Source organism: Phyllobates terribilis, unplaced genomic scaffold, assembly GCF_046119375.1.
Source record: "Phyllobates terribilis strain yellow unplaced genomic scaffold, ASM4611937v1 Scaffold_7__3_contigs__length_470593459, whole genome shotgun sequence".
In the NCBI taxonomy this organism is placed as follows: Eukaryota; Metazoa; Chordata; class Amphibia; order Anura; family Dendrobatidae; genus Phyllobates; species Phyllobates terribilis.
This window is the reverse complement of record NW_027362767.1, coordinates 239,801,768-239,945,946: the sequence shown is the minus strand read 5'-3', so window position 1 is coordinate 239,945,946 and position 144,179 is coordinate 239,801,768. Positions and strand designations below refer to the sequence as shown.

Sequence of the window (144,179 nt, the reverse complement as noted above, 5' to 3'; positions counted from 1 at the left end):
CACCCCTCACAGTGAGTACATCATACTGTGTGCAGGGTACATGGGGGAATCATACTGTGTGGGAGTGGGGTAGTGGATACATCATAGTGTGTGTGGGGTAGTGGGAGCCAAAATCCAAAGCAAACAAAGAAAGATAACCCCTTAAAATTTAACTTTTATTAATAAAAGTTACTTTTTAAAAGGGTTATCTTTCTTTGTTTGCTTTGGTTTTTGGTTTATGAGTATACCCCATCCTCTTTATCCTGCCTTTTGGTATATGGGGGTAGTGGGGACATCATATTGTGGGTGAGGTACACGGGGGAATTATACTGTGTGTGGGGGTGGGGTAGTGGATACATCATACTGTGTGTGGGGTAGTGGGGACATCATATTGTGTGTGGGGTAGTGGGGACATCATACTGTGCGTGGGGGTGGGGTAGTGGGGACATCATACTGTGTGTGGGGTACATGGGGGAATCATACTGTGTGTGGGGGTGGGGTAGTGGATACATCATACTGTGTGTGGGGTAGTGGGGGCATCATATTGTGGGTGGGGTAGTGGGGACATTATACTGTGCATAGGGTAGTGGGGACATCATACAGTATGTGTATGTGGGGGTGGGGTAGTGGATACATCATACTGTAAAAAAAACTCCAGCTTTGTTGGCCATTGCAGCCAATCAGAACTCAGCCAACTTAGAGGACACGGGACATGGAATTGTAATGAATGGGGGAGTGGGAAAGGATATGACGCGCCCCCTGGGCCGTGGGGTACTCGGTGCTGGGCCGGTCGTTGCTAGGGGAGATGTCACGGTGGCGGTGACCTGGTCCGTGACCCAGGGCGTTCAATAAAAGGAGATATTTACAGGGGATTTATAGTTTTTTTATAACAGTTTGTGACACCACCTGTGGTATGTGGCTAAAGGGAGCCGCCGCTGCGGAGCAGATCCTCTGGAGCCGTTGTTAGTGCAGCAGAGTTGGTTCAGCTCTCCACAGGCAGAGCTTAACTCCAGGGCAGTGTAGACGTTGCTGTTGCAGTTGTGGTGCAGAGTAGTGCAGGGGATGGTGCAGTTAATAATCAGACCACAACTTAATGGCGGTTTCCTCTTATCTTTACTTGCCGTGGTTAGGTTGACCAGGGCACGGGTACTAGCTGGTAGTAGAGGACCGGGTGGCCTGGAAGCAAGTTGGCCAGGTGGAGTTGTAGGCTTTCCCTTTGCACTACCTCTTTGGCCCTGCTTCGGCCTTCGTCCCTGAATAAAACGTGTTTGTGCTCACCCGTATGGCAGCAGCTCGGGCCTTCCTGCAGTGTCGCTCCCACGTGGTGGTGCTGGGCCCAATCGTGCTGCTGAGCCTCATGGCATCTGATGGGGCCAGGAGACCTGCAGTCTCCTGCCCTCCGGTTTCTACTGCTGGGCCTTTGGTGCCCCGCAACCTCGGACTCCGGTGTCCGGTTCTTCTGCGCTTCCCTCTGGGGTGAACTGCCGTGCAGCTCCACTCCCCAGGTCTTTCCTCGTCGATGTCCTGACTTCAACTCCTGTCTGTTCTCCTCACACTAACTAACCTTCATCTCCAGATGCCAGTTTAAAGGGGAGGAGCTCCCCTTGCTGGTCTGGAGCCAGGAAAGTGTTGCATGCTAGCATTACCTGATTAGGGGACCTCTGCTTGCTTCCAGGCATGGCATCACCCCCTTGTGAGGGAGGCAATGCCACTGTGGCAACTGGACTCCTGGGGTGGCACATTTCGCCCTAGTTAACTTCAGTACTCCCAGACTGAGGATACCTTTTAAAATTAACAATGAACAATAACAATTCACATTACAAACAGTTTACAAAATCAAAAATTACAAAAACTACAAAAAACCCAAGCAAAAACGTACAGCAGTCACTGCGGCGCTTAGTCTTTACGCCACAATCCGGGTAACTGAAATTTGGCTGGTGGGAACCGCATCAACCCACTTTGTGTATCGTCCCTGGGCGTGGCTTCAGGGCACTCTTTCGGTGGGCCTGGTCTTCAGCCACGCCTGCGGTTTATTTTCTAGGCCAATTAGTAACTATATCCAACATTGTCCTGACCACACCTAATCCTGTGGTCCAATTGTCCATAAATTTAACAAATATATATATCCACGATTATTTAACGATTACAACTATCACTTTAGTTCCTCCAGCGGGCAGGGAGCTGACCTTTAGTACTCCGGGTCGATCTACGTAGTACATTTGTCGTCACTGACCTACCCTGGTCCCTAGTGTCTACCCCTGGTGTGGTGGGTTCAGTGTGAACTACACTACGGGTAGTCTGAGGTAACACCGATAGGCTGGGTAATCTCCTACGAATTCTTTGACTCACCCTGGGTACTACAGGTTCACTGCTAGCAGAGGGTAGATTCTCCTGATCTGCTGATGATGAAGCGTCTGTCTCTGGGGCCGACTGGTCTTCCAGATGTTCTGGAGCCTCTGCAGCTTCCGGTGAGGCTGCTTGGAGAAAGGTTAGGACAGGTACCACAATTGCTCTGTTCACCTGCGTCCAAGACCGGGGAAATGCTCCAAGGACTGTCTGGACCGTTTCTTCCACCTCTTCTGTGGGCTGAGGGCTGTCTTGGTCTTCTTTTTTGCTGTCTCTTGAGACTGCCGCTGAAGTTTCCCCTCCATCTTTGCTGATGAGGCTCACCTTGGTGTTATCGTAATTTGAGGGTAGGACGGTGTATGGCTCAACCTCCCACTGGTCATCTAATTTGTGGACTTGTCTCTTCCTTTTGAATGCTTGTTCTCCAGGTGACAAGGGAACTGCAGGTGCATGCTGATTGTAAGTTTTCTCCTGCTTCTGTCTCGCCTGGGACAAACTTCTCTCCACACATTCTTGCATCTTACGGTATTGTTGCTGTCGCTCTGTATCCCAATCTGCATCTGGTGATGTCGTCTCTGGTGTTACAACTCCCATGTCTAAGTCAATGGGTAGCTTACCAGGTCTTGCTCTCATCAGGTAAGCGGGTGTACAGTTGGTGGAGTTCACCGGGATGTGGTTATATAGGTCCACCAAATCTGGTAACTTCTCTGGCTACAGGCTACGTTCTTCAAGGGGCAACGTCTTCAACAGGTCTATTACCACCTGGTTCATTTTCTCGCACAACCCGTTGGTCTGGGGATGATACGGCGTCATCCTTATTTTCTTGCAGCCGTACAAGTTACAGAATTCTTGAAACACTTCTGCTTCAAAGGCTGGACCTAGGTCGGTAAACACTCGTTCAGGGTAACCGTGCGGGCGACAAAAGTGTTGTTGAAATGCTTTGGCTGCCGTCTGATCTTTCACTGGCACTACTACAAGGAATCGGGAGTAGTGGTCTACTATGGTGAGAGCGTAGACATAGCCTGACTGGCTTGGGGCTAGCTTCACATGGTCCAAGGCTACCAGTTCAAGTGGTTGTTTGGTGATTATGGGCTGCAGGGGAGCCCTCTGGCTGTCACGGTCTTTCCGTCTCAGGTTGCATGTGCCACATTCTCGACACCATCTCTCGAATGCTTTCCTCATGCCAGCCCAGTAGAATCGCTCACGTAGCAGGGCTTCCAACTTCTTCCACCCGAAGTGTCCTGCTCCATCGTGGTACGCTTCTAAGACCATTGGCGCATCCCGCCTCGGGACTACCACCTGCCAGACCAGTTTGTGTGTCCGGGAGTTGATACTTCTCCCACACAGCTTTCCCTCGTAGATGAACAGTTTGCCCTTCTCCTTCCACAACTGTTGGGTCTCGTGTGGAGCATCTGGATCAGGGTGCGAGTCAGCTTGTGTCAGCAACTCCTTTACCAGACGGACAGCCGGGTCGCTATCCTGCATCTCTGCCCATCCATGATGGGGCAATGGGTTGAACGTGGCCTCTCTGCTGGAGGAGCGCTTGTCCCTCACACAGTGGGAGCACTGGGTCACCCCGTGACGATGGAAAGTGGGTAGCTCTATCTCCTCCAGATCTTCCGGGTCTTCTCCCCCATCTGGCAAGTTGAGCATCCTGGACAGCGCATCAGCATTAGTGTTTTTATGCCCCGCACGATACTTGATGGTAAACTCGTAGTTAGACAGTCGGGCCATCCATCGTTGCTCTAGGGCACCAAGCTTCGCAGTCTCCAGGTGCGTCAGCGGGTTGTTGTCTGTGAAGACTGTAAATCTGGAGGAGGCGAGGTAGTGTTTGAAGCGCTCTGTTACAGCCCAGACTATGGCTAAAAACTCCAACTTGAAGAAACTATAGTTGTCGGGGTTCCTTTCCGTAGGACGGAGCTTCCTGCTGGCGTAGGCAATCACTCTCTCTCTGCCCTGCTGTACCTGGGACAGCACCGCTCCCAATCCCACGTTGCTGGCATCCATATGGAGAACAAATGGTTGGACATAGTCGCGGTAGGCCAGGACTTCATCTCCAGTAAGAGCCATTTTCAGTCGAGTGAAAGATTCATCTTCTGGTTTACCCCATTTGAAAGGAGGTTTCGGGTTCTTTGCCTTCTTAGACTGGCCCACTAAGAGGTTCTGCATGGGTGCCGCTATCTTGGTGAAACCCTTGATGAATCTCCTGTAGTAGCCTACCAGCCCGAGGAACTGCTGCACTTCCTTGATAGTGGAGGGTCTTGGCCAGTCCTTGATCACGGTGACTTTTTCAGGGTCTGGTGCTACACCTTCGGCGCTCACCACATGACCTAGGTACTGCACCTTGGGCTTCAACAGGTGGCACTTGGACGGCTTTACTTTCAGGCCATAACCAGATAGGGCTTTGAACACCTCGGCCAGGTGCTCCAGGTGGTCTTCATATGTCTTTGAGTAGACGATTACCTCGTCTAGGTACAGCAGAACGGTTTCGAAGTTTTTGTGTCCTAGGCAACACTCCATTAACTGCTGGAAGGTTCCTGGGGCATTGTAGAGCCCGAATGGCATGCAGTTGAACTCGCTGAGGCCCATTGGTGTTGTAAACACGGTCTTTTCTCTGTCCGCCTCTGCCACAGGAACCTGCCAGTACCCACTGGTGAGATCCAAAGTGGAAAAATAATTAGCGGATCTTAGTGCAGCTAATGATTCCTCAATTCTGGGTAATGGGTAGGCGTCCTTATGTGTAATGCGGTTAATCTGCCTGTAATCAACACACATCCTCATTGTACAATCCTTCTTTCTAACGAGAACTAATGGAGCTGCCCAGGGGCTACAACTATCTCTGATCACCCCAGCCTCCTTCATCTCCCGTAACATTCCTTTGGCACATTGATAGTGAGCTAGGGGTACAGGCCGGTACCTCTCTTTAATGTGCGGATGATCTCCCGTGGGGATATGATGTTGGACCCCTTTTACCTGCCCAAAGTCTAGTGGGTGTTTGCTGAAGACTCGCTCATATTCTTGGACCACCCGGTATACTCCATGCTTTTGGTGCAAAGGGGTGGAGTCAGTGCCCACTTGTATCTTCTGACACCAATCCTTCATCTGCCCCATGGAGCCGTTATCCTCCGCCAGTTTGGATGGAGGCAAGGGTTCCACTGCCTTTATTGCATTGTTACTGACAGTGAACAGCTTAGCAAGGGTAGCATACCGGGGTAAATGGACCTCTTTCTCCCACAATTCAGGATGCGTATCGGTACTCTCCCCTTGCGGACATCGACTACCCCCCTGGCTGTCAAGATGGTGGGCCTACTATCAGAGTACACGGGTTCTACCAGGGCCTGATAATCTTGACCTCTGAGACCTATTGCTGCCCAGCACCATATTAACAATTCACTCCTAGGGGGCATTGCAATGGGGAATGGATCACTCATCCTGACACTGCCAACTTCTCCTCCAGACAGCTCTACCTGTTGTCTTTTCATCAGGGCTCTGATCTCCTTCTGCAGAACTCACTGCTGACTGGAACTGGCAGTCTCTGTGACCTGCTGCAACAAAAGAATAATTTTCCCAAGACAATTCTCTATCACATTGGTGCCTATAGTTATCATAGGATGACTTTCTCGGCGATCAATATCAACAATAATCATTCCTTGTGATGGCAGTTCTACTCGGCCAACTTTTATGGTCACCTCTTTATACCCCACCTGAGGCAAGGGCTGACCATTGCTGGCATAGATGTTAAGATATTCATCTGGACGGCGGGTAATGTCTGAATCAGTCCAGTATTGTTTATAAAGGATATATGGCATCGTTGTCACCTGGGACCCAATGTCCAGCAGTGCGTTCATCGGGATGCCATCAAGCATGACAGGCAGGACCGGTCGTCCTCCCACGTACTTGTCTCGCCAGCTTTGTGGGCCTGGTCGTCTTACTCCTGGGGGTTGGTCCTCTGCCCCAGGGGTTGCCCGTTTTAAATTACAGAATCTTGCGAGGTGCCCCACCTTTTGACAGCAGCGACAGATGGGTTGTCCGTTCTGGTCGTAGCGATTGCTGTTCCTCCCCCTGGTCGGTGGAATTCTTCTCTGCCGTCGCCATGGGACGTCATCTGGACTGGAATCCACTTGGATTCTTTCCTTTGGAGACACTTGCATGGCCTGCACGGTTTTGGTTAACGTAGCCACACTTTTGGTCAGCTCCTGGACCTGAAGGTGTAGGTCTGCAGAGGGATCTTTATCTAGTGCCTGTGCATCAGCCTCCACAGGTGCTGGGGAAAAGGACACCACCTCCTGGTGGTAGGTGATAGCTGGGCGCCGGAGGGATGCAGTGCCACCTGGGGTTGGTTCTCGTAGCACCCGGATAGCTTGGTCTTTAAATTGCACAAAGTCCACATCAGGGTTTTGCAGAGCCATAATGCGCAGCTGTGTCCGGTGAGCATTATACAGGAGCCCCTCAATAAACTGCTCAGTTAGCAATCTGTCCTCGTCTCGCACACTGTCAGGTCTACCTGTTTAATGGCCCGCAGCGCCTCCTGCAGGTTTAGAGCATAGTCCCGTATACTGTCCTGCACCCTTTGTTTGCACCCGTAGAACTTCATTTTAATCTCTGCTGCTGTGCGGGTGTCAAAGGTATCCTTCAACCGGGCCAGTATTTCCTTAACAGTGCCTTTGTCCCTGCCCGGCCAGGACTTCACCTCTCTCTGGGCTGCACCGATTAGCTGGCCTATGAGGATGCTGACTTTTTGCTCCTCAGACAGGGGGTACACTTTAAACAAACTGCGCAGTCTCTCCTCAAAGTCGGTCAGGGTGTGCGACTCCCCTGAGTACAGGGGCAACCACGCCGCCCCTGGTATATAAGGCATTGATAACGGCATTACAGTGGCGGCGGCCGCGGCTGAATCCTCTGAATCCTCTCCTCGGTTGGGCATCCTCCTCCCCCCTAGTGAACCTCAGCCAGGTCCTGGGTTTCTGCTGATGTACCGGTATGCTGCTCTGCAGGCGGAAGGATCTCTTACCAGGCGGTTCCGGATCGGGGCCTCCTGCTTCCCCTCGACTGACGGCAAATGACGTGATAACACAGTTCAGTACAGTCTATGGCACACAGGACCCGGTTATACCGGACTTCGTGAATCCTGTTCGTGATGCCAAGTATGACGCGACCCTTGGGCCGAGGGGTACTCGGTGCCAGGCCGGTCGTTGCTAGGGGAGATATCACAGTGGCGGTGACCCGGTCCGTGACCCAGGGCGGTCAATCAAAGGGGAAATATTTACAGGGGATTTATAGTTTTTATATACAGTTCGTGACGCCACCTGTGGTATGCGACTATATGGAGCCGCCGCTGCGGAGCAGATCCTCTGGAGCTGATGGTGACGCAGCAGAGTTGGTTCAGCTCTCCACAGGCAGAGCTTAGCTCCAGGGCAGGAAGTAGTGATTTTATAGATGTTGCTGTGCGGTGTAGTGTAGAGGATGGTGCAGTTAATAATCAGTCCACAACTTCCTCTTATCTTTACTTGCGGTGGTTAGGCAGACCAGGGCATGGGTACTAGCTGGTAGTAGAGGTCCGGGAGGCCTGGAAGCAAGTTGGGAATCCACCTCGCCAGGTGAAGTTGGAGGCCTTCCATTTGTGCTACCTCTTTGGCCCTGCTGCGTATAGCTATGCTGCGGCCCTCGTCCCTGGGTAAAACGTCTTTGTGCTCACCCATATGGCAGGCAGCTCGGGCCTTCTTTATGTGTCGCTCCCACGTGGCGGTGCTGGGCCCTATGTGCTGCTGAGCCTCCGGGCGTCTGATGGGGCCAGGAGACCTGCAGTCTCCTGCCCTCCGGTTTCTGCTGCTGGGCTTTCGGTGCCCCACAACCTCGGACTCCGGTGTCTGGTTCTTCTGCGCTTCCCTCTGGGGTGAACTGCCGTGCAGCTCCACTCCCCAGGTCTTTCCTCGTCGACGTCCTGCCTTCAACTCCTGTCTGCTCTGCTCACACTAACTAACCCCGCCTCCAGATCACAGTTGCTAAGGGGAGGAGCTCCCCTTGCTGGTCTGGAACCAGGAAAGTGTTGCATGCTAGTATACCTGACTAGGGGACCCCTGCTTTCTTCCAGGCATGGCATCACCCCCTTGTGAGGGAGGCAATGCCACTGTGGCAACCGGACTCCTGGGGTGCCACAGATAGGACAGGGAATTGCTGCTGGGGTATAAGGAGCACAGTGGAGTGGGTGAAGACACAGGACAGTGAAGGCTAATGAATTTTGGAGAAGAACAGAGACTAATTGATTTATATTTCTATTGTGCAGAGGAAAGGTGGCTAAGTATAATTAATATGTCTATACTATGCTGGCTTATAATTTTATATATTTTCAATGGTGGATTGCACAATGATTAAAGAGAATCTGTCATCACTTTGGAGTTATCAGATCTCTACTATGGGCATGCAGGTTATGGAAAAGTAAATCTATACATACCTGTATGGCCCATAGTAGAGGTTTGATTGCAGAGAAATGTGTTTTTATATCGGTTTTCACATGCTTGGAGTCCGGGGGACGCCAAGAAATCCCCACCTGCCTGATTAGGAAGCCCAGAAATCCCTGCCTATCTGTTTATTTAGCATATTCCCCCCTCCCCTGCACGTCACAGGGCCCTGTGATCTGCACTGTCCTCCCTCACTTCCCGCGCATGCGCAAATTGCCACTTTTTTTCCCTCCCGGGCCCGTTTGTCTCTGCAGTGTCCTAGTGCGCAAGAGGCGCCGGGGAGTCACAGTGATGATTTTCAGGAACACTGTGATCATTGCAGCATATTTTGCAGGACGAGTTGTCCCTTATTACATTGTGTCCTCACTTATTATGTTTAGCACTGTCTCTTATTATGTAATTTCTTCTTCTGTTATGTACAGCGCGGTTTCATTATTAAATAGTGTTCTCTTTTATTAAGAAGTATGTCATCTTTTGTTATGTACACACATGGTCAAAATTGTTGGTACCCCTCGTTTAATGAAAGAAAAACCCGCAATGGTCACAGAAATAACTTGAATCTGACAAAAGTAATAATAAATTAAAAATCTATGAAAATGAACAAATGAAAGTCAGACATTTTCTGCTTCCACAGACATTTTTAAAAAATTAAACTCATGAAATCGGCCTGGACAGAAATGATGGTTCTTCTTAACTTAAGATTTTGTTGAAGAACCTTTTGAGGCAATCACTGCAATCAAACGATTCCTGTAACTGTCAATGAGACTTCTGCACCTCTCGACAGGTATTTTGGCCCACTCCTCATGAGCAAACTGCTCCAGTTGTCTCGTGTTTGAAGGTTGCCTTTTCCAGATGGCATGTTTCAGCTCTTTCCAAAGATGCTTAATAGGTTTTAGGTCAGGGCTCATAATAGAAGGCCACTTCAGAATAGTCCAATGTTTTCCTCTTAGCCATTCTTGGGTGTTTTTAGCTGTATGTTTTGGGTAATTATCCTGTTTCAAGACCCATGACCTGCAACTGAGACCAAGCTTTCTGACACTGGGCATCACATTTCTCTCCAGAATCCCTTGATAGTCTTGAGATTTCATTGTACCCTGCACAGATTCAAGACACCCTGTGCCAGATGCAGCAAAGCAGCCCCAGAACATAAGAGCCTCCTCCATGTTTCACAGTAGGGACTGTGTTCTTTTATTGATATGCTTCATTTTTCCATCTGTGAACATAGAGCTGATGTGCCTTGCCAAAAACTTCCATTTTTGTCTCATCGGACATAGGACATTCGCCCAGAAGCTTTGTGGCTTGTCAACATGTAGTTTGGCAAATTCCAGTCTGGCTTTTTTATTAATTTTTTTTCAACAATGGTGTTCTCCTTGGTCGTCTCCCATGAAGTCCACTTTGGATCAAACAACGACGGATGGTGCGATCTTACACTGATGTTCCTTGAGCTTGAAGTTCACCTTTAATCTCTTTAGAAGTTAACCTGGGCTGTTTTGTTACCATTCGTATTATCCGTGTCTTTGATTTGTCCACAATTTTCCTCCTGCGGCCATGTCCAGGGAGGTTGGCTACAGTCCCATGGATCTTAAATTTCTGAATTTTATGTGCAACTGTAGTCACAGGAACATCAAGCTGCTTGGAGATGGTCTTATAACCTTTACCTTTAACATGCTTGTCTATAATTTTCTAATCTCCTGAGACAACTCCTTTGCTTCCTCTGGTCCATGTTGAGTGTGGTACACACCATGTCACCAAACAGCACAGTGAGTGTCTGTAGCCCTATATACAGGCCCACTGACTGATTTCAAGATTGTAGACACCTGTGATGCTAATTAGTGGACACAACTTGATTTAACATGTCCCTTTTGTCACATTATTTTCAGGGGTACCATCATTTCTGTCCAGGCCTATTTCATAAGTTTCATTTTTTTAAAAATTCTGTGGAAGCAGGGTTGAAAAGCAATGTCTGACTTTCATTTGTTCATTTTCATAGATTTATAATTTATTATTACTTTTGTCAGATTCAAGTTATTTCTGTGACCATTGTGGGTTTTTCTTTCATTAAACGAGGGGTATCAACAGTTTTGACCACGTGTGTATTACTCTATCCCGTATTACATAGTATCCTCACTTATTAAGTATAGAACTGTCTCTCAGTACATAGTGTCTCTCTTGTTATATATACTGTAGCAGTGTTCCCCAACTCCAGTCCTCCCGGCCCACTAACAGGTCATGTTTTCAGGATTTCCTTAGTATTTCCCAGGTGATAATTACATCACCTGCACGGGCAATAATTCCATCACCTGTACATTACTAAGGAAATCCTGAAAACAGGACCTGTTAGTGGGCCTTGAGGACTGGAGTTGGGGAACCCTGATATATAGCGTTGTCCCTTATTACATAGTGTCATTTCTTATTATATATAGCTCTGTCCCTTATTACATAGCGTTCTTTCTTTTTATTTATAGCGTTGTCCCATTATTATATATTGTCCTTTCTTGTTATGCAGAATACTGTCTATTATTGCATAACATAATCTCTTGATATTTATAACACCATCCCATTATTACATAGTGCTTTCTCTTATTAAGTATAGTGGCATCTCTTATTACATAGTGTCCTCTTTTATTAGGTATAGCAGCATCTCTTATTACATAGTGTCTTCTCTTGTTATGTAGAGTGCCATATTTTGTTACATAGTGTCCTCTCTTTTTATGTATAGCTCTATCCCTTATTACATAGTGTACTCTCTTGTTATGTTGAGTGCCGCCTCTTATTACATAGCATCTTCTCTTGTTATGCATAGTGCAATCCCTTTATTACATAGCATCCTCTCTTATTATGTATAGTGCCGTCTCATATTACATAGCATCCTCTCTTGTTACATATAGCTCAGACTCGTTACTACATAATGTCTTGTCTTATTATGTATAACTCAGTCTCTTATTACATAATGCCCTCTCTTTTTATGTATAGTGCTGTCCCTTATTGTATAGCGTCCTCTCTTATTAAGTATAGCAGTCTTTTATTACATAGTGTGCTCTCTTGTTATGTAGAGAGCTGTGGCGCCACAGAGGTATTGCATCTCACCCAGAGGTGTGGTATCTCACTCTCAGGTAAGGACAGAGTTCTGCCTGGGACCCTAACACTTGCATCCAACACTACACTACTCCAGACCAGCAGGAGGGGCAAGATGCGCTGCTCCTCTGCTGAGCCCTGTCCTTGGCTGGAGTGGGGGGAACCAAAGTAGGAGGAACCATGTAGTGGGTGTGGGTGGAGGAAGTAGTTCAGAGGAGCTCAGTAAGAAGGGATATACTGTAAAAGAGAGGATGGAACATTCTAGAGGGAGTCTGAGGAGATTGAGTCAGAGGAAGAGTTGGGAGCAGGAGCTCTGCGGGAGCTCTGCTCAGGGAAGCGCGGGCCTGAGTGACAGAGGCCCAGGAGAAGGAGAGAAGGAAGGAACGGGAGCAGAGCGAAGGCTCCAGGAGTGAAGAAGGGATCCCAGGGGTACGGGCTGTGCTGGAGGCCACCCGTACGCCCGAATCTACCAGGCAGTGGAGGGATTGAGCCGCAGAAGGGGACCGGCCCCTAACTAGTGAGAATTACAACTTTCAACTAGAAACCGGAGGCTTCTAATCTTTCATAGAGTAGTTTCCGCATCCGCACTCAAGTCGCCAAAAAGGTAACCACGTAAGATCCAGGGAACTCCAGGTTGCCCAGAAAGATCCGAGGATACTGGCTTGGGACTCTGTTTGCGAGGCGCAGGGCAGGAAGGGTGAGAGCCAGCGCAGGAAGACGGCTGAGAAAGATATCTAGAACGGGGTCCTGTCAGGCACTCTGGAATTACCTTAGGGATTGCTGAGCCCCTGCCTGGTGAACGCAGCACAACGTGGGAGGTTATAAGCTGGCAGTTGTAACCAGGAGCAAAGAGAGAACTGTGAGTAAACCCTGAAGACTGCACCCCACTGTCTCTGTGAATCATTGCTGCGCCATCATCCCCTGCACCACACTGCACAACCACAGTTACTTCATCATCTACCATCACTGCACCGCCCTGGAGCTTAGCTCTACCTGTGGAGAGCTGAACCAACTCTGCTGCATCACCATCAGCTCCAGAGGATTTGCTCCGTAGCGGCGGCTCCATATAGCCGCATACCACAGGTGGCGTCACGAACATTAAACATAAAAACTATAATTCTTTTCTTTAAAACTCCTTTTATTGACCGCCCTCGGTCATGGACCGGGTCACCGCCACTGTGACATCTCCCCTAGCAACGACCGGACCGGCACCGAGTACCCCACGGGCCAGGGGGCGCGTCATACTTGGCGTCACAAACAGGATATGAACCCACTCATTATCACCGGGTATTGTGCGCCTAGAGACTGTGTTTGATACTGAAGAGAAGAACGGGCGCCATTATGTGCGTGATCGAAGACAACAAGAAACCACCTCCCATTGTGGGCCGGGTTTCAGAATGGCGCCAAAAGCAGGGCCCGCCCCGAGCAGCAGTGGCCATGTATGTAGATGTGTCCATCAAGGTGAGGGGGGCGCCCCTAGGTGTGGCCGACAGCAAGCTGCCATGGAACCGCCCCCGAAAGGGGAGAGGAGAAGAGAAACAGTGGAGACAGGGTGTGGTCTCCAGCATACCAGACAGACCGCACCCGGCAGGCAGCATGGAGAGGAGTCAGGAGCAAGCTCCCGCCCGTGGCCTGCAGCAACCCGAGATGCCCCTCACCCTGGAGGAGGCGATCTCCAAATTATCCCTGGAGGATACGGAGTTCCTCCACGCCGAGGTACAGGAGCTAGGCCGGAGAATGGAGAAGGCCCAGCAGGCTGCCATCACTAGCTGGAAGGAGGAGCTGCTGGGGAAGATCGTGACCCTCTAGCAGCCAGCGCTGCGTTCCACCAGCAGCGCCCCAGCCCCGGCGAAGCTGCACACGGACCAGGAGGTGTCAGTCTCGGGAGCAGGTAGGAGTGAAGTCCCTGTCCGGGACGCGGCTGACGCTGCCCCATCCCTGGTCCACCTGCCAGAACCTCCGTCCCTGGGCGCTCACGCCCCAGATCTGCTCCTGGGTCCGGAACCATCAACCCTGGGCGCTGGTGAGGCGGACCTGCTCCTAGGCCCCCTTCAAGAGCCGCCTGCTCCCACACCCGAATGGGTGTATGGGCGCACGGCCTGGGACTGGTCCGCGGAGGTGGGAGACCAGAGCCTCCCGTTACGGCCCGCTCCTGAGTCCCCAGTTGCCCACCAGGAAGAGGAAGACCAATTCCTGAGGGATAACCCGGGGGGGACCTCATGGGTTTTCCCCGGGAGACCCGGAAGGAGGCTGCACGTCGGGAGGAGCATTACCGGCGGGAGCTCCTGCAGCTGGAAAAAGAGCGGCGCATCCGGCGGGTGTGCTGGGAGAAAATGGAGGCCCGTAACCTAGAGGAGAAGACTCGGGCCCGCAAGACAAGAGCTGCCACACCCGGTCCCCGTGCAGAAGGGACTGTTGTAAAATTTAACCTGGAAGCCGGCTGGGGCTTCATCAGCGAGCCACAGGTCGAGAAGGATCTCTTCGTCAACAGGAGGGACGTGGAGTCCCACCTCAAGGAAGGACATCCAGACAGAGACCTGTACGCTGGTGACCGCGTCGCCTACACCAGGCACCGAGGTGAGCGGGGATGGTATGCCCAGAATGTACACATGGTAGTGGAGGAGGATATGCCCCTGCAGTCTGAGGCTGATGACCCGGCTGGGTCAGCCTGCAGCAACCAGGTGTTTCCCAGGAGGGAGCACCACTATTGAACTCCCTGTTCGAAAATTGAACTGTATATAGTTACCCGAAAGGGTACATCATTGTTGAGTGAACTGAAAAAGTTTGTGTGTGTTTACTTAACTACCCGGTAAGGGTACCAAAAACTGACAGGCTGAGGACTGTAAGCAGCCAAAAACTTTACCTGTACATAGTTTGCACTTATTAAAGTGCCTCTTATTGGTTTTATATTAAAAGACCACTGAACAAAAACCCGTTTGGCGTGGCCGAAGACGTGGTCCAACACCTGGATCACCGATGCCCTGCAGCCACGCCCAGGGCCTACGTTGAGGGTTTTCGGACGGGTCCCTCATGTTGCTCAAATTGCACCTTCTCCAGTGAGATGGACACCCGGTTATGTATCTCACTGTATTGAGCTGAAAAATGTTTTATATGAGGAATGTTTAAAAATGTGAAGAAAATTGTATTGAAAAAGTTTTATAATGTTTTAAAAAGTCTTGATAAGACACATGTAACATTCAAGTAATGTGCCTCCCATAAAGGGAAGAAAAAGTTGTGTATTATTCTTCTATGTGAATGCATTCTAAAAATTGTATGTCTAAAACCTTGTTTTACTCTGTTTCAGCCCGCGGACGTGCTGTGTTTTACCAAGGGGGTATGTGGCGCCCCTGCGGGTTCAGTCGCCACAGAGGTACTGCATCTCACCCAGAGGTGTGGTATCTCACTCTCAGGTAAGGATAGAGTGCTGCCCGGGACCCTAACACCTGCATCCAACATTACACTACTCCAGACCGGAGGAGGGGCAAGATGCGCTGCTCTTCTGCTGAGCCCTGTCCCTAGCTGGAGTGGGGGGAACCAAAGTAGGGGGGAACCATGTAGTGGGTGTGGATGGAGGAAGTAGTTCAGGGGAGCTCAGTAAGAAGCTATATAAAAGAGAGGGTGGAACATTCTAGAGGGAGTCTGAGGAGATAGAGTCAGAGGAAGAGTTGGGAGCAGGAGCTCGGCGGGAGCTCTGCTCAGGGAAGCGCGGGCCTGAGTGAGAGAGGCCCAGGAGAAGGAGAGAAGGAAGGAACGGGAGCAGAGGGAAGGCTCCAGGAGTGAAGAAGGGATCCCAGGGGTACGGGCAGTGCTGGAGGCCACCCGTACGCCCGAATCTACCAGGCGGTGGAGGGATTGAGCCGCAGAAGGGGACCGGCCCCTAACTAGTGAGAATTGCAACGTTCAACTAGAAACCGGAGGCTTCTAATCTTTCAGGGAGTAGTTGCCGCATCCGCATTCAAGTCGCCAAAAAGGTAACCACATAGGATCCAGGGAACTCAAGGTTGCCCAGAAAGATCCGAGGATACCGGCTTGGGACTCTGTTTGCGAGGAAAGGAAGGGTGAGAGCCAGCGCAGGAAGTCGGCTGAGAAAGACATCTAGAACGAGGTCCTATCAGGCACTCTGGAATTACCTGAGGGATTGCTGAACCCCTGCCCGGTGAACGCAGCACGACGTGGGAGGTTATAAGCTGGCAGTTGTAACCAGGAGCAAAGAGAGAACTGTGAGTAAACCCTGAAGACTGCACCCCACTGTCTCTGTGAATCATTGCTGCGCCATCATCCCCTACACCTCACTGCACAACCACAGTTACTTCATCATCTACCATCACCGCACCGTCCTGGAGCTTAGCTCTACCTGTGGAGAGCTGAACCAACTCTGCTGCATTAACATCAGCTCCAGAGGATCTGCTCCGCAGCGGCGGCTCCATATAGCCGCATACCACAGGTGACGTCACGAACATTAAACATAAAAACTATAATCCTTTTCTTCATAATGCCCCGATCCGTTAGATTTTCTTTTCTTTGCAAGTAACCTGGTGTGCTGTATGTGTTCTATTTCTTGGGCCTATATAAGGCCTCCCAACACACACCTGTGTCTTGGTATTGCTCTAAGACTTGCTAGTAACTCTTTAAGTTGTCTGTGCTCAGTTCAAGTCCACAGTCATCAGGATGTCTCCTTGCTGTCTGTGGTTTCCCGTCCATGAGTTACTTGTTTGCGGTTTCCGGTAACCTTGCTACCTGTCAGTGGAGGACCTCACCTGCTTGTCTGTGGTTTCAGGCAACCTTGCTACCTGTCAGTGGAGGACCTCATCTACTAATCTACTTGTGGCTTCCAGTAACCTTGCTCATCTGCAGTTTCTAGTAATCTTGCACCCTGCATGGACCTCACCTACTTGTCTCCGGTTTCCAATAACCTTACTACATGTTAGTGATCTTCAGGATTTTACCTACTTGCTTGCAGTTTCCTGAATCGCAATCTTCCTGCAGTTTCCAGGACGTCTTCCTGGCTATCTGCAGCTTCCATGGTATTAGACTTTCTTGTTACTTCTGAGTTTTGTCTGCTACCTGTCTGCATCTCCATGATGCCTCCTATCTGCCCAAGGCCTTCAGTAACTCTGCTCTCTGCCTGAGGTCTTCAGTGAGGCCACGGTCCCACTATCAGTATTTACCCTTCACCATGACAGCACCATACAGAGAGAGAATATCCGCCCCCAGGAACAGGAAACCTATCAAAATAAAAGGGGCGGCACCTCTCTTCCTCCCCAGTGTGGCTTCCTGTTCCTGGAAGAGGATACCTACGGAACATACCTGGGGAGATTTCTCCTGGTGAGGTGCGGTCACTGTAACCCTGGCGGCCAGAGGGCTGGGCTGAGAGGTGGAAGCACACTTCTGGAAATGATTGCTCCAGCTGGAGCTGGGGACGTCGGCGGGCACCTCCGGGTTTGGAGGATGACACCGGGAGGAGTGCAGCGCGGCAGAGAGAACGCCGCTGTGGTGTCGGGGCTGCGCACAGGCTCAGGAGAGCTGAGCATGCTCCTAACGGGGGGTACCGGTCGGCGATCTGCGCAGGCGCGGGCCGGGAACTACTTCCGGGGAGCCGCGCCAGAGACTGCTGGGAGATAACGTCAGCGGTAAAGAGGGGCGGGGATATCGGACAGTCTACTTCCAGATTTGGAGGTGAAGACCGCCGCTACATAGTGTGTGTATATATATATGGAACCCTCGCCCCCTCCCCGTGCAGTCACAACTCCTCCCACACCGGATATAAGGCAAACACATGGTGTGGTACACTGAAGGCGAGGTGTGCTTGGATTCAAGATGGAAAATCCAAACGTTCCTAATGAGGATGAACCGAAACCTGCTCCCGGCACGGTAGTTCCGGGGCCTTAGGATGGGTGAGTGTTTCTCCTGCGCACACATACTGACTAGTGTCATTGCCTATTTTAGGAAATGACCCAGGAAAACAGTGACCAAGACAAAAAATAAGGAATGTGCCTTATGCAAGGAAGCGTTACCAAAGTCTTATACTAAAAAATTTTGTGGGCCCTGCATAGAGAAAACGGTTATGGAGGAATCCCCGTCTCTGTTTCAGGAGATTAAAATATTGATCAAAGACGAGGTTAAAAATACTGTGAAAAAGGAAATACTATATGTCCGGGGGCCGTCCACCGCTTCAGACATACTACATACACCCACCCTCAGACATCAGCTCAGAGGAAGAAAAGGAAGAATCAGGGGAATTAGTTGATTTTGATGGCTCCGAAACGTCATCCTCTGATGGAGAATATGGCCAGCTGTGCTTCCAGGTAGAAGAAACGGGAAATCTATTAAAGATAGTTAGATCTACCATGGGGGTAGAAACCCCGAGGGAGCATAAATCTGTGCAAGATTCCATGTTCAGTAACCTGGAGGAGCGCAAACATTGGGTATTCCCAGTACATAAGAACTTACTTTCCCTAATAAAAAAAAGAGTGGAAGAAACCAGTTAAAAAAGTGTCAGTTCCAAACACACTTAAACAGAAATATCCGTTTGAAGAAGAATTAACTATTGTTTGGGAAAAATCCCCGAAAATCGATGTGGCTATTGCCAGGATGTCTAAGGAGGTAGCCCTCCCCTTCGAGGATCTGGGTTCCCTAAAAGATCCTTTGGGTAAAAAGGTTGACACGTTCCTCAGGGGCACATGGGAGGCGGCAGCAGGTTCCTTTAAGCCCAGCATCGCAGCCACATGTACTGCCAGATCTCTGGTAAGATGGCTACAGGAGCTAGAGTCTCAAATAAGGAATAAGTGTCCTAGAGAACAACTCCTGGAAGCACTTCCCACTATCCAGAAGACAGACGATTTCCTGGTGGACGCTTTGGTAGACAGCGTTAGATTTGCAGCCTGGGCCTGTGGTCTCTCAAACTCGGCACGCAGATCCCTTTGGCTTAAGAATTGGTCAGCCAATTTTCAGTCCAAAATTAAATTATGTGCCATTCCCTGCCAAGGTGACTTTTTATTTGGGACAGTCCTGGACGACATATTAGAGAAGGCAGCTTATAAAAAGCAAAATTTTCCCCCTCCCTCTCAAATATATAAAAAATCCTTTCGGGGGTCTGGGGCAAGGGGGAGAGGGAGAAACCAGAGAGAAGATAGTGGGAGAGGGGGTCAGCCCTGGAGAAGATATATAAATCAGTCCAGGGGCTTCCTATTTAATAAGGGCGCCACCTTTAAGGGGGGTCCAAGCATCAATGATGCCAGTCTACCTGTGGGGGAAGATTAAAGCAGTTTTACCATCAGTGGGCCTCACTGCTCGCTATCCAATGGGTAGTGGATACTCTTTCTAAAGGCTTAAAAATAAGTTTTTCTTCCGTTCCCCCACTTCGGATAATAGAGACCCGGGCAGCCAAGATAAAGCAGATTGCTTTGGAAGCCGAAATCCAAAAATTACTAGACAAACGTGTGTTAGTCAGTGTGCCAGAAGGGAAAAAAAGGAAAGAGTTTTACAGCAATCTATTCCTAATAAAAAAAAAAAACCGATGGTTCGTACAGAACAATAATAATTTTAAAAGCCTTGAACGTATATATAAAAACAGAAAGATTCAAGATGGAGACTTTGAGATCGACGGTAAAGCTTTTGTACCCCTTCTGTTTCATGGCTGTAATAGACTTAAAGGATGCGTATTATCACATCCCAATCCACCCAGACCACCAACAATATCTCAGGGTGGCAGTAGAGTTCCCAGGTGACCTTCTACATCTACAATATCAGTGCCTACCGTTTGGGGTGTCACTGGCACCCAGGATTTTTACCAAAATAGTGGCTGAAATGACGTCATATATAAGAAAAAGGGACATATTAATAGTGCCATACCTAGATGACTTTTTGATAGTCGGGACACAGGAAAAGCCTGTACCGTAGTGGTCAAACGAGTTCTATCTGTCCTAACAAAATTGGGTTGGATAATAAACGAAGAAAAATCAAGGCCCAAACCCACTCAACTTCAGACTTTTCTGGGCATCAGTCTGGATGCTATTCATCAGCGTTGCTTTCTCCCACAGGAGAAAGTTAAAAAAATCAAACAAAAAATTATAAATATTCAAGGAAGACGCGTCTCAGTAAGAGAGGCCATGTCCTTACAAGGTTCTCTAACAGCCGCAATTCCAATAGTACAGTCATTTCCACACAAGGAAACTGCAGTGGGAAATCCTAGAAATTCCGTCCTCATTGGAAGATCAGCTGGACTACAAATTTCAGCTGTCAGCCGGGACACTAAATTCTCTACATTGGTGGGCAGATTCAGGAAATCTTCTGAAGGGGGTCCCATGGACAGTAAAATATCCAGTCATAGTCACGACGGACACAAGCCTAACAAGTTGGGGTGCCCACCTAGAAGGGGGTTGGTTTCAAGGTTTGTGGGATTCAAAATTAAAAAACGGTTCCTCAAACCTAAAAGAACTGACCGCAGTCAGGAAAGCATTACAGGCAACCTTAAAATTCTGTATAGGAAAAGATGTAGTAATCCTGTCGGCCAACAGCACAGCGGTGGCTTATTTGAATCGCCAAGGGAGAACCAGATCAGACCCATTGATGTTAGAGGTAGAGAAAATATTCTCCATAGCGGAAAAAAATCTTCTGTCACTTTCAAGCCGCTACTTAAGGGGTTCAGAAAATATCATTGCAGATTATTTAAGTCGCCATTCACTCAGTCAATGAGAATGGGTTCTAAACAGAAGAGTTTTCGGTCTGACCTGTTCAGCCTGGGGTGGATGTGACGCGCCCCCTGGGCCATATTCTTTAGGGGAATACCCGGAGCCGGATCAGATGGGGGTTGTAGTCTCCGAGTGGCTGTGACCCGGTCCGTGCCCAGGGTGTCAAGCTCAGAGTATGTGGCAGTCCTACAGATGTTACAAAGTTCGTTATGTCGACTACGCCACCCGTTGGATTGCGGTCACTACGGCCGCCGCTGCAGCAGGGTCCGCTGAGGCTGATGGTGTTGGTGCAGCTTTAGATAGTATAACCCCCAACGGGAGGGGTATGGCCTCAGGGGGTCAGGTGCAGAGGATGGGGGTTGTGGTGGTGCAGCGTAGATGATAATTAAAGACAGAGTCGGGTTGTGCAGTTCAGGGTGTTTACTTACTGCAGATATTCCGGTCACTCCGGCCTTAAGTGACCACCCGAGCCGTGCTGCGTCCACCAGGTCCTGGATTCAGCCAACCCCCAAGCAAGTCCGGAGCGTGTCCCTGAGCCCTCCTTCTTGTCCTTTCTTCTGGCCGTCCCCACCAGGGATCCACCTAGGTCCAGCTCCCTCGGGCCTTCTGTTGGGAGACCCTTGGCCTTGGGTTCCCTGACCCTACACGTGGTTTGCCTTCAGGGTGGATGTGGTGGGTGGCCGTGGCAGATCCTGCCCACGGCCTCCGGTCTCTGGCTGAGGTATGCTTTAGCCCCCACCAGTTTGGGATCCGGTACCCTGTTGCCAACTCTTCACCCTTTGATTTAGTTTGGGTTCTCAGAGTTCCTTCTGTGTCCCCCTCTGGGTCTTTCTTTCTTCTCCTCTCTCACTCTGGGCCTGGGGCTGCTCTGCTCCTCTGCTCTCCTCCTCTGACTTCTCTGCAAAGTCTGGTGTCTCTCTGGCTCCTCACAGACTGACCCTGATCTTAGATGGTGCCCACCTTAAATACTCCCTCTATGTGTGAGCTCAGGTGACCAGCACCCAATGAGCTCCTATCTTTACCCAGGCTGCTCCCCCTATCTGCCCCTACACTACTGGGATGTACCACCCCCCTCCCACTCCAGCCAGGAACAGACTCGGTCGTACCTGCACATTTCTAAGTGGGAGTACCGTTGGTCTGTTCCTCGGAAATGGGATGTGTGTAGTGCATGCAGCTTTCTGAGCTCAGTTCCACACTCCATCCTTACCCGGGAGTGGAATATCACACCTCTGGGCTGAGGTGCAATACCCCTGTAGCAGCCGAATCCTCAGGGTGCTACATTCCCCCCTGGTAAATCACAGCACGTCCTCGGGCTGTAAGATATAAAACATCCATAACATACATTTTTTTTTTCATAAACAACATAATAAAACATATAAAACATATATATTAGCAGCATCATAAAACTTTTCATATTAACATTCTTGTTTCTGGTTCCTCCTCCGGACACTGTGCAACGTGTGCCCGGGAAAAGTGCAACAGTTTCTCTTAGAAAAATGGTTTTCCTATAAAACCGGTAGAGGGCGCTTTAGAAAGCGCAACTATATACAAAGGGGTAGTAGGGCCGCTCTCAGTCCTCGGCCAGCTAATGGGAATAGGGATGACCGCTCTCAGTCCTCGGTCAGTGGGATTAAGGGAAATACGGGTAACAGTTCAATTCGCTGGTCCCAACGGGGACTATATTAGCAACAGTTCACTGTGCCCCGACGGGCAACTATATACAGCTTGTACTCTGCTGTACTTAACGACGGCGTCCTCCTGCTCTTTCTTTGTGGTTACCTTTAGCTTCAGACCCGTCCGGGTCCTCTTGCTCCTCCTCACACCGCAGCTCCTCCTCCGTCAGGCGATGCACATGGAGGGCGTAGGGTCCTTTGGCACACTTGTGCCGGGTGAAGGTGACCTCGTCCCCTATATACAGGTCACGTCCTCTGTGTCCCTCCGGTAGGTGGGACTCAACGTCTCTCCTGGTCACGAAGACGTCGCCTGGGGTGCTGTGATCTCGGATGAAGCCCCACCCGTGCTGCATATTGAACTTGATCACAGTCCCGGTGGAAGGGGGACCATGAGCTGCACGGGGACTCCTCCTGGCCCGGCTCTTCTGCTCCGCGCTCCTTATCTGCGCTTGTTGTTCTCGGACCCGCCTCTCTCTCCGCTCCCTCTCAAAGACCTCGAGCTGCTGGCGGCAGCACTCTGCACACTCCGCTGCGGCTGCCCGAGTCTCCTGAGTGAACCCCATGAGGTCTTCTCCGGTGGGGTCCCACTCAAACTGTGCCTCCTCTAGCGGGGGCGAGGTCCTTTTTACGGGCTTTGGAACCGGAATCAGGGGCTCGTCTAGGGGTCTCTCTTTCCAGAGTCGGGGATGGTGAAACTCCGGTGGCCATATAAAGGGCTGCCCATCCGGGCACGTATGCTGGGCGAACAGATCTTCTCCCAGATGCGGCACTCTTGGTTTTATGGGCGCGGTGGTGGTGGCTCCCGGGTTGCCCAGGCCTTGCGGCCAGGCCTGGGGCACCTGGAAAGTGAAGGGCACCGTAAGGACGGCGGCGCCCTGGGCTACTTGGCCCTGCGACCAGGCCGGTGGCTCCGCGGAGGTAGGGGGCGCTGTTGGTATTGCGGCGCCCGGGGGTACTAGGCCCTGCGACCAGGCTGGTAGTACTTCCTGCTTGGTCACACTCGGGGTCGAGGCGTGTGACGTCACAGGGGTCGCGGCTGCGGCTTCCGGTTGAGGCCTAGTCTGTGGCGGTGACGTTGCGGTTACGGGCACGGCAGGGGGTACTTTGGGCTCTGCGACGGGGAGCTGGGGCAGGTACGCGGTTTCCCGGTTTGGGGTAGAGACGTCCCCTTTACCTGCCTCCATTCGTTCGGCTCCCTTCTCGGCGCCGTCTCCGGCCTTCAGTCCTCCTGCGCCATCCTCAGAGGCGGTCTGTCTCCTCGTCTCGGGTGGCGTGCTCCGCTGACGGGTTCTTGTCTGCTGGGCCATCTCACGGCTCCACTCCGCCAACGTCTCCCGCTGTACCCGGGCCATCCTCCGTGCGAGGCCCTCCAGCGCAGTCTGTGCACACTCCCGATCTCGGGGAAGCTGTGCCAAGACCTCCACTAAGCCTAGTGGGGTCGTTGCTTCTAGCAGGCTCCTGACCAACGGGTCGGTGCTGCTCTGCTCTCCTTCCGTTGTCTCCAGCAGGCTCCTGGCCAGCGGGCCGGTGCTGCTCTGCTCTTCTTCCATCTCCGGGTAAGCTTCTTCTGGACTCAGCTCTAGGCTTCTTGTCTCCGGGTGCGCTCTCTCCAGACTGCTCCAGGCGACACCCATCTTTGCTCTCTTCTTCTCAGTCCTCCCACTTCGAGGGCGGTCCCGGGGCCACTTGGTGATTGTCAGCTCCAGGGGCAGTTCTTTCACGCTGACAGACACCTCTAGCATCACAGTCTCTGTTGGTGGGGGCGGTTTCCACTTTTGGCGCCATTTTCGGTCCTGGCCCACGATGGGAGGCGGCCTCTTGCCATCCTCTGGCACGCCCATAATGGCGTCCGCTCTGACAAGGCGGGAAACCTTTGGAAATGGCGGGAATCGTCTCCCAGTGGCGGGAAACTCTGCAGATGGCGGGAAAAAGCTGTTAATGGCGGACAACCGGCGGGAATCGACCTGTGATGGAGTCCGATGGCGTGGACCCTCCGGAACCGGCAGGAGACTTCTTTTTGAGGTAAACTTGTTCTTTTCTTCAGGCACGCAGTACCCGGGTGTTGCGGGCACGTAATCCTGCCGACTACGCCAAAGTTGACGCGCCCCCTGGGCCATATTCTTTAGGGGAATACCCGGAGCCGGATCAGATGGGGGTTGTAGTCTCCGAGTGGCTGTGACCCGGTCCGTGCCCAGGGTGTCAAGCTCAGAGTATGTGGCAGTCCTACAGATGTTACAAAGTTCGTTATGTCGACTACGCCACCTGTTGGATTGCGGTCACTACGGCCGCCGCTGCAGCAGGGTCCGCTGAGGCTGATGGTGTTGGTGCAGCTTTAGATAGTATAACCCCCAACGGGAGGGGTATGGCCTCAGGGGGTCAGGTGCAGAGGATGGGGGTTGTGGTGGTGCAGCGTAGATGATAATTAAAGACAGAGTCGGGTTGTGCAGTTCAGGGTGTTTACTTACTGCAGATATTCCGGTCACTCCGGCCTTAAGTGACCACCCGAGCCGTGCTGCGTCCACCAGGTCCTGGATTCAGCCAACCCCCAAGCAAGTCCGGAGCGTGTCCCTGAGCCCTCCTTCTTGTCCTTTCTTCTGGCCGTCCCCACCAGGGATCCACCTAGGTCCAGCTCCCTCGGGCCTTCTGTTGGGAGACCCTTGGCCTTGGGTTCCCTGACCCTACACGTGGTTTGCCTTCAGGGTGGATGTGGTGGGTGGCCGTGGCAGATCCTGCCCACGGCCTCCGGTCTCTGGCTGAGGTATGCTTTAGCCCCCACCAGTTTGGGATCCGGTACCCTGTTGCCAACTCTTCACCCTTTGATTTAGTTTGGGTTCTCAGAGTTCCTTCTGTGTCCCCCTCTGGGTCTTTCTTTCTTCTCCTCTCTCACTCTGGGCCTGGGGCTGCTCTGCTCCTCTGCTCTCCTCCTCTGACTTCTCTGCAAAGTCTGGTGTCTCTCTGGCTCCTCACAGACTGACCCTGATCTTAGATGGTGCCCACCTTAAATACTCCCTCTATGTGTGAGCTCAGGTGACCAGCACCCAATGAGCTCCTATCTTTACCCAGGCTGCTCCCCCTATCTGCCCCTACACTACTGGGATGTACCACCCCCCTCCCACTCCAGCCAGGAACAGACTCGGTCGTACCTGCACATTTCTAAGTGGGAGTACCGTTGGTCTGTTCCTCGGAAATGGGATGTGTGTAGTGCATGCAGCTTTCTGAGCTCAGTTCCACACTCCATCCTTACCCGGGAGTGGAATATCACACCTCTGGGCTGAGGTGCAATACCCCTGTAGCAGCCGAATCCTCAGGGTGCTACAGATGCTCTTCTGCAGGAAAGGGGGTTTCGCCTGGCATATGCTTTCCCGCCCTTTCCCGTAATTCCCATAGTGTTAAAAAAAATACGTGAGGAAAAAGGCAGAGTAATACTGATTGCCCCCTTCTGCCCGAAAAGGGCCTGGTTTACTTGGCTAAGGGTCATGTCAGTATGGGACCCCTGGATCCTACCCGACAATCCAGAGCTATTATCTCAGGGTTCGGTAACCCATCTTCAGGTTCCCAGATTACACCTAACGGCCTGGAACTTGAGAGGGGATTGTTATCAGCAAAGGGGTTCTCAGAAAACTTAATCTCAACTCTCCTATTAAGCAGGAAAAAAAGTCACCTCCCTTAAGTACGGGAAAATTTGGAATAGTTTCCTTAAATTTTCGGGTCGAGTCATGACTCCCCAAAGTCAGCTTTTTCCCATTTCAGAAATACTGGAATTCCCCCAAACGTGTCTAGAGAGGGGTCTCTCCACTAGCTCCTTAAAAGTGCAGGTTTCAGCCCTATGTGTGCTATTTGATCATAAAATAGCTGATCACCCATGGATACATAGGTTTATACATCCTTTTCATCCAGACCTATAGCCAGTCCTAGGGTAGCCCCCTGGGACCCTAATTTAGTCCTCAATGCCCTTACAAAGGCTCCTTTTGAGCCCATCTCATCCGCTGCGGTTAAAGTACTTACACTAAAAACAGTACTGCTGGTGGCACTAACCTCTGCTAGGCGGGTGAGCGAGTTACAGGCCCTCTCGATCAATCCCCCCTTTACAAACATCTTACAGGACAGAGTGATATTGAGGCCAGACCCAGCGTTCCTCCCAAAAGTGAGCTCTAGATTTCACAGGAATCAGGAGATAGTGCTCCCTTCATTTTGTGATGAACCAAAAAACCAAGGGCAAGTAACATTTCACTCCCTAGATGTGAGAAGGTGTATCCTTAGATACCTTGAGGTAACGAGTCAGTGGAGGAAGTCCTCGGCCATGTTTGTTTCTTTAAAGGGGGCAAACAAGGGTAAAGCTGCTACTAAATCCACAATTGCCAGATGGGTTAGAATGGCCATAATTTTAGGCTACTCTGCGTCTGAACGTGATCCCCCTAGGGTACAACAGCACATTGTACCAGGGCCATAGCTGCCTCTTGGGCAGAAAGAGCCAATGCCTCAGTAGACCAGATTTGCAAAGCGGCAATCTGGGCGTCTCCGAGCACCTTCTTCAGACACTACAGGTTGGATCTTGGGCTCTCTGATCTTTCCTTTGGGAGAAAGGTTCTTTCAGCGGTGGTCCCGCCATAGGGATTTCATCTATATTAATCTCTCTGTACGATGCTGTCATGGTGAAGGGTAAATATGATAATTGCTTACCGGTAATTTGGTTTTCCAGAACCATGACAGCACCGTGCTACTTCCCTCCCTTTCCTCTTTTTTACTTTAGTGATGGAAAAAGTCCTGTTTTCAAAAAAAAACAATGGTTTGTGTAAACACCCTTTTATTTTGGTAGGTTTCCTGTTTCTGGGGGCGGATATCCTCTCTCTCTGTACGGTGCTGTCATGGTTCTGGAAAATCAAATTACCAGTAAGCAATTATCATATTTGGTCAGTATACGGTCAGTATTTTTTCTCAGGTGTGGGGGGCCACAAGAAGGAGTGGGTGATAAATGCAGAATTGGTGACTTGTTTCTATTATACCTTTTCTCTGATTGTTCCTCACCTGGTTTTGTCTCCCACTCCTGAGAAACAATGCTGACCAAATATTGATAGTTTAGTTGCTGCACTGACGCCTGTGGCCTGTGTGCCCATCCAGACCTCGAGCTTATGGGATCCACCTTACCGTGTGAACCCGCTATATGTAACAGCTATCCTATTATTATATGTTGTTCTCTTCTATTTACTTATTAAGTATAGTGCCAATTCTTATAACAGTGTCCTTTCTTGTTATATATAGTGCCGTCACTTAATTCATAGCATCCTCTCTTGTTAAGCATAGCATCATTGCATTATTACATAGTGTCTTCTCTTACTCTCTTAAGTATAGCGCCATTTTTTATTACATAGCGTCCTCTCTTATTAAGTATAGCGGTGTCTCTTATTACATAGTGTCCTTTCTTATTAAGTATAGCGGTGTCTCTTATTACATAGTGTCCTCTCTTACTAAGTATAGTGTTGTCTCTTATTACATAGTGCCCTCTCTTATTAAGTATAGCGGTGTCTCTTATTAGATAGTGTCCTCTCTTATTAAGTATAGCGGTGTCTCTTATTCCATAGTGTCCTCTCTTATTAAGCATAGCGGTGTCTCTTATTCCATAGTGTCTTCTCTTATTAAGTATAGCGGTGTCTCTTATTCCATAGTGTCCTCTCTTATTAAGTATAGTGGTGTCTCTTATTACATAGTGTCCTCTCTTATTAAGTATAGCGGTGTCTCTTATTACATAGTGTCCTCTCTTATTAAGTATAGCTACATAGTCTTTACTACATAGTCTTTCTCTCCTGTTTTGTATAGCGTAGTCTATAGTGGAAAAAACTTGGTGCGGTGCACTATCCAGTATTATCTGCCAAATGTGGACCAGAGCACCTTTTTAGTTTATCATGTGATCTATCGCATGCCCCCACCATCGTCTTGTGAGATGTCAAATAACACATCAGGTGTCTTGGGGGCGCCATATAGTCTAAACTGCCCAGTGCCATGTCTGCACTTAATTCACCCCTGTCTACAACATCTCGAATTTTATCTGTGCAACACTGAACAACACCATAATGTTGCTGGCTAAGTAAACCCCTAGGACTTCCATTTACACTAGGATTGCGGCTGACAACAGAGAGTAGTGCTGATATCACTTCTTGATATGACACATTACTGTTCTATGGTAGCCCACATGGAGGACATTACTGTGTGAAGACAGAATTGGGGAATATTACAGATAGGGACACCATTATGTAAGATCCAAAGGGTATTACTATACAGGGGCACAAAAGGGACACTATCAGCTTGTGGAGGCACAGACTGGACATTATTACCATGTGGAGCCATAGAGGGGACACTATCATTGTGTGAAGGCACAATAGATGCCCGGCAAAGTTTTACCTTGCCATCTCATACCTTGGCATGGCCGCCTGTGTTCAGTACAGTGTCTATTTTAGGACATGATCAGATATCAAAATCAAACATCAGAATGTTGTCAGTTTGAGGCTAAATACCCTGTCTGAGAACTGCTTTTGATAAGTGATTCTGACAAGTGATTTTGACGAGTGACTTTTACAACTGTAATAATAATAAAAAAGTCACTGTTCGCTGATGGGACTTGAACCCAAAATTCTGTATCCAGAAGCCAGTGCACTAACCACTGAGCTATAAACTCAGTTGTGAAAGCCTAGGTGTTCTATTTGGTTATATGATTTTCAGTGCAAACTTGTCTAAAACTAATTGGGACTTATGCACAGACTCCAAGCAAGCCAAATTCAAATGATGTTTGATTCTGATGTGTGACTTTCTTCAAACATCAGAATCAGAATCACAATGACTTTTAGTCACCCTGAGTATTTTCATGGTTGATCTAATAAGACAAGAAAAGCTTTCCATTAGTATCATTTGACTGGATAGCCCAATGATAAGGCATCAGCCTCTGAAACGACAGTGTTAAGAGTTCAAATCCTGATAGGAATAATTTTTTTTTTTTAATTATGACTGTTTAGCACACAAACTACAGACGTGTTTTACTTTTAATATCTGACACTCTGATCGTCAGAATCACTCGTCAGAATCCCTTCTCAGAATCACTTCTCAGAATCACTTGTCAAAATCACTCATCAAAATCACTTATCAAAATCACTCGTCAGAATCACTTGTCAGAATCGCTCATCAAAATCACTCGTCAAAATCATTTGTCAAAATCACTTGTCAGAATCACTTGTCAGAATCGCTCATCAAAATCACTCGTCAAAATCATTTGTCAAAATCACTCGTCAGAATCACTTGTCAGAATCACTCGTTAAAATCACTTGTCAGAATCACTTGTCAGAATCAGTTCTCAGACAGGGTATTTAGCCTCAAACTGACATCATTCTGATGTTTGATTTTGATATCTGATGATGTCCTAAAATGGACACTGTAGTCCAGCTATACTTACCTGGGGATACAGCTGGTCCGAACTATTTACATTAGAACCTATAAGGAACCTATTTTAGCATCAATGGAGCAAAACATTTTAATAGTTGAAAAACTCAATACTTGACTGCTGCTGTAGAATTGAACCTGCGGGGGGCGATGTTTGCTTACATATGCACAACTCTGTGGATGGTGGCTGTATATAGATCTCTACGGACAATAATGCACCAACAAATAACCAAAATTTCCCCTGTGCAGTCACTAAGATCGGTGCTGAAAATTGAGTTAGCAGAGTAGATATTACATAGTCAGAGCACAGAGTTCCCATTACCTAATGCTCATTAGTTGTCAGTCACCCAATCATTTGGGTCTGGATTTTGTTTTGGAAGGGGGTGACATGGGTAAGGAGAAATTACTGAGCAACGAGGTATAAGTGTATCAGGAAGACAAATGCCAGTCTGGGGTATAAGCAGCCCCCCGAATTGGCTCTTGTGTATTAAATCTCATTTTCCGTCTAATGCGCGGAGATGATAATCTGGAGCGTTCACCGGCGTCGTGCGCATTCTTCTCCCAGGGGTGATGTTAGCTGGTGAGATCACCAGAACACATGCAGGATGGACTCATCTGAAACATGCATTTACAGTCATTCCCCGCACGCCCACTCACCCCCTCCTCAATAATCCACCCGCGGGCACAGTCACTGCTGCTCCTGCTGTTATGGGCCGGCTACTTGCTGGGAGCACTTAACAATGTACTTGCACCCACAAGGAAGCCACAGTATAATCCGGCCCTGCCACATCTATAACCCTGTGAGCCCTGGAAAGGAAAGCCAAGATTTATGGGGGATTGTGTGCGTCTATACACAGTGCCTTGAAAAAGTATTCATACCCTGTGAGATTTTCCACATTTTTTTTTAATGTTACCCCCACACACTTAAATGTACTTTATTGGGATTTTATGTGATATACCAACACAAAGTAGCAAGTGTCTGTGAAGTGTAAGGAAATGATTCTTGGTTTTCTAATTACTTTAAAAATATAAATCTGAAAATTGTCCCATGCATTTGTATTCAGCCCCCTGTAGTCTGATATCCCTAAATAAAATCCTGAGTGACCAATCGCCTCCAGAAGTCACAGGATTAGTAAATTGAGTCCACCTGTGTCTAATTTATTTTCAGTATAACTACAGCTGTTCTGTGAAGGCCTCAGAGGTTTGTGTGAGAACATTAAGGATCAAACTGCATCATGAAAACCAATGAGCACATCAGACAGGTCAGGGATAAAGTTGTGGAGAAGAGTAAAGCAGGGTTAGGTTATAAAAAAAAAATAGCCCAAGCTCTGAACATGTCACAGAGCATTGTTCAATCCATCCTCTAAAAATAGGAGTATGACACAATTGCAAACCTACCAAGACATGGCAGTCCACCTAAACTGAGATCCCAAGCCAGGAGAGCACTAATTAGAGAAGCAGCCAAGAGACCCATGGTTACTCTGGAGGAGCTGCAGAGATCCACAGCTCAGGAGGGAGAATCTGTCCACGGGACAACTATTAGTTGTACACTCCACAAATCTGGCCTTTATGGAAGAGTGACAAGAAGAAAGCCATAGGAAGTCCTGGTTGCAGCTTGCAAATAGCAGTAAAGGGGACACAGCAAGCAGGTGGAACAAGGTAGAACTTTTTGGGCTAAATGCAAAACACTATGTGTGACGGAAAACTAACACTGCACATCACCCTGAAAACATCATCCCCACCGTCACACATGGTGGTGGCAGCATCATGCTGTGAGGAGGATTTTCTTCAGCAGGGGACACTGAAGCTGGTCAGAGTTGATGACAAAATGGATGGAGCTAAATACAGGGCAATCCTGGAGGTAAACCTGTTTGAGGCTGCAAAAGACTTGAGACTGGGGTGTAGGTTCACTTTCCAGCAGGACAACTCCCCTAAACATCCTACCAGATCTACAATGGAGGCTTTAGATCAAAGCATATTCATGTGTGTTAATGGCCCAGTCACAGTCCAGACCTAAATCCCATTGAGAATCTGTGACAAGACTTGAAAATTACTGATCACAGACGTCTCCATCCAATCTCACTGAGTGAGTATGCAAAGAACTGGTAAAAATGTCACCTCTAGATGTACAAAGCTGGTAGAGACAGACCCCAAAAGACTAGCAGCTGGAATTGCACCAAAAGGTGGTCCTACAAAGTATTGACTCAGGGGGCTGAGCACGAATGCACATCACAATAATCAGATTTATATTTTAAAAATATCTAGAAAACCAAGAATCATTTCCTTTATGCTTCACAAATATTCGCTACTTTGTGTTGGTATCACATAAAATCCCAATAAAATACATTTAAGTTTGTGGGTGCAAAGTGAAAAAATTGGAAAAGTTCACAGGGTGTGAATAATTTAGTGGAATGTGGAATCACAGGATGGATAGACACGTTACTAACCTGCAAATGGTGAAAAAATGGAAACAGCATTTTGAGAACATCTGGATTTGTTCAGTATGGCGTCTGAGCCACGGGCAGGATCCCGGCACTTACAGCCTCGGCTGCTATCACTGAGGTTACTAATGGTCGTCTAAGGAAGGTTCTGCTGCTGAATGCACTTGGGCAAATCATCAAGATCCGCTGCTGGCAGCTCCTGTGCAATGACGTCTCAGATGTGCTTGGTGGGAGACGCTGCAGGTCATGGTAGCACGTTTAGGCTGCTCACAATAGCATGAGCAACATGCGGCCAGGCGTTGTATTGAAAAACAGCTCCTGGAACATATTGGAGAAATGGTCGTATCACTTGTTCCACGATTGATTTATTCTGTACTGCAAGTGAAATTAGACATCACATACCGAGGTGTCAGAGTCTGCACAATCCATCATAAGGCGTTTGCACGACATTCGGCTACTAGCCAGACGTCTGGCTACAGGTTCCATTGACCTCGCACCACCGCTATCAAAGGCCACCATGTTGCAGAGCAAGACGGTAATGGATGCTGGAATTGCTGTCTATCCTCTATCAGCGGTGTATAGAGGTGATGGTGGATCCTGTGTTATATACTGTATATAGAGGTGTTATCAGTTATTGTACAGGAGGAGGAGGTGAGCTGTGACATCACCTATTGTGAATGGTGGACCGCGTGTTATCTACTGTATATAGAGGTGTTATCAGTCATTGTACAAGAGGAGGAGGAGGTGAGCTGTGACATCACCTATTGTGAATGGTGGATCCTGTGTTATCTAATATATATAGAGGTGTTATCAGTCATTGTACAGGAGGAGGAGGAGGTGAGCTGTGACATCACCTATTGTGAATGGTGGATTCTGTGTTATCTACTGTATATAGAGGTGTTATCAAATATTGTGCAGGAGGAGGACGTGAGGTGTGACATCACATATTGTGAATGGTGGATCCTGTGTTATCTACTGTATATAGAGGTGCTATCAGTCATTGTAGAGGAGGAGGTGAGCTGTGACATCACCTATTGTAAATGGTGGAACCTGTGTTATCTACTTTATATAGAGGTGTTATCAGTCATTGTACAGGAGGAGGAGGTGAGCTGTGACATCATCTATTGTGAATGGTGGATCCTGTGTTATCTACTGTATATAGAGGTGTTTTCAGTCTTTGTATAGGAGGAGAAGGAGGTGAGCTGTGACATCACCTATTGTGAATGGTGGAATCAGTGGTATCTACTGTATATAGAGGTGTTATCAGTCATTGTACAGGAGGAGGAGGTGAGCTGTGACATTACCTATTGTGAATGGTGGATCCTTTGTTATATACTGTAGTCATTACACAGTGTTAGTCATTATACAGGAGGAGGAGGTGAGCTGTGACATCACCTATTGTAAATGTGGACCCTGTATTATATACTCTATATAGTGGTGTTACTTGTTTTCTAATTCTGTCTGTGATGGTAATGAGACTGCTGAAAAGTCTTCTGTACAGAACAGGGAGTATACCTCGTGGTCAGTGTTTAATTATATATTTTTTTTAATTATTTTCCATGTGTAACTTAAAAGCCTTATTTAAGTCATTTTCTGATGACCCGTTCCCTGATGATTGTAGATACAATGCTATATTTACCATTACCATGTACTATATATGTGGCGCCCCGAGGGTTCGGTTGCCACAGGGGTATTGCACCTCAACCAGAGGTGTGATATTCCACTCTCAGGTAAGGATGGAGTGTGGACCAGGGCTCAGTTAGCTGCATACACACACTCACCCCATTTCCGGGGGACAGCTCGACGGTGCTCCCATTTATGCAGGCACGACTGACTAGGCTCGACGGTGCTCCCATTTATGCAGGCACAACTGACCATGTCCCTGGCTGGAGTGGGGAGGGGGGAGAGAACCCAGTGATGTAGGAGCAGAGGGGACGGTTTCTGGAGCATAGGAAGGAGCTCATTGGGTGCAGGTCACCTGAGCTCAGACACAGAGAAGCAGATAAAAGGTGGGGGCCATCTTTAGTGAGGGTTCTGAGTTCTGAGAGAAGCAGAGTAGCAGCTCAGTCAGAGCTGACAGGGAGCTGTGGCTCAGCCTGAGCTCAGCTCCACGAGGCAGGCCTGGAGAGAAGGCCGGGGCCAGAGAGGAGAAGAGGAGAAGGAGAAGGAAGGAACGAGGAGAGACAGAGGAGTAGAAAGGCTCCAGAAACAAGAAGGCAGAAGGGACCCTAAAAGAGCAGAACGGACAGCAACCGTTGCAAGCCCGCATTATATCGGGTGAAGGGTCAGGCCGCGGAAGGGTACCGGATTCCCAAGTTGGTGGAGGTAAATCATCCCTCCTCCAAGAACCGGAGGTCGTGATCATTTATTGGTGCAACCCCTTGCTACACCTGCTAGGAAGGCACCACATAGGGTCAGGGAAACTGGCGCCAAGTTTTACCAGAGAAGGCCCGAGGCAGCCGGACAGAAGCGTGGTCACTGGTGGGGCACGAGAGGCCAGAGAAAGGATAGAAGGGGGTCCTGTGCCACACTCCTGAACTGCCTGGGGGTTGACCGAGCCCCTCACCTGGTGGACGCAGCACGGCTTGGGCAGTCATTGCTGACAGAAGTGACATGGATAACAACTGTGAGTAAAAGGCCTGAACTGCACCATTGGACTCTGTGCGATTTATGCTGCGCCAGCACCATCTCCCCCAGCTTCCACCTACATTGCCCTGAGGCTATACTCTTCCCGTGGGGAGTTATCCTATCCCTGTGCTGCACACCAACACCAGCCTCAGCGGTCTGCCTTGCAGCAGCGGTCACCCCTGACCGCAATCCACGGGTGGCATAGTCGGACATTCAAAACACTGATAAATAGACTGCCACAATTTGGTCTGACCACCTTGAGCCACGGGATCAGGTTGCCACTACTACCCCCATCAGCACCGTACAGCAGAAGGCCCGGTTCCGGGTACCCCACGGCCCAGGGGGCGAGTCATATATGCATTTACATAGGACTGCATGTGCTTACTAGATTATTTACCCTAGAAAATTATCTTGATGCCGAAACAATATGTGTCTAAGGTGAAATGATGACCCCATCTCTGCTGCAGCGGTCTGTATTCCGATCACCGGCAGACGGGCCATGTAATACATTGCGGTTTTATCTCCCTCATTCGTATTCTGCTGACAGGGGCGCGTGCCAAGTTTGGAAAGATTAATGCTTTGATAAGTGCATGTTTGCCAGTTAGCAGATTGACTGATGCCCAAAAGGAGATGACACAAATAAATGATCACATTTGGCTATGAATTTTGAGTCACAGAAATGGGAAAGCTGAAGCCTTTTTAAAGGGGTTTCCTCGCTGAGTAAATGAGGGCAGAGGGTTTGGAATGATTGTATGGCGGCATATGGGAGTTATGTAAGATGGATGCTCTCCGCCCGCATACTGAAGGCACTTGTGCTGTGTTCCCACTAATGTGTTGCTGGATCTGAGGACATGTATAATTGTATAGCTGACCATGTTTCTCTCTATTGGCTTTATCTGTATGCGATCCTTTGCGTAAGGCCCCTTCACATGTCTGTTCATTTTGTCCGTTTTTTAAGTTCTGCAAATATGGACACACGCGCATATATTACCCCGATTACCACCACACCACGGCAATTGGGATGAGCCGGGTAAAGCGCCAGAATTGCCACAACTAATGTTATGTGCCAATTCTGGGGCAGCTGCAGGCTTCTATTTTTTGGCTGGGAAGGGTAAAATAACCATGGACCTTCCCAGCCTTATAGTAGAAGCCCTCAGCTGCTTTATCTGGGCTGGTAGCCCTCAGCTGTCTGCTTTATCTGGGCTGGTAGCCCTCAGCTGTCTGCTTTATCTGGGCTGGTTTTAAAAAATAGGGGGGACCACATGTCGTTTGTTTTATTTAATTTTATTTAATTAAAAAAAAAACAGTGTCTATCTAGCTCTCTATCTAACATCTATGTTCTTCATCACTATCTATCTCTATCTTTGAACATCTTTAATACAGAACACTCTTTAATTTCTATGCGGCATTTTATTCCATACGTGTCACATGGACAGCACATGGACGCACGGATACGGACAGCACACGGATGTCACATGGATAGTACACACGGATGGCACACAGACACAGACCACGGATCTCATCAATACTAGTTTTTCCAGTACCGGAAGCACCAGGACATGCGAAGGGGGCCTTAAAGAAGTCGTCCACTACTTTTTCATTGATGCCCTATCCATAGGCAGGGGCACATTCAATAGGCACAAAAGCACCATTTGTGGTAGACATGGAAGAAACAATGTAGGGAAGATTAAATTAAACACCTGGTATAAGGCATTGAAAGGAGCATCGGAGAAAGATACTGAAGGGGCAGCCTCGGGAAGACAGTGAAGTTTGGGTACTGAAGGGGCCATCTGAGCCAGAGACACATATTAGGGCAGCTGGTGGTGACACTAAAGAGAGGGAAGATTATAGGAAACACCTGGCATACGCATTGAAAGGACCATCCGGGAAAGATCCTGAAGTGAGGACTTTGGGAAGACTCTGAAGTTTAGGCTCCAAAGGGGCACCTGAACCACTAGTTAGAACACCTGATGGTGACACTGAAGAGAGCTCCTGGAGAAGACATTAAAGCAAAATACATGAGGAAGACATAGAAGGAAGTACAAGAAACAGAGACGTTACATTGGACACCTGGGGAGGATTCTGAAGGGAGGACCTTGGAAAGTCAGTATAGGCACGATAGGGGGCAACTGAGCCATAGACACTTAATAGTGCACTCAATAGAAATAATGAAGAAAGATTCTGAAGAAAGCACATGGGCAAGACATAGAAAGAACGACAAGACTCACAGATACTGTATTAAATGGGCCACCCGGGGAAGACTCTGACAGGAGAACCTAAAAGGACAATGAAGTGTAGGTATCAAATAGGACACCTGTGCCAAAGACATTGAATGGGGTAACTGGAGGAACGCTGAAGGAAGTACTTTGAGAAGATATTAAAGTAAAATACATAGGGAATACACCAAAGGAAGTACCAGATACTTAATGGTCCACCTCGGGAGGACTCTGATGGAATATACAGTGTGTGGATCACCCAGGAAAGATAATATAGTGAGCACCAGGTACAGGCTTTTTTGGGACAAACTATAAAAGATTATAAATGCCTGGTATAGGTGGGGCTATAAAGGAAGACTGAACTATGAAGAATAAAAGGGGCACAAATATCACCTGCCATACTTTTTATGCTATTAAAGTATCCAACAGATCTGATTATCTACAGTCGAGCATAAGGTTTTTTTTTTACAGGGGGATAATTCATTTTGTATGACTTACATTATCATTATACACTGCTCAAAAAATAAAGGGAACACTTAAACAACAGAATATAACTCCAAGTAAATCAAACTTCTGTGAAATCAAACTGTCCACTTAGGAAGCAACACTGATTGACAATCAATTTCACATGCTGTTGTGCAAATGGAATAGACAATAGATGGAAATTATTGGCAATTATCAAGACGCCCTCAATAAAGGAGTGGTTCTGCAGGTGGGGACCACAGACCACATCTCAGTACCAATGCTTTCTGGCTGATGTTTTGGTCACTTTTGAATGTTGGTTGTGCTTTCACACTCGTGGTAGCATGAGACGGACTCTACAACCCACAGAAGTTGCTCAGGTAGTGCAGCTCATCCAGGATGGCACATCAATGCGAGCTGTGGCAAGAACATTTGCTGTGTCTGTCAGCATAGTGTCCAGAGCCTCGAGGCGCTACCACCAGACAGGCCAGTACACCAGGATACGTGGACGGGGCCATAGGAGGGCAACAACCCAGCAGCAGGACCGCTACCTCCGCCTTTGTGCAAGGAGGAACAGGAGGAGCACTGCCAGAGCCCTGCAAAATGACCTCCAGCAGGCCACAAATGTGCATGTGTCTGCACAAATGGTTAGAAACCGACTCCATGAGGGTGGTATGAGGGCCCGACGTCCACAGATGGGGGTTGTGCTCACAGCCCAACACCGTGCAGGACGCTTGGCATTTGCCACAGAACACCAGGATTGGCAAAGTCGCCACTGGCGCCCTGTGCTCTTCACAGATGAAAGCAGGTTCACACTGAGCACATGTGACAGACGTGACAGAGTCTGGAGACGGCGTGGAGAGCGATCTGCTGCCTGCAACATCCTTCAGCATGACTGGTTTGGCAGTGGGTCAGTAATGGTGTGGGGTGGCATTTCTTTGGAGGGCCGCACAGCCCTCCATGTGCTCGCCAGAGGTAGCCTGACTGCCATTAGGTACCGAGATGAGATCCTCAGACCCCTTGTGAGACCATATGCTGGTGCGGTTGGCCCTGGGTTTCTCCTAATGCAGGACAATGCCAGACCTCATGTGGCTGGAGTGTGTCAGCAGTTCCTGCAAGATGAAGGCATTGAAGCTATGGACTGGCCCGCCCGTCCCCCAGACCTGAATCCGATTGAGCACATCTGGGACATCATGTCTCGCTCCATCCACCAACGTCACGTTGCACCACAGACTGTCCAGGAGTTGGCGGATGCTTTAGTCCAGGTCTGGGAGGAGATCCCACAGGAGACCATCCGCAACCTCATCAGGAGCATGCCCAGGCGTTGTAGGGAGGTCATACCGGCACATGGAGGCCACACACAATACTGAGCCTCATTTTGACTTGTTTTAAGGACATCAAAGTTGGATCAGCCTGTAGTGTGTTTTTCCACTTTAATTTTGGGGGTGACTCCAAATCCAGGCCTCCATTGGTTAATAAATTTGATTTCCATTGATGATTTTTGTGTGATTTTGTTGTCAGCACATTCAACTTTGTACAGAACAAAGTATTCAATGAGAATATTTCATTCATTCAGATCTAGGATGTGTTATTTGAGTGTTCCCTTTATCTTTTTTGAGCAGTGTATTTATAGTCAATGTCAACTTTTCAGAACTGGAGACACCATGGTCCACCAGTCACTGTGCTCATAACACTAAGAAAAGACATCAGATCTCTTTTTTTTCCTTTCCAACAACGCCATTTCTTTTTGCAAACATTTTCCGTTCTGTTTAATATTTTCCTCAGTTCCATCTGTTTCTAATGTGATTCTGATCTGTGATGAAAAAGCACATTAGCATTTTCTTGATTTGTACCTCCGGATGATTAGCAATCCTTGCTTTCTCCAAAATAGCATCAGTAGACAATAAAGACCTGTCTGCAAAAAGTGTAAGTCAGCGCACTGAAGATATCAGCCAGGTAGACCAGAAATTGGACTGATTTGTTGGCATACGCCAGCCTACAACTACATCTTGATGCTTCTCCTTTATTGGACCTTTTCAATTTTCTTGACCCTCAAGATTATCAGGTTAATCCATTGTAGACATTTTTATTTGCAATGCCCTGTTCAATGGTGTATGCCCATGAAAGCAGAAGAAAGGGTCTCTAGAAAAAGATGGCTGTTTTAGGATGTCCTCATCCCCATTTTAGTGGGTGTTGAAAATTTATATATCCATGTAGTCTCCACAAGTACTCAAGTCATGAAAATAGGATGGGGGCTCTAGGAGCCCTTGATGGTTAGGAGTCAAAGTGTCAAAAATGTCAAAGTTGTACCTGACTTTAGACTTATTTTTATCTTTACTAATAGGCCCCCATATTCTATCTATGCCTTGGACCTTGTCCAAGTTTTGAAGGTGTGGGTGAGATTTTGAGCCACCTGTGCTAGACTAACCTTAGGAGCTTTCTCTAGGCTAAGTCTAAACCTGAATTTGGACCCCAAAACTGTTTTGGTTTATCTTTACAGTTAAGAGGCCCTTGGGTTACTAACCTATAAACTTGTACTTAGTGATCCCCACATCTGACCCTGATACTGTGCTGGATGTGTAATCTGTACTCCATATTCTGTCATTTTACCTGGAGTTGCATTACGACCTGCTGAGACCCCACGTTAGAAGGTGGATTGCTTGGTCATCGTCCTGGTGTCTGTTCTTGAGCCGCCACTCCTGAACCCCAAAACCAAAGTATGCATCCTGAATCCTAAAGTTTTATCCGGTTTCTGTATCTAAACGTCTCTAATGCCCTTGGTTGCCCGCCGGGATGTAATACATTGTAAAGATAGTCCAACTGTTTAGTGACTCTCTCCATGAAGACTATAAGCATTAACTGAACCCAAAAATCAAATAAGTACAACATAACACCATAAAACAAATGTGTCACTTAATTCTGATAGAGGCACCAATGAAATGTAGTAATCTCGGAGGTTCGTTTTACTTTGGCATAAGGTTGTCCAACTTTAATGGACAACACATTGGAGAAGCACAGCAGAAGAAGCAATAGAGCTTCTATGTCAAGGCATGGATCTGTCGGCAGATTGACCTTAATGCAAGACAACAGTGCTACTGACATAGCCATGGATTTGGGACAACTTTACAACACCAGTCACAAAATGTAAATGGTACCATCTTGATTGATTTTGGTTGCCCAGCCTTGATAACAGTCAGCTGCAATGCCCTGTAGCCATTTTTTTTAAGGGAATGGGTCACCGTAGGCTATAATGCTTTTGTAGATGTCACCCACTACTTAGTTCCAATGCAGCCATGCAATACAATAGGTAGAACTTGGCCAATTTATGAGTTTTCCCATCCATATTTTTTGAAAACTTCATCAAAACGAAATGAAAACCTCAGCCAAGACAGGACGTATTGAAAGAGACTTCACCCAGTGTCTCCTGCATTACTATACAGCCATAATATAGAGTGATGAGATCTCTGGAACTGGGTGGGATGACCTCATGTCTCTATATCTGTAAAGACGAGAAACAAAATCTCAGCTTTCACATTCGGAGCAGAGCTGTAGGCTCTTTGGGCTTCCGTTCCCATGGTCTTCTTTCCCTCAGCCCTTACCAGCATCCTGCAAGCTGCTTCCGGGGCAGGCGCTTTCCTGCACATAAAGGGGAAGTGTAGCTTCCTGATATGATACTGATAAGCCCTCTTAGTATATTGAGTAACATAGAAACCTGAAAAATTAACTCTTTCCAGGCAAAACATTAGATAAATTCTATACTTGATTCAAAGTCACCTCCAAATGTATGTTGCCTTCTGCTGAACCCTGTTGTATTATGACTTGTTCTTGTATCGGAGTCTCACTGGGTCAGACTGGCCGACCAGAGTTCAAGAGGACTATCCAAATGGCCAGTCCAATCTTCTACCATTTACTAAAGAGAATCCATGTTTGCTTTCCGTAATGTCATATGTCCTTGTTAAACTTCTCAATATCTCCAAAATTACATATTATAATGCTAGTTTCTCTCAGCTGCTCTAGGAGCCTCCAATGTAAAGACTTGCAATTAGATTTTATAACATGGTGACAGAGATTTACACCCATTCAGAGATAACAGCATTAATGGAATTGGCTACTGAGGGGTGACAAAGTCTGGGTTTTGTGTTGGGGCTTATGAACATGGCAATGAAGCTCATACCAGTAGCTCTTATGCCTGTCTTTGTGCATGGTGACCCCGGGCCTATGTATGACTTATTGACCATGAAAATCCAATCCATGAGACTCCAAAGTCCAATTTTTGTACTGATGATGCTTCAAGACATAATCTGTGCTGCAACCCAACCGCCATCGCCGTTGACCTTCCTATGTTTCTGGCAAGTTTACTTAATCAGGATGACTCCAGCATTCAATAACTTGACTTGTTAGAATGGTGCCTTCCAATGAAGGAAACCTCTCAAGTCTGAAGACCCAATGTATTCCTAATATGTAGAGACAGTGGATTGCTCGATTTTACACCTGTAAGCAATGGGTAAACCAAGTCATATCATTTTGTCCATGTGCTGGTTTTATTTGCAAATGACTTAAATCTCAAGTCCGCCATACACTTTGGTTTGGCCAATCGTTTTACCGGCTCTCTCATACATATACAGTACAGACCAAAAGTTTGGACACACCTTCGCATTTTAAAGATTTTCCTGTATTTTCATGACTATAAAAATTGTACATTCATACTGAAGGCATCAAAACTATGAATTAACACATGTGGAATTATATACTTAACAAAAAAGTGTGAAACAACTGAAAATATGTCTTATATTCTAGGTTCTTCAAAGTAGCCACCTTTTGCTTTGATGACTGCTTTGCACACTCTTGGCATTCTCTTGATGAGTTTCAAGAGGTAGTCACCGGAAATGGTTTCCACTTCACAGGTGTGCCCTGTCAGGTTTAATAAGTGGGATTTCTTGCCTTATAAATGGGGTTGGGACCATCAGTTGGGTTATGCAGAAGTCAGGTGGATACACAGCTGATAGTCCTACTGAATAGACTGTTAGAATTTGTATTATGGCAAGAAAAAAGCAGCTAAGTAAAGAAAAACGAGTGGTTATCATTACTTTAAGAGATGAAGGTCAGTCAGTCCGAAAAATTGGGAAAACTTTGAAAGTGTCCCCAAGTGCAGTTGCAAAAACTATCAAGCGCTACAAAGAAACTGGCTCACATGAGGACCGCCCCAGGAAAGGAAGACCAAGAGTCACCTCTGCTTCTGAGGATAAGTTTATCCAAGTCACCAGCCTCAGAAATCGCAGGTTAACAGCAGCTCAGATTAGAGACCAGGTCAATGCCACACAGAGTTCTAGCAGCAGACACATCTCTACAACAACTGTTAAGAGGAGACTTTGTGCAGCAGGCCTTCATGGTAAAATAGCTGCTAGGAAACCACTGCTAAGGACAGGCAACAAGCAGAAGAGACTTGTTTGGGCTAAAGAACACAAGGAATGGAGATTAGACCAGTGGAAATCTGTGCTTTGGTCTGATGAGTCCAAATTTGAGATCTTTGGTTCCAACCACCGTGTCTTTGTGCGACGCAGAAAAGGTGAACGGATGGACTCTACATGCCTGGTTCCCACCGTGAAGCATGGAGGAGGAGGTGTGATGGTGTGGGGGTGCTTTGCTGGTGACACTGTTGGGGATTTATTCAAAATTGAAGGCATACTGAACCAGCATGGCTACCACAGCATCTTGCAGCGGCATGCTATTCCATCCGGTTTGCGTTTAGTTGGACCATCATTTATTTTTCAACAGGACAATGACCCCAAACACACCTCCAGGCTGTGTAAGGGCTATTTGACCAAGAAGGAGAGTGATGGGGTGCTACGCCAGATGACCTGGCCTCCACAGTCACCAGACCTGAACCCAATCGAGATGGTTTGGGGTGAGCTGGACCGCAGAGTGAAGGCAAAAGGGCCAACAAGTGATAAGCATCTCTGGGAACTCCTTCAAGATTGTTGGAAGACCATTTCCGGTGACTACCTCTTGAAGCTCATCAAGAGAATGCCAAGAGTGTTCAAAGCAGTCATCAAAGCAATAGGTGGCTACTTTGAAGAACCTAGAATATAAGACATATTTTCAGTTGTTTCACACTTTTTTTGCTAAGTATATAATTCCACATGTGTTAATTCATAGTTTTGATGCCTTCAGTGTGAATGTACAATTTTCATAGTCATGAAAATACAGAAAAATCTTTAAATGAGAAGGTGTGTCCAAACTTTTGGTCTGTACTGTACATGTCCTCTATGAGAGAGCCTCTGCCCGAGAGTTTGTGTCCAGGAGAACAAAAGGATAGGCAATCCGAAATCCGACATGCCAGATCCTAAACTCATCGACAATCAATTGTTTGGGGCTCACATGCACATTTATCTGTTGGCTGAGCTCATCAATGTTGGGGGGGCTTTAGAAATCCTCTATGATCGTGTAATATTTTGGTCTTGTAAAGTATGATTTAGTTGTCCTTAAAACACTGAAATGGGTTAACGGGAAAGGATATGCTCATTTGCTTCCCTCAATATATTTTCGCAGTCAAAGCAACACAGTTATTACGGTCCCTCATCACTTGACGCCATGTGTCCAGATGACTGGGGTTAACAATCATTGTTTCCTAGTCTAGTATAACTGGCTGACCCTGCCGTACACCGAGCTCTGGCGTATCCTCCTGTATGATTTATTTTGCCTATAGTTGCACGCGGTATCAATGGCAACCGAACTTGGAGCTTTCCGGCATGAGATTGACAAGTCCGACTTCCATCCTTTCCTCCCTTCGATGCCAAAGAGAATTCTGACTTATTGGCTAGGGAAGCGGCCATCACTGGTGCACCATGACCTCCACCCAAATAGAAACCTGGGAACTAGTTATTACCATCATAAATTTTGCATTGGGCGTTTTAGGGAAATCCGAGACCGCACATAAAAAAGACCTCTGTATAAATGAAACTAGGAAACTAGAAGTTATAAATAGATGAGTCTATTAGAAAAGTCTTATTAGTGTACTGGAGACGGTAGATATGGGGAACCCTGATCTGATTTCCTTTCTTGGCCATTACTGTCGGTATTATAAGGAATGAAAAAATGAATTGACCCTCTAACATATTAGGGGGCTTTTTGCGACTTATCTTGCATGATGAGGTCTTCTCAGCAGCCTCTTTAGGTATGAAAAATGTGCAAACCGCAGTGTGATGGGGTCCTGCATATCCAGCTGGAGAGTAATAGCAGGGAGTTGAGTAAGTGTCTAATACTAGAGAACTGGTTTGTATGACACTAAATAACATTGTTTTCCTGGAAACTATAAGGCAATACATATATCAAGATGATTTGACATTATTTAAATGGCCACCCATGTATGATGTCATTATGTTGTTTATCGGGGTACTATATTGTAGCATTTATCCGGACACTGTTTAATACTTATCTGGGTACTGAATGGCATTAGTAACTGAGAAAATTAACTCTAAAGTATTGTAACAGAGGACTGTCAGTGGAAGGCTGACAGCTCTTAATAGGCTGAGTCAGAGCTGAGAAGCAGGAGTGAACCAGAGTAAGTGAAACCTATAACTGGTAACTGGAAACAGACTGCTAAGGATTTTTAATAGAGCATCGATCTGCTAAAGTCTCACAGCAAGGAGCTAATAGGATAACAATGCTCAGGTAATATCCCACAAGCTCCTTGTCTGGACAGAACTGTGCTAGTGTCGTCCGCAATGAAGATGCGGCAGATACAGGAGTAGGAGTAGCAAGTTCATACATGAAAACAGACAGATCAATAGGTAGATAGAACGACAGATCAATTGATTGATAGATTTGTCTAATAAACAGGTTGATGAATTATTTGGATGGTAGATGTAAAGCACGTCTTATAGTTACAGTCACTTTAATGCTTGGTGGTTATTATTACTCTTGATGGAATCTTGCGCTTGAGCCATTATACAACATCATCTTCAATGTGAATGCAGCGATCTTGTACCAGAACCTAAAGGACTATGAAAATTGTAATGTATCCCCCAGTGGGTCAGGTTCTACCTGTAATAGCAACCAGCTCTTGTCCAAATCATCTGTGCCACTGTGTTTCTTTAAAGTGAACCTGTCATCAGGTTTTTGCTAAGCAGACTACAGGCAGTGTCAGGTGGGCGCCGTTACACTGATTAAAATGATACCTGGGTTGATGAAATCCATCTTGTGGTTATTGTTTAATCTTTGCAGCAACCATTTTGCTGGAGCCAATTTTTTTTTTTTTGCTCCAACAAAATGGTGCTGATGCATGCGCAGTAGCATCTATCTGCAAGCAATGATCTTATTCTGTGCAAGCACTGCCCACTGGTTACCTTACCTTGGCTCGGACTGCTCTACTGGACTACTGATATGTACGGACTTCCCACTGTCTTCATGTTGCCTACTAGAGAAAGATCAGCCATCAGACTTGGGACCTCCCAAAAATAGAAACTTGTGTCTACCAACCGATGGCAGTCTGTCATAAAACAACCTATACCTGTTTTTGTGTCCTCACTCCTTACAGAACTTCCTACTATTTTAAGAAAGTCCCAGAGCTAATACGAGTATTTTTGGAATCATCATATAATAAGCCACAGTGCAACATTTGTAAAAAGGTGCAATTTATTTTACTGAAAAATCGTACAACAAATGATGAATATACAAGTCATTAATTAAAAAGACATAATACATTGCTTTATCTTCCCTCCTTGACGGTTATTGTGACAGGTCAACGAAGGGACGTCTTCAGTTGACCTGTCTTCTTCAGTTGACCTTCTTCTCATGGTCAGCTTGACATTTTTTGGGACAAACAAGCAGATGGTGGACTGAAAATTGCAGAGTACAGCAACCTCTTCCTTGCAGACCACCTGATGGAAGGTCTAATACTGAGAACTCAACGTAAAAAATACTGCTCGAAAAGTAAACACTGAAATACCATAATACTCTGGGAAGTCAGGCTCGTATAGACAGATGCCACAGGTCTGGTTATCTGCCAACATCCACCAACCTCCATTAGTATTTGATCATTTGCTACAAGAAGTTGTTGGTCATATTGGGTGTACTCTACAATTTCTGGCCACTACAAAAGACTGAAAACTGGCCACAGGTAGGAGTTACTGCCGAAAGCTGTCTTATCATCACCATTAGTTTGCACATTCCTAGAGTCCATACATATACAATCCTCTAGGTGAAGAAGGTTGAGGTTGATGTCCACTCTTGAATGGTTGACCACATTTTCCCAACTTAAGGATTTCCATAATTTATGGTTCACTGCAAGGTATACTGAGATCAGCTGAAGTTAGCTGCTCATAATCTAGCACCGATTTTCCATTGTGATCGAACTATAGGTTGTAAAGATCAAACTAAGTCTATTTGACCGCCAACCAAGAGTAGACACCCAAGAATGACTGCCAGCCAAAACCAAACCTCCTAACCCCTCATTAGAATTTTTTTTTAATATCTGTTGAGAAGAGTCTAATTTCTTGTAGGAGCATCTTAACTGGTTATGCAGTCCATGGCATTTTCAAAATGACCGAACAGATCACCATCTCGCTCTACGGCCAAAAAGCCAAATGATATAGCAACTATTGTCCAATGTAACCAAGCACTTCACTGGTGAAATTAGATAAGTCGATCCATTCGTAGATCATGGTGAATAATCAACTGTAGCGGCGCTTCTTGAGTTTATGACACCATAAATATTGGCCAAACCTGCCAGTGGGACCTCCTGATCATCTAATGTGTGTTGGGGCACCTGACTCTACCCTGACAGTAGATGTTGGTGGCATAAAAGGAACAGTAAATTGGATTTCAATTTGCCCGATCTTCTTCGTTATTCTCAGGGGGCTTACTCCACTTTCTTAACTCAGTCAGGCCTTCTGATCGCTGATCTTTCAAACATGTCCATCTTATTATTTTAGGACATTGATCAATATTTTTTTTGTGCTGTCATTTTGGGTTCTCAAATTCCTTAGCAGACATTATGAAGCTGAAGAACTTCCTGGCTACCTTCATGAATCATGAATAGGTCTAGGTTGTCCTTTCTCGACATGGTCTAAAGAGAAGATAGGCGAGCAAATGGATCAAGTAATTATCTAAAGGCCCCTCTATGCACATTAGAAGAAAGTTGTCCAAACTCGCCAATTTATGCAAGACCGGCCGACAACCTGATGTGCATGGGGGCCTCCCGATAATCATCTGTTAGGGGAGAGAGACGGATCGGGCAGTTGACAGGTCAACGCCCCAGCCTTTTGTTTTCTGACAGTTGCTTTGTCCCCTCTCTCCGTTGAAAAACACACAAGCACTTGGCCGTGACGCGCGTTCACGTGTATGGTGGAGCAGGGAGAGAAGGCTATTTGCTGAATGAATGTTGTGTAAGGCCAACTTTAGTGTTTTAACAGGTCCTTTATCCCATAAAAGGGACTAGCTAAAAAAGATTCTACAATCCTTTCTTTGCCTAAAAGAACATATTTGTGAAAATCTGGTCTCCTTTCTAGTTAAACGTTATATCTTTGGTTATTGCCTACAATGCACAGAGGTTTTAATAAGGGAATGTCTCATAGTTGTGACTCATTGAGGACATCTGCAGCGCTGTCAGGTGACTCCGCAGCATCGTCTCATCGCTGACTGTAGCTCTCTCACTTTTTTTTCGGCATGGGATTAGAACATGAAGTCTTTGTAATACGCTATTTTCTCAAGTACATGGAATTCAATGAACCAATAATTATCTGTGATGTCCATGTGCTAGCGAGCGGTTTTATAATTAAAGCTTTATTCATTTAAAAGAGGATTCTTAAAGGAATAGCCACATGATTAAGGAGGACTTGTGACTTGTCATAAAAATGTAATTTATTTTTTAATGAATCTGGTCTAATTGCCGCTGTTCTCCTGAATCCGGCGATGTTTCTCTCTCCTTTCTGCGCCTCTCCATTCCAGAGATATGGCCTCCTCTTCCCTCTATATAAATCTAGTCTTTTATAACAAGTGGGCGTGGTCCTCGTGGGTGTTTTTGACGAGCATGCCCAGTTGGCTAAAAAGACTAGATTTACAAACAACGAAAAGAGGTCCATATCTTAGGAATGGAGAGACACAGGAAAAAACGAAGAACAGCGGCAGATTCAGGAGAACAGTGGCGTTTTATACCAGGTAAAACAATACATATTTATGGTAAGTGACGGGTACTTTTTAAAGGAACGGTCCAAGAAAACAGATACATGTACTGTGTTGTTGGAGGTCTGAATTCTGTGTTCATCTTTGTGCCATGCTGTGCCCACTCAAGCCTTACATTAGCTTTCCATCTGGTACTGTGGCATTGCCATTCAGCTCCAATGAAGAGAATGTGGCTGAACTGCAATACCACACACGTCCTGTGAATAGGGGTGGCGCTTTTTTTTTTTAAAAAGGCAGCCATGTTTTGCTAATTCTGGACAACTCCATCCTTATAGCAAGAAATGTATTACTTCGCATCTGATGACATCATTAAGGCATGATTACTGCTGTGCCTCGGTAAACACTTTTCTCAGCTCTCTAATCCTGTGCTGTACCAAGGCACCATGGAACAGCACTCAGAGTAGCTGTGGCACCATAATACGGCCGTACTGGCTCCGTGTGAATGAAGCCTAGTGCTGTAGACTGGTAACTCCAAACATTCCCTATACAGCTAAGCTGGGAAATCCTACTAAATTCATTCATGCTGGTATGACTATTTTAATAAAAAAATAAGTTTGCACTTTGTGAATAAAGTTCTTAATACTGCTGAATTTTGTGTAGCTTACATGTGTATTCCCGTCGCTCCCCTGGGCATTCCATTTTTGTTTTTTTTTAAATCCGCCATACGGTTCCAGAGATATAAGCCTTTTTATTTAGTGCACATTTTTATGGTCTTTACCAAGGGGCGGTGCTCGCAGGGTAATTATGCAGAGCAGTCTAAAGACACGCCCCCAAGGATCCCATGAGACACGCCCCCCGAGGATCACATGAGCTTAATAAAAAAGGCCCATATCTCTGCAATCATATGGCGGATTTAAGAAAAACAAAAAGTGGAATATTCAGGGGAACAGAGGGAATAAAATAAGAGCAAAAACTGCCCACTTTTGACCTAAAGATAGATCTTCTTTACATGACCGTTGACCTAGCTGTCCTTTGTTTACATGCGTAGCTGTCAGTGAGGGTCCCCTAAGCAGAACCCCCCCCCATTAGCTACATTGGAGAGTCGCTAGCAGTGTTTGTCACTGTAGCAGAGCTGAATTAATTGTGCTATATGTGCTTTCCATAAGACTGCAGTTAAATTTACTGAGTTGGCTTCATTGACAAATACAACTCTGCTACATCATTTACTCAGGAGTCGGCACCCCTGATACCAGCTGATTGCAAGAACTTCAAGCAGGAGGATCAGCTAGTTTCAGGTAGGATTTTTCCAAATCAGACAACTGTTTAAGGGTATGGTCTCGCTGTGTGCTACTGCATGCAGTCCTAAAGCCATGCCCATCTGCAGTCCTAAAGCCATGCCCATCTGCAGTCCTAAAGCCATGCCCATCTGCAGTCCTAAAGCCATGCCCATCTGCAGTCCTAAAGCCATGCCCATCTGCAGTCCTAAAGCCATGCCCATCTGCAGTCCTAAAGCCATGCCCATCTGCAGTCCTAAAGCCATGCCCATCTGCAGGGGACGAATAAGCGCATAAGTTAACACAAAGGGGTGTACATATAAATCCTGGGCCGCATAGCAAAGGTTCAAATTGGGCCCCTCTGATGGGCCCATGGCTGGCATAACAACCCACTGCATTCAAGTGATCGCTTCATGGGGTCCAATGGGAGCAAACCGGGGTCATCTCCCTCTGTCTAACCGCTTAGATGCTGTGGTAAACAGCAACCATTGCATGTAAAGTGCTAAACTTTTTTTTTTTTTTTTTAAAGCAACTGCAGTACCATACATGGCCTATGGACAAGAGTGGCGCTGTTGCTGAAAAAAAAAAAAAGTCCTTTTTTTCTAAACTGGTCAACTCCCTTGACAGGTCCTCCATCGTATGGCTTGGACAGTAGCATTAAATTTAACTCTTTGTCGCCTATCTGAGGCTACAGACCCTATTGCTGATAAAGTGTAGTGTATATGTAGTGTAGGGCAATATTACTTACTGAGCTCAAGTCCTAAGATCACACGACATCAAATGTGACAGCAGAGACAATGACATTCACGGTTACTAAAGGACTAAACGGCTACTATAACAGTCATTTTAACACTGGGTACTGTGGCTGCTACAGGCTTTGTCTTTACCGCAAACCGTGTATTTGTTAAAGGGGTTCACGAATACTTATTAAAAGGGCCCCATGACAATAAGGAGATCAAAAAAAGTCACCCTGTTGAGAACCTCAGCCATCTGCTTTAATATCAGTAAGTGTTCAATCTCCCTGCAGCGCCCCTACAGGGGAAATAAAGTATTACACAATTCCCACTAAATGAAAGGGGCTGCAGGATAAGACAGATGCTCCAGAGTGAGAGACGCTCTTTCCAGTTCCTAACTTAATGTGGCTTAGAGATGAGGACCCTGAACAGTGAACCCCCCTCTATTAATATTAACTTTAAATTCACTATAATGGGGTTGATGACAATGTGCTTTCTAGTATGGAAAATCCCTTTAAATGCTGTGTGTAAAACATAGGGCAACTAAACTGTTTTTTTTATTATTTTGTCCAGCAAGTAAAGTTATGAAACTTTGCAAATTACTTTATTAGGGAATTTTTCTTCATTTTCGTAAAAAAAAATTCATGTAAGTGGCTTCCAATCCCCAGCTTTTTTTTCCAGTCTATTCTGCTGCCTTCAGCTGCACTGATATCAGAATGTACTCATGTGGAGTACAGATGATGGCAGTGATGGGGCAGCTCGGCGCCTGTGTCACTAGCTCTGGGGATCAGCTGCTGCAGGAGACTGTTCTGATAAGTACAACACTCAGAGGAAGAGACAGGAGCTGCCCCATCACTGCCATCATCTGTACTCCACATGAGTATGGGCTAATAAGCAGAACACTCAGGAGGAGGAGACAGGGGCTGACCCATCACTGCCATCATCTGTACTCCACATGAGTATGGGCTAATAAGCAGAACACTCAGAGAAGGAGACAGGGGCTGCCCCATCACTGCCATCATCTGTACTCCACATGAGTATGGACTAATAAGCAGAACACTCAGAGGAGGAGACAGGGGCTGCCCCATCACTGCAATCATCTGTACTCCACATGAGTATGGGCTAATAAGCAGAACACTCAAGAGGAGACAGGGGCTGACCAATCACTGCCATCATCTGTACTTCACATGAGTATGGGCTAATAAGCAGAATACTCAGAGGAGGAGACAGGGGCTGACCCATCATTGCCATCATCTGTACTCCACATGAGTATGGGCTAATAAGCAGAAGACTCAGAGAAGGAGACAGGGGCTGCCACATCACTGCCATCATCTGTACTCCACATGAGTATGGACTAATAAGCAGAACACTCAGAGAAGGAGACAGGGACTGACCCATCACTGCCATCAGCTGACCCATCACTGCCATCTACTGTACTCCACATGAGTATGTGCTAATAAGCCGAACACTCCGAGGAGGAGACAGGGGCTTACCCATCACTGCCATCATCTGTACTCCAAAAGAGTATGTCCTGATATCAATGCAGCTGAAGGAAGGAAAATAGACTGCGGAAACGCAGGGGTTTGGAATCCACTTGCATGTATTTTTTTTACAGGAATTAAGATAAATTCCCTAATAAAAAAAATTGCAAAGTTTCATAGCTTTCCATGTTGGACAAAATTATAAAAAAAAAACTGAAAGTTTAATAAGGGAGATGTTAAACATTTCTGACCACAGAAGGTGATAGCAATAGAAGTAAAGAGGTACAAATTTTAACCCCAACAATATAAAACCCTATAAATTTGCTTATATCCTTTGGTTACTGCACCCTGTGCCTCGCAATTATGAACCATCTCAGAAAAATAGGCTTTTCGACACACAGCAACCAATGAGGTTCCGCTGCATCGGAAAAGTGAAATGTGATTGGTAGCTATAATTTTTTTTCCCTAGGATTGCTTTGATATATGGGGCCCGTGCTTTGAACAATGGGAAATACAAAATAGTCTTAAAGTAACAGTTCCCCTTTAGGAAGTGCTAAGTTCTTCGGGATACCATGTATGTTCAAGGTATTCCTGTTCCCCGCATAGGATGGAATTAAATGAAGTATATACAGTTAAAGGGAATATGTCAGCAGGTTTTGCTATGTAATCTGAGAGCAGCATGATGTAGGGGCTGAGACCCTGATTCCAGTGATGTGTCACTTACTGGGCTTTGTATTACTGCTTCAATAAAATCAGTGTTTTATCAGCAGGAGATTATCACTACAGGACTTGGTATCTCATGTCTCCTAGTCCAACCATACCCCCACCAGTGATTAGCAGTCAATGTACAGGATACACAGGAAGCTGCCAATCAGTGTGGGCAGGGATAACATTCAGAGGTCAGGGCTTAACATTCAGAGCCCTGCTAGAGAAAACAGGGATTCTATCACCCAGTAAACTAAGTGACATGTCGCTGGAATTAGGGTCTCTGCCCCTACATCATGCAGCTGTCAGATCACATAGCAAAAACCTGCTGACAGATTCCCTTTAAATTAAATGCCCGCACTTGAAATCAATCATGGCTCCTTTTTTTTTGTAATCTAAACAGGTCAAAGATATTGGACCGATTAACTTCTTATTATATATTTTTAGCGGTTCTTGTCTGTCCAAATCTTCTCGGTAAATAAGAATGTTTAAATGTTAAAATTCTCACTGCCAGAAGCCACCATTAGAGGGAGCTTTAGAGCTCACTGCATACTGAGAACTCCATAATAACCCTGTATGCAGTAGGCTCCTAAGCTCCCTCTAGTGGCACTAGCAGGTTGTAAAAAAAAACAACTTATCAGAAAAGAAAAATTGGATCTAAATTCAACATGGCAGAAACTCACTTTAAAAAAAACAACACTTTTTTTTTCAATCTGATGGGATAACATGAATACATTCTCATCTACTATACAATGTATAATAATGAATACTGGCCAGCTATGACATATCAGGAGTCACTCACAAGAGATTTCCACTCCTGGGTTAAGGCAGCTGAGAGAACTGGTCACTTTATTTCTGTTCTCTGCAGTCGTAAAAGGTATAAATATTCTGCGAGAAAAGGCAAAAATAATAAAAGGTCCCTGTTATATAAAAAAAACAATAAACGTATCAGTTTCCCTTGTTCAATATGGTGAAATCTCTTAAAAGGTCATTACCGTACTTTGGACCTCACTGAACTCCATGACACGTGACGATGCCCATCCCGCACTGCAGGGCTATGGAGCTTATGTAATAATACTCATCTATGAGCTGTATGCAAACAAAAAGTTTCCCATCCACATGTCAGCCCACGTCAGATCTTTAAATGCCAGAAGTAATCCTGAGTTCTTTTATATATATATATATTTTTTTATATTTGTTAACATATAATAGCCTGGGGCCTGAGAAGAGTGGCATCATTATAAAAGTTGCCTATGGCAATTTGCCATGGCGTAACGCGTAGAATAGAAATACTGTACAAAAATCAAGAAAGAAACACATGGCTTTGCATGTTTAGACCCAACCTAGGTTGGACTGGACCCATCCTGTGCGGCGAAGCAGAGTCTGATCGTTGTATGTGAGTTCCAGATGGAACATGAATATTCACCACCTGCTCCTTCACTTTGTAAACTACTCGATTTTCGCTCGCAGGATTTTATCATCCCAATCAAGCTAGCAAAAAAAAACAAACGAGTGAGTCAGTCCTTGTCGTGATCCATCTCGAAGAGGACGATGGTAACGTTCCCGATCGGAGCTTCTATTCCCGGTTGTGTAGACTTCATTTAGAACATCTGATGCCTCTGCTCTAAAATTCGGCAATTTTTTTAAAAAGTGAACGAGTTCGTAGAAAGATACTAACCCATATGATGCTGGAAGGGAAAGTATAGTATTGATAGTCTACTGGCTGACCTCCTCGGGTGTGAAGGCTACAATGTTTTGACGCTGGTCCTTGGTGGAAAGAGTCAACAAGAGTCTACTGTAAGGTCATCTTTCGGTTTATATGCTTTGGTTCTTATTTGCCGTCCTACATCTCATCATCTTCCTTCAAGGACTTATCTCCTTCATACCAGACTCGCCCTCATGAGATGTAGGACTTTAGAAATACCCTCAAATACATTTGTATCTCCTTCCAGTTTTACATCCACTGATACACAGACTGGAAATGTTAGATATTAGACTAAATACTTTCATGTTGGTCTTCAGCCCAACTGCAACGAATTGGTAGACGGTCCACTATATCTGAGCTGCTCAAGCCCCCCCAAAAAATGGTCATAATAAAGCAATCCAAGAACTTTACTACGTGGAGTCCAAAGAGTCCAGTTCAAACACATCATCACTGGACGGACTGGTGAAGAAGGAAAGGCCAGGTGGCCGATTGTCATCAGGGCTACTGAGTCCTAAGCTTTTCTCAAAATCCAGCAGCTGACCCATAAAGTTGAAATTGGGAGAGATGTTGGTTTTCTTGCGCTTGACAAAATCGTAGGCATCGTTGAGGGACAGGTTGAGCTTCTGCATGAGGTAGGCAACGGTGACAGTGACCGAACGACTTATACCGGCCAGACAATGCACGAGTACCCCACAGTTGTGGGAAGCTGCCTCATCTGTGAAAAGAAATGGATATTAAAAAAATGGAACATAAGTGGCTTTGTTTGAAGGTAATTGTTTGGTTACTCTTCAGAAATCCATTTTGAGAAACTACGAATGTTGAGACAGTGATTGTCCTTGTCCCTTTCATGTACTGCTGCTTTCATTTGTATCATCATAGACTAGAGATGATTGCGTCTCCTAGATTATATGTCATAATTATTGATATTCAATGTCTGCAGGACATCTAATGAAATTCTCCAAAGAGTTCTGCTCTATCATCTGGAGAACATTTCAAATTCAAGAACAATTGTGTCAATTTCTGACCTTGATCGAAAATCCAGAAAGTTACAAAAATGTGCAGTTATCAAAGTATTAACCTATACAATGTATACCGTATATTCTTAGCCCTGGCATTCTTCCTTAGACAATGCCATCATAGCTCTTTATTACATGGAGAATAGATACTATACGGAGGGAAGGGTTCGAGAAGATGCCACCAGAAAACCATTCATCATTATCAAGTAATCTGTGTGTCTTCATCGAGCAAACACTCCCAATATCAGCTCAGAGAGAAGTGATGTAAAAATAGCTTGGAGACAAAAGCAGTAAGTGGTGAAGAAATTGGGAGGAGGGATATCCATTAAGGTAACCCTATCCGGGAGGCAGAGAGGAGCCAGACAAGGTCAGTCTCAAGGACATGCACACACAAACATGTCCTCAAGATGCCCAGAAAGAGACACACCAGGGATCTCAACACAAGTAATATCTTATGTGATTATTATTTTATGCCTCCACTATATAAAATATCGTAGGAATAAATAATACGTTGAACGGCTAGTTAATGGGTTTCTACATTTTAGAAGAGTCCCTGGGTCGTTTGTGCCATGGAGGACAGGACTGGTCCTCCATGGTGGGAGATGTTCTTTCTCACTGTTCTCTATTCTACACGAGGGATGAGGCTCATTAACACAGGACCCTCTGTACTAACTTAAAACTCACATATGTTGAATATTCTGCGGGACTGCTTGCAGAAAATCAGCATTTTATTACAGTAAAAGCAAAATGGATGAGCTACGAGTCCTACCAACGAGCTCTTCTGCCTAACTTGAGACATCCTCTTTAAAAGTATATTCCTATCTCATACATTTATTGCGCAATCACAAGATATGCCATAAATGTATCGTCAATGCCGATCCCATCAATGGGACTTACATCTATCTTGAGAATGTGGCCGTTGCGAGCTGCTTTTAGTAGAAAGGTGGTCGGAATTCCCATTCAAATTAATGGAAATGTCAACCATCTTTCTACTGACAGTTAGGAGGCTTCAGGTTCTTGGGATCCATGTGGGTTCCATTGATGGTATCTGCATCTACTATATATTTATGGCATCTCCTTAAATGTATTCAATAAGAATACCCCTTTATGGTGAAGGACTGGTTAGCCCAAAATGTTGGATCTAGAGATGAACGAATCGATTCGCAAAACCCTGGTCAGTATTCCATGATCGCTGGATGGGAGCCATACAACAGGCAGTTCGCCAAGCACCGGTCCAGTGGCCACAGGGCAGGGCCGGCGTCAGCACCCGGCGTACCCGGGCAAGTGCCGGGGCCCTGGAAAATCAGAGGGGCCCAGCCGCCCACTCACTGTCGGGGCCCGGGCCCACACACCCACCCGCCCACTCACTGTCGGGGCCGGGCCCACACACTGTCGGGGCCGGGCCCACACACCCACCCGCCCACTCACTGTCGGGGCCGGGCCCACACACTGTCGGGGCCGGGCCCACACACCCACCCGCCCACTCACTGTCGGGGCCGGGCCCACACACCCACCCGCCCACTCACTGTCGGGGCCGGGCCCACACACCCACCCGCCCACACACTGTCGGGGCCGGGCCCACACACCCACCCGCCCACTCACTGTCGGGGCCCTGGCCGCTTCCTCGGCACCTGTTCAGGGATGCAGGCGCTGCTTGATTGCCGGCACTTCCCCCAGACATGGCCGCGCGCTGTCAGGCTGTGTCTGCTAGTAATGACACGGCAGGGTCGATGGCACTGCACCTTTAATTGTGCTTGTGTGTCGCTCCTGCCGCGTCATTACTAGCAGACACAGCCGCACAGCGCGCGGCCATGTCTGGGGGAGTGCCGGCAATCAAACACCGTCGGAGCGGAGGTCCTGCACAGATGGGCGGGAGGGGCCCGGACCCGACCGCAAGTGGGCCCCTCTGATGTTCCAGGGCCATGAAGTCTGTGACACACCGGGGGCCCAGCACTGCCCCATACCCGAGGAGCTGCTGGACAGGACACTGGACCGGGGACAGGTGAGTGAGGCTTCCCCAATCCCCATATTAAAAATATTAGTAATGGGTCTGTGTGAGTGCATGTATGTGAATGTCAGTGTATATGACTGTGTATATATATTTGTCTGTTTTATCTATGTGTATGTCTGTATGTGTACATATGTCTGCGTACCGTGTGTGCACGCGCATATGTCTGCGTACCGTGTGTGCGCGCGCATATGTCTGCGTACCGTGTGTGCGCGCGCCTATGTCTGCGTACCGTGTGTGCGCGCGCCTATGTCTGCGTACCGTGTGTGCGCGCGCCTATGTCTGCGTACCGTGTGTGCGCGCGCCTATGTCTGCGTACCGTGTGTGCGCGCGCCTATGTCTGCGTACCGTGTGTGCGCGCGCCTATGTCTGCGTACCGTGTGTGCGCGCGCCTATGTCTGCGTACCGTGTGTGCGCGCGCCTATGTCTGCGTACCGTGTGTGCGCGCGCATATGTCTGCGTACCGTGTGTGCGCGCGCATATGTCTGCGTACCGTGTGTGCGCGCGCATATGTCTGCGTACCGTGTGTGCACGCGCATGTCTGCGTACCGTGTGTGCGCACGCATATGTCTGCGTACCGTGTGTGCGTGCATATGTCTGCGTACCGTGTGTGCGTGTGCATATGTCTGCGTATGTGAAGGATGAGGGGGCAGGCTGGGCCATGTGTAATAAATAAATATATATATATATATATATATATATTTATTTCTCCGCCGTATCTGTGCATCATGAATCGTGTATGTGTTAAAAGGGCCCACTGAGACTCTTTCGCCCGGGGCCCAGAAAAACCTGGAGCCGGCCCTGCCACAGGGTACTGATGTGGCCACTGGACCAAGGTTAATTTGCTCATCTCTTCTCAGATCCTATTTCCTTCATACCTTTCCTTATGGTTAAATGAAGACTAATTTATTAGTTCTGGTTTTGAAAACCAAATTACTTTACCTGATTCTACAACATGTCTTAAAGAGAGGTCTTCACATCTGGGACAATTCTAGAAAATTCTATGGTTACACCAAAAAAGTCCTAGATTGGGCAAACCCTTTAGGATATTTAACATCAAAAACATAATATAGTGAGAAAAATTCTCAACCTGTGCATCTTTAGTCATGTCCATGGATATAATCCAGTGGGCAAGGTCTGACTCGATTCGATCCTTTGTTTTGGAGTTAGCGGAGCTTTAGTTTCTCATGACTTTTAGGAAGGCTGTCGAGACCTACCTAAGTCTGTACTACCTCTTTTGGTTGATGATGGTGATTGATGATCACAACCTCATACTCACCAATGAACTCAATGGCTTCTGGGAAAAACTGAGACAAGTTCTGACTCCAGTGGTCCGATATGGGAATCTGTTTGTAATGGAAGTCTCCGTCCTTCTCAAAAATATTGGGAAGATTTGGTGTGACATTCAAGATATAGCGAATACCAAGCTTGGCCAGAGTGTCCATGTTCCCAGAATCTCTAGCACTGCCCAGGTACAAATGGGGCAGAATTTGCACTGGAAAGGATGGGGGCTGGTTGCGTGGACTCATGCCTTCGGAGTCTATCCCACTTAATGGTTCTCGGTCAAGATCAGATTCAACGTCGGAGCAGTCAGAAGCAATGCACAGGCCTCCGAGTCCTAGAACTGGAGTTGGTGGCAAAGGTGAGCTACTGGCACAACTGGAAGAGTCTAGGTTGGTTTCACAATGATGAGGAAATTCAGCCTGGAACTTACTGAAGCCACCTGCGAAGTAGAACCATAGGTAAATCATTCAATAAAAAATATCAAATGTCTACAGAAAATATTGTATAACAAAGACAACTCAATCTGTAACTAAGACTCCAACATTCTCCAACCATAGCTAGGACCTTCAAGTTGACATCTTTGTCATGTCTTTGGGGTTTCTGGGGGGGCACTCCCTAAGGCTATATGCACGCAGAGTCTTTTTGACAAGTTTTCAAAGCAGAAACTCAATGTTTTTTTAAGGACTTTTGAGATTTGGAGGAGGATTTGAAGAGTTCCTCCTCAGTTTCTGCTCCAAAAATTCCTTGAAAAACTCAGTTTGCACCTAGCCTAACAGTGCGGCCATATAGATTGGAGGTTGATTGACCAAACAGGGAATATCAATATCTCTGCTACATCTGTGTAATGATTTTTCCTATAAATAACCCCAATCACTATTAAAAATAGTTCTACAATATATGTTAGATGCAATAATAAATAATTACTTACGGTATGTGGCTGGTTGGCATTACATAGATTTTCCAAAAACAAGCCTTTCATCAGCACAGGAATAAAGTCTCTCATACAGGGATTAATTAAAATGTCTAAATCCTAATCCCAATATAATCTAAAGGTATTTGCAATGTATCCCCTGGCATTATCGACTGGCCACGAGTTTTGCCCACAGATCAGGAACATCCAGCTTTATCATTATGTAATAACACTCCTTTTGTTAGTAAATGGAGAGTAATGCTGTGTCTAAAAACCGCCACCACACGATGCCAAATAACAGTGCCGTACGTGTCTATATGGTTGTCATATAAGAAATACATACTAGTGTCAGAATAAATACATAATAGTACCATAGAATAGACGTGTACTTGTATCCTGCACTGAACACATAATAGTGCCATACAATAAATACATACTAGTATCATATGCAGAGTATATAACAGTATGTTACAATAAGCACATGCCAGTATTATATATAGAGTACATTACAGTACCATATAATAAACATATACAAGTATTCATACCTCCCAACTTTTGAAGAAGAGAAAAAGGGACAGATTATGCAGTGTGCCGTGGGAAATTTTAGCCACGCCCCTGCCCACATCGCAAACCACGCCCATTTACCATATTTTTTTTCTCCCCTGGCAGGAGGAGTTGTCAGATGAGCGCTGGTAATGAGGGGCATTCAGCAGACGGCCCTCATCCCCATTCCTGGTATGCATTGTCCCCTCATCCCCAATCCTGGTATTCATGGCACCCTCATCCCCGATCCTGGTATACATGGCCCCCTCGGACCTAATCCTGGTATGCATGGCCCCCTCAGACCCAATCCTGGTATGCATGGCCCCCTCGGACCCAATCCTGGTATGCATGGCCCCCTCGGACCCAATCCTGGTATGCATGGCCCCCTCGGACCCAATCCTGGTATGCATTGCCCCCTCGGACCCAATCCTGGTATGCATGGCCCCCTCGGACACAATCCTTGTATGCATGGCCCCCTCAGACCCAATTCTGGTATGCATGGTCCCCTCAGACCCAATCCTGGTAAACATGGTCCCCTCAGACCCAATCCTGGTATGCATAGCCCCCTCAAACCAAATCCTACTATGCATAACCCCCTCAGACCCAATCCTGATATACATGGCCCCCCATCACTGCACACATGAAAAAAATAAACAATTCTACCACCTTCCTTCCTCTACTCTACTCTGCTCCAGCGCTGCATCCTGTCTGCCAGCAGCTCATGTCAGCATCTGAGCAGCGCATGACATCACTGGCATGCGCCCTCAGATGCCGAGGTGAGCTGCGGGGATATTCACTTCTCTCCACGCCGGGACTATGGGCGTGGAGAGGAGTGAATAGTCATTCTCCTTAATAGCGCACACCGCAGCGGCAGCGCTCCTGTTGCGGCTCCGCGATCCTCTGTGCCCGCTACTAAAGAAAATGAATATTCACTCCTCTCCACGCCCATGGGAGTGGAGAAGAGTGAATATTCATTCTCTCTAATAGCGGACACACAGGATCCCGGAGCCGCAGCAAGAAGCCGGCGGCTGCTGCTGACAGTGTGCGCTGTTAAGGAGAATGAATATTCACTCTCCTCCACTCCCATCGGCGTGGAGAAGAGTGAATATTCATCTTCTTTAGCAGCGAGCCCACGTGGTAGCTGCCGACTATTACCTGTGCCTGCTGCTCCACTGCCACAACCCACCCCACCACCCTCCACAGCCGGGAGAACAGCTGAGCCGTGACAGGACGCGGGACTGAGCCCTCAAAGCGGGACAGTCCCGTGGAAACGGGGATGGTTGGAAGCTATGTAGCATCACACACAGAATATATAACAGTACCATACTATTAACACATACCAGTATTATATATAGAGTACATAACAGTACCATACAATATACACATACCAGGATCACTCGCAGAATATAGAACGGTACCATACAATAACCACATACTGGTGTAATGCACTGAACACATAATAGTGCCATACAATGGGTATATAAATGCTACATAGTGCTCATAGTATACTGTCATACTGTAACTAATTAGTACAATGATACTGAGCATCTATATAGGGGTTGCATAATTAAAGCCATACTGAGAAATGGTGGCATCTGGAGGAATTTATGGGAATCTATATGTGCCACGGCCTGTTTGACTCTTGGACCAGGTGGTAGAGAATAATTTACCCACTGATAGGAAAGGCTAGAATTATAGACCAGTGGTAAGACCATGTTCACACGTTCAGTATTTGGTCCGTATTTTCCATCAGGAAAAGTATAATAGAAACACGTCACCACTTCTGGATTTATCACCCACTCCTGGTTTTGGCTTCCAAATAAAATACTGACCAAATACTGAACGTGTGAACGTGGCCTTATAAGGAGGGTAGCACTCTCCACGTCCATGTTTTTGACCTTCCACTTTACACAAGTTTTTGTTTTCATGTCACTTCTAGGCAAAGATATTTAAGAATTTAATGTTATGCTATAAATTCCCATAGTCTGTGTTCAGGGTTAATCGGATACATTTTTATATGGGATCCATTGCTAGAACACATGTCTATAGTCTATAATTAGTTCTAATTGCTTATATTTCTGCATTTCCCGTCCCAGACCGGACCGTTTCCTGGTAACTGGAAGGAGCGCTTACCATTTTGTATATAGCGTCGCTCGCTGAGCATGAATGGACTGTAATTGGAATGTCTGCATTCGTTTAGTTTCCACATTTTGCAGCTTGTTATGTAAAACCTCCGAAAAAAAAATCACTAAGTAAAATAAACAAGTGAAGTTGACTTTAGTTGTTAGGTTTAAGTAGTACTACAGTCCTATATTGGTGAGTGTCTCTTTAAATTGAAGATTGCCCAATGATCAGGTGTTCATCATTAGTGATCAGCTATAATCATCACGGAATGCTGCAGCGGCCACTAGTGGGGAGGTGTAATATTACATGCAGCACACATACAGAACTAGCAGCACACCACCTCTGCTCTGACTAATAGAGGAAGGATTCCAGGTAAGAGACCTCCTCTATGATGTCTATGTGTACTAACGGGGGGGTTTGGAAAGGGGTAGTTTTTATGAAACCACCGGTTATGATTTACCCATTCCTTTCTTGTGAGTGGTGCGAGTCATGGAGTTCTCCTTCTCCACAGTTACAGCAATATTGTCCTTGTCTCCGGCATGGGAAAAAAGCAAACCATGTGCCCTTTTGTTGTGGTGGTTTTCTATATTACTATCTATTTATAAAAAAAAAAAAAAACATCTTGCAGTTTTCACACTGGCATCTAAGCCTAATATTAGACTGATACTTCCTGCTCTTCTCAGCAGTCTCATTATCATCACAGACAGGATTACAATGAGATGGAACACCTCGATTTTGATAACTTAGAATCCACCATTCACAATAGGTGGCGTCACCGCTCACCTCCTCTCTATTACCACCATGTCTGTACTCACTCCCTCTGCTTCTGTCATTGGCCAGCACCGCACCTTCATTTTGGGTGACACAAGGCGACAATGCGACAGATCTGTTTCATATTCTGGGACTTGTGGTGCTGTCAAGACATGGTCTTCTCATTATCTCCCTGAGTCTACAACCCTAGCCCGATGCCTTGAATTTACAGTTATAGGTTATACCTGGCCCTGGTTCTTCTCCACACCTCTGCTGTCCTAATCGTGTGTGTTATTCAGTTGCTGACCTTTAATTAATTTTGCCTTTGCCTTACGATTCTAACTTTTCTGGTTTCGACCTAGCTTAGATGATCTTCTCTGCTGACCCGCTCCACCGGCCAGCAACCCCTCCGTGGACCCAACCAAGGGGTCCCTTTGTAAGTCCAGATTCCTGCTCAGGGGTTAAAGGGTGAAGGCCTGGTGGACAAAGCTAGTTCAAAGCCTTTCCGTGGAAGCCCTATTACGAGCTGCCAGGCTATCCTGAACACAGCTACACTTCATTCCCCCCTCTCTGCATGGTGACCTCTGCACAGGTCACAGAGCATGACCACAAAACACTCTCTCATAGATGTCCATGAATATCTCCTAGTGTTGTCTATGTTACTTGGAGCTGCTGTAATGCTTATCTCTAAATTCTGTTAACAGAGGTTTAGACAAGATGCCCACCCCCATAATCATCTATAGGACAGAATAAAAAAATTCTACGGAATCAGAAGATAAAGGAAACTGTGAGGTCCTGGACTCTCGAACCATCAGCAATGTCTCTTCACCCAGAGAAGCGAGGCGACAAGTGGACTATTGACTCGAGACTTTGAGATGGGCTATAAATAGTGGTGGTCTCCTCTGAAGGTCTCGCTATTGGCAGACTGGTTCTATAAATGCTTTGAGGTTGCTTTATACTGCAATCATCTTGCGTGGATGTCACTTACTTGACAGGAAAAGTGAAGAACGTAATTCACAGTAAAAGCTTTGCATTTTGAATATCAAATAGTAAAATCCCCGGAAGTTCCTGCACTTACTTAGTTCCAAGCAGTGAATCAAGGTTTCAAGATTTTCCCTCCCTGCATTAACTCTGTTACTTAAAGGGGTTATTCAATGTACAACATTTATCACCTATCCAGAGGACCCCCATCAATCACAAGAACAGGGTAGCGTGGCCTCCTGTAAAAATAGAGTACTATTGCCCTCTCAAGTGCCAGGACCCCATTTTTACTGCTTTTTCACCCAAAAAACTATACCCATGATAGTGTTTCTTCATTATACTGATTATTTCATAGTTTGTAGTTGCATTTTCCAACCAATTTCCATAGTGCTACACAAAATATGTTCTCACAATGGCCCTGGTGGGCTCTCGATTTGATTTACCCATCGTAATTACATACAATCGTGCTCAAAAGTTTACATACCCCGGCAGGATTTTTCCTTTCTTGGCCTTGTTTCAGAGAATATGAATGATAACAAAAAATCTTTTTTTCCACTCATGGTTATTGGTTGGGTGAAGCCATTTATTGTTAAATTACTGTGTTTTCTCTTTTTAAATCTTAATGACAACCAAAAACATCCAAATGACCCTGATCAAAAGTTCACATACCCTGGTGATTTTGGCCTGATAACATGCACAGAATTTGACACAAATGGGTTTGAATGGCTACTAAAGGTAACATCCTCACCAGTGACCTGTTTGCTTGTAATCAGTGTGTGTGCATAAAAGCTGAGTGAGTTTCTGGGATCCAGACAGACTCTTGCATCTTTCATCCAGCCAAGAAAGGAAAAATTCTGCCAGGGTATGTAAACTTTTGAGCACAACTGTACATATATACAACATAGCTTTCTATGAAATTGAGCCAATCAACCTGAGGCTTATTTTACATAGTAGACTTCTGTAGTTCTATATCACTACATAACCCTTCATTGACCTCATTTCAGTTTAGTGGAATGTTGTGGGTAGGGTCTAGGTTCCATGAAGTAGATTGAAAATTGACACCAAGGTGTCAGGATTCCAGTTGTCCTTCTACAGTTTGACCACTAGTTAGTGCTATTGTTCATCTTAATAATTGTCCTCCAATCCCACTCCTTACCACTGGAGGCTGCTGTTGTATTCTGCAATTGCCCTTTAATAAGATGGCAAATTCTGAACCTGTGGGATCCATTTTGTTTCCTGTTTGGGCCTAGTTAAAGCCGCATGGATCTCTCACTCATTGCTTGAGTATTGTGTCTACCTGTTAGCCTAGTTTCCAGTCTCCAAGCTCCTGAACATTCTTACCTAGATTGTTCTTACCTATCTATGGATTGCTTCCTACAACTCGTTTTGCTAAATACTTCTACTATCGATTGCTGTTCCTGCTTGTGCTCCTTCGGTTGGTTTCCAGCAGTATTACGCCAGTATCGCAACACATGGTTATAGAAAGTTATTGTACATTCATCATAATTTTTGTCACAGAATATGTGTTTCTTACCTTGTAAATAGTAGGCTTGACATCCTTCCTTCCTAAGTTTATGGAGTAGGGTCACTAGAACTGGTTCCTGCTCCTCAGACTGGACACCCATTCGCCCTGGGAGGCTGGCCGTGCACTCGTCATACAAAAGTGCCACTTCCCTTACGGCAGGAGGAGATCCAGGAAGGAGGGAATGGGCAGAGAGGTTGCCTTTACGTAGTCGTCGCAACATCAGCCCAGGGAGAGCTACATGCAAGGCTTTCTCCACATGTGAGGAGTCGTAGAGCTCCCTGCTACGACAGTCCAAGATACGAACATTCTGAGCAGGAGAGTCCAGCTCATCCCGCAGCCATGTTGTAGATTTACACAAGGACTCCATCTGTTCCACTCACATGGGAAGGACCATGGGGAAGAGATGGAGAGGATGATCTATACTCTTAGACAGGAATATGGTACTTGCCAATAATCCTATGGACTTACTTAAGTATTTCAGGGCATTTCCTAAAAATTTAAAAGATGAGAAAAGTGAAAATCATAAAAAAAAAGTTATTATAAAGGATTAAATGGGTTGTCTGCTTTAGAAACATTCTGTAATCATCTTATTGTCCAATAACACTTTTAACAAAAAGGAATTGTTCAAAGTGGACAAATCCTTTAAAAGGTTATTCCCAACATTTCAAGTTATTACCAATCCACAGGATTGCAGAATGGTGGGTGTCCGATCCTGATAATGGGACTCGTTGAAGTTGAAAAGCGGCCACGGGAGCTTGAACTGCCCTCCAGTGTTGACCCCAATGGTCTGATATTAGTGACCTGTCTTAAAACGTTGGCGGATAGGTTGTGACACATCTACTTGTAATAAATCTGTGGCTTTGATTGGAGAAGGAGCAGGGAAAAGTGGAGTTAAATAGGGTTATCACTGATTAAGTCACCTGATTAGTAAGCTCAACTTGTTTATTAAATCAAAAGTTACAGATTGCAGCAGGTGAGTACAGGAGGACCACAATGGTTGTACCTTAGGTTGGCACAGCAGGGCCATGCACCAGTGGACGTATACGTGATGGCAAGACCCCATTGGTTGGTCATGGAAAGTCATGGCAGTTGGTCAGGTGGACGGGTGATTGTCCCTGGACAGAGAGTGATCAGCTTACTGCAGTAGAGTCCAGCTGGTCTTTGGAGGTTGGTCGGTAAGTTTTTGGGTTTAGGAGGCAGTTGTGCTCATGACTAATATATATATATATTGTTGCCATGTGAGTATCTGGGTTGATTGTGGGTGGAGGGGTGAAGCACTGGCATCATACCCTTTATTAAAGGGGAATATTCAGAGTTTTGTACATTGTTGCATTTCATTGATTTTCTGATGGTATTGCAGTATGTAGCTGATTACTTGGCATGGGCAGACTTCTGTCTTTTGGTAATATCACTCTGTATTCTGGTATAGTGATAATTTGCCCAGTACCCAGGAGAGAAACATGTCGGCCAGGGGCATAAAAATTGAGGTCGCAGTGGGGGCTCACAAACGCCAGCGCGTATTTCAGCTGGATGTACACCTCAGCTTGCACATTCAGCTGAAATGCATCGCGCCGCAGAGACCCACTGGGTCCCTGCACTGCAATACAAACTGATGGCCAATCAGAGGCAGCAGCTGACGTCGGCGTGCAAGTTACTGGCGGCGCATGACAGTGACGTCATGCGCTGCTTGTATGCTGAAGTCAGCTGCCGGCTACAGAAGAGGACGCCTCGCGGCGGGGGAGCGGGAGAGGATTAGAGTAGAATCGTTTATTTTTTTTATGCGTTAAAGAACAGCGGCAAAATGAGAGACATACATACCAGGATGGAAGTCATATATACCAGGATGGGCCATGGATGGGGGACATATATACCAGGATGGATGTCATATATACCAGGATGGGCCATGGATGGGGGACATATACAGTACAGACCAAATGTTTGGACACACCTCATTTAAAGTTTTTTCAGTATTTTCATGACTATGAAAATTGTGCATTCACTCTGAAGGCATCAAAACTATGAATTAACACATGTGGAATTATATACTTAACAAAAAAGTGTGAAACAACTGAAAACATGTCTTATATTCTAGGTTCTTCAAAGTAGCCATCTTTTGCTTTGATGACTGCTTTGCACACTCTTGGCATTCTCTTGATGAGCTTCAAGAGGTGGTCACCGGAAATGGTTTTCACTTCACAGGTGTGCCCTGTCAGGTTTAATAAGTGGGATTTCTTGCCTTATAAATGGGGTTGGGACCATCAGTTGTGTTATGCAGAAGTCTGGTGGATACACAGCTGATAATCCTACTGAATAGACTGTTAGAATTTTTATTATGGCAAGAAAAAAGCAGCTAAGTAAAGAAAAACGAGTGGCCATCATTACTTTAAGAAATTAAGGTCAGTCTGTCCGAAAAATTGAGCAAACTTTGAAAGTGTCCCGAAGTGCAGTTGCAAAAACCATCAAGCGCTACAAAGATACTGGCTCACATGGGGACCGCCCCAGGAAAGGAAGACCAAGAGTCACCTCTGCTTCTGAGGATAAGTTTATCCGAGTCACCAGCCTCAGAAATCGCAGGTTAACAGCAGCTCAGATTGGAGACCAGGTCAATGCCACACAGAGTTCTAGCAGCAGACACATCTCTTCAACAACTGTTAAGAGGAGACTTTGTGCAGCAGGCCTTCATGGTAAAATAGCTGCTAGGAAACCACTGCTAAGGACAGGCAACAATCAGAAGAGACTTGTTTGGGCTAAAGAACACAAGGAATGGACATTAGACCAGTGGAAATCTGTGCTTTGGTCTGATGAGTGTCTTTGTGCGACGCAGAAAAGTTGAACGGATGGACTCTACATGCCTGGTTCCCACCGTGAAGCATGGAGGAGGAGGTGTGATGGTGTGGGGGGGCTTTGCTGTTGACACTGTTGGGGATTTATTCAAAATTGAAGGCATACTGAACCAGCATGGCTACCACAGCATCTTGCAGCGGCATGCTATTCCATCCGGTTTGCGTTTAGTTGGACCATCATTTATTTTTCAACAGGACAATGACCCCAAACACACCTCCAGGCTGTGTAAGGGCTATTTGACCAAGAAGGAGAGTGATGGAGTGCTACGCCAGATGACCTGGCCTCCACAGTCACCAGACCTGAACCCAATCGAGATGGTTTGGGGTGAGCTGGACCGCAGAGTGAAGGCAAAAGGGCCAACAAGTGCTAAGCATCTCTGGGAACTCCTTCAAGATTGTTGGAAGACCATTTCCGGTGAGTACCTCTTGAAGCTCATCAAGAGAATGCCAAGAGTGTGCAAAGCAGTCATCAAAGCAAAAGGTGGCTACTTTGAAGAACCTAGAATATAAGACATATTTTCAGTTGTTTCACACTTTTTTGTTAAGTATATAATTCCACATGTGTTAATTCATAGTTTTGATGCCTTCAGTGTGAATGTACAATTTTCATAGTCATGAAAATACAGAAAAATCTTTAAATGAGAAGGTGTGTCCAAACTTTTGGTCTGTACTGTATATATAGGAAGGGGGACATATATATCAGGATGGGGGATATATATACTGGATAGGCCCAGGATGGGGGACTTATATAATATATACCAGGATAAGCCCAGGATAGGGGATATTAGTAAAGGAGGGGGGACATTAGTACATAATGGGTATTGGGGGGGCAACACGTATGTCCTTGTAGAATTTAGAGCACTTCAAGGCTCCATACATCTGACCAATATGCATGGGGTGGGGGCCAGGTCCAAATTTTGCATCGGGGTCCATAGGACTCTAGTTACACCAGTGGTCAGGACGGCAAATGACTCGTCTCTGGGTTATTAAAAAAAAAGTCGACCATTGGGCACAATTGAAGGGTCTTTAACAACAGCCCTTTGCCGACATGGTGAATACATCTCAAAATAGGAACCCAAGAACTTGCAACCACCAAAGAGAAGTATAGCAACACATTACCTAAAGGGTCTTATTACCACCTGGAAAATAAATATGAAAAGTAATTTGGACTCGTCCTCAGTGCTGAGATCTCCCATAGTAATAGGCGCACTCATGGGAAAGTGGCGATGGAGATGCTAGGAGGGACTAGAAATTATACTCCTCTCTGAAATGTCCATGGTTGTTCCTGACGAATCCTAATTAGTTCACTCATGAGCTTGTGGATGGAGAAGTTGATCATTCCCTTTAAGTAAACTACCTGTTTTGGGGTTACTGTTCCTTTAATAAGAACACTTTACATCTTTTGCTTCATATACAATACTTTACGTATTAAGAAAAGCGCATTGATAGCCTAATGAAAGAACTGCTGAAGAGAGTGATGTGGTGCCCGCCGCGATCCTTGTCTGCAGCGTTAATGAATAGCGCAGTGTAGGGGAAATGTGACCGGTCTAATTAGCATCTGTACAGCACAATGTATACATGTCGTCCGTCATACGTCGTGACGCCGCATCGGCATTGTGGAGCGGTTCACAGATAATTAGATGAGCCATGGACCTCGAAGGAGCAGATAAGGGGCTTGTACACCTCCCAAAAACACTAGGAAGGATTACTAGGCTTAAATGAAATAAAAGGTAACATCCAACAAACCAATATATAACCCGGGTTTTCAGTTGGGTCTTTTAGAACTTGGTTAACAACAAGGTTCCACAAATGTTTCTGATGGTTCTACAGCTAGGAAGCCACGATTAGTATCGGTTTCCCCCAAAAGACTGTGCTCAAGCATTTTTAAAAACATTGGGGATATTTCTGACAGTCCCAGGAAAAGATGAACGGAGTGATGGTGCGCATGGGCGGCTATTGCTCCATTCAGATGGGGCACTTCGGCGGCCTGTTCTTGGAGTATGTGGGGGGTCCCAGCAAGTTATCACTTATCCTCTAATATACTTTGCCAGGCTGGGAATAACCCTTTAAGGGTTTATACCAGAAAATACCATTAAGGACTACAATAAAAACTGTATACATTACTAAATAGATCTCTTACACCCGATGAGGCTGGTGTCTATACTTTAAAAATTCACGTCAGAAAAGCTGTATAATTTTTTATGAAAGTTTAACACGCTCTTTGCCCACATAACTTGATTGACAGATCCCCAATGTCCCTCCTTCCTGTTGCTGATTCTCCACCTAACAGCCTGAATGACAGCTCATCAGCTTCCCTCCTCCCTGTGGCTGAATCTCCACCCATCTAGCCTGAACAACAGGTCCTCAGTGTACCTCCTCCCTGCGGCTGAATCTCCACCTATCTAGCCTGAACAACAGGTCCTCAGTGTCCCTCCTCCCTGCGGCTGAATCTCCACCCATCTAGCTTGAACAACCGGTCCTCAGTGTCCCTCTTCCCTGCCGCTGAACCTTCACCCATTTAGTCTGAATGACAGCTCATCAGCATCCCTCCTCCCTGCTGCTGAATCTTCACACACCTAGCCTGAATAATAGCTCCCAGTGTCCATCCTCCCTGCTGCTGAACCTTAACCCATCTAGTCTGAATGACAGCTCTTCAGTGACCCTCCTCCCTGCTGCTGAATCTTCACCCACCTTGTCTGAATAACAGCTCTTCGGTTTCCCACCTCCCTGCTGCTGAATCTTTCCATCTAGCCTGAATGACTGCTCTTCAGTGACTCTCCTCCCTGCTGCTGCTGAATCTCTGCCCATCTAGCCTGAATACCAGCTCCTCAGTGTCCCTCCTCCCTGCTGTTGGAAATTTCATACTGCTCAGTGCAAGTTGCAGCTGTCAAGCAGGCTGGGTGGGTGAAGATTGAATACACTTGAGCTTCTATATCTGGACTAAATGTTCATATAAGTATCATAGCCGTGTCGACATAGATTTTTAAAAGTAATTACACCAGTGTCATCAGGTCTAAGATATATCTGAAGAGTAATTAAACATTTGTTGTTATATTTTATATGTTGTTGTTCTTTTAATTGCAAGTAGATTGATGGTTGGTCTGAGACCACCACCGGTCGCTCAAGATCACCCCGCCAGGAGCGTAACTCTGATCTGTGGGAGCGTAGTGGCAGGAGTTTTATGCTCCTGTCTCCTGACCTGCGCACCTCTCGGTGGCATTTTGGAGTGATTACTAAGGGTTTCAGGACCCGGACCCCCACCAATGTACTTGCAATTAAGAGAACAACATCTATGAAATAATTGATTAACCAGAAAGAAGACAAAAAAATATCCAATGTACCAGAGGATAAGGCACATCTGTGTTTTACATATATTCAAATAAGTAATACTTTGTTTCTCCTGTGGAGGCGCTGCAGGGAAATTGTACACTTTTTGCCTGATTCCCTCATAGATTACTGCTGATTTCTGAGCAACACAACCTGTGATCATCTTATTTTTAGGCAAACCCTTCCAACAAAAAAAAAGCTTCTTGTTCTTGTCTTCAGGATCTGTTATCATGGAGGGCTTATATTGTTAGGATACCCATGATCTAGTGGGTACACATATACCACCAAAGTTACTATACGTGCCTTGCCCGTGAAGAGCGATTGTAGCCAATCAGAAGTGCCAACAGCCAAGATGCCATTTCTCTTGGCACTTCTGATTGGCTACAAGGGCTCCTCATGAGAAGAGCAGGTACAGAAATTTTCACCTCCATCCCGCTTAGAATGTGGGGGTGCTAAGTGGATTTATAAGCCACCCTAACATTAAAGGGGTCTTAGGAAGACAACCCCTCTTTAATGATAGCTTGGCTTTGGATCCAGCTTCTGTAACCTCTGGAAAACACCATGTCTGGTCCTGCAGAGGATGGGCCACATCTGGCTTGTGACTCTTGACTATAACTTATAAATCGGGGTGAGAAGCTGAAGACCTCCCTAGATGACGACTATTTGTCCAATTAGGGTATGTTGAATCGGGGTTGTCTTGATAGCACACACACTGTGGAGGGTCCGTCTACACACTGTGGAGGGTCCGTCTGCAAACTGTGGAGGGTCTGTCTGCGCACAGGTACTTTCAACATTGAACTATAAAAATGTATGTACATGTTGGCTAGACAAAGCGGATCGACAACTTCAATCCCCACCGCCCTCTTACCTTGTACTAATAAATTGAACATTACAGCAGTAGGCAAAGTTTAGTAATTGTGTTAAGGGTTGTTTTGGCCGCCATTTTGTCAAACGACAACTTTTTATTTAAAGTAATTTTCATACGTAGCGGAACATTGGTCAAATAAGTAAACCATAATGAAAGCGATAGGCAAAGTTTGGTAATTATACTCTAATTGTGAGACTATGGATTCTTTTCTGTACGAGCAGTGAGACTGTGGCACCCCAGGGGTCTGGTTTTCCACAGTAATGTAATGTTATGTCTGAGAGCAGGTGGGAGGTCCTTTGGTCAGGGATCCTGTGCATGCCACACCTCCTGCCCAGTCTTGGGAGGGGAAGGACTTCCCCTATATAAACCCGGGGCTGAGGCAGGGAGAGTCAGACAAGGAGAGTGGAGAAGAGAAGCAGCATAGGAAACAGCAGAGTTACAAGGAGTCAGGGGCTGGCAGCTACAGAGCTCGCCCTGACTAAGAAGATTCTTTACCGGACCCGGAGTCCGAGGCTGTGGGGACTAACTCCTACCCAGCAGCAGAATCCGTCGGGCAGGGGATTTAAGGTCCTCTGGCCCAGAAGCCCGAAGGCACGGTCACACGCGTGGGACCAGCACCGCCATCGTGGAGCGGAAGCCATTAGAAGGCCCCGAGTCACCGGCCATACGGGTGAGCACCACACGGTACACTCAGGGACGTGGGCTACTTACATCAGCTTCTAGCAAGGTAGCCAGAAGAGTACAGTCAGTTTGGGAGGCCTACAACTACGCCTGGCCAGGGGAGATCCCATCTGCTCAAAGACTGACCAGGCCCCGTTTGCTAGCAAGTACTCCGGGAGGGTCTGTCGTTGTTACCAGTAAAGACCCTGAACTACACCGTACCGTCTCTGAGTGGTTCCTGCTACCCCCATCATCCACGTCGGCTGCCCTGAGGCCATACCCCTCCCGTTGGGGGTTATACTATCACGCTGCACAATCCTACCACCGGCCTCAGCGGTCTGCCCTGCAGCAGCAGCTTCCTGGCTGCACTCAACGGGTGGCGTAGTCATCAACTATTTACTACTAATAGACTGCCGTCTAGTTTGACTCCCTGGGCACGGACCGGGTCACCGCCACGAGATTACAACCCTCCACGGATCCGGCTCCGGGTAAGCTCCCACGTGCGCACCGCAGCGCGACACAGGCCCAGGGGCGCGTCAACTTTGGCGTAGCCGGCAGGATTTCGTGCCCGCAACCACCGGGTACTGCGTGCCTGAAAAGCAAAGACTGTTCAAACTTACCAGTGGTGAAGATTCCCGCTATCCGTGGAGGTTTCCCGCCATCCGGCGCCATCTTCTACCTTCTTCCCGCCATCCGCGAAGTTTTCCCGCCATCCGGCGCCATCTTCGACCTTCTTCCCGCCATCCGTGGAGTTTTCCCGCCATTGGACGCCATCTTGAGGACGCTGCGCGGGAAGAAGAGGGGCGTGGACTCCGAAAGCGCGCGAGAACTGAAGCCCCGCCTCACGTCCGGACGTTGCGTAAGGTCCTGGAAGGAGCCCAGCAGACGCCGACGTCACAGGAGCGCGACGGAAGGTCCTCAACCCTGACGATCCACTGCGGAGCCGCGGCCTACGGAAGAGGATCATCGCAAGGTAGGCCACGGTCCACTAGGGGGGAGGAAGATGTCGGATACGGAAGAGAGCTTCGCTGCCTCAACCCCCGCCAGCGCCACCGCTGCTGCAGTTATGCCCTTCACCATGCCCTATATCCCGGGAGCAGCTTGGCTACCCCAGTACTCAGGGGAGTCACATACCCTGCATGACTTTAGAGAAAAGCTGGATAGCCTCTTCCAGGTGTACCCCCTCACAGAAGAGCAAAAAGTGAGCATCCTGGTGGCCCAACTAACTGGGGCAGCCAAAAGGGAAGTAAAATCCTGGCCACCTGGGAGGAAGACTGTCGCAGGGATACTAACCCGGCTGAAGGACACCTTTGATACCCGCACCTCAGCCGAGATTAAGCTTAGATTCTACGGGTGCAAGCAGCGAGCGCATGAGAGTATAAGGGACTATGCACTAAACCTACAAGAGGCCCTGAGGGCCATTAAGCAGACCGACCCTGATGGGGTGGGAAACGAGGACAGGCTGTTGACTGAACAATTTATAGAGGGTTTATATTGCAATGCCCACCGAACCCAGTTGCGGGCAATGGCCTTACAGGATCCCCATCTGGACTTTGCACAGTTCAAGGACAGAGCCATCCGGGTGCTCCGAGAACCGGCACCAGGTGGCGTTGTGACCCACAGACACCCCACTACCACTTACTACCAGGAGGCGGCGCCCTTGTCAGCAGGGCCTGTGGGAGCTGATGCGCAGGCTCTGGACAATGACCCGGCTCCAGACCTACACCATCAGGTCCAAGAGCTAGCTAAGAGCGTTGCTGCGCTAACCCGAACTGTACAGTCTTTACAGGTTTCCACCCCAGGGAAGATCCAGCTGGCATCCGGACCGGAGGACATCCCGTGGCGTCGACCAAGGAGGACCCCACCGGCCAGAGGAAGACCCAGTGACCGATACAGTGAGGACGGACGACCCATCTGCCGCCGCTGCAATCAACCCGGACATATGGCAAGGTACTGTTCTTTAAACGGGCACAACCTGGGGTAGAGGGCCAACCCCCAGGAAAAAGATCACCAGGCCCATCGAACTGGCGCGACAGATATGTGGGAGGACGTCCAGTCTTGCCTGTGGTACTGGATGGCATTCCCATGAGTGGCCTACTGGACACCGGGTCACAGGTCACCACCATCCCGTACGTGCTCTTCAAGCAGTACTGGAATGACTCGGATATTACCCGCTACCCCGACGACGACTTGAGTATCATCGCCAGCAATGGTCAGCCCGTGCCACAGATCGGATTTAAAGAGGTGACCATCAAAATTGGTAGAGTCGAACTGGCCGCACAGGGACTGATCATTGTAGATATTGATAAACATGAGAGTCACCCAAAAATAACTCTAGGAACTAATGTAATTGAAAATTGTCTTGCAGAGGTGATTTTCCTTTTACAGCAGGTTGCCAAGAATGCCAGCTCCGGCGAGCAGCGGGTGCTCCAGAAAGAGATCCGGGCACTGATGCAACGGCAACAAGTGGAACTCTCCGGCGGTGAGATTGGTAGCGTAAGAATGTGTGACCCTTTTCCTATTGCCATGCCCCCAAAAAGTGAAATGATGATTTGGTGCCGGGCAGCTATTGGTCTGAGAGGTAGAGATTACCAGGCAATGGTAGAACCAGTTTACTCAGACAGTAGGCCCACCATTTTGACAGCACGGGGGGTCGTCAATGTACGCCATGGGAGGGTGCCCGTTCGCATAATAAATATCGGGGAGAGGGAAGTGTACCTGCCCCGGTATGCCACGCTAGCCAAATTATATATCACTAATCAAAATTCTATACAATCTGTGGAACCCTTGCCTCCATCTCACCCGGAGGAAGGTAACGGCTCTAAGAAAGACATGGAGGACTGGTGTCAGCAACTACATCTGGGTACTGACTCCACTCCCTCACATCAGAAACAAGGAGTCTATCGGGTGGTTCAAGAGTATGAGAGAGTGTTTAGTAAACACCCGTTAGACTTCGGGCGAGTCAAGGGGGTAGAACATCGCATCCCCACGGGAGATCATCCTCCCATAAAAGAGAGGTATCGACCCGTACCCCCTGCACATTACCAACACGCCAAGGGGATGCTTAGAGACATGAAGGAGGCTGGGGTAATCCGGGATAGTTGTAGCCCCTGGGCAGCCCCATTAGTTTTAGTCAAAAAGAAAGACAACACCATGAGGATGTGTGTAGATTACCGGAAAATCAACCGTATCACACACAAGGATGCGTACCCCTTACCAAGGATAGAGGAGTCATTGGCTGCTTTAAGATCTGCTAACTTCTTCTCTACCTTGGATCTCACTAGCGGGTACTGGCAGGTTCCTGTAGCAGAGGCGGACCGGGAGAAGACCGCATTCACCACCCCGATGGGACTTAGCGAGTTCACCTGCATGCCGTTCGGACTCTGCAACGCACCAGGAACCTTCCAACGCCTAATGGAGTGTTGTCTGGGCCACAGAAACTTCGAGACGGTCCTGTTGTACCTGGACGATGTCATCGTATATTCCAAGACGTATGAGGACCACCTGAAACACCTGGCGGAAGTGTTCGAGGCTCTGGCGAGTTACGGCCTAAAGGTGAAACCCTCCAAGTGTCACCTCCTGAAACCAAAGGTGCAGTACCTGGGACACGTAGTGAGCGCTGACGGAGTGGCTCCCGACCCTGATAAAATCACCGCAATTAAGGAATGGCCAAGCCCCTCCAGCGTAAAAGAAGTGCGGCAGTTCCTCGGGTTGGTAGGCTACTACCGAAGGTTTATTCCCGGTTTCACCAAAAAGGCAGCACCTATGCAGGACCTCCTGATAGGCCAGTCCCGGAAGGCCAAGAACCAGAAGCCGCCCTTCAAATGGGAAGAGCTGGAAGAAGAGTCCTTCCGCCAGCTGAAGATGGCCCTCACGGGGGACGAAATCCTGGCGTACCCGGATTATAGCCAGCCCTTTATCCTCTACACCGACGCCAGTAACATCGGGCTAGGAGCCGTACTGTCCCAGATCCAGCAGGGGAAGGAACGAGTAATCGCCTACGCCAGCCGAAAACTGCGACCCACCGAAAGGAACCCCGAGAATTACAGCTCATTTAAGCTAGAGTTCCTGGCCGTAGTATGGGCAATCACTGAGCGCTTTAAGCATTACCTCGCTTCTTCCCGGTTCACCGTGTACACGGATAACAACCCGCTGACACACCTGGACACGGCAAGACTCGGTGCCCTGGAGCAGAGGTGGATGGCCCGTCTGTCCAACTACGAGTTCACAATTAAATACCGGGCAGGACGCTCCAATACCAACGCGGACGCCCTGTCCAGGATGCCCAACCTGCCGGACGGAGGAGAAGATCCGGAGGGACTGGAAGAAGTTGAACTCCCTGCGTTCCACCGTCATGGGACTATTCAGTATTCCCACCGGGTAAGGAGTAAGCAGGCTGCTACGTTGAACCCCTTACCCCACTACAACTGGGCGGAAACGCAAGACAGCGACCCTGCCGTCCGACTGGTGAAGGAGATGCTGACTCGGCCGGAGGCTCGCCTTGAACCAGACGCTCCGGAGGAAGCCAAACAACTATGGGCAGAGAAGAGTCGACTGTTCCTTTACAAAGGGAAGTTGTGCCGCAGAATGGTTAACTCCCGGACGCATGAATTACTCTGGCAAGTAGTGGTGCCACGAAGAGACGCAGCCATGGTGATGGAGGCATACCACGACGGAGCTGGACACTTTGGGTGGAAAAAGCTGGAGTTCCTGCTGCGCGAGCGGTTCCACTGGGTAGGCATGAGGGGAACCATCGAGAAGTGGTGCAGAGATTGTGGCCCGTGCAACCTGAGAAGGAAGGACCGAGCCAGCCAGAAGACTCCCCTGCAGTCCATCGTCACCCGGCAACCGTTGGAACTGGTAGCCTTGGATCATGTAAAACTGACCCCAAGCAGAAGTGGCTACGTCTACGCGTTAACCATCGTGGATCATTACTCCCGGTTCTTGGTTGTCGTCCCCGTCAAGGACTTAACGGCTCAAACAGCAGCTAGAGCCTTCCAGCAGCACTTCTGCCGTCCACACGGGTACCCGGACCAAGTGCTGACGGACCAGGGACCTGCCTTTGAAGCGGAGGTCTTTCAGGAATTCTGCAATCTGTATGGCTGCCGGAAGATAAGGACGACACCCTACCATCCGCAGACTAATGGACTTTGTGAAAAAATGAACCAGGTGGTAATGGATCTTCTAAAAACGTTGCCCCTGGAAGAACGCAGTCTGTGGCCTGAAAAGTTGCCCGATCTGGTGGACCTATACAACCACATCCCGGTAGGTTCCACCAACTGTACCCCGGCTTACCTAATGAGGGCAAGACCTGGTAAGTTACCTGTTGACCTGGAAATGGGAGTCCTGAACCCCGAGGACACTTCACCAGAAACAGACTGGGACACAGAGAGGCAGCAGCAGTACCGGAGAGTACAGGACAGCGTGGAGCGAAGTCTCTGTCAGGCTAGGGAAAGACAAGAGAAAACTTACAACCAGTATGCTCCCGCTGTTCCCCTGGTACCCGGAGAGCAGGTCTTGAAGAGGAAGAGACGACTCCACAAGTTGGACGACCAGTGGGAGAAGGACCCGTACACCGTACTGCCCTCAAGCCACGAGAACCCGAAGGTCTGTACCATCAGTAAAGACGGAGGGGAAACCACAGCCATTGTATCCCGGGACCACCTGAAGAAGTGTCCCGAACAACTGAGGAACCCTGAAGAGGAACAAGAAGACCATCGACCCGTGGAAGAAAGGGAAGATATGGTTAGTACCGTGCTCGGGGACTTCCCTCAGTCTTGGACTCAAGTCAATGGTGCAGTTGTGGTACCCGTACTCACCTTCCTCCAACCATCATCCCAAGAACCTACGGAGCAACGGGTAGAGCTGGAAGAACAGCCGGTCCAGGAGGCAGAAGACTCCACACAAGCAGAACAGGAGAATCAACCCTCTGCTTATAGTGAGCCTGCCGTACCCCTAGTGAGACAAAGAGCCGGTAGACAGCTGCCCAGTTTACCCTTGACAGTTCCTACACCCTGTAGTTCAGGGCCAGACAGTCAGCTCCGTAGGTCCACTCGGGCCACTAGAGGCCAGTTACCCGCACGCTGGAGAATTTGAAGTGTATAAATTGTTTTATTTATGTTTTTCTGTGTCTTGTTGCTTGTGTATAATTTTGTGTTTCTAGTTATTTTTAGGGATCCTTGGTGGATTTACCGGAAATCCTTGTACATAGTTGGAGCGTAACCCAGGATGGACTAGAGACTGTTAAGGACTAGGGGTAGGACAGACCCCTACCTGGTTACGTCTCCCTGTGTTGGTGAAATGGACACCTTGCTTTCTTCAGAGACTGCACCCGGTTGCGGACACGCCGTAACCATCTTTATATGTTTTCTTACTGTATTATTAATGTTTTTGCCTTGTTATGTTTTTCTAAATGTGTTTAGTCCCGGAGTACTAAATTTCACTAGGGGGGAATGTGGCACCCCAGGGGTCTGGTTTTCCACAGTAATGTAATGTTATGTCTGAGAGCAGGTGGGAGGTCCTTTGGTCAGGGATCCTGTGCATGCCACACCTCCTGCCCAGTCTTGGGAGGGGAAGGACTTCCCCTATATAAACCCGGGGCTGAGGCAGGGAGAGTCAGACAAGGAGAGTGGAGAAGAGAAGCAGCATAGGAAACAGCAGAGTTACAAGGAGTCAGGGGCTGGCAGCTACAGAGCTCGCCCTGACTAAGAAGATTCTTTACCGGACCCGGAGTCCGAGGCTGTGGGGACTAACTCCTACCCAGCAGCAGAATCCGTCGGGCAGGGGATTTAAGGTCCTCTGGCCCAGAAGCCCGAAGGCACGGTCACACGCGTGGGACCAGCACCGCCATCGTGGAGCGGAAGCCATTAGAAGGCCCCGAGTCACCGGCCATACGGGTGAGCACCACACGGTACACTCAGGGACGTGGGCTACTTACATCAGCTTCTAGCAAGGTAGCCAGAAGAGTACAGTCAGTTTGGGAGGCCTACAACTACGCCTGGCCAGGGGAGATCCCATCTGCTCAAAGACTGACCAGGCCCCGTTTGCTAGCAAGTACTCCGGGAGGGTCTGTCGTTGTTACCAGTAAAGACCCTGAACTACACCGTACCGTCTCTGAGTGGTTCCTGCTACCCCCATCATCCACGTCGGCTGCCCTGAGGCCATACCCCTCCCGTTGGGGGTTATACTATCACGCTGCACAATCCTACCACCGGCCTCAGCGGTCTGCCCTGCAGCAGCAGCTTCCTGGCTGCACTCAACGGGTGGCGTAGTCATCAACTATTTACTACTAATAGACTGCCGTCTAGTTTGACTCCCTGGGCACGGACCGGGTCACCGCCACGAGATTACAACCCTCCACGGATCCGGCTCCGGGTAAGCTCCCGCGTGCGCACCGCAGCGCGACACAGGCCCAGGGGCGCGTCAAGACTATGGATTATTTTCTGTACGAGCAGTGAGACTATGGATTCTTTACTGTACGAGCAGTGAGACTATGGATTCTTTACTGTATGAGCAGTGAGACTATGGATTCTTTACTGCACGAGCAGTGAGACTATGGATTCTTTACTGCATGAGCAGTGAGACTACGGATTCTTTACTGTACGAGCAGTGAGACTATGGATTCTTTACTGTACGAGCAGTGAGACTATGGATTCTTTACTGTATGAGCAGTGAGACTATGGATTCTTTACTGTATGAGCAGTAAGACTATGGATTCTTTACTGTATGAGCAGTGAGACTATGGATTCTTTACTGTGTGAGCAATCAGACTATAGATTCTTTACTGTGTGAGTAGTGAGACTATGGATTCTTTACTGTGTGAGTAGTGAGACTATGGATTCTTTACTGTACGAGCAGTGAGACTATGGATTCTTTACCGTGTGAGTAGTGAGACTATGGATTCTTTACTGTATGAGCAGTGAGACTATGGATTCTTTACTGTGTGAGCAATCAGACTATAGATTCTTTACTGTGTGAGTAGTGAGACTATGGATTCTTTACTGTGTGAGTAGTGAGACTATGGATTCTTTACTGTACGAGCAGTGAGACTATGGATTCTTTACTGTACGAGCAGTGAGACTATGGATTCTTTACTGTATGAGCAGTGAGACTATGGATTCTTTACTGTATGAGCAGTGAGACTATGGATTCTTTACTGTGTGAGTAGTGAGACTATGGATTCTTTACTGTACGAGCAGTGAGACTATGGATTCTTTACTGTACGAGCAGTGAGACTATAGATTCTTTACTGTATGAGCAGGAAGACTATGCATTTTTTACTGTACGAGCAGTGAGACTATGGATTCTTTACTGTAAGAGCAGTAAGACTAAGGATTCTTGACTCTATGAGCAGTGAGACTATGGATTCTTTACTGTATGAGCAGGAAGACTATGGATTCTTTACTGTATGAGCAGTGAGACTATGGATTCTTTACTGTACGAGCAGTGACACTATGGATTCTTTACTGTATGAGCAGTAAGACTAATGATTCTTGACTCTATGAGCAGTGAGACTATGGATTCTTTACTATATGAGCAGTGAGACTATAGATTCTTTACTGTATGAGCAGTGAGACTATGGATTCTTTACCGTACGAGCAGTGAGACTATGGATTGTTTACTGTACAAGCAGTGAGACTATAGATTCTTTACTGTATGAGCAGGAAGACTATGGATTCTTTACTGTATGAGCAGTGAGACTATGGATTCTTTACTGTATGAGCAGTGAGACTCTGGATTCTTTACTGCATGAGCAGTGAAACTATAAATTCTTTACTGTACGAGCAGTGAGACTATGGATTTTTTACTGGACGAGCAGTGAGACTATGGATTCTTTACCGTACGAGCAGTGAGATTATGGATTCTTTACTGTACAAGCAGTGAGACTATAGATTCTTTACTGTATGAGCAGTGAGACTTTGGATTCTTTACTATATGAGCAGTGAGACTATAGATTCTTTACTGTACGAGCAGTGAGACTATGGATTCTTTACTGTATGAGCAGTGAGACTATGGATTCTTTACTATATGAGCAGTGAGACTATGGATTCTTTACTGTACGAGCAGTGAGACTATAGATTCTTTACTGTATGAGCAGTGAGACTATGGATTCTTTACCATACGAGCAGTGAGACTATGGATTCTTTAATGTACGAGCAGTGAGACTATGGATTCCTTACTGTATGAGCAGTGAGACTATGGATTCTTTACTGTATGAGCAGTGAGACTCTGGATTCTTTACTGTATGAGCAGTGAAACTATAAATTCTTTACTGTACGAGCAGTGAGACTATGGATTTTTTACTGGACGAGCAGTGAGACTATGGATTCTTTACCATACGAGCAGTGAGATTATGGATTATTTACTGTACAAGCAGTGAGACTATGGATTCTTTACTGTATGAGCAGAAAGACTATGGATTCTTTACTGTATGAGCAGTGAGACTATGGATTCTTTACCGTACGAGCAGTGAGACTATGGATTGTTTACTGTACAAGCAGTGAGACTATAGATTCTTTACTGTATGAGCAGGAAGACTATGGATTCTTTACTGTATGAGCAGTGAGACTATGGATTCTTTACTGTATTAGCAGTGAGACTATAGATTATTTACTGTGTGAGCAGTGAGACTGGATTCTTTACCGTACGAGCAATGAGACTATGGATTCTTTACTGTACAAGCAGTGAGACTATAGATTCTTTACTGTATGAGCAGGAAGACTATGGATTCTTTACTGTATGAGCAGTGAGACTAGAGATTCTTTACTGTACGAGCAGGAAGACTATGGATTCTTTACTGTACGAGCAGTGAGACTATGGATTCTTTACTGTACGAGCAGTGAGACTATGGATTCTTTACTGTACGAGCAGTGAGACTATGGATTCTTTGCTATATGAGCAGTGAGGCTATGGATTCTTTGCTATATGAGCAGGGAGACTATAGATTCTTTACTGTATGAGCAGTGAGACTATAGATTCTTTACTGTACGAGCAGGAAGACTATGGATTCTTTACTGTATAACCAGTGAGACTATGGATTCTTTACTATACGAGCAGTGAGACTATGGATTCTTTACTGTACGAGCAGTGAGACTATGGATACTTTACTGTACGAGCAGTAAGACTATGGATACTTTACTGTACAAGCAGTGAGACTATGGATTCTTTACTGTATGAGCAGTGAGACTATGGATTCTTTACTGTATGAGCAGTGAGACTATGGATTCTTTACTGTACGAGCATAGACTATGGATTCTTTACTGTACGAGCAGTGAGACTATGGATTCTTTTATGTACGAGCTTAGACTATGGATTCTTTACTGTACGAACAGTGAGACTATGGATTCTTTACTGTATGAGCAGTGAGACTGGATTCTTTATCGTACGAGCAGTGAGACTATGTATTCTTTACTGTACAAGCAGTGAGACTATATATTCTTTACTGTATGAGCAGGAAGACTGGATTCTTTACTGTATGAGCAGTGAGACTATAGATTCTTTACTGTACGAGCAGGAAAACTATGGATTCTTTACTGTTCGAGCAGGGAGACTATGGATTCTTTACTGTACGAGCAGTGAGACTATGGATTCTTTGCTATATGAGCAGTGAGACTATAGATTCTTTACTGTATGAGCAGTGAGACTATAGATTCTTTACTGTACGAGCAGTGAGACTATGGATTCTTTACTGCACAAGCAGTGAGACTATAGATTCTTTACTGTACGAGCAGGAAGACTATGGATTCTTTACTGTATAAACAGTGAGACTATGGATTCTTTACTGTACGAGCAGTGAGACTATGGATTCTTTACTGTACGAGCAGTGAGACTATGGATACTTTACTGTACAAGAAGTGAGACTATGGATTCTTTACTGTATGAGCAGTGAGACTATAGATTCTTTACTGTATGAGCATAGACTATGGATTCTTACTGTATGAGCTGTGAGACTATGGATTCTTTACTGTACGAGCATAGACTATGGATTCTTTACTGTACGAGCAGTGAGACTATGGATTCTTTACTGTACGAGCATAGACTATGGATTCTTTACTGTACGAGCAGTGAGACTATGGATACTTTACTGTACAAGCAGTGAGACTATAGATTCTTTACTGTATGAGCTGTGAGACTATGGATTCTTTACTGTATGAGCTGTGAAACTATGGATTCTTTACTGTACGAGCAGTGAGACTATGGATTCTTTACTGTACGAGCATAGACTATGGATTCTTTACTGTACGAACAGTGAGACTATGGATTCCTTACTGTATGAGCAGTGAGACTATGGATTGTTTACCGTATGAGCAGTGAGACTATGGATTCTTTACCGTACGAGCAGTGAGACTATGGATTCTTTACTGTACGAGCATAGACTATGGATTCTTTACTGTACGAGCATAGACTATGGATTCTTTACTGTACGAACAGTGAGACTATGGATTCCTTACTGTATGAGCAGTGAGACTATGGATTCTTTACTGTACGAGCAGTGAGACTATAGATTCCTTACTGTGTGAGCAGTGAGACTATAAATTCTTTACTGGACAAGCAGTGAGACTCTGGATTCTTTACTGCACGAGCAGTGAGACTATGGATTCTTTACCTTACAAGCAGTGAGACTATAGATTCTTTACTGTATGAGCAGGAAGACTATGCATTCTTTACTGTACGAGCAGTGAGACTATGGATTCTTTACTGTAAGAGCAGTAAGACTAAGGATTCTTGACTCTATGAGCAGTGAGACTATGGACTCTTTACTGTATGAGCAGGAAGACTATGGATTCTTTACTGTATGAGCAGTGAGACTATGGATTCTTTACTGTACGAGCAGTGACACTATGGATTCTTTACCGTACGAGCAGTGAGACTATGGATTGTTTACTGTACAAGCAGTGAGACTATAGATTCTTTGCTGTATGAGCAGTGAGACTGGATTCTTTACCGTACGAGCAATGAGACTATGGATTCTTTACTGTACAAGCAGTGAGACTATAGATTCTTTACTGTATGAGCAGTGAGACTAGAGATTCTTTACTGTACGAGCAGGAAGACTATGGATTCTTTACTGTACGAGCAGGGAGACTATGGATTCTTTACTGTACGAGCAGTGAGACTATGGATTCTTTACTGTACGAGCAGTGAGACTATGGATTCTTTGCTATATGAGCAGTGAGGCTATGGATTCTTTGCTATATGAGCAGTGAGACTATAGATTCTTTACTGTATGAGCAGTGAGACTATAGATTCTTTACTGTACGAGCAGGAAGACTATGGATTCTTTACTGTACGAGCAGTGAGACTATGGATTCTTTACTGTACGAGCAGTGAGACTATGGATTCTTTACTGTACGAGCAGTGAGACTATGGATTCTTTACTGTACGAGCAGTGAGACTATGGATACTTTACTGTACGAGCAGTGAGACTATGGATACTTTACTGTACAAGCAGTGAGACTATAGATTCTTTACTGTATGAGCATAGACTATGGATTCTTTACTGTATGAGCAGTGAGACTATGGATTCTTTACTGTACGAGCATAGACTATGGATTCTTTACTGTACGAGCTTAGACTATGGATTCTTTACTGTATGAACAGTGAGACTATGGATTCTTTACTGTATGAGCAGTGAGACTATAGATTATTTACTGTGTGAGCAGTGAGACTGGATTCTTTATCGTACGAGCAGTGGGAATATGGATTCTTTACTGTACGAGCAGTGAGACTATAGATTCTTTACTGTATGAGCAGGAAGACTATGGATTCTTTACTGTATGAGCAGTGAGACTATGTATTCTTTACTGTACAAGCAGTGAGACTATAGATTCTTTACTGTATGAGCAGGAAGACTGGATTCTTTACTGTATGAGCAGTGAGACTATAGATTCTTTACTGTACGAGCAGGAAAACTATGGATTCTTTACTGTACGAGCAGGGACACTATGGATTCTTTACTGTACGAGCAGTGAGACTATGGATTCTTTGCTATATGAGCAGTGAGACTATGGATTCTTTACTGTATGAGCTGTGAGACTATGGATTCTTTACTGTACGAGCATAGACTATGGATTCTTTACTGTACGAGCAGTGAGAGTATGGATTCTTTACTGTACGAGCATAGACTATGGATTCTTTACTGTACGAGCATAGACTATGGATTCTTTACTGTACGAGCAGTGAGACTATGGATACTTTACTGTATGAGCTGTGAGACTATGGATTCTTTACTGTATGAGCTGTGAGACTATGGATTCTTTACTGTACGAGCAGTGAGACTATGGATTATTTACTGTACGAGCATAGACTATGGATTCTTTACTGTACGAACAGTGAGACTATGGATTCCTTACTGTATGAGCAGTGAGACGATGGATTCTTTACCGTATGAGCAGTGAGACTATGGATTCTTTACCGTACGAGCAGTGAGACTATGGATTCTTTACTGTACGAGCATAGACTATGGATTCTTTACTGTACGAGCATAGACTATGGATTCTTTACTGTACGAACAGTGAGACTATGGATTCCTTACTGTATGAGCAGTGAGACTATGGATTCTTTACTGTACGAGCAGTGAGACTATAGATTCCTTACTGTGTGAGCAGTGAGACTATGAATTCTTTACTGGACAAGCAGTGAGACTCTGGATTCTTTACTGCACGAGCAGTGAGACTATGGATTCTTTACTGTACAAGCAGTGAGACTATAGATTCTTTACTGTATGAGCAGGAAGACTATGCATTCTTTACTGTACGAGCAGTGAGACTATGGATTCTTTACTGTAAGAGCAGTAAGACTAAGGATTCTTGACTCTATGAGCAGTGAGACTATGGACTCTTTACTGTATGAGCAGGAAGACTATGGATTCTTTACTGTATGAGCAGTGAGACTATGGATTCTTTACTGTACGAGCAGTGACACTATGGATTCTTTACCGTACGAGCAGTGAGACTATGGATTGTTTACTGTACAAGCAGTGAGACTATAGATTCTTTGCTGTATGAGCAGGGAGACTATGGATTCTTTACTGTATGAGCAGTGAGACTATGGATTCTTAACTGTATGGGCAGTGAGACTCTGGATTATTTACTGTATGAGCAGTGAGACCATGGATTCTTTACTGTATTAGCAGTGAGACTATGGATTCTTTACTGTATGAGCAGTGAGACTATAGATTATTTACTGTGTGAGCAGTGAGACTGGATTCTTTACCGTACGAGCAATGAGACTATGGATTCTTTACTGTACAAGCAGTGAGACTATAGATTCTTTACTGTACGAGCAGGAAGACTATGGATTCTTTACTGTACGAGCAGGGAGACTATGGATTCTTTACTGTACGAGCAGTGAGACTATGGATTCTTTACTGTACGAGCAGTGAGACTATGGATTCTTTGCTATATGAGCAGTGAGGCTATGGATTCTTTGCTATATGAGCAGTGAGGCTATGGATTCTTTACTGTATGAGCAGTGAGACTATAGATTCTTTACTGTACGAGCAGGAAGACTATGGATTCTTTACTGTATAACCAGTGAGACTATGGATTCTTTACTGTACGAGCAGTGAGACTATGGATTCTTTACTGTACGAGCAGTGAGACTATGAATACTTTACTGTACAAGCAGTGAGACTATAGATTCTTTACTGTATGAGCATAGACTATGGATTCTTTACTGTATGAGCAGTGAGACTATGGATTCTTTACTGTACGAGCATAGACTATGGATTCTTTACTGTACGAGCAGTGAGACTATGGATTCTTTTAGGTACGAGCTTAGACTATGGATTCTTTACTGTATGAACAGTGAGACTATGGATTCTTTACTGTATGAGCAGTGAGACTATAGATTATTTACTGTGTGAGCAGTGAGACTGGATTCTTTATCGTACGAGCAGTGGGAATATGGATTCTTTACTGTACGAGCAGTGAGACTATAGATTCTTTACTGTATGAGCAGGAAGACTATGGATTCTTTACTGTATGAGCAGTGAGACTATGTATTCTTTACTGTACAAGCAGTGAGACTATAGATTCTTTACTGTATGAGCAGGAAGACTGGATTCTTTACTGTATGAGCAGTGAGACTATAGATTCTTTACTGTACGAGCAGGAAAACTATGGATTCTTTACTGTACGAGCAGGGAGACTATGGATTCTTTACTGTACGAGCAGTGAGACTATGGATTCTTTGCTATATGAGCAGTGAGACTATAGATTCTTTACTGTATGAGCAGTGAGACTATAGATTCTTTACTGTACGAGCAGTGAGACTATGGATTCTTTACTGCACAAGCAGTGAGACTATAGATTCTTTACTGTACGAGCAGGAAGACTATGGATTCTTTACTGTACGAGCAGTGAGACTATGGATTCTTTACTGTACGAGCAGTGAGACTATGGATTCTTTACTGTACGAGCAGTGAGACTATGGATTATTTACTGTATAAACAGTGAGACTATGGATTCTTTACTGTACTAGTAGTGAGACTATGGATTCTTTACTGTACGAGCAGTGAGACTATGGATACTTTACTGTACAAGCAGTGAGACTATAGATTCTTTACTGTATGAGCATAGACTATGGATTCTTTACTGTATGAGCAGTGAGACTATGGATTCTTTGCTGTACGAGCAGTGAGACTATGGATTCTTTACTGTACGAGCAGTGAGACTATGGATTCTTTACTGTACGAGCAGTGAGACTATGGATTCTTTACTGTACGAGCATAGACTATGGATTCTTTACTGTACGAACAGTGAGACTATGGATTCTTTACTGTACGAGCATAGACTATGGATTCTTTACTGTACGAGCATAGACTATGGATTCTTTACTGTACAGTGAGACTATGGATTCTTTACTGTACGAGCAGTGAGACTATGGATTCTTTACTGTATGAGCAGTAAGACTATGGATTCTTTACTATATAAACAGTGAGACTATGAATTCTTTACTGTATGAGCATAGACTATGGATTCTTTACTGTATGAGCTGTGAGACTATGGATTCTTTGCTGTACGAGCAGTGAGACTATGGATTCTTTACTGTACGAGCAGTGAGACTATGGATTCTTTACTGTACGAGCATAGACTATGGATTCTTTACTGTACGAGCATAGACTATGGATTCTTTACTGTACGAACAGTGAGACTATGGATTCTTTACTGTACGAGCAGTGAGACTATGGATTCTTTACTGTATGAGCAGTAAGACTATGGATTCTTTACTGTATAAACAGTGAGACTATGAATTCTTTACTGTATGAGCAGTGAGACTATGGATTCTTTACTGTATGAGCAGTGAGACTATGGATTCTTTACTGTACGAGCAGTGAGACTATGGATTCTTTACTGTACGAGCATAGACTATGGATTCTTTACTGTATAAGCAGTGAGACTATAGAACTGCCACAATATGTTGTAATAGTTGATTCAACAAATTCAATGATGAATAAAATTACACAAGCTTGAATATTAGACTCTGGAGAGAGGATATTAATCCAGGGAGCTAGCCTGATTGTGGTATGGGGAATGGGGAAGGAATTTTCTCCCTAATATGGGGCAATTCGAATCTTCTTCATGGGGTTTTTGCCTTCCTCTGGATGAACATGTCAGGGCATAGGTTGAACTCGATGGATTTCATTCAACTTTAAAACTGAGTTTCCAAACTATGAATGGAGCTGAATCGCAGGAGCACTCACAGCCTATGGATACGTGGAGCTGGTAGCGGGGAAAAAAGAAACACGTCTCTACTACCTTGGCACCTCCGTATCTCCACACATCTTGAAGGTTGACACTTACCTTGCTCAGATATGTTCCCTTCTTATTTAGGTCGTTCAGAGCAAGAATTAATACAACAATGTAAAACAGAATGTGGGCCGGATCCTCCAGGCAATCATTATGGGATTTACCAGGATTGAAGAAGTGGTGTGAGATTACTAATCCAGCTCAACAATATCAATGTTCCAAGTACAGGACTATCTATGGGACTCCTCCGGATTAACGTTCCTTTCTACTCATTCATAAATCCTGTTTTTTCTTTCTGTCCTATATTTTTTTGCGTCAGGCATTTCTCTCGTGTTAAAGTTCTGGATATGGTCCTCCCAAACTGAAATGTCTACAGGCGTCTTCTGTAGCCTATCCAAAACCACAAGACATTCCAAGCTGCAATTCAGATAGTACAGCGGCCTTCCTCCTTGTCATGCGTCTTTGGCGAGAAGGCATCCAGGTGTCTTCCAGTATGGGAAGTCAGATAACTCAGCTTCTTGTTTTTCCAGGGTCCAATGTCGAATGGTCTAGGGTGTTCCACCTTGAAGTTTTCTAGATCTACAAAGGCAAAAAAACAACACAGTAAGACTGAGAGGAGTCATTGAGGACCAAACTGAGAGGATCTCACTGCCTATTTTCCTGGAAGTTCACCCCCTCAATTTCCTCCCCAAGCCCTGGGTTGGTCTACATGCTGTTAGCAGATTTCCTAGTGACATGACCTCAGCTTTTCTGGAGGATGTGACACAATCATTCCATGTGCTGAGTGAGCTCCTTCATCATTCATCACCACTGGTCATAGAGGAGAGGTCATCAACATTAACCTCCTCTCCTATGCCTGGGTTGAAGAGTCCATCTCTACCCAGCCTAAGACTAGTATTACTGTTGGTTTTCCGCCAATGTCATGGATTTTTATCTGTAAGAAAGAGTTGTCGAATCTATGAGATGGGCTTCTATCACCATGGGTCCCACGTGAGATGTCTAATCACTCAGAGGCGCAGCTTGGAGTTCATAGGCCTCAAGGCAAAACCTTTACCAGTGTCTACGAACATCATGTGCCTTCAATAGTATTGATGCTCTCCTATAGGTATTAGGGCTTCATCAGGCCCTAAGGCTGGTGTTCGAATTCTACCCCTACACCCTCTGTAGTTACATTCCTATAACCTCCACACAGAATCCTAAGATTTAGTTGTTCCATCATGACCTACCTAAAGAGTTGAAACACCTGACAGATGGACCCAGAACAGCAGCTAAGCTTTCTTTCACCCTCACCCTACACCTAAATACTTTGGCCCAGGCAAAGTGGTTGTCGGTGCCCACCTGGAACCCCTCACCGAGGAACCTGATCGAGCAGAGCGGTCTCCAACCCAGACACCCCCCCCAATAATCCTGCAAATTGAGTGAATATTTTTGCCCTCTAATGGCGTCAGGCCACACAACTACTACTTCATCTGTCTAACGTGCGCCCACTTTTTCCCAAAATCCACTGTAAATATGCTGCATTAATAAAAGTCGGGAGGATTTCTAGGGAGTGGGCTCAGGCACTGAACCAGGTGGTTGATGATTATTTAGCACAGCAAACACCCCCCCCCTTATAACTGCTGCAATTGGTTGCTGAAGTTTAACCCCTTAAATTACATGGCGAACAGTGACTATGGCATCTAAGTGGTTAGATGGAGGTTGCTGTCTGTCACTCCAATTTTGCCCCAATGGTGCAAATGCATATACTCGAGGGTTTGTTTAATGGCAGCAAAGGGTCCATGGCTTGGGGCCCAATTTGGACGTTAACTACAGGGACCTCTGGTATCTATGTATGTCTCTGACTCTCTCAACCAGCAAACAAGAAGACAGAACTGGATAAATCTGCCGCTTGCCTGGTACTGATTATTACACTGAGCAGATTGCAGAAGTTAAACCCCCTTAGATGACCTGATAAACAGCGACCATTGCATCTAAGCGGTTAGATGGGAGGTTGCCCTCTGTCACTCCCATCTTGCCCCCATGACGCAATTATATGAACTCAATGGATTGTTTAAAGGGAATCTGTCAGCAGGTTTTTACTATGTAATCTGAGACCACCATGATGTAGGGGCTGAGACACTGATTGCAGTGATGTATCACTTACTAGGCTGAGTGCTGCTGCTTTAATAAAATCAGTGTTTTATCAGCATTATCATTACAGGAATAGGTGCCTTGTGCCTCCTTGTCCAGCCACGCCCCCCAGCACTGATTGGCTGCTTTCTGTCAATGCACAGTGTACACAGTAAGCAGCCAATCAGTGGTGTGGGTGGAGTTATAATCTCATCATTTAGAGAACTGCTAGATCTGCAGCAGAGAAAACTGTGATTTTTCTCAAAACTGCTGCACCTAGTAAACTAAGTGACACATCGCTGGAATCAGGGTATTTACCCCTACATCATGCAGATCTCAGATGAGGTAGCAAAAATATGATGAAAGATTTTTTATAATGGCAGCTGGGGGTCCATGGCTTAAGGCACAAATTTGGACCTTAGCTATAGGGACCCCTGATTTTTCTGTACGTCACTGGCCCCCTCAACCAACAAACAAGCAGACAGAAATGGATGAATCTGCCGCTTGCCTGACATGGACTATTACACTCAGCTATTTATATTAAGTTGTATTTTTAGTATCTTTCACATCAATACCGAGACGTGTGAATCCTTTTTTTGTGTTATCCTGTTTATGTGTTTTTAGGTTTAACTCTAAAATTTATGGAAGCAATAAAAACGTTTTAAAGAGAATTTTTTTTTAGCAAAGAAACCATTTACCTGCACAAGGCGTCTGTCTGTATTTTCCTGCCGTGTATCTGCACAAGGATTAGTCCTATTGTCATTCAACAGGTCTGATCCTTGAAGTTTCTATGTAGAATATGCGGGAAAAAAAATCTGTCCAAAAATTTTCAGATTTTGTGGATTCCGTACTGAAATCCATGTCTGATCTAACACAGCCTTTCTGTCCGTAATTACTTAAAATACCGTATATATACTTTGGGTCCAATTCATCATTTGCATTTTTTTTCCAAGTCACTTGTCATTTTTTTTGTCATGGGTCTTTTGGGCCAAATTTTTACAAAATGGCGCATGTGGGTGATACATTTTGCACAAAATAAAAACTGCTTTGTTTTTTATCTTTTACCTATTTTTTGCACAAAAAACAACAACAAAAGAAGCGGAAAAATATAAAATAGGTTAAAAAAAAAAAAAAATTTGCTGTGAATCAAAAAATAGGCTTTAAAAAGGCGCAAATGTGATAATGAATGGGGCCCTTTTGTGTTTTCAATTCTTCATTGTTAAGATCTCTGCTTGCTGCAGTGAATGGAATAAGATTAAAAATAAAAAAAAATCCACAGGAGATTGTGTTAGAAAATTAGGAATATTGTTATGTGACATTTAAAGAAGCAGGATACAATAGTATAGCTATTCTCCGGATGGGAGCGTTTGCTTTATAGTTTAGTTTTAGGCTTTTAGGAGGGGGGCGCTAAGCTCCTTATGTACGCGGAATAGTGACTATGGAGTAGGCGAGATCCGCTATATAAAAGAATATTGATTTACACCGGCATTCACGGAGCATGCAATGTACGCAGCCTCTTTTATATTTCCATGAATAGGGACATGAGGACTTTCCAGGAAATGTACATGACTTGAAAACAACTGGTAATTATCTTTTTTTCCCATCTATATAATGAAGCAATTCTATCTCTCCTGGTCCTCGACGCACATATAGAATATTATGGCCAAAGCGTCTCATTACCAGATGCTCCAGGACTCTAATACAATATCGAAAAAAAGTCCCCCACCACCAGATAAAATGAAATAGGGGGTCCTTTAGGCCCCTTTAAGACATCAGAGCCTTGGTGCTGCCTCAATAGGTCGCCAGTTCCTCACCTTTCCTTTATCTGCCTCTTGCTTCTCGTTAACCTGACGAATGGACGTCAGAAAAAAGGAAGGGTGGATGACTACAGAGTCGGGGTTTGTTTGTAGTCTGTTGCCATGGAGACACATAAGGGTGCATAGGAGATGTAGACACAAAACAGTAGGATAATGTAGCTATTTTCTACCTAGTAGAGGAATCTGGCCAATCTTATAAGATGATTTATTGGCCTCCATGGCACCTGCACAGTGGTTCCTGCCGGATTGGGTTATCCTCGTATTAATATTCATCTCAGAGGATGTTGAACTTGGATTAACCATATAGCAAATCCTATGCAGTGATCTATTAAAGGGTTTCCTCCCCAAAATTGTAAGTTATACCTTATCCTAAGGATAGTGGGTAACTTTCTGATCGCTGGGGGTCCGATTCCTGGGACCCCTCAGTGATCCTGAGAAGGAGTCTCTGGATCCCTGACGCCATCTTATATGGAGTGGAGCTGTAGGAAGCTAAGTACAGAGCTCCGCTATCTCCGACAGTGACGTAGACCATGAATGGAGCAGACATCGAGCGCGCACCTCCACTCAACTCGAGACAGCGCCAATGATCCAAAGACTCGTTCTCAGGATTACTGGGGGATCCCAGCAGTCGGACCCCCAGTAATCAGTTATTACCCCCTATTTTATGGGGCAATACAAGACACCACCAGCAGAGGGGGGACACGTTAGGCTTTGACGCTGCTCCCTGCAATTTCAACCCACAAACTAAATCACACATGTCTACTTTTCAGAAGTCGCTTCCTAAACCAGCAGTCCATGGCACAGTGCCCACAGCCAAAGGGTCTCCATTTACCGTGAGACCCCCACTAACAGTACCAGCCTATTTCCACCAGCCATAATTGTAACAGATCGCCCCCCCCAACAATTGCAGCAGAGTTGCCCAAATTTACAGTGCCAGCAGACCGTCTCCATAAACTACAGCAGAGTGCCCCACATTGTGCCAGACAAGTGCCCTGATAATCAGTGCCATCATCATGGGTGTAACTACCAGGAAAGCAGGTGAAGGAGCTGCCATGGGGCCCAACATCACTGGATGCCCATCTCCTTAGACATAAGGTGCAGCTTATGATGACTACGGGAGGGAGTGTGCCACATTGCTACCCCGGCTGAGTGCCCTGCTCTGTGACATCACAATTTAATAATAATAATAATAAGAAATAATAATAATCTTTTTATTTATATAGCGCCAACATATTCCGCAGCGGTTTACAATTCAGACAGTTTACAGACATTATCATCACTGTCCCCATTGGGGCTCACAATCTACATTCCCTATCAGTTTGTCTTTGGAGTGTGGGAGGAAACTGGAGAACTTCTTGCTCATAGAGGTCATGGGGAGCTGCGGACCCCCTTCCAAGTCTCGACTTCAAGGTTACTTGCTATTCCCTTTATCATCAGTGCTGTGCTTCCAATAAACCACAACCCAAGCAGTGTGCCAGCTCAGTGCTTCTCTTCACAAAGCCAAAGATTGACATTAGCAAATTCCACTTGCCTGTAGACTCCACAAGGGGGAGCTCACTGCGTACCGATGTATACAGATCAATCAACATAAATACAAGCTCCCTCTAGTGGTGAATGGCTGAAGGAGTGAATAGCTCCCTCTAGTGGTGAATGGCTGCAGTGGTGAATGGCTCCCCCTAGAGGTGAATGATTTCAAAGGTGAACAGCTACCTCTAATGGTGAATGGCTGCAGGGGTGGATGGTTCCCACAAGTGAAGGCTGGCTGCAGGGCTGAATAACTCCTTCCAGTGGTGAATGGCTCCCTCTAGTGGTAAGTAGCTGTAGGGGTTAATAGTTCCCTCTAGCGGTGAATGGCTGAAGGGGTGAATAGCTCCCTTTAGTGGTGAGTGAATGGCTCCCTCTAGTGGTGAGCAGTTGCAGAGGTGAATGGCTCCCACAAGTAGTGAATGGTTGCAGGGCTGATTTACTCCTAGTCATAAATAGCTGCAGGAGTGAATGGCTCCCTCTAGTGCTGAGTGAATGGCTGCATGACTGAATGGTTCCCTCTAGTGGTGAGTGAATGGCTGCATGACTGAATGGCTCCCTCTAGTGGTGAGTGAATGGCTGCATGAGTGAATGGCTCCCTCTAGTGGTGAGTGAATGGCTGCATGAGTGAATGGCTCCCTCTAGTGGTGAGTGAATGGCTGCATGAGTGAATGGCTCCCTCTAGTGGTGAGTGAATGGCTGCAAGAGTGAATAGCACCCTCTTGTTGTGAATGGCAGTAGGAGATCTCCCAAATAGCCGGCAGCCATAACCTAAATGACATTGGCTATAATAATAATCTTTTTATTTATATAGCGCCAACATATTCCGCAGCGCTTTACAATTCAGGCAATTTACAGACCTTATCATCACTGTCCCCATTGGAGCTCACAATCTACATTCCCTATCAGTATGACTTTGGAGTGTGGGAGGAAACCGTTGAACCTGGAGGAAACCCACACAAACACGAGGAGAACATACAAACTCCTTGCAGATATTGTCCTTGGTGGGATTTGTACCCAGGAGCCAGCGCTGCAAGGCTGCAGTGCTAACCAAATATATTTAGGATATGCCGGCCACCTATTTGGAAAAAGCGATTAATAGGACCTGTTGGGTGTATAATGTATACAAAAATGTTGGATATCCTGAGGTTGCCAGAAACCACTTCTCCTTCCCTATAAGGAGTAATATAATTTATCATTTTTCTGTTCACTATGTGGCACCCCAGGGGTCTGGTTTCCACAGTAATGTAATGTTATGTCTGAGAGCAGGTGGGAGGTCCTTTGGTCAGGGATCCTGTGCATGCCACACCTCCTGCTCAGTCTTGGGAGGGGAAGAACTTCCCCTATATAAACCCGGGGCTGAAGCAGGGTTAGTCAGTCAAGGAGAGTAGAGACAGAGAAGCAGCATAGGAAGAAACAGCAGAAGCTCAGTGGGAGCAATACTACTACAAGTCAGGGGCTGGCAGCTGCAGAGCTCGCCCTGACTGAGAAGATTTCTTACCGGACCCGGCGTCCGAGGCTGTGGGGACTAACTCTTACCCAGCAGCAGAAGCTGACCGGCAGGGGATTTCAGGTCCTCAGGCCCAGAAACCCGAAGGCACGGTCACACGCGTGGGACCAGCACTGCCATCGTGGAGCGGAAGCCATTAGAAGGCCCCGAGTCACCGGCCATACGGGTGAGCACCACACGGTACACTCAGGGACGTGGGCTACTTATATCCGCTTCTAGCAAGGTAGCCAGAAGAGTACAGTCAGTTTGGGAGGCCTACAACTCCGCCTGGCCAGGGGAGATCCCATCTGCTCAAGGACTGACCAGGCCCCGTTCGCTAGCAAGTACTCCGGGAGGGTTTTTCGTTGTTACCAGTAAAGACCCTGAATTACACCGCACCGTCTCTGAGTGGTTCCTGCTACCCCCATCATCCACGTCGGCTGCCCTGAGGCCATACCCCTCCCGTTGGGGGTTATACCATCCCCGCTGCACCATCCATCCACCGGCCTCAGCGGACTGTCCTGCAGCGGCAGCTCCATAAGCTGCATTCAACGGGTGGCGTAGTCGTACTACATCTACCGCTAATAGACTGCCGTCCAGTTTGACTCCCTGGGCACGGACCGGGTCACCGCCACGAGACTACAACCCTCAACAGATCCGGCTCCGGGTAAGCTCCCGCGTGCGCAACGCAGCGCGACACAGGCCCAGGGGCGCGTCAACTTTGGCGTAGTCGGCAGGATTTCGTGCCCGCAACCACCGGGTACTGCGTGCCTGAAAAAGAGACTTTTCAAACTTACCTGTGGTGAAGATTCCCGCCATCCGGCGCCATCTTCAGCCTTCTTCCGGCCATCGGTGAAGTTTCCCGCCATCCGGCGCCATCTTCTGCCTTCTTCCCGCCATCCGTGGAGTTTTCCCGCCATTGGACGCCATCTTGAGGACGCCGCGCGGGAAGAAGAGGGGCGTGGACTCCGAAAGCGCGCGAGAACTGAAGCCCCGCCTCACGTCCGGACGTTGCGTAAGGTCCTGGAAGGAGCCCAGCAGACGCCGACGTCACAGGAGCGCGACGGAAGGTCCTCAACCCTGACGATCCACTGCGGAGCCGCGGCCTACGGAAGAGGATCATCGCAAGGTAGGCCACGGTCCACTAGGGGGGAGGAAGATGTCGGATACGGAGGAGAGCTTCACTGCCTCAACCCCCGCCAGCGCTACCGCTGCTGCAGTTATGCCCTTCACCATGCCCTATATCCCGGGAGCAGCTTGGCTACCCCAGTACTCAGGGGAGTCACATACCCTGCATGACTTTAGAGAAAAGCTGGATAGCCTCTTCCAGGTGTACCCCCTCACAGAAGAGCAAAAAGTGAGCATCCTGGTGGCCCAACTAACCGGGGCAGCCAAAAGGGAAGTAAAATCCTGGCCACCTGGGAGGAAGACTGTCGCAGGGATACTAACCCGGCTGAAGGACACCTTTGATACCCGCACCTCAGCCGAGATTAAGCTTAGATTCTACGGGTGCAAGCAGCGAGCGCATGAGAGTATAAGGGACTATGCACTAAACCTACAAGAGGCCCTGAGGGCCATTAAGCAGACCGACCCTGATGGAGTGGGAAACGAGGACAGGCTGTTGACCGAACAGTTTATAGAGGGACTGTATTGTAATACCCACCGAACCCAGTTGCGGGCAATGGCCTTACAGGATCCCCATCTGGGCTTTGCACAGTTCAAGGACAGAGCCATCCGGGTGCTCCGAGAATCGGCACCGGGTGGCGTTGTGACCCACAGGCGCCCTGCTATCACTTACCACCAGGAGGCGGCGCCCTTGTCGGCAGGGCCTGTGGGAGCTGATGCGCAGGCTTTGGACAATGACCCGGCTCCAGACCTACACCATCAGGTCCAAGAGCTAGCTAAGAGCGTTGCTGCGCTAACCCGAACTGTGCAGTCTTTACAGGCTTCCACCCCAGGGAAGATCCAGCTGGCATCCGGACCGGAGGACATCCCGTGGCGTCGACCAAGGAGGACCCCACCGGCCAGAGGAAGACCCAGTGACCGATACAGCGAGGACGGACGACCCATCTGCCGCCGCTGCAATCAACCCGGACATATGGCAAGGTACTGTTCTTTAAACGGGCACAACCTGGGGTAGAGGGCCAACCCCCAGGAAAAAGATCACCAGGCCCATCGAACTGGCGCGACAGATATGTGGGAGGACGTCCAGTCTTGCCTGTGGTACTGGATGGCATTCCCATGAGTGCCCTACTGGACACCGGGTCACAGGTCACCACCATCCCGTACGTGCTCTTTAAGCAGTACTGGAATGACTCGGATATTACCCGCTACCCTGACGACGACTTGAGTATCATCGCCAGCAATGGCCAGCCCGTGCCACAGATCGGATTTAAAGAGGTGACCATCAAAATCGGTAGAGTCGAACTGGCAGCACAGGGACTGATCATTGTAGATATTGACAAACATGAGAGTCACCCAAAAATAACTCTAGGAACTAATGTAATTGAAAATTGTCTTGCAGAGGTGATTTTCCTTTTATAGCAGGTTGCCAAGAACGCCAGCTCCGGCGAGCAGCGGGTGCTCCAGAAAGAGATCCGGGCACTGATGCGACGGCAACAGGTGGAACTCTCCGGCGGCGAGATTGGTAGCGTAAGAATGTGTGACCCTTTTCCTATTGCCATGCCCCCAAAAAGTGAAATGATGATTTGGTGCCGGGCAGCTATTGGTCTGAGAGGTAGAGATTACCAGGCAATGGTAGAACCAGTTTACTCGGACAGTAGGCCCACCATTTTGACAGCACGGGGGGTGGTTGATGTACGCCATGGGAGGGTGCCCGTTCGCATAATAAATATCGGGGAGAGGGAAGTGTACCTGCCCCGGTATGCCACGCTAGCCAAATTATATACCATTAACCAAAATTCTATACAATCTGTGGAACCCTTGCCTCCATCTCACCCGGAGGAAGGTAACGGCTCTAAGAAAAACATGGAGGACTGGTGTCAGCAACTACATCTGGGTACTGACTCCACTCCCGCACACCAGAAACAAGGAGTCTATCGGGTGGTTCAGGAGTACGAGAGAGTGTTCAGTAAACACCCGTTAGACTTCGGGCGAGTCAAGGGGGTAGAACACCACATCCCCACGGGAGACCATCCTCCTATAAAAGAGAGGTATCGACCCGTACTCCCTGCCCACTACCAACACGCCAAGGGGATGCTTAGAGACATGAAGGAGGCTGGGGTGATCAGGGATAGCTGTAGCCCCTGGGCAGCTCCACTAGTCTTAGTCAGAAAAAAAGACAACACCATGAGGATGTGTGTAGATTACCGGAAAATCAACCGTATCACACACAAGGATGCGTACCCCTTGCCAAGGATAGAGGAGTCATTGGCTGCTTTAAGATCTGCTAACTTCTTCTCTACCTTGGATCTCACTAGCGGGTACTGGCAGGTTCCTGTAGCAGAGGTGGACCGGGAGAAGACCGCATTCACCACCCCGATGGGACTTAGCGAGTTCACCTGCATGCCGTTCGGACTCTGCAACGCACCAGGAACCTTCCAACGACTAATGGAGTGTTGTCTGGGCCACAGAAACTTCGAGACGGTCCTGTTGTACCTGGACGATGTCATCGTATATTCCAAGACGTATGAGGACCACCTGAAACACCTGGCGGAAGTGTTCGAGGCTCTGGCGAGTTACGGCCTAAAGGTGAAACCCTCCAAGTGTCACCTCCTGAAACCAAAGGTGCAGTACCTGGGACACGTGGTGAGCGCTGACGGAGTGGCTCCCGACCCTGATAAGATCACCGCAATTAAGGAATGGCCAAGCCCCTCCAGCGTAAAAGAAGTGCGGCAGTTCCTCGGGTTGGTAGGCTACTACCGAAGGTTTATTCCCGGTTTCACCAAAAAGGCAGCACCTATGCAGGACCTCCTGATAGGCCAGTCCTGGAAGGCCAAGAACCAGAAGCCGCCCTTCAAATGGGAGGAGCTGGAAGAAGAGTCCTTCCGCCAGCTGAAGATGGCCCTCACGGGGGACGAAATCCTGGCGTACCCGGATTATAGCCAGCCCTTTATCCTCTACACCGACGCCAGTAACATCGGGCTAGGAGCCGTACTGTCCCAGATCCAGCAGGGGAAGGAACGAGTAATCGCCTACGCCAGCCGAAAACTGCGACCCACCGAAAGGAACCCCGAGAATTACAGCTCATTTAAGCTAGAGTTCCTGGCCGTAGTATGGGCAGTCACCGAGCGCTTTAAGCATTACCTCGCTTCTTCCCGGTTCACCGTGTACACGGATAACAACCCGTTGACACACCTGGACACGGCAAGACTCGGTGCCCTGGAGCAGAGGTGGATGGCCCGTCTGTCCAACTACGAGTTCACAATCAAATACCGGGCCGGACGCTCCAATACCAACGCGGATGCCCTGTCCAGGATGCCCAACCTGCCGGACGAAGGAGAAGATCCGGAGGGACTGGAAGAAGTTGAACTCCCTGCGTTCCACCGTCATGGGACTATCCAGTATTCCCACCGGGTAAGGAGTAAGCAGGCTGTTACGTTGAACCCCTTACCTCACTACAACTGGGCGGAAACGCAAGACAGCGACCCTGCCGTCCGACTGGTGAAGGAGATGCTGACTCGCCCGGAGGCTTGCCTTGAACCAGACGCGCCGGAGGAAGCCAAACAACTATGGGCAGAGAAGAGTCGACTGTTCCTTTACAAGGGGAAGTTGTGCCGCAGAATGGTTAACTCCCGGACGCATGAACTACTCTGGCAAGTAGTGGTGCCACGGAGGGACGCAGCCATGGTGATGGAGGCATACCACGACGGAGCTGGACACTTCGGGTGGAAGAAGCTGGAGTTCCTGCTGCGCGAGCGATTCCACTGGGTAGGCATGAGGGGAACCATTGAGAAGTGGTGCAGAGACTGTGGCCCGTGCAACCTGAGAAGGAAGGACCGCGCCAGCCAGAAGACTCCCCTGCAGTCCATCGTCACCCGGCAACCGTTGGAACTGGTAGCCTTGGATCATGTAAAACTGACCCCAAGCAGAAGTGGCTACGTCTACGCGTTAACCATCGTGGATCATTACTCCCGGTTTCTGGTTGTCGTCCCCGTCAAGGACTTAACGGCTCAAACAGCAGCTAGAGCCTTCCAGCAGCACTTTTGCCGTCCACACGGGTACCCGGACCAAGTGCTGACGGACCAGGGACCTGCCTTTGAAGCGGAGGTCTTCCAGGAATTCTGCAATCTGTATGGCTGCCGGAAGATAAGGACGACACCCTACCATCCGCAAACTAATGGACTTTGTGAGAAAATGAACCAGGTGGTAATGGATCTTCTAAAAACGTTGCCCCTGGAAGAACGCAATCTGTGGCCTGAGAAGTTGCCCGATCTGGTGGACCTATACAACCACATCCCGGTAGGTTCCACCAACTGTACCCCGGCTTACCTAATGAGGGCAAGACCTGGTAAGTTACCTGTTGACCTGGAAATGGGAGTCCTGACACCCGAGGACACTTCACCAGAAACAGACTGGGACACAGAGAGGCAGCAGCAGTACCGGAGAGTACAGGAGAGCGTGGAGCGAAGTCTGTCAGGCTAGGGAAAGACAAGAGAAAACTTACAACCAGTATGCTCCCGCTGTTCCCCTGGTACCCGAAGAGCAGGTCTTGAAGAGGAAGAGACGGCTCCACAAGTTGGACGACCAGTGGGAGAAGGACCCGTACACCGTACTGCCCTCAAGCCACGAGAACCCGAAGGTTTGTACCATCAGTAAAGACGGAGGGGAAACCACAGCCATTGTATCCCGGGACCACCTGAAGAAGTGTCCCGAACAACTGAGGAACCCTGAAGAGGAACAAGAAGACCATCGACCCGTAGAGGAAAGGGAAGATATGGTTAGTACTGTGCTCGGGGACTTCCCTCGGTCTTGGACTCAAGTCAATGGTGCAGTTGTGGTACCCGTACTCACCTTCCTCCAACCAGCATCCCAAGCACCTACGGAGCAACAGGTAGAGCTGGAAGAACAGCCGGTCCAGGAGGCAGAAGACTCCACACAAGCAGAACAGGAGGATCAACCCTCTGCTTATAGTGAGCCTGCCGTACCCCTAGTGAGACAAAGAGTCGGTAGACAGCTGCCCAGTTTACCCTTGACAGCTCCTACACCCTGTAGTTCAGGGCCAGACAGTCAGCTCCGTAGGTCCACTAGGGCCACTAGAGGCCAGTTACCCGCACGCTGGAGGATTTGAAGTGTATAAATTGTTTTATTTATGTTTACCTGTGTATTGTTGCTTGTGTATAATTTTGTGTTTCCAGTTACTTTTAGGAATCCTTGGTGGATTACCGGGAATCCTTGTACATAGTTGGAGCGTAACCCAGGATGGTCTAGAGACTGTTAAGGACTCGGGGTAGGACAGACCCCTACCTGGTTACGTCTCCCTGTTTTGGTGAAATGGACACCTTGCTTTCTTCAAAGACTGCACCCGGTTACGGACATGCCGTGACCACCTTTATGTGTTTCTTATTGTATTATTATTGTTTATATCTTGTTATGTTTTTCTAAAATATGTTTAGTCCCGGAGTACTAAATTTTACTAGGGGGGAATGTGGCACCCCAGGGGTCTGGTTTCCACAGTAATGTAATGTTATGTCTGAGAGCAGGTGGGAGGTCCTTTGGTCAGGGATCCTGTGCATGCCACACCTCCTGCTCAGTCTTGGGAGGGGAAGAACTTCCCCTATATAAACCCGGGGCTGAAGCAGGGTTAGTCAGTCAAGGAGAGTAGAGACAGAGAAGCAGCATAGGAAGAAACAGCAGAAGCTCAGTGGGAGCAATACTACTACAAGTCAGGGGCTGGCAGCTGCAGAGCTCGCCCTGACTGAGAAGATTTCTTACCGGACCCGGCGTCCGAGGCTGTGGGGACTAACTCTTACCCAGCAGCAGAAGCTGACCGGCAGGGGATTTCAGGTCCTCAGGCCCAGAAACCCGAAGGCACGGTCACACGCGTGGGACCAGCACCGCCATCGTGGAGCGGAAGCCATTAGAAGGCCCCGAGTCACCGGCCATACGGGTGAGCACCACACGGTACACTCAGGGACGTGGGCTACTTATATTCGCTTCTAGCAAGGTAGCCAGAAGAGTACAGTCAGTTTGGGAGGCCTACAACTCCGCCTGGCCAGGGGAGATCCCATCTGCTCAAGGACTGACCAGGCCCCGTTCGCTAGCAAGTACTCCGGGAGGGTTTATCGTTGTTACCAGTAAAGACCCTGAATTACACCGCACCGTCTCTGAGTGGTTCCTGCTACCCCCATCATCCACGTCGGCTGCCCTGAGGCCATACCCCTCCCGTTGGGGGTTATACCATCCCCGCTGCACCATCCATCCACCGGCCTCAGCGGACTGTCCTGCAGCGGCAGCTCCATAAGCTGCATTCAACGGGTGGCGTAGTCGTACTACATCTACCGCTAATAGACTGCCGTCCAGTTTGACTCCCTGGGCACGGACCGGGTCACCGCCACGAGACTACAACCCTCAACAGATCCGGCTCTGGGTAAGCTCCCGCGTGCGCAACGCAGCGCGACACAGGCCCAGGGGCGCGTCAACTACAATCTCCCATATTCCGCTCATTATTTACCCATAATCTCCTAATCTGTATATTACAGCCACGGGCATCTTCAGTGATGAGTGGTCTTCTAATGGAAGCTAAGGATGAGACCATCACCTCCTAAAAAGCCATTTAGACAATTAGTGACGTCACCGGAGTCTTCCTCTTACTATCGGACGCTCTAGACGTTATTCCCCCCATGAGAGCCCAGCATATCGGTGTCATCCAGGACATTACTTAGCTCACACCATCCACTCAAGGGATAAAGAAAACAGATTTTTTTTTTAATGCAGCGGCAACACTCAGGGTTTAACAGTAACTACAAAACGCCACTAATCCTCCGAGCTCCCAGGGGCCACGTCCTGAGAGAGGCAGGAGAAATCATTTACAAGTTACTTACACAGAAGAAATCAATATAGTACTTTACTCCAAATCCACTCTGTAAGGGGATCTCAAGGGGGGCACCCAATAGTGGGGAGGGCACGACTCAAGAAGTCCCCATTGGCATCCATGCACAAGAGTGTGGGGGTGTCGAGAGGAACAGCTGTTGGCCGGACAAATGAATCTAAAGTCTATGGCCAGATTACTCCCGGGGTGTAACTTGGGGCAAAGTTTCATGGCTTCAGTACTAAATCTTTAACCGTGGCCCCCAATTATGGCAATATATCCATGTCTGGCACCTTCAAAATCCAAGTGTGATCACAACCACTGCACTCCCTGGAGTTTGGACCCTAAATAGCCCCCCATGCACAGGTGTTACACTGGATGCAGGGATAAAAAGGGGTCCCTAAGATGTTATAATCACCCATGTGAATACTTTAAAGGATTCGGTTGGAAAAAGTGCTACCAGATAAAAAGACTAATTTTTGACTCCCCTGACTACGTGTTGGCGCAGCATGCCAGGAAAATTACCAGGATTGTTTGCGAAAAATCGGGACATTGTCTGCAAATTTGGGAGATATATGTGATAATGGGTTAAAGCAGTATAGGGGGCTGCAGAATGATTCCACACGCCTCACAATGGTAATAACGGCAGCCATATCAGTTGCAGTCCAGCTTTCCTGGAATCCAGGATGGTCGATCAGTCCCGTTATCCATTGCTGGGCTCCTGCTGTATTTGCAGCTCCTCAGTAGTTTGCAGATGTGCCTTTTTGGACTGAGGGAACGCCAATCATATAGTGTGATGCGCTATTTTATATTTTTTTCTTTACGCTAAAATGACAGAACTCCGATGGACCCCATTCTGGTAAATCGAGTCCATTGGGCGCTGTTGTTGCCTGTCCGGTGACCAATCCAGCACTGTCGTAAATATAGTAAAATTTACAATGATTTTTTAGTAAATGCTCTTTAATGCAAACCCTCCAGCAGTATAATGGATTAATGGGATTTAGTGGGTGGGGGGTACTGAGTTTCTCCATTCACCTTTCGGCACAACTGCTTTTGAATATATTTCTCCATAGCCCGTCATACAGCAATGAGATTACTTCTATATCAAAGGCTTTTTTCGGGCACCTGGAGTTCATCATCTTTGCCTGGTAAATGAGTAAAAATTAAGCAGCAGTGGTCATAGAGACTGTACTACCGCCTTTACTGTATGACTGCTATGGATTATAAAATGCTCCTTAAAAAGACCTGTCACTACCCATGAGTGTTTTTTTTTAACTGGTGTAAATGCTGCTGTTCTCCTGAATCCGGCGTTGTGTTTCTTTTGCTCCTGCGCCTCTCCGATCCTGAGATATGGACCTTTTTCCCCTAAATATCAATCTAGTCTTGTTAGACAACTGGGCTTGGTTCTCAACCCTTCTTTGTGGGTGTGAACCTAAGAACCACGCCCTGGTGGCTAAATAAACTACATTTATATACGAGGAAGAGGGGGTCGTATCACAGGAACGGAGAGGAGCAGGAACAAAAGAAAAACATCGCCGGATTCAAGAGAACAGCAGCATTAACACCAGCTATAAATATTTTGACGGGTCAATATTTATTGTGTATAATATATACATATATATATATATATATATATATATATATATATATATATATATATATATATACACTGCTCAAAAAAATAGAGGGAACACTTAAACAACAAAATATAACTCCAAGTAAATCAAACTTCTGTGAAATCAAACTGTCCACTTAGGAAGCAACACTGATTGATAATCAATTTCACATGCTGTTGTGCAAATGGAATAGACAATAGATGGAAATTATTGGCAATTATCAAGACACCCTCAATAAAGGAGTGGTTCTGCAGGTGGGGACCACAGACCACATCTCAGTACCAATGCTTTCTGGCTGATGTTTTGTTCACTTTTGAATGTTGGTTGTGCTGTCACACTCGTGGTAGCATGAGGCGGACTCTACAACCCACAGAAGTTGCTCAGGTAGTGCAGCTCATCCAGGATGGCACATCAATGCGAGCTGTGGCAAGAAGGTTTGCTGTGTCTGTCAGAGTAGTGTACAGAGGCTGGAGGCGCTACCAGGAGACAGGCCAGTACACCAGGAGACGTGGAGGGGGCCGTAGGAGGGCAACAACCCAGCAGCAGGACCGCTACCTCTGCCTTGTGCAAGGAGGAACAGGAGGAGCACTGCCAGAGCCCTGCAAAATGACCTCCAGCAGGCCACAAATGTGCATGTGTCTGCACAAACGGTTAGAAACCGACTCCATGAGGGTGGTATGAGGGCCCGACGTCCACAGATGGGGGTTGTGCTCACAGTCCAACACCGTGCAGGATGCTTGGCATTTGCCAAGTGTGCTCTTCACAGGGACAGTCGCAAGCCATACAAGTGAGCATTCTGACGGGGCAGCTAACCGGTGCAGCCCAGCGGGAAGTGAAATCATGGTCAGATGAGGAGAAAAGGACTGTAAAGGACATTCTGACCCGGCTGCGGAGTACCTTTGATACCCGTACCTCAGCAGAAATCAAAATGCGGTTCTATGGCTGTAAGCAGCGAGCCCAATATAGTATCCGAGACTATGCCTTGAACCTGCAAGAAGCTCTGGGAGCAATTAAACAAGCTGACCCTGGCAGCGTGCAGGACACCGATAAACTGTTGACTGACCAGTTCATAGAAGGCCTGCTGTCCAGCGCCCACAGAACCCAGCTGCGCCTCATGGCCCTACAGAACCCCGATTTGACTTTTACGCAGTTCAAAGATAGGGCCATCCGGGTGCTCCGAGAACCCGCACCAGGTGGCGCTGTAGTTTCCCGGCGCCCTGCCATCACTTACCACCAGGAGGCGGCGCCCTACCCCGCAGACCTTGTGGGGGCTGATGCGCAGGCCCTAAATCCATCCCAGCCTGCCAACCTGCACCATCAGGTCCAAGAATTAACCAAGAGTGTGGCTGCATTGACCAGGACCGTACAGTCGTTGCAGATGGAATCATCAAGACCAATCAAGCTGGCTTCCAGTCCGGAGGATGTCCCGTGGCGTCGACAGAGGAGGATCCCGTCGTTCAGAGGGAGGCCCGCTGACCGTTACACAGAGGGTGGACAGCCGATTTGCCGCCGTTGCAGCCAGCCAGGACACATAGCCAGGTACTGTACTTTAAATGGGTCCGACCTGGGGCAGAGGGCCAACCCCCAGGCATAAGGTCATCAAGCCCGTCTAATTGGCGCGATAAGTACGTGGGGGGACGCCCGGTCTTACCCGTATTGCTGGACGCTATCCCCATGAGTGCACTGCTGGACACCGGGTCTCAAGTGACTACCATCCCCTACGTACTTTTCAAGCGGTACTGGAGTGACGCTGACATAACCCGCTATCCAGACGATGACTTAAGCATCATCGCCAGCAATGGCCAACCCGTGCCGCAGGTGGGGTTCAGAGAGATGACCATCAAGATTGGTAAGGTTGAACTGCCGGCACAGGGAGTGATCATTGTGGATATTGACCGTCGAGAAAGTCACCCTAAAATAACCTTGGGTACTAACGTGATTGAAAATTGTCTTTCAGAAGTAATCGTGATTTTGCAGCAGGTGGCGATGAATGCGAGCTCCAGCCAACAGAGGGTCCTCCAGAAGGAGATAAGAGCCCTGATGAGACGGCAACAGGTAGAACTGTCTGGTGGTGAGATCGGTAGCGTGAGGATGAGCGACCCGTTCCCCATTGCCATGCCTCCCAAAAGTGAAATGATGATCTGGTGTCGGACTGCAATCGGGTTAAGAGGGAGAGACTACCAAGCCATGGTAGAACCCGTGTACTCAGACAGCAGGCCCACCATTTTGACAGCCCGGGCGGTGGTTGATGTCCGCCATAGAAGGGTGCCCGTCCGGATCTTAAACATCCAAATTGTTTGCCGTTGAACACAATGCTATCAGGGGCGTGGAACCCTTGCCTCCATCTCCCCCGGTGGAGGATAATGGCTCCCAGAAACACAAGGAGGACTGGTGCCAGAAACACCACGTGGGTGCTGACTCCACTCCCTCGCACCAAAAACAAGGAGTCTACCGGGTGGTTCAGGAGTATGAGAGAATCTTTAGTAAGCACCCGCTAGACTTCGGCAGAGTGAAAGGGATAGAACACCACATCCCCACGGGGAGCCACCGACCAATAAAAGAGAGACACAGACCTGTACCCCCTGCACATTATCAGAACGCAAAGGGCATGCTGAGAGAAATGAAGGAAGCTGGGGTCATTAGAGATATCTGTAGCCCCTGGGCAGCTCCCTTAGTTTTGGTAAAAAAGAAAGACGGTACCATGAGAATGTGCGTGGACTATAGACAAATCAATCATATCACCCATAAAGACGCGTACCCGTTACCTAGGATAGAGGAGTCTTTAGCCGCACTAAAATCAACTAATTTCTTCTCTACTTTGGACCTTACTAGCGGGTACTGGCAGGTTCCTGTGGCAGAGGCTGACAAGGAGAAGACCGCCTTCACCACCTCGATGGGATTGAGCGAATTCAACTGTATGCCATTCGGGCTCTGCAACGCACCCGGGACCTTCCAGAGGCTGATGGAATGCTGTCTAGGGCACCGAAACTTCGAGACGGTCATACTTTACCTGGACGACGTGATCGTCTATTCGAAGACCTACGAGGACCATCTAAAATACCTGGCAGAGGTGTTCGAAGCCCTGGCAGGCTATGGCAAGAAAGTGAAACCCTCTAAGTGCCATCTGTTAAAGCCGAAGGTACAGTACCTGGGACACGTGGTGAGTGCAGAAGGAGTAGCCCCCGACCCCGACAAGGTCACAGTAATCAAGAGCTGGCCAAGCCCCTCAAACATCAAAGAAGTGAGGCAGTTCCTCGGGTTGGTAGGCTACTACCGAAAGTCCATCCCCGGGTTCACAAAGATGGCAGCTCCAATGCAGGACCTCCTGATAGGTCAATCCAAGAACAGAAGCCAAAAGCCACCCTTCAAGTGGGACAAGCCGGAAGAGGAGTCCTTCCACCAGTTGAAGATGGCCCTAACGGGGGATGAGATCCTGGCCTACACCGATTATGGCCAGCCTTTCATCCTCCACACTGACGCCAGCAATGTGGGGCTGGGAGCCGTACTGTCACAGAACCAACAGGGCAGAGAAAGGGTGATCGCGTACGCCAGCCGGAAGCTGAGGCCCACTGAAAGAAACCCGGAGAATTACAGCTCCTTCATGCTAGAATTTTTGGCAGTGGTGTGGGCCGTCACAGAACGGTTTAAGCATTACCTGGCTTCCGCAAAGTTCACCGTGTACACGGATAACAACCCGTTGACACATCTGGACAATGCTAGACTTGGTGCCCTAGAACAGCGGTGGATGGCCCGGCTATCAAATTATGACTTCACAATCAAATACCGGGCAGGCAGAACCAACGCCAACGCAGACGCCCTATCAAGAATGACTCACCTCCCCGAAGGAGAAGAAGACTCGGAAGAGCTGGAGGAATTAGAGCTCCCTGCGTTCCACCGGTATGGGGCCACTCAGTATTCTCACCGGGTAAGAGACAAAGACCTAACCACCGTCATGTTCAACCCCTTACCCCACCACGGCTGGGCTGAAACGCAAGATAGTGACCCCGCAGTTCGCCTGGTGAAAGACCTTTTAACCCAGGCAGACGCCAGCCCTGGCCGGACGCTCCAGAGGAAGCCAAGCAGTTATGGAAGGAGAAAAGCAGGCTATTCCTCTACGAGGGTAAGCTGTGCAGAAGGCTTGTCAACCACCGGACGCACGAGCTGACCTGGCAGGTAGTGGTCCCAAGGCAAGATGCAGCAATGGTCCTGGAGGCCTACCATGACAGCGGGACACTTCGGGTGGAAGAAACTGGAGTTCCTACTGAGAGAGCGGTTCTACTGGATCGGTGTGAGAGGGGCCATAGAGAAGTGGAGCAGGGACTGCGGCCCATGCCACCTCAGAAGGAAGGACCGTACCAGCCAGAAGACACCCTTGAGGCCCATCGTCACCAGGCAGCCTCTTGAGTTGGTAGCTCTGGACCATGTGAAGTTGGCTCCAAGCCGGTCCGGCTACATCTATGCCCTCACGATTGTGGACCATTACTCCTGGTTCCTGGTGGTGGTTCCTGTTAAAGACCTGACAGCCCAAACAGCGGCCAGAGCCTTCCAGCAACACTTCTGCCGTCCACACGGGTATCCGGAACAGGTCTTGACAGATCAAGGTCCAGCATTTGAGGCTGAAGTATTCCAGGAGTTCTGCAACCTCTACGGCTGTAGGAAGATTCGGACAACGCCTTACCACCCGCAAACCAACGGGCTGTGTGAGAAAATGAACAATATCATCATGGATCTCCTCAAGACGTTGCCCCTGGAAGAACGCAGCCTGTGGCCGGAGAAGCTGCCAGACCTAATTGACTTGTACAACCATATCCCGGTGAATGCTACAAATTGCACCCCGGCTTACCTGATGCGAGCCAGACCAGGTAAGCTGCCGATAGACCTGGAGATGGGAGTCCTGACACCCGAGGACACCTCCCCAGACGCGGACTGGGATACAGAACGGCGGCTACAGTACAAGAAGGTACAGGAGAGTGTGGAGAGGAGTCTGTTTCAAGCAAGAGAAAAGCAAGAGAGGCTCTTCAACCAACACGCCCCTGCTGGTCCCCTGGAACCTGGAGAGCAGGTCCTGAAGCGGAAGAGAAGGCTTCACAAGCTGGACGACCAGTGGGAGAGAGACCCGTACACAGTACTGCAGTCCGACCACAACAACCCGAAGGTATGTATGATTACCAAGGATGGAGGAGAAACCACTAGCACCGCCTCCAGAGACCACCTAAAACGGTGCCCCGAGCAACTACAGAGTCCAAGTGAAGATCAAGATGACCTTGAACCCGCAGAGGACAAGGAAGAAATGATCAGCACAGTTCTCGGAGAGTTCCCCCGGACCTGGACTCGGATAAATGACGCGATAGTGGTACCCGTACTACACTTCCTTCATCCTACCCAGCAGGAGCCTACAGAAGAACAAGAAGAACAAGCAGCCCCAGAGGCAGAAGAACCCTTGCCAGCAGCCCAGGAGAGTCAACCCTCTGCTGACAGTGAGCCTGCCATGCTTGCGGTAAGCCAAAGGACCCGCAGACCGCTGCCTGCCCTGCCTGTAAACCCAGCTAGTAGCTGTACCCTTAATACTAGTGGGGAAAGCCAGGTTAGACCACCACCAGACAGTGGGTTATGGAGGTTAACCCGGAGCACTAGGGGTCAAATACCAGCTCGCTGGAAGATCTAAATGCACAGTGTATATATTTAATGTTTTATGTTTGTACCCTGGTTATTAATACTGTTTTCCCAGTTTTTCTAGATATATGGACTAACAGGTTACGAACTTTGAGTAACCGGGACTTCCTTGTAAATATGTTCGGAGCCTAACCAAAGGAATGAATAAAGACTGTCAAGGACTCCGGGCAATGACAGACCCTCACCTGGTTAAGGCTCCCGTTGTGTTGGTGAAATGGACACCCGGTCACGGATCATACTCTGACCCTCTCCTTTTGTTGGTGATATGGACACCCGGTCACAGACCACACTGTGACCTAAAGAACTCAATATGTGATGTCGTTCGTTATTTCTTTCCCTGTTGTGTTTATGGTCATGTATTTATACCCTGTATTTGTGTTTCCTGTTTAGTCCCGGAGTACTAAATTTTACTAGGGGGGAATGTGTCACCCCAGGCCTGGATGCCACAAATATTAAAGGCTGTGTCTGAAAGCAGGAGGGAGGTTCCCTGGTCAGGGACAATTAGCATACAGCACCTCCTGTCTCAGGCCAGTAGGGGGAGCAGGCTGCCCCTATAAAAGCTGGAGCTGAGGGCAGGGTTAGGGAGAACTGGACGACCTAGCTCAGGACCGAGACTGGTCCCATAGAAGCAGGGACAGTTCAGCTGCAGCTGAGGAGTCTGTGAGGCAGAGGAGGATCTGCAAAACAGGGACAGAGGCGACGAGAGCCGGTCCTGGCTGAGAGAATCACCACCGGACATTGGGGTCCGAGGCTGTCAGGGTTGCAAGCCCTGCAGCAGATAACCAACCCGCAAGGGATTCCAGGTCCCTTGGCCTAAGAAGCCTGGAGGCTCCACCACACAGAGGGACCAGTACAGCACGGAGAAGTAACAGGTACCTAAGGCCCGAGTCGCAAGCCATACAGGCGAAGTACACGGCCAGCTCAGGGACGTGGGCTATCACACCACGAAAAGGGGGATAGTCAGCAAGGGCAGAGAGAGAACGGTAGGCCTTCACACTCACCCTGACCAGTGGGGCTCTCCCGAATGCTCTCAGACACCCAGGCCCATTCCTACCCAGTACTCCTGTTGGGTCATTAGAAATACCTGCAATAAAGACCCTGGATTGTTTGAAGCGGTCTCTGAACTCTGATTATTGCGGCCTGCACTATCACCCCCAGCATTCACATATGCTGCCCTGAGGCTACACTCTTCCCGTGGGGAGTTATTATATCCCTGTGCTGCACCCCAACATCAGCCTCAGCGGTCTGCCTTGCGGCGGCTGTCATCCCTGACCGCAATCCACGGGTGGCGTAGTCGGAAATTCATAACCCTACAAATAGACTGCCACAGCATTTGGTCTGACCAACCTGAGCCACGGGATCGGGTTGCCACTACTACCCCCATCATTGCACTGAAGCCCGGTTCCGGGTGCCCCATGGCCCAGGGGGCAAGTCACATGCAATATCTCGCCTCGTGGGGTAAGGATGAGAAAGGTCAGGAATCAGCCCAGAACTACACGAGAGGACCTGGTCAATGACCTGAAGAGAGCTGGGACCACAGTCTCAAACATTACTGTCAGTAAGATACTACGCCATCATGGATTAAAATGCTGCAGGGCATGCAAGGTCTCCCTGCTCACGCCAGCACATGTGCAGGCCCATTTGAAGTTCGCCAATGGCCATCTAGATGATCCAGAGGAGGCATGGGAGAAGGTCATGTGGTCATGAGACCAAAATAGAACTTTTTGGAATCAACTCCACTTGTCATGTTTGGGGGAAAAAGAAGGATGAATACAACCTCAAGAACACTATCCCAACTGTGAAGCATGGTGGGGGAAACATCATACTTTGGGGGTGCTTTTCTTCAAAGGGGACAGGACAACTGTACCATATTGAAGGGAGGATGGATCGTGAGATTTTGGCCAACAACCTTCTTCCCTCAGTAAGAGCATTGAAGATGGGTCGTAGCTGGGTCTTCCAGCATGACAATGACCCAAACACACAGCCAGGGCAACTAAGGAGTGGCTCCCTAAGAAGCATTTCAAGGTCCTGGAGTGGCCTAGCCAATCTCCAGGACTGAACCCAATAGAAAATCTTTGGAGGGAGCTGAAACTCAATGTTGCCCAGCGACAGCCCCGAAACCTGAAAGATCTGGAGAAGATCTGTATGGAGGAGAGAGCCAAAATCCCAGCTGCAGTGCGTGCAAACCTGGTCAAGAACTACAGGAAACGTCTGACCTCTGTAATTGCAAACAACGGTTTCTGTACCAAATATTAAGTTCTGTTTTTCTATTGTATCAAATACTTACTTCATGCAATAAAATGCAAATTAATTATGTAAGAATCATACAATGTGATTTTCTGGATTTTTTATTTTTAGATTCTCTCTCTCACAGGTGAAGTGTACCTACAATAAAAACTACAGACCTCTCCATTCTTTGTAGGTGGGAAAACGTGCAAAATCGTCAGCGTATCAAATACTTATTTTCCCCTATCTATCTATCTATCTATCTATCTATCTATCTATCTATCTACATGGCAGCTGCTGCCTTAATAATAATATGATGTATATTTATTCACATTGGATTGGAGCATAGACCTCTATGTATATAATGTGCCAGCTTGCTACAGATCATCTGCAGCTTCTGCCATAGCCGGTACTGGATGGTATTGAGATTAGCAGCATCACATCATTGCATATTGTGAATCATGTGACTTTGCTCTGTTCCTCCCCATACCAACTCGTGACGGAGCACACACCGCCACACTGTGCCTGCAGCTGCAAGCCTCTCTCTTTTTTTTTTTTTTTTTTACCCCCCAACAATGGCACTTCTATGAGGGGTCCTCAAGCTGTCGGCCTTAACCCCTTCCACCGCCAATAAAACCCTACAGGCAATCTTCTCTGCACAAACGAGGTTAGGGCCGTTCTAGCAAACCAAACTGATGTGCACGCCTGGCATCGTAGCTAGCATTCACCCCCAATCAGTGGCAGTGATGGGGTTAATGTGCTTTGCTCCAAGAGAAACAGCCATGGAACATGCCCGCCATCACTCCTCATTTTCCTGGATGTGTAATTGCAGGTTCCTGGAACAGCCCGTGTCTCGTTTCCAAGGGTTGGCCTTTAAAAAAAAAAAAACACTTGGCAAGGAGAACGTGTAGTGACTGGTTTGGGTTTTGGGATGGTTTGAGGTGAGGAGAGGCAGGAGGTTTACTACCTGAGCAAGCTAGAACATGACGTGCGCACGGCTACCCACCAGCGCCATGTTCTGTTAACCCACGTGAAGCTAGATAAAAAAAAACAAGGCACTATACAATATACAAAAAAGACAGATGTGATGCCCGAGGCTGCAACGGTGTGATAAACAGATACCATGCCATTTATGTCTTCTGCCCGGGTAAGACGGGAAACAATTATATTTACTGCCTGTGCAGAGCTGGGATGACGCTACCCTGAAAAGCCGTAAGAGCAGTATCAATTATCCCGATGCCTGAAGGAAACTATGAGCAAAATAAGATTTAGAAAAGTGTTCCAGCATGACCAGACTTTGGGATATTTATAGCAAAGCTCCTCATTTGGCCAACTTTTGGTGGAGGGAGGATTTTACGCCTTTCCATGTAAAGCAAGAAGATTAATCAACCAATGCAACCCTTCTATTATTAAAAAGAAAAGGGGGCGCTCCACCGGTACATAGGGTGCAAATGAGAAGGGTCTGAAGTCTCCACTATCCACTGACCTCAGGGATGGGGCAGAAATCTGGACCTGGATAACATAATTGTATGATGATATCCAGATCTTTCAAAAGGTTCAAACCCACGGGCAAAAATTACATTGAGGTTTCAAGGGGAAAAGATTTAGGGCTCTCTACAATCCTATTCCGCTTCTTGCTTCATGGCTAATAATGACTTAGTAAGAATTAGAGATGGTGCATATCGATTCGCAGGACCTGTCGAAAATCTGTGGTCACTGGACGGGAACCCTGAGAACCGTCTCCTACTTGACTACGTACAGTACAGACCAAAAGTTTGGAGACACCTTTTAATTTAAAGATTTTTCTGTATTTTCATGACTATGAAAATTGTACATTCACACTGAAGGCATCAAAACTATGAATTAACACATGTGGAATTATATACTTAACAAAAAAGTGTGAAACAACTGAAAATATGTCTTATATTCTAGGTTCTTCAAAGTAGCCACCTTTTGCTTTGATGACTGCTTTGCACACTCTTGGCATTCTCTTGATGAGCTTCAAGAGGTAGTCACCGGAAATGGTCTTCCAACAATCTTGAAGGAGTTCCCAGAGATGCTTAACACTTGTTGGCCCTTTTGTCTTCACTCTGCGGTCCAGCTCACCCCAAACCATCTCGATTGGGGTTCAGGTCTGGTGACTGTGGTGGCCAGGTCATCTGGCGTAGCACCCCATCACTCTCCTTCTTGGTCAAATAGCCCTTACACAGCCTGGAGGTGTGTTTGGGGTCATTGTCCTGTTGAAAAATAAATGATGGTCCAACTAAACGCAAACCGGATGGAAGAGCATGCCGCTGCAAGATGCTGTGGTAGCCATGCTGGTTCAGTATGCCTTCAATTTTGAATAAATCCCCAACAGTGTCACCAGCAAAGCACCCCCACACCATCACACCTCCTCCTCCATGCTTCACGGTGGGAACCAGGCATGTAGAGTCCATCCGTTCACCTTTTCTGCGTCGCACAAAGACACGGTGGTTGGAACCAAAGATCTCAAATTTGGACTCATCAGACCAAAGCACAGATTTCCACTGGTCTTATGTCCATTCCTTGTGTTCTTTAGCCCAAACAAGTCTCTTCTTCTTGTTGCCTGTCCTTAGCTGTGGTTTCCTAGCAGCTATTTTACCATGAAGGCCTGCTGCACAAAGTCTCCTCTTAACAGTTGTTGAAGAGATGTGTCTGCTGCTAGAACTCTGTGGGGCTTTGACCTGGTCTCTAATCTGAGCTGCTGTTAACCTGCGATTTCTGAGGCTGGTGACTCGGATAAACTTATTCTCAGAAGCAGAGGTGACTCTTGGTCTTCCTTTCCTGGGGCGGTCCTCATGTGAGCCAGTTTCTTTGTAGCGCTTGATGGTTTTTGCAACTGCACTTGGGGACACTTTCAAAGTTTTCCCAATTTTTCGGACTGACTGACCTTCATTTCTTAAAGCAATGATGGCCACTTGTTTTTCTTTACTTAGCTGCTTTTTTCTTGCCATAATACAAATTCTAATAGTCTATTCAGTAGGACTATCAGCTGTGTATCCACCAGACTTCTGCACAACACAACTGATGGTCCCAACCCCATTTATAAGGCAAGAAATCCCACTTATTAAACCTGAGAGGGCACACCTGTGAAGTGAAAACTATTTCCGGTGACTACCTCTTGGAGCTCATCAAGAGAATGCCAAGAGTGTGCAAAGCAGTCATCAAAGCAAAAGGTGGCTACTTTGAAGAACCTAGAATATAAGACATATTTTCAGTTGTTTCACACTTTTTTGTTAAGTATATAATTCCACATGTGTTAATTCATAGTTTTGATGCCTTCAGTGTGAATGTACAATTTTCAAAGTCATGAAAATACAGAAAAATCTTTAAATGAGAAGGTGTGTCCAAACTTTTGGTCTGTACTGTAGGTGGCTCTTTTGATGAGCGTTCTGGCACAAAGTCACATGTGCGTCAAACCGCAATGATGATGTGGACAAAAGCCGGCTAATCAAAAGAAGAGCCGCGGGTTCCGTCAGGTAGGAGGCGGATATCAAGACTCCTGTCCAGCAGCCACACAATACTGATGTCCTTCAAATTGATTTACATCAACTCTATGCATAAATAAGAACTTCTCCACATGGCTCCTTGAGTAAGTTGACTTATTTTGGGCACTGGAAGGCAATAATATTTAGTGTCCACTACGGTAGAATAATTCATGCGCTGAATATTTTTATTTTGTAGGCACTGGATGGAGTTTTTTCAGCTGCGTATAGTAACATTACTAACAGTAGGTACGCTACTATATGGATCGGTGCACAGCCACGGTTGCCCTGGGCACAAAACTTGAAAAGAGAAAAAACAAAGGTAGTAGTGGCATCGTTAGTCTCAAGGATTCGGGGATATGCACGTACTCCGGACCCCCAGATCTCCCGGTGAGTATTATGTTGAATTGTATCACTGTCAACATGACATTTATTCTGTAGAACTTTGCAGTAGAGCAGGCTGCCGTAGGCTACAAGACGTCAATGACCGACGCAATGGCGTACCTGTCTTGCCCAGTCTTGTCATTCCAACTAACTGAACATAAACTTTATTTTTTGGGGCCAGGAAGGATGGTGGCATTATTACTTTTGTAGGGTGGCATCAATACTTTCTAAAGGGGGCACTCAGTAGGCATTATTTGTTTTAAGAGGGCATTAGTACTGTGTTAAAGGGCACAATACTTGCCTTGTCCAAGGTGCTGACAACGCACACTACGCCACTCACTAGATGTAATATATAAAGTACATTATATACATAAGGTATGTAATAAGAGTCAATTTGCATTCAACATATTCAGCAGATAAAGAATAATAAAAATCTACCATAATTGTACATTTCTGTTCCACCTGAATGAGAAGTCTAGAGACCCATTTAAACCAAAGATTGGCACAAAGGATCATGTGTTGCTTTACCTCCGCCTGATTTATAACAAAATCTTGCCATACTGTGTATGGGCATATTCAGTAATGCTAGGACCACTATATAATTAGAAAAAAACGGACTACATCCCCTACAAGCCAAACCGTGGTAAAGACCGCTTGAAGGAGTGGTGGGCAGGGGATGACTATAGGGTCAACAGAAATCAGGTGCATAACCACAGTGGGTTCAGGGGTTGCAGTTGTTCCTGGACCCTGGAGCTTAGGGGTCCCAAAAGATCCTCTTGGCACAGATGAGAAGACCAATACTATTAAAGACCCTTGATGGTTGAGGGTTTTGCATTGGGGCCATGAGCTTCAAGTTATGCCACTGGTAGAACTTGTAGTCCACAAAGCCTTGTCCAAGATGTCAACAAGTACTGCAAACAATCAGGATATAAATGTAGTGGTGTGTCATGACAACTGGCCACCCGAATTATGGTACTACCAGGGCACTGACTAGGCTTCAAAAGATGAAGCTTCATACATTATCCTACACATCTTGATTTGGAGTGGAAGTTTTGGTTTTTGCTCATTTTATGATATGTGGGAAGGAGGTAATGGATTACCTAAATGGGGTGGTTTTTGGCAAGTCTGTGAGGAGTTAATAAAAGAGTTATGAGGCGGAGTAAGAACAAAAAGGACCGAGCATGAAAAATGATGTATAAAATTCCTATTTTAGCAAAAAAAATGTTTTCGAGCCACTGCCAAAATTCCCTTATGGCCTTTAGAAAAAAAAACTTTACCGCTTGGTCATCGGTTGATCATAGCCTGCAGATGTTCTGAAATCAAAACATCCCATGCAGTAGCTAATGGGCTTTGCACCAACCCCATTCTCTGCTTAAAGGGATTATGTCCATCAGACAATTCCTACTTTTTACATGGGTCCCTTGAAAACAAGCTAATCACAAAAGGTCCATTTAGACAAGCGGATAATAGAGTTCTTGCACATCGATTCATAGGATCCATTGATCATGTGTCACACAAGGTGTGGGAAAGACTAAGTGCACAACGAACGGAAGAGGGGAAGGGAGCCCAATAACTAGGTAAAGGCAGAGTGGAGACCCCTAGGCAGATCTAATTTCACCCTGCCTACCCTATCGTCCCTATATTGGTTCTACACCAGTCGCCGAGCAGGAACCTAAGCCCTGAATGTCTCTACATCTGGGCCCTGGATAGGGAAGGGAAGGGGTGAGCACTAGTCAGGCCCCACTACAAACTAAAGACAACAAGGTAAACAAACAAAAGGGATACACTTAGCTTGAGCAGACACCAGAGAGATAACACCAACTGTCCTCCAAGGGCACCAAAGATGAGACTAGCCGACTGCCAGTACTCCAAGCCTGCACAGAGGTACATAGAACTATCACCGGCGACTCTCTGGAGAAACTGAGAGTTTTTAACTACCAAGCGACTGTCTGTCACACCTGACACACCCGTGACATCATGTCAGTCATCTGTGGCCTCTGGACAGGATCCCTGAGAGATGCCTCCCACCCCCCAGAATTCCTGAATCTTCTATTGATTATCCGGCCTGGAGTCAGACCAGCTAACTAAAAGAAGAGCCAGGAATGGCGGGAGGTAAGGGGCGTCTCTCAGGGCTTCTGTCTAGAGGCCACAGATCACTGACGTGGCCACGGAATCAAGTCCCGCAAATCGATTTACACCAACTCTAGCCTATAATCAATGAACAAAAACACCGGTGTAAATGCCCTTGTAAAATCATTTGATCGTCGGAGGGTTGGTCGTAATCGTTCAACTCTCCTGCAGCGCCACCCCAGGGAGAAACTAGACATTACACAGTGCTCACTGAAATCAGAGGGTTGGCTGTGTAATGTAGGACAAGACATTGCGAGAGACAGTCTTGTAGGTCTTAAAAAGACATAAAAAAAATTGCCAATCTGTCCAGGAGTTCCTCACTTTTTCCAGGAGCCCCCCATTCTGGGAGAGCTGTAAAGTATGCCTACTAGAGACCAATTAATGCTATGGATTCAGGAGCACAGTTCACTTCTTACTTTTTGGTTGGCGGTATGCTTTAAAAAGGACCTGTCACCGGGTGAAGAGTGGCCAAATGTTGCCCTTTTTATTTTCTCTGCTCCCTTGAGTTTTCAGGGTTTTTTGTAAATTGGTTACAAAGATATTGGCTTTTTTGTTTCGTGCTAACTTTTATGGTTTAATTTTAAGGGGGCGGTGCTCACAGAGTAATTATGGAGAGCAGTCTAAAGACATGCCCCAGAGGATCCAGCGAGCCACGTCCATTTAATATTGATCCTAAAAATGTGCACTAAACAAAAAGGAACTGTATGGCGGATTTAAAAAGTCAAGAAATTTAGGAAATAAAAGCAATATTAAACCAACAGCAATTTCAGTCAAATTACTTTTTAGATGACTTTGAAAAAATTCTGATGTTTACAGTTGGAGTCGCCAGTGAAAAGTAATACTCAGCCCCAGTGTATGTGATATTTGCTTTAGGGATGTCCCCGATCGCTCAAGCCGCAGAGCCTCTTGAAGACACAATTACGGAAACTCAGACCTGGTTCCAATTTCTATAGTAAACAGATGTATTTCTTTAACTATTTAGGGGGTTGATTTTTCTTTAACTAAATGAGACTCTGCTAAGAACAGATCCTATTGGACGATTTTCATAATTTAGCTTTTGCTTTGAGGTTTTCCCATACAGTATATCATGGCACATTATTAGTTTTCTAATTGAGTTGCTTATCAAATTTCTCCTGTAAAGGGGTGGAAGAGATTCACCTTCAGCAATGATGTGGAGATGGGTGGCAAGGAACCAGGGTCATCACTGTAGCCAGAGGTCATGGGTTTGATTCTAGCATTTGGATAACATCTGTACATTCTTCCTGCATTTGAGGAACTTTTTTCTCTGCTTCTCCAGTGAATAAATCAAACTTATTGCAAAAACTTTAAGGGGTAGGACAACAACCTCATCTGTGATTGCAGGACCCCATCAATTTATCTGTGTTTGCATATGAGCATCCCATTGTTTGTACTTATTTTGAAACCAAAGTGATTCATAGACACTCAGACCACATCATTCATCTATTGATATACAATGGGACATCCCTGGACATCACTAGTTATAAGCTTAGAGCAGAAGTTCCAAACCTTTTGTCAATAGGGAAACCAAACAATAGCTCCATACTTACTATAAATGGGTTGTCAATGATAAAGAAAATTATCAATATGGCTATTATAATCCATAATTTGCCAGTATTTGCCATATTACTTGTTACCTGCCCGCATTCTCCACCACTTGAAATGGAAAATCTGTATTTTCTAAATTCAGTTTTCACAAGTGATTTGAATAAAAAGGAAATGTATTTTGAATAAAAGATTCAATTAAAAAGGGATAGATATAGGTAAGATATAAAAGACATATATGGAGACCTGCCTCATATATATATATATATATATATATATATATATATATATATATATATATATATGTGTATATATATATATATATATATATATATATATATGTCTTATCTTTATCTATCCTTTTTTAATTGTCATTTTTATTCAAATCACTGGTGAAGACCAGATTTTTCCATAACTTCAAGAAAACAACCCTTTACCATACACTCCAATCTGGCATATGAACCTCACAGAATGGTGTCTCCAGCACCGAACCCAACTTCTATGACAAATTGGAGCCAGTTTATCTGTGTATTACATAGTCAGGGATTAATTTGAATGGTGCTTTCATTAAACTGGTCATAGTTTCTTTTATTTTTTATTTTTGGTGCAAGGGAGCATATCCCTAAAACAAGTAATCGTAAGAAACTGTATGAATAAGCTAGCATCTTTTTCCCTACCTCTGGATTGATGCAACCTTCTATAGCAATGAAAGCGCCAATTTAGCAACTTTCTTCCACCATATACTTTCCTTCTCTTGATGATAACACCTGGAGATAGACCAATGGCAATGAATTAACTAAATAGGGGTGATCATCATAAGAACAACCTCTTTAACCCTATCAGCACTTGCTGTCTTCCAGTGCACTCCTAGAGTTCCAAGCAAGACCCTAAAACCTGGATTTATAGAATTTCTGAGCAAAAGTTAAGTATCCAACTCATTAACAGAGGGGAAACTACCGTCCATGATTGGAAAGTCATCAAGACAAGAGGTCTCGTTTCCAAACATACAAGTCAGGAATTGCAGCTACGCTTGGGTGATCCTAGCCAAAATAGATCAGGAGCTGACTTTCATGGATGACTGTCGAAAGAAAAGCTCATGCAGTCATTTAGGTCTGCCACTAGTCACTCTTGGCATTACAGAGACAAGTGCAGGGGATGTAGTCCTAATTAATGAGAAACATCTGCATGGTGGCGTTCACGAGAACATTTCCTGTTGTCGAAAAAGAAGAATAGAAAAAGAAACAAAATACAAACACCCACTGTCTTGCAGAATTCTGCAGGTCATAATTAGATTTTTCCAGTGGTTATATTTCACTGCTGAAACCGTTGGAGGAAGATATCTTAAGAGAAGCGTATTTAGAAATCCAGTCAATACTTCTTAAAATCGCATCACAAATAATATGGTCATCATAGGGGTGTTACGCAGCCTTTTCCCCATGATATATCTGACAGTTTGAGAGATAAAACCACAAGATCTGTGGGAGCGGAAATGTTGACCTGCTTTATAGTAGAAGACATCTCAAGGACTTCATGACTTTTCTTCGAGGAATATACTCGACGTAATAGAGGTCATTGAAGACTACAAAGAAAAGCAAAGTGGATCACAAAGAATCCCACCAGGCAGTGAACAATTTATCAACAGTTTACATTTAGTATAGTGATTTAATGCAGTAAATATGTCACAGACTACGTGAAGGGCTTGACCACCCTCCTTGGACAATCTTTATTAGTTGTCTACAGCCACCAACCATTTGCTGGATTTTTCAAGAGATCATTTGTTTAGACATGATAGCCATTGATAAACTGAGATGATCCATGACTCTGGCTCCTGAGACCTCAAAATTGGTTGGCGGTCTCGGGAACTGGACCTTCAGTGATCAGCTGAAGTTGTATTTGACTTATCTCTTTACAGACCAATAGTAGAAGTTTATGCGGGTTAAGTTCATTAATCTAATACATGGACAAGCCACGTCCACAAGTCACTGATTCTTAGCAACTCTCCTCTCTAGCTCAAAGTCTCTATGACCCTGTACCCTAATGATACAAACCCTTTACATCTTTCTACTTGCCTGAATCTATATCTTCCATGAGGGTAGCCACTAACCAGAACTGTTTATTGCAAAGAAACTCCCTCCCCACACCTTCCCTTTAAATTGAACATATGGCAATCTAATTTCGAGTAGGGAATTTCCAAAATGTTGACACTCTCTTTAGCATACATTAAGTACAAAAGTATTTTTTTTTGTAAAGAGTTGCTTTGGTAACCACTTTATAAACTGGAAACAAGACCCATCCAAAATGTTTGGACTGGGAATTCTCAGAGAATGAGTAGAAGATTTGGTAGACAACACAATACATCCCGTGTGTAATATGTCTTTAAGACTCCAAGAAAAAGGCATTGAGGAAATCATGAGACATTTAAGAATGAGGGAAGGACAAACCAACTCTAAGGAGGTTCCAGTAGTCGTGTAGCAGAGCATGGCCCATGATCTCTGTCTTAAAAATACGATGAGATTTCTTATTTATTGGGGTCTAGACTAAAGAGCGGCTTCTTCATGTAATTCTCTGAAGTCGATCGCCCTCCAGGCTATCCACCCTAAAATTCGGTTTAGTGGTTTTTCACCACTACATCACAGCTCGGCACAAAGTCTCCTTTATAACATCAGCCTGGAAGCAGCGACTGGGCAGGAATCTGCGTGAAGCTGTTACATCCCTACTTGTGAATCAAAAGCTTTACAGAGCATGGAAAATGTGCTGATCGCCTCCGTACTGGAGAGAGGGTGGAAAAGCAGAGGCAGAAGGGAAAGAAATAGAGGGAATCGGGAGAGGGGAAAGAATAAGGAGGAAAAGAGGAAGGAGAAACGGTGATCTTCAGGGCTTCCAAGCCTTCTTCTCTATGGTCCTACCTAAGAATCCTTGTCGCATAGGTCAACCGTTGTATACCTAGAAAATACTAGTAGAAATTGCCAGGAGATGTGAATCAATTGACTCCAAAAAAGCTTGTCACCAATCACTGAACACCCACATTGCCGAATAAGTCCTGATGTGCCTATATTAGGGCACCAATAGACATCCCGAAATACATGGAATAGGTCGCTATGAACAGTTTTTGACTAAGAAGAGATTCATTTTGTTGAAAGCTTTTTGATACCCGTCATGGAAAAGCCTTATTATCCTTTGACTTTTATGGTCTACATTGCCAGGCATATAACAGATCTGGGAAAGCATGTTCCCAGCATCATCATCACCGCGTTTATGGAACTAATTTTATCCTCCTGGCAAGCACAGGGGACATATTTGGTCCGTTCTGCATGCATATTGTCATCATTTCCTTTGGATTCCTCGACTTGTATTAATTGTTTATCCCAAACCACATAATGTTTGCCCAAACACCCACATTGACTAACATCAACACATTTCTATAAGGTCTCCAACAATATCTTCTACTGGCCAAAACGACTTGACCCGTATTTGTTCTGCTACATAGTTAATTAGGGGTTTCCGAGTGAGGGTTTGGGAGAAGCCAAGAACTCCTACACTGTGTGTTGCCAGCTACATACTTAATATGGTTGAAAAAAAAAAAAGACAAATGTCCATGGAATTTATGGACATTAATTGTTTGGTATCACAAAATGTACTGCTGACAATCAGTGCCCAATATAACTTCTGCCTCTTTCTCTGTGGTGCTCCGTCTGCTTCGAATTAACTAGAAAAATACTAAGGAAGAAGTCAAGGGGGAAAAGAAGAGTTAAAAAATGTTGACGCTGTGGCCATAATGGGCATTTTAGCAATTAGTCCCGGTTTCTTCTATCATCTGGTCAACGGGTGTCACTTTACTAATACCCAACCTAAGAACTTTTGGTGCAATGGTCAAGTCTACTCCAATCTTCCACCCCCCTGAAGAACAGAATCTACTACTGAGTACGTATTGATGATGTAAGGGAATTTTATACATAGGATTTTCCTCCTTGTTAGTACTACCATCCGTTTTATTAGTAAAACCTGGCTACATCTGTACAGCCTTCTCCATTCCTCGCCTCCTCCTAGCCTTGCTGCTTCCACAAATCCTCCAACCTTCCAGCAAAGGAGGACTTCCTTGCAGTTCCCCTGAGCCTTACCGCCCACTCCAGATGTAGACAGCATGTCCCAGTATGGCAATGTCTTACCTGGGAAGATGGGATAAAGTCCACCCTTGAACCCAGTTGTCCTCGTACATGCAAAGAACGTTCAGGAGGACCAGAAAAGGGCGAGAGAACCTGCTTCAGTCTTTCGCCTCTTGTCTTTGCACGCTGGCAGGCAAGCAAGACTTTTAATGATTTCCAGCTCAGCTTGGCTGCTGTGTTTCCTCTTGCAAAAAAAAAAAAAAAGAAGCAAACCCTTCAGCCTCCCTCCTCTTCTCCTTCCATCACTCCCCAGTATCCTCCTCCCAGTACACGTGCAAGCTGTGTACAACCTGAAGCCCAGCCTGCTGCTCCATACTGGATGGTTTGGGATTCGGAGAGGCGTTTCATAGTACCAGAGGCCTGGGTTGATGTCAGGTTACACAGGAAAGTGGGGGCCTGGGGATTTCTGAGTCATTTTCACGACTGAGCCTGTGTAATGATCATCTTCAGGAATGAGAGAGAATTAACTCCTGCATTCCTACTGGGGCCATTTGGGTAGGAAGACTACAAGTGCCAATCAAGATTTTTTAGCAAATGCTTTGCAGTTGAACATAAATAAATAAAACAAGCGCATTCATTCAGGCCCATACCATTTTATTTTCTTTGAGCAGGAAATATAGAGAAAGGAGCTGCTGATATCTCACTATGTGATGTGTAATGGTCCTGCCAGATGCTGGTGGGCAACAAAGAAGGGAGAAGAAGACAATCATCCGACGTGGTGTTATACCATCCTGACGCACCCCCAGGGCCGTGGGGTACTCGGCAGCCGGGCCTCTGGATGCCGGTAGGGGGGGGTATCACGGTGGCTGACCCGGTCCGTGGCCCCGGGCAGACAACAAAAGGGGATTTCTTTATAGGGGATTTGGAAAGTTCGTGACGCCACCTGTGGAATGCGGCTAAAGGGGGTCGCCGCTGCGGAGCAGTCCTGTGAGGCAGATGTTAGGGCAGCTTGTGATGGAACGGCTCCCCACAGGTGGAGCAGGCCTCAGGGCAGCGTGGGGTAATGGATGGTGGTACAGGGGAGAGACGGCCAGGGCGGTCCAGAAAGAAATGACGGACACTCACACGGGGGTTCGCTTCGGTACCTTTACTGGTCTTGATGCAGGTATGGTCCAGGGTACTCGGTAGGCAGGGTGCACTTCTTGACTCTCCCTAGTGAGCGGGTATAGGGCCTCCTAATCCGTTGCTTTCACTTGCTAAGCTTCTGACCTGCCTGGGGCTAGGCCTGGCTTTATTACTGTCTCTCTTTCTCTCCTGCACCTGCTGACCTGGTAGTAGGGCCTTCTCTTGGAGATCACTCTCCCTGGACGCTGGGGCCTCCTTGACTCCTAGCCCTGGTACTGTAGTTAGCGTTGGTCGACCTGGGACTTGTAGTCCTCGAGGTGTCCGGTGGTCCCTACTGGGTGTAAAGGACCCTGTAGGCGAGGACCCGGTGTCAGGTGTATACTTCGGGGTGAGCCTGGTACGCTTCTCTGCCCCCTCAACTCCTCTCTCCTTTCCTCCTCACCATCGGCCACACTCAGGGCCCTCACTACGGCAGCTCGTGCTGTAGGCCTTGGCTCGCCTAAGCACTGCTGCAAGCGTGTTGCGTCTTCACTGGTCTAAGTGCCAGCACACTCTCTTAGTCTCACTGAACTAACTTCTGACTCTAAACTGAGCTGCCTGGCTCCACCCTCCATATATATATCCCTATCAGGGCTGCCTCTGCTGGTCTGAGGTGGTAGGGTGGAGGTGTGTGAATGTAATGAGGGCCTCTTGTGGAGAAGTCCATCCATGCACCCTACTGGGTTCTGTGGCACCTATGCGCAGCAGGGCGCCACAATCCCATTCCCATAAGGATAATGTCAATGTCCGCTAATAATGTACAAGTACAGGGTTAATACATACAGTGATGTCACAGAACAGGAATAATAAACACAGTGATGTCACAGTACAGGGATAATACACACAGTGATGTCACAGTACAGGGATAATACACACAGTGAGGTCACAGTACAGAGATAATACACACAGTGATGTCACAGTACAGGAATAATAAACAGTGATGTCACAGTACAGAGTTAATACACACAGTGATGTCACAGTACAGGGATAATAAACACAGTGATGTCACAGAACAGGGAAAATACACACAGTGATGTCACAGTACAGGGATAATTAACCCATTGACCTCACAGTAGAGCAGTAATACACACATTGATGTCACAGTACAGGGATAATACACACAGTGATGTCACAGTACAGAGATAATACACACAGTGATGTCACAGTACATGGATAATACGCACAGTGATGTCAGAGTACAGTGATAATAAACACAGTGATGTTACAGTACAAGGATAATGCACACAGTGATGTCACAGTACAGAGATAATACACACAGTGATGTTACAGTACAGAGAATACACACAGTGATGTCACAGTACAGGGATAATAAACACAGTGATGTCACAGAACAGGGAAAATACACACAGTGATGTCACAGTACAGGGATAATTAACCCATTGACCTCACAGTAGAGCAGTAATACACACATTGATGTCACAGTACAGGGATAATACACACAGTGATGTCACAGTACAGAGATAATACACACAGTGATGTCACAGTACATGGATAATACACACAGTGATGTCAGAGTACAGTGATAATAAACACAGTGATGTTACAGTACAAGGATAATGCACACAGTGATGTCACAGTACAGAGATAATACACACAGTGATGTTACAGTACAGAGAATACACACAGTGATGTCACAGTACAGAGATAATACACACAGTGATGTCACAGTACAGGGATAATAAACACAGTGATGTCACAGTACAGGGATAATACGCACAGTGATGCCACAGTACAGGCATAATACACACAGTGATGCCAGAGTACAGGGATAATATGCACAGTGATGTCACAGCACAGAGATAATACAAACAGTGATGTCACAATACAGAGATAATACAAACAGTGATGTCACAGTACAGGGATAATACACACAGTGAGGTTACAGTACAGGGATAATACACACAGTGATGTCACAGTACAGAGATAATACACACAGAGATGTCACAGTACAGAGATAATACACACAGTGATGTCACAGTGCAGGGATAATAAACACAGTGATTTCACAGTACAGAGATAATACACACAGTGATGCCACAGTACAGGGATAATACAGTGATGTCACAGTACAGAGATAATACACACAGTGATGTTACAGTACAGGGATAATACACACAGTGATGCCACAGTACAGGGATAATACGCACAGTGATGTCACAGTACAGAGATAATACACACAGTGATGTCACAGTACAGGAATAATACACAGTGATGCCACAGTACAGGGATAATACGCACAGTGATGTCACAGTACAGGGATAATACGCACAGTGATGTCACAGTACAGGGAATATACGCACAGTGATCTCACAGTACAGGGATAATACACACAGTGATGTTACAGCACAGGGATAATACACACAGTGATGTCACAGTACAGAGATAATACACACAGTGATGTCACAGTACAGGGATAATATACACAGTGATGTCACAGAACAGAGATAATGCACACAGTGATGTCACAGTACAGAGATAATACACATAGTGATGTCACAGTACAGGGATAATACACACAGTGATGCCAGAGGACAGGGATAAGACTCACAGTGATGTCACAGTATAGAGATAATACACACAGTGATGTCACAGTACAGGAATAATACACACAGTGATGCCACAGTACAGGGATAATATACACAGTTTTGTCACAGTACAGAGATAATACACAGTGATGTCACAGTACAGGGATAATATACACAGTGATGACACAGTTCAGAGATAATACACACAGTGATGTCACAGCACAGAGATAATACACACAGTGATGTCACAGCACAGAGATAATACACACAGTGATGTCAAAGTACAGGGATAATAAACACAGTGATGTCACAGTACAGGGATAATACGCACGTGTTGCCACAGTACAGGGATAATACACACAGTGATGCCACAGAACAGGGATAATACACACAGTGATGTCACAGTACAGAGATAATACACACAGTGATGTTACAGTACAGGAATAATACACAGTGATGCCACAGTACAGGGATAATATGCACAGTGATGTCACAGTACAGAGATGAAACACACAGTGATGTTACAGTACAGGGATAATACACACAGTGATGTCACAGTACAGAGATAATACACACAGTGATGTCACAGAACAGGGATAATACACACAGTGATGTCACAGTACAGAGGTAATACACACAGTGATGTCACAGGACAGAGATAATACACACAGTGATGTCACAGTACAGGGTAATAAACACAGTGATGTCACAGTACAGAGATAATACACACAGTGATGTCACAGTACAGAAATAATACACACAGTGATGTCACAGTACAGGGATAATACGCACAGTGATGCCACAGTACAGGCATAATACACACAGTGATGCCAGAGTACAGGGATAATATGCACAGTGATGTCACAGCACAGAGATAATACAAACAGTGATGTCACAATACAGAGATAATACAAACAGTGATGTCACAGTACAGGGATAATACACACAGTGAGGTTACAGTACAGGGATAATACACACAGTGATGTCACAGTACAGAGATAATACACACAGAGATGTCACAGTACAGAGATAATACACACAGTGATGTCACAGTACAGGGATAATATACACAGTGATGTCACAGTACAGAGATAATACACACAGTGATGTCACAGTACAGAGATAATACACACAGTGATGTCACAGTGCAGGGATAATAAACACAGTGATTTCACAGTACAGAGATAATACACACAGTGATGCCACAGTACAGGGATAATACAGTGATGTCACAGTACAGAGATAATACACACAGTGATGTTACAGTACAGGGATAATACACACAGTGATGCCACAGTACAGGGATAATACGCACAGTGATGTCACAGTACAGAGATAATACACACAGTGATGTCACAGTACAGGAATAATACACAGTGATGCCACAGTACAGGGATAATACGCACAGTGATGTCACAGTACAGGGATAATACGCACAGTGATGTCACAGTACAGGGAATATACGCACAGTGATCTCACAGTACAGGGATAATACACACAGTGATGTTACAGCACAGGGATAATACACACAGTGATGTCACAGTACAGAGATAATACACACAGTGATGTCACAGTACAGGGATAATATACACAGTGATGTCACAGAACAGAGATAATGCACACAGTGATGTCACAGTACAGAGATAATACACATAGTGATGTCACAGTACAGGGATAATACACACAGTGATGCCAGAGGACAGGGATAAGACTCACAGTGATGTCACAGTATAGAGATAATACACACAGTGATGTCACAGTACAGGAATAATACACACAGTGATGCCACAGTACAGGGATAATATACACAGTTTTGTCACAGTACAGAGATAATACACAGTGATGTCACAGTACAGGGATAATATACACAGTGATGACACAGTTCAGAGATAATACACACAGTGATGTCACAGCACAGAGATAATACACACAGTGATGTCACAGCACAGAGATAATACACACAGTGATGTCAAAGTACAGGGATAATAAACACAGTGATGTCACAGTACAGGGATAATACGCACGTGTTGCCACAGTACAGGGATAATACACACAGTGATGCCACAGAACAGGGATAATACACACAGTGATGTCACAGTACAGAGATAATACACACAGTGATGTTACAGTACAGGAATAATACACAGTGATGCCACAGTACAGGGATAATATGCACAGTGATGTCACAGTACAGAGATGAAACACACAGTGATGTTACAGTACAGGGATAATACACACAGTGATGTCACAGTACAGAGATAATACACACAGTGATGTCACAGAACAGGGATAATACACACAGTGATGTCACAGTACAGAGGTAATACACACAGTGATGTCACAGGACAGAGATAATACACACAGTGATGTCACAGTACAGGGTAATAAACACAGTGATGTCACAGTACAGAGATAATACACACAGTGATGTCACAGTACAGAAATAATACACACAGTGATGTCACAGTACAGGGATAATACACACAGTGATGTCACAGTACAGGGATAATACACACAGTGATGTTACAGTACAGGGATAATACACACAGTGATGTCACAGTACAGAGATAATACACACAGTGATGTCACAGTACAGAGATAATACACACAGTGAGGTCACAGTACAGGGATAATATACACAGTGAAGTCACAGTACAGAGATAATACACACAGTGATGTCACAATACAGAGATAATACAGTGATGTCACAGTGCAGGGATAAAAAACACAGTGATGTCACAGCACAGAGATAATATACATAGTGATGTCACAGTGCAGAGATAATAAACACAGTGATGCCACAGTACAGGGATAATACTCACAGTGATGCCACAGTACAGGTATAATACTCACAGTGATGTCACAGTACAGAGATAATACACACAGTGATGTCACAGTACAGAGATAATACACACAGTGATGTCACAGTACAGGGATAATACACACAGTGATGTTACAGTACAGGGATGATACACAGTGATGCCACAGTACAGGGATAATATGCACAGTGATGTCACAGTACAGAGATGAAACACACAGTGATGTTACAGTACAGGGATAATACACACAGTGATGTCAGAGTACAGAGATAATACACACAGTGATGTCACAGAACAGGGATAATACACACAGTGATGTCACAGTACAGAGGTAATACACACAGTGATGTCACAGGACAGAGATAATACACACAGTGATGTCACAGTACAGGGTAATAAACACAGTGATGTCACAGTACAGAGATAATACACACAGTGATGTCACAGTACAGAAATAATACACACAGTGATGTCACAGTACAGGGATAATACACACAGTGATGTCACAGTACAGGGATAATACACACAGTGATGTTACAGTACAGGGATAATACACACAGTGATGTCACAGTACAGAGATAATACACACAGTGATGTCACAGTACAGATAATACACACAGTGATGTTACAGTACAGGGATAATACACACAGTGATGTCACAGTACAGAGATAATACACACAGTGATGTCACAGTACAGAGATAATACACACAGTGAGGTCACAGTACAGGGATAATATACACAGTGAAGTCACAGTACAGAGATAATACACACAGTGATGTCACAATACAGAGATAATACAGTGATGTCACAGTGCAGGGATAAAAAACACAGTGATGTCACAGCACAGAGATAATATACATAGTGATGTCACAGTGCAGAGATAATAAACACAGTGATGCCACAGTACAGGGATAATACTCACAGTGATGCCACAGTACAGGTATAATACTCACAGTGATGTCACAGTACAGAGATAATACACACAGTGATGTCACAGTACAGGGATAATACACACAGTGATGTTACAGTACAGAGATAATACACACAGTGATGTCACAGTACAGAGATAATACACACAGTGATGTCACAGTGCAGTGATAATAAACACAGTGATTTCACAGTACAGAGATAATACACACAGTGATGCCACAGTACAGGGATAATACAGTGATGTCACAGTACAGAGATAATACACACAGTGATGTTACAGTACAGGGATAATACACACAGTGATGCCACAGTACAGGGATAATACGCACAGTGATGTCACAGTACAGAGACAATACACACAGTGATGTCACAGTACAGGAATAATACACAGTGATGCCACAGTACAGGGATAATACGCACAGTGATGTCACAGTACAGGGATAATACGCACAGTGATGTCACAGTACAGAGATAATACGCACAGTGATCTCACAGTACAGGGATAATACACACAGTGATGTTACAGCACAGGGATAATACACACAGTGATGTCACAGTACAGAGATAATACACACAGTGATGTCACAGTACAGGGATAATATACACAGTGATGTCACAGAACAGAAATAATGCACACAGTGATGTCACAGTACAGAGATAATACACATAGTGATGTCACAGTACAGGGATAATACACACAGTGATGCCAGAGGACAGGGATAAGACTCACAGTGATGTCACAGTATAGAGATAATACACACAGTGATGTCACAGTACAGGAATAATACACACAGTGATGCCACAGTACAGGGATAATACGCACAGTGATGTCACAGTGCAGAGATAATACACACAGTGATGTCACAGTACAAGGATAATACACACAGTGATATCACAGTACAGGGATAATACACATAGTGATGTCACAGTACAGAAATACTACACACAGTGATGTCACAGTACAGAGATAATACACACAGTGATGTCACAGTACAGGGATAATATACACAGTTTTGTCACAGTACAGAGATAATACACAGTGATGTCACAGTACAGGGATAATATACACAGTGATGACACAGTTCAGAGATAATACACACAGTGATGTCACAGCACAGAGATAATACACACAGTGATGTCACAGCACAGAGATAATACACACAGTGATGTCAAAGTACAGGGATAATAAACACAGTGATGTCACAGTACAGGGATAATACGCACGTGATGCCACAGTACAGGGATAATACACACAGTGATGCCACAGAACAGGGATAATACGCACAGTGATGTCACAGTACAGAGATAATACACACAGTGATGTTACAGTACAGGAATAATACACAGTGATGCCACAGTACAGGGATAATATGCACAGTGATGTCACAGTACAGAGATGAAACACACAGTGATGTTACAGTACAGGGATAATATACACAGTGATGTCACAGTACAGAGATAATACACACAGTGATGTCACAGAACAGGGATAATACACACAGTGATGTCACAGTACAGAGGTAATACACACAGTGATGTCACAGTACAGAGATAATACACACAGTGATGTCACAGTACAGGGTAATAAACACAGTGATGTCACAGTACAGAGATAATACACACAGTGATGTCACAGTACAGAAATAATACACACAGTGATGTCACAGTACAGGGATAATACACACAGTGATGTCACAATACAGGGATAATACACACAGTGATGTTACAGTACAGGGATAATACACACAGTGATGTCACAGTACAGAGAATACACACAGTGATGTCACAGTACAGAGATAATACACACAGTGAGGTCACAGTACAGGGATAATATACACAGTGAAGTCACAGTACAGAGATAATACACACAGTGATGTCACAATACAGAGATAATACAGTGATGTCACAGTGCAGGGATAAAAAACACAGTGATGTCACAGCACAGAGATAATATACATAGTGATGTCACAGTGCAGAGATAATAAACACAGTGATGCCACAGTACAGGGATAATACTCACAGTGATGCCACAGTACAGGTATAATACTCACAGTGATGTCACAGTACAGAGATAATACACACAGTGATGTCACAGTACAGGGATAATACACACAGTGATGTTACAGTACAGGGATAATACACACAGTGATGCCACAGTACAGAGATAATACAAACAGTGATGTCACAGTACAGAGATAATACACACAGTGATGTCACAGTACAGGAATAATACACAGTGATGCCACAGTACAGGGATAATACGCACAGTGATGTCACAGTACAGAGATAATACGCACAGTGATTTCACAGTACAGAGATAATGCGCACAGTGATGTCACAGTATAGGGATAATACACACAGTGATGTTACAGTACAGGGATAATACACACAGTGATGTCAGAGTACAGAGATAATACACACAGTGATGTCACAGTACAGAGATAATACAAACAGTGATGTCACAGTACAGGGATAATATACACAGTGATGTCACAGTACATAGATAACACACACATTGATGTCACAGTACAGGGATAATAAACACAGTGATGTCACATTTCAGAGATAAAACACACAGTGATGTCACAGCACAGAGATAATACACACAGTGATGTCACAGCACAGAGATAATACACACAGTGATGTCACAGCACAGAGATAATACACACAGTGATGTCACAGCACAGAGATAATACACACAGTGGTGTCAAAGTACAGGGATAATAAACACAGTGATGTCACAGTACAGGGATAATACGCACGTGATGCCACAGTACAGGGATAATACACACAGTGATGCCACAGAAGAGGGATAATACGCACAGTGATGTTACAGTACAGAGATACTACACACAGTGATGTCACAGTACAGGAATAATACACAGTGATGCCACAGTACAGGGATAATACGCACAGTGATGTCACAGTACAGAGATAATACACACAGTGATGTCACAGTACAGGGATAATACACACAGTGATGTCACAGTACAGAGATAATACACACAGTGATGTCACAGTACAGAGATAATACACACAGTGATGTCACAGTACAGGGATAATATACACAGTGATGTCACAGTACAGAGATAATACACACAGTGATGTCACAATACAGAGATAATACAGTGATGTCACAGTGCAGGGATAATAAACACAGTGATGTCACAGTACAGAGATAATATACATAGTGATATCACAGTGCAGAGATAATAAACACAGTGATGCCACAGTACAGGGATAATACTCACAGTGATGCCACAGTACAGGGATAATACTCACAGTGATGTCACAGTACAGAGCTAATACACACAGTGATGTCACAGCACAGGGATAATACACACAGTGATGTTACAGTACAGGGATAATACACACAGTGATGCCACAGTACAGAGATAATACGAACAGTGATGTCACAGTACAGAGATAATACACACAGTGATGTCACAGTACACTAATCATACACAGTGATGCCACATTACAGGGATAATACGCACAGTGATGTCACAGTACAGAGATAATACGCACAGTGATGTCACAGTACAGAGATAATACGCACAGTGATGTCACAGTACAGAGATAATGCGCACAGTGATGTCACAGTATAGGGATAATACACACAGTGATGTTACAGTACCGGGATAATACACACAGTGATGTCAGAGTACAGAGATAATACACACAGTGATGTCACAGTACAGAGATAATACACAGTGATGTCACAGTACAGGGATAATATGCACAGTGATGTCACAGTACAGAGATAATACACACAGTGATGTCACAGTACATAGATAATACACACAGTGATGTCACAGTACAGGGATAATAAACACAGTGATGTCACAGTTCAGAGATAATACACACAGTGATGTCACAGCACAGAGATAATACACACAGTGATGTCACAGCACAGAGATAATACACACAGTGATGTCACAGCACAGAGATAATACACACAGTGATGTCAAAGTACAGGGATAATAAACACAGTGATGTCACAGTACAGGGATAATACGCACGTGATGCCACAGTACAGGGATAATACGCACAGTGATGTCACAGTACAGGGATAATACACACAGTGATGTTACAGTACAGAGATACTACACACAGTGATGCTACAGTACAGGAATAATACACAGTGATGCCACAGTACAGGGATAATACGCACAGTGATGTCACAGTACAGAGATAATACAGTGATGTCACAGTACAGAGATAATACACACAGTGATGTCACAGTACAGAGATAATACACAGTGATGTCACAGTACAGGGATAATATACACAGTGATGACACAGTTCAGAGATAATACACACAGTGATGTCACAGCAAAGAGATAATACACGCAGTGATGTCACAGTACAGGGATAATATAAACAGTGATGTCACAGTGCAGAGATAATACACACAGTGATGTCACAGTACAGGGATAATACACACAGTGATGTCACAGTACAGGGATAAAACTCACAGTGATGTCACAGTACAGAGATAATACACACAGTGATGTCACAGTACAGAGATAATACACATAGTGATGTCACAGTACAGGGATAATATACACAGTGATGTCACAGTACAGAGATAATACACAGTGATGTCACAGTACAGGGATAATATACACAGTGATGACACAGCTCAGAGATAATACACACAGTGATGTCACAGCACAGAGATAATACACACAAGTGATGTCACAGCACAGAGATAATACACACAGTGATGTCACAGTACAGGGATAATAAACACAGTGATGTCACAGTACAGGGATAATACGCACGTGATGTCACAGTACAGGGATAATACACACAGTGATGCCACAGTACAGGGATAATACGCACAGTGATGTCACAGTACAGAGATAATACACACAGTGATGTCACAGTACAGGAACAATACACAGTGATGCCACAGAACAGGGATAATATGCACAGTGATGTCACAGTACAGAGATAATACGCACAGTGATGTCACAGTACAGAGATGATACACACAGTGATGTTACAGTACAGGGATGATACACACAGTGATGTCACAGTACAGAGATAATATACACAATGATGTCACAGTACAGAGATAATGCACACAGTGATGTCACAGTACAGAGATAATGCACACAGTGATGTCACAGTACAGAGATAATACACACAGTGATGTCACAGTACAGGGATAATAAACACAGTGATGTCACAGTACAGAGATAATACACATAGTGATGTCACAGTACAGGGATAATACACACAGTGACGTCACAGTACAGAGATAATACACACAGGGATATCACAGTACAGAGATAGTATACACAGTGATCTCACAGTACAGGGATAATAAACACAGTGATGTCACAGTACAGGGATAATACACACACAGTGATGTCACAGTACAGGGATAATACACACAGTGATGTCATAGTACAGAGAAAATACACACAGTGATGTCACAGTACAGGGATAATACACACAGTGATGTCAAAATACAGGGATAATAAACACAGTGATGTCACAGTACAAGGATAATAAACACAGTGATGTCACAGTACAGGGATAATACGCACAGTGATGTCACAGTGCAGAGATAATACACAAAGTGATGTCACAGTACAGAGATAATACACACAGTGATGTCACAGTACAGGGCTAATACACACAATGATGTCACAGTACACGGTTAATACAAACAGTAATGTCACAGTACAGGGATAATACGCACAGTGATGTCACAGTACAGAGATAATACGCACAGTGATGTCACAGTGCAGAGATAATACACACAGTGATGTCACAGTACAGAGATAATACACACAGTGATGTCATAGTACAGAGATAAAACACACAGTGATGTCACAGTACAGAGATAATACACATAGTGATGTCACAGTACAGGGATAATACACACAGTGATGTCACATTACAGGGATAATACACACAGTGATGTCACATTACAGGGATAATGAACACAGTGATGTCACAGTACAGAGAGAATACACACAGTGATCTCACAGTACAGGGATATTACACACAGTGATGTCACAGTACAGGGATAATAAACACAGTGATGTCACAGTACAGGGATAATACACACAGTATGTCACAGTACAGGGATAATACACACATTGATGTCACAGTGCAAAGATAATAAATACAATAATGTCACAACAATACAGAGATAATAAATACATTAATGTCACAGTACAGAGATAATACACACAGTGATGTCACAGTACAGTGATAATACACACAGTGATGTCACAGTACAGAGATAATAAACACATTAATGTCACAGTACAGAGATAATACAGTGATGTCTCAGTGCAGGGATAATACACACAGTGATGTCACAGTACAGGGCTAATACACACAATGATGTCACAGTACATGGTTAATACACACAGTGATGTCACAGTACAGGGATAATACGCACATTGATGTCACAGTACAGAGATAATACGCACAGTGATGTCACAGTACAGGGATAATACACACAGTGATGTCACAGTACAGGGATAATACACAAAGAGATGTCACAGTACAGAGATAATACACACAGTGATGTCACAGTACAGAGATAATACACACAGTGATGTCACCGTACAGGGATAATATACACAGTGATGTCACAGTACAGAGATAATACACACAGTGATGTCACAGTACAGGGATAATACACACAGTGATGTCACAGTACAGAGATAATACACACAATGATGTCACAGTACATGGATAATACACACAGTGATGTCACAGTACAGGGTTAATACACAAAGTGATGTCACAGTACATGGATAATACACACAATGATGTCACAGCACAGGGATAGTACACACAGTGATGTCACAGTACAGGGATAATATACACAGTGATGTCACAGTACAGAGATAATACACACAGTGATGTCACAGTACAGAGATAATATGCACAGTGATGTCACAGTGCAGGGATAATAAACACAGGGACGTCACAGTACAGAGATAATACACATAGTGATGTCACAGTACAGAGATAATACACACAGTGATGCCACAGTACAGGGATAATTCTCACAGTGATGCCACAATACAGGGATAATACGCACAGTGATGTCACAGTGCAGAGATAATACACAAAGTGATGTCACAGTACAGAGATAATACACACAGTGATGTCACAGTACAGGGCTAATACACACAATGATGTCACAGTACACGGTTAATACAAACAGTAATGTCACAGTACAGGGATAATACGCACAGTGATGTCACAGTACAGAGATAATACGCACAGTGATGTCACAGTACAGGGATAATACGCACAGTGATGTCACAGTACATGGATAATACACACAGTGATGTCACAGTACAGAGATTATACACACAGTGATGTCACAGTACAGAGATAATACACACAGTGATGTCACAGTACAGGGATAATACACACAGTGATGTCACAGTACAGAGATAATGCACACAGTGATGTCACAGGACAGAGATAATACACACAGTGATGTCACAGTAAAGGGATAATAGACACAGTGATGTCACAGTACATGGATAATACACACAGTGATGTCACAGTACAGAAATAATACACACAATGATGTCACAGTACAGGATAATACACACCGTGAAGTCACAATACATGGATAATACACACAGTGAGGTCACAGTACAGGGATAATACACATAGTGATGTCACAGTACAGAGATAAAACACAGTGATGTCACAGTACAGGGATAATAAATACAGTGATGTCACAGTACAGTTATAATACACACAGTGATGTCACAGTACTTGGATAATACACAGTGATGTCACAGTACAGAGGTAATACACAGTGATGTCACAGTACAGGGATAAGACACACAGTGATGTCACAGTACAGGGATAATACACACAGTGATGACACAGTACAGGGATAATTCACACAGTGATGTCACAGTACAGAAATAATACACACAGTGTTGTCACAGTACAGGGATAATACACACAGTGATGACACAGTACAGGGATAATATGCACAGTGATGTCACAGTACAGAGATAATACGCACAGTGATGTCACAGTACAGGGATAATACGCACAGTGATGTCACAGTACAGAGATAAAACACACAGTGATGTCACAGTGCAGAGATAATACACACAGTGATGTCACAGTACAGAGATAATACACACAGTGATGTCATAGTACAGAGATAAAACACACAGTGATGTCACAGTACAGAGATAATACACATAGTGATGTCACAGTACAGGGATAATACACACAGTGATGTCACAGTACAGAGAAAATACGCACAGTGATGTCACAGTACAGAGATAATACACACAGTGATGTCATAAAACAGAGATAAAACACACAGTGATGTCACAGTACAGAGATAATACACATAGTGATGTCACAGTACAGGGATAATACACACAGTGATGTCTCAGTACTGGGATAATATACACAGTGAAGTCACAGTACAGAGATAATACACAGTGATGTCACAGTACAGAGATAATACACACAGTGATGTCACAGTACAGGGATAATAAACATATACATGTCACAGTACAGAGATAATAAATACATTAATGTCACAGTACAGAGATAATGCACACAGTGATGTCACAGTACAGGGATAATACACAGTGATGCCACAGTACAGGGATAATACGCACAGTGATGTCACAGTACAGGGATAATACACACAGTGATGTTACAGTACAGGGATAATACACACAGTGATGTCACAGTACAGAGATAATACACACAGTGATGTCACAGTACAGAGATAATACACACAGTGATGTCACAGTACAGGGATAATAAACACATTTATGTCACAGTACAGAGATAATAAATACATTAATGTCACAGTACAGAGATAATACACCCAGTGATGTCACAGTACAGGGATAATACACAGTGATGCCACAGTACAGGGGTAATACGCACAGTGATGTCAGAGTACAAGGATAATACACACAGTGATGTTACAGTACAGGGATAATACACACAGTGATGTCACAGTACAGAGATAATACACACAGTGATGTCACAGTACAGAGATAATACACACAGTGATGTTACAGTACAGGGATCATATACACAGTGATGTCACAGTACAGAGGTAATACACACAGTGATGTCACAGTACAGGGATAATAAACACAGTGATGTCACAGTACAGGATAATACACACAGTGATCTCACAGTACAGGGATAATACACACAGTGATGTCACAGTACAGGGATAATAAACACAGTGATGTCACAGTACAGAGATAAAACACAGTGATATCACAGTACAGGGATAATAAATACAGTGATGTCACAGTACAGGAATAATACACACAGTGATGTCACAGTACTTGGATAATACACACAGTGATGTCACAGTACAGAGGTAATACACAGTGATGTCACAGTACAGGGATAAGACACACAGTGATCTCACAGTACAGGGATAATACACACAGTGATGACACAGTACAGGGATAATTCACACAGTGATGTCACAGTACAGAAATAATACACACAGTGTTGTCACAGTACAGGGATAATACACACAGTGATGACACAGTACAGGGATAATATGCACAGTGATGTCACAGTACAGAGATAATACGCACAGTGATGTCACAGTACAGGGATAATACGCACAGTGATGTCACAGTACAGAGATAATACGCACAGTGATGTCACAGTACATTGATAAAACACACAGTGATGTCACAGTGCAGAGATAATACACACAGTGATGTCACAGTACAGATATAATACACACAGTGATGTCATAGTACAGAGATAAAACACACAGTGATGTCACAGTACAGAGATAATACACATAGTGATGTCACAGTACAGGAATAATACACACAGTGATGTCTCAGTACTGGGATAATATACACAATGAAGTCACAGTACAGAGATAATACACAGTGATGTCACAGTACAGAGATAATACACACAGTGATGTCACAGTACAGGGATAATAAACATATACATGTCACAGTACAGAGATAATAAATACATTATTGTCACAGTACAGAGATAATGCACACAGTGATGTCACAGTACAGGGATAATACACAGTGATGCCACAGTACAGGGATAATACGCACAGTGATGTCACAGTACAGGGATAATACACAGTGATGTTACAGTACAGGGATAATACACACAGTGATGTCACAGTACAGAGATAATACACACAGTGATGTCACAGTACAGAGATAATACACACAGTGATGTCACAGTACAGGGATAATAAACACATTCATCTCACAGTACAGAGATAATAAATACATTAATGTCACAGTAAAGAGATAATACACCCAGTGATGTCACAGTACAGGGATAATACACAGTGATGCCACAGTACAGGGGTAATACGCACAGTGATGTCAGAGTAAAAGGATAATACACACAGTGATGTCACAGTACAGAGATAATACACACAGTGATGTCACAGTACAGAGATAATACACACAGTGATGTTACAGTACAGGGATCATATACACAGTGATGTCACAGTACAGAGGTAATACACAGAGTAATGTCACAGTACAGGGATAATAAACACAGTGATGTCACAGTACAGGGATAATAAACA

General features: G+C 46.1%; 1 protein-coding gene across 1 annotated transcript; it reads right to left on the bottom strand.

Moving 5' to 3' along the window:
* Window positions 1-46,009: 46,009 nt before the first annotated feature.
* DUSP9 (dual specificity phosphatase 9) lies at window positions 46,010-126,536 on the bottom strand. Its single transcript, XM_073639939.1, has 5 exons — window positions 126,197-126,536; window positions 90,058-90,582; window positions 65,564-66,043; window positions 58,717-59,160; window positions 46,010-55,128 (listed from the first exon to the last, which is right to left on the bottom strand). Exons 3-5 carry the CDS (start codon window positions 65,919-65,921, stop codon window positions 54,824-54,826), a joined length of 1,107 nt encoding a protein of 368 aa, XP_073496040.1. The 5' UTR covers window positions 65,922-66,043; window positions 90,058-90,582; window positions 126,197-126,536; the 3' UTR covers window positions 46,010-54,823.
* Window positions 126,537-144,179: the final 17,643 nt, after the last annotated feature.

Excerpts from the sequence above, each read along its gene's own strand:
- DUSP9 (XM_073639939.1), bottom strand. The coding sequence starts at position 65,921 with ATGGAGTCCTTGTGTAAATCTACAACATGGCTGCGGGATGAGCTGGAC. Across the intron at positions 59,161-65,563 it reads TCAAGCCTACTATTTACAAG|GTGGCTTCAGTAAGTTCCAG; the intron begins GTAAGAAACACA and ends TCTACTTCGCAG. Across the intron at positions 55,129-58,716 it reads AGAAGCCATTGAGTTCATTG|ATGAGGCAGCTTCCCACAAC; the intron begins GTGAGTATGAGG and ends TTCTTTTCACAG.